This window comes from Platichthys flesus, chromosome 5 (genome assembly GCF_949316205.1).
Source record: "Platichthys flesus chromosome 5, fPlaFle2.1, whole genome shotgun sequence".
Classification (NCBI taxonomy): domain Eukaryota; kingdom Metazoa; phylum Chordata; class Actinopteri; order Pleuronectiformes; family Pleuronectidae; genus Platichthys; species Platichthys flesus.
The window spans coordinates 1,900,106-2,039,893 of NC_084949.1; the positions used below are offsets into that span (position 1 = coordinate 1,900,106).

Here is a 139,788-nt window from a genome sequence, read left to right on the forward strand (position 1 = left end):
GTCAGTGCTTTGGAATTGCAAGGAAGTGACATGATTACTTCTGTGTCTAATGTATACAACTGTGTTTAGTGTTTTGCCATAAGTGTGAGGCTGACATTGTTCTTATAATGGTGCAAATCTGGGCTGATGTTTTGCTCCTTGAGGGTAAAGGTTCTGATAATAGTGTAATACTTTGATTTTAGTGTTAATGCAATCGACAGAAACTGTAATGAGCATTGTACCTGTCACATAAACAAACAAATGAGTGAAGTTTTCACTCATCCTTCCTGGTTTATCTGAAATGAAGCAATTGTCAAGCACTATTTCCAGCCTCTGACGATTCTGTTCAACTGAGGATGAGAAGACATTAATAACCAAACATTCTCTGCATCAGACGCTGGAAAGTGCTTGGGGCATTACACAAGCCAAAAGGCATGCGATTGAACTCGAAAAGGTAAAACGGTGTACAAACTGCAGTTTTTTAATCTGAAATGAAGCAATTGTGCATCCATGATCAACCTGATTCTTTTTTTCTTTTGAACTGAGTCAATCTTCCTCGTAAAATGAAACGGAATTAGCTTTGTTACTGTTCAAGTGTGAGGCTTATAAATAAGTTTGAACAATTTACTGAACTTTTTTCATACATTGCATGTCAACTTTTTCATAGATCTGTTAAGCAATTCACACAATCTTCAGCCTCAAATTGACAACTTCTCAACAATAGCTCTGTATGTTAGCTACATGTAAAGCATTGCAGTCATTCCAATATGGGGAGATTAAAATAATCAAATTACAAAATGATCTGATGGTACATTATTGCTGGTGGGAAATATTATACTCTGCAGGCAGCCTGCATGCTGCTTTACCTGACTGCAATGCATTGTTTGTGTGTTTATTCAATATTTATTAACTTGTGCAGTGCCCATCCCATATTATTATATAAGACAATATATGATATAGTACTGAAAATAAAATCGTGCAACTTCTCTTTCTCCAGTAGAAGGTGTAGTCAGGCGGTCAAATGTGTAAAATAGCAGACCAGCGCATTATAGCACAAACAAGATAATTCCTATATACAAACACGGTCATACAAGGTATTATTAATGCTTATGTAGCGAGGCAGTAACTCTGGGTAACTATGGTTGCCACAATGCCACCTGAGGAGTTTCACCTCAGGAATATTACTATATAATGTGTGCGACAGCACTGGTTCTTTTGAATCACTGGGGCAAGAGATGTGTTTAAATCAATAAGGAACTACTTTAATAAACAAAAATGCATATAATCAAGACACAATGAACACACAAAACAAACCAAACACTTGAGTATTAATGCGTAACTACTGGACAGGGCTGTGACTTACCGCGGCAACGAGAACTAAACAAAAGGGGGAAAGGGATTAAAAAACAAACCACCTGTGACACATGCTGGGAATTATCTGCGCATGTGATGGAGAAATGCACAGTGCAGGGTTGAAATTCATTGGCAGCGTGTGTCGCATTCCATACATCTTTAAAATAGAGTTTTGAATGATGTTTTTATTGCGCAGAGTTTAATTTACGAATATATTTTTTTTTCAAAATTCCCAAAATTCCAGAGCTCAATATTCCCATGGAAAGTTTCCGGAAATTTACCGGAATATACCGGAAATTGTCCAGCCCTAATCCCGTCCTTTATCCTCTTCTCTATCTCCTGGAGGTTGAAACACTCAATCTCCTTCTCAACCTCTCTCAGAAAGTCCAGCTCTTCCACCATAAAAACGTTCCTTGTATCTGTTGGGACATGGTTTTTGTGCAAACCACAGGCCTCCTTTCAGTCAAACTTGTTACAAACATGCCGCATGTGCTGGAGTGGACTCAATCCCCCAAGATGCCACAGGTTCCATTGATCTTACAAAGTCAAGGCAGTCTCCCAGAGGATGTAACAGGATGCTGCATGTCCTGGGGTCTGGGCAATATCACACAAAAGTGTCAAGAGCCACCAGGGTCAACTCCTATTGGTCACTCTGGTCCAAGACCTGTGAGGTCACCGGGGCCAATATAAGGAGAGGTCTCCCCAAGATCTCTCTCTTTCTACAATCCTTCGAAGGCCAGCAGGCTGTCCAGTCTCTCTTCTCCTACATCGCCAAGGGGGGGGGCCTGGCTGATCCAGCTTCCTTCTCTATCCAACCCACAACCGGAGGTCAGAGGTGCAGCTCCCCTGCCCACACTCTTCAAGGAAATCTCCTCGCCCTTAAAGCTTTACCAAACTCCTCGTAGCGACGCGATGTCCTGCAGGAAAACTTCAACCAGCATCTGAGCACACGGCTCGACATAATCGCGAATGCAGAAATCTACGACCACAAAGCCAGGAGACGTCACAGAACTGCAAACTGAACAGCAACTTCTTTTCCTCTTTCCCTCGGACTGGTAACATAATCTGGGCTTAATAATTATACTACGCTAAGCAAGACGGTTTATTTGATCGGTGTGTGTTTATAAGTTTGATATATGCTCTGACGTTGTAGGCATAAGTTAAAGGAAGGTTTATAGTTAGGCTCGCCACAGGCTTTGTCCCTGACTATCATTATCTGATTAACATCCACACAGACACGCATAGCATCTCACCTAGTTAAACCTTCCCCCTGTGCCGTGAGGCAACCTCAGAAGAAGGGGGGGGGCTCTTATCTTAGGGAGCATTCTTTAAAGCATGCTAATTTACATTCACACACACACTCACACACCTCCTAGTTAGTTAGTTTGATTGTTTAGTAACTTGTGTTTTTATACTTTATTATGTTAATAATAAATGTTCTTCTTTCACAAATGTTCTGTCATTAATATTGCATAAGTGAATCTTGCCAACCGTTACACTGTTAAGAACTCCATAACCTTCATTGTTCATTATATAATCTTTAATGGTAAAATATTGAGATTTCTAATTGAACTAGATCTAAATGAGACTGATCTTAATCAATAAATTGGCTATCTTTTCCCTTCTATGAAGGGTGGTTGCCTCGCGAGAACTTACAGTTAAAGTTACGATTTAATATTAATATTTTAAATATTAATGTTTTATATTTTATTTTGATAACCAAATTTATTCAGTGCCTAAAGGCACACCATTCTATGGTAACACTTTTTAAGCACTATTGCACAACATATCCATCATTGTCAATTTCTTTATCTTTTAAAAGAGAAAAACTTGACTTGCTGATGATTGAATTCGCTGTGATAAAACTTTGTATCCACCAACCGTATGTATGGTGACCACTGCGATGACAGCAGCGGCCTTAAGAACATCGACCAGTCCACGTCTCCTGGCAGGCTTTAAGCTCTGGGGTCGGATTTATAAAGGATTGCGTAGGATTCCTACTAAATGTGTGCACCTGAACGCAATGTTCACAGTCCACCTGGAAACGGTCGTACGTGGATCCGTAGGAAGTATAGTCTTTGCCTTGATTTCTTCAGTGTGTGCTGGGTGTTCACAGTCCATGTTAGATCATCAGTAAGGTGTATTTCAAACTTGATCTAAATGACTTATCATAAACATAACATTGTCGTATATTTGCCTTATTGTTCTTCTTGGACACAGCTATGTATACAGCAATGTTTAGAATCGATTTGGCCCACTTTTGAGGATGTTTGGGTGGTTTCCTCTCTGTCACGTTGAATCTAACCATGGAAGCCGCCATCTTGCCATTCTGTTGACAAAAAGCAGCTACCTCATTGGTGTAGAACGATCCCGTGTCTAACCGTGCCACCACTCGCGACCAAAATCCTTTTAAACTCTGAATAAACTAGTTCTGCATAAAACGTAGACGCATCGACAATCGACTGGAATTTCAGCAACAAACTTTTTTTTTGGTAGCTAAGCTCGACTCGCTCTTTTTTATGAGCTAAATACTGTGTAGATGCCAGACTGTGGAGCGGGATGAAACTATAACAGGGTTCACCTTACGGCCTATTTCCAATCCTTTGAGTTAGCTGTTTTACAAGGAGAACGTGATCTTGCGGTGTATCTTCAGGCAGTGAGCATAGATACCATATGACAGTTCCTCTTAAGCATTCGTGCAGCCTGTCCACTCATCTGCAGCACTCTACCCAGATTATCTGTCCTGGCACTCAAAGGGCATCAATAAAGAGTCCAAGTCATTATTTCTGTCAAATGCAGCCAGTTTATATCTATCTTATTTATCTGCTCCATACAACATATATGATGACTGATTTGGCCAAAGTTATTCAGTCGCAGGGTAGGAGACCAGGCGTTAGGTTACATGTCTGGAGTGTCTCTCCTTCTGCTATGAGGCTCAGGATTGTTGCTCCTTCTGATGAATCGAGAGTTCAGGGACGGCTGATTGATGACATCCAGTTCAGCTGCTAAGCCTTAGTTTTATTGGCATCTCTTAAGAGACTGAAGCTGTAACTTCAAGCTTGGAAGCTAGCCTGTCCATCGTGGGACGTGGAAAAGTCTCATCCCAATCTCCCCTTGAAACAAAAGAGGTGATGAGGCTTGCTGTGCCGCAACTCTCTTGTCTATAGAATTTCGTTCTGGTATCAAAATATGTAACCATTATGGGCCTCTATCAGGGTCACAGGCGCCTGCTGCAGCTCATTGGAGATCATTTTTGTTTTCATTCCTCACTTGTCTTTTACTTTTTCCTTTGATTTTCATTTTTGTATCACAGTTTTTTTAGGAACCTCTTTACCTTCAGACTACTACAATTCATTAGTAACTTTTCTACATGTGTACAGCTCTACTGGCCAGTTAGTGCAATCTGCCTGGTAACTAGCACACAATAACAATCAGCTGTGTCGGAAAACCATAGCGACCAACTGAGGAGTGTCTACATTAGAACTCTAGCAAAACAACATTGGTTATGACAATCTCTGTCTATGTAACTGTCTGTCTCTCTGTATGAAAATGGACTATGGTCTGGATTTATTAAGCACTTTTCTAGTCGTGATAACCACTCAAGCACCTTTTTTTTGCCATTCACACACACATTCATATAGTGCATTCTATGAGGCGCCATTCAGGGTTCAGCATCTTGCCCTAGGACACTTTGGCATGTTTATGGGGAAGACCAGGATCGAACCACCGACCTTCTGGTTTGAGGGTTACCGCTCTACCCCTCAGCCACAGATATGTGAAATGCATTTCTCGAGAACCATTCATCTTTATTCATCATCAGTCTCTCACTTGGCAAGTGGATTGTTAAGGGCCCAACAAAATGCAGGGTCGCATTTGGTGTGATTTGGACACGTGACAACTTCAACAGGCAATCAGCGCTCTGTAGAAGCAGTGGCTGTGACTCAACATAGATAGAGGTTGGCAAAGGTCAAAAGAATCAATGTAAAACAAGACACAAGGTTTGTGAATCTGAGTAGATGGACAGATGACTGAATCCAAATCTTTTTTTAATCAGTCCAAAGGTCGGCTGTCTAGTATCCAAATCTGACAGACAGAGCAAAGAGACAGGGATTAACTGAGCGAGGCAGGTGATTATCCTATAGACGCAGGCAGAATGTTACAAGTAACACACAATGGAGGTAACTCGAGCACCCCTAAAAATACTCTCAGCATCCCTAAAATTATAATAATATCATCAGATATTAGAAGATACATATGTATATTTTGGCCTGTATTTCAGACGTTTGTGGTTAATGTTAGTTAATCTTTGGGTTAAGATGCCTTGATTTGAGTGTGTGTGTGTGTGTGTGTGTGTGTGTGTGTGTGTGTGTGTGTGTGTGTGTGTGTGTGTGTGTGTGTGTGTGTGTGTGTGTGTGTGTGTGTGTGTGTGTGTGTGTTGTGTGTTTGTGTGTTTGTTTGTTTGTAAGCCCTGCTTCCTCCATTCTTGGTGAATAGAGAGAGAGAGATACAGAAGCTAATGGTATCTAAATGACAACAAGAAATGACAGGAGTGCAGGTACAATCAGATGGTATAAATTTATAAAGTCTAGTTATGGCTGCATCGTGTGAATCTACATTTATACATTTTAACAGTGTCAAGGAACATAAGTTGATGTTGAGATTAGGGGCTAATGTTAGCTGCTTACAATTTAAGTGATGCACCTAATTATTTTTAGTTGAAGTAATCACGATGTGTCTCGTTATGACAAGATTTCCATAATATATTTGAAGTACATTTAAGGACAGTAAACAGAAGCATTACAACTCTACACATCTGTCTGTTTTGTTTAAAATGCAACATTAACTTGCTAAGGCAGTAAATATGTTACCTTTGGTGAGAAGACTTTAAAATAAAAAAAATATAAAAACTTATTTGTACAACCAGAAACCAATTTAGTTTTTTCTATAGATGGATATCTGAATATTTCTTTCAAGAAAACTGCTAAGGTGTTAAGGTGAGAGATTATGGTCTAAATGATGTTACCTGACACTGACCACAGCAACCATCTATTTAACTAAAACAGAGATTTGCCTCATCTTCCTAGCTCTCATTATTATTACTTCTTTTGCTGTTATGTTTGCCATCTGGTTGATTATAGAGAGACAGAGATGGAGAATGAACAGAATGGACAGAGAGAAAGAAAACAAGAACCAGGTGAGAAAGTGGACATATAGTAAGTCAAAATTGTTATTGTGGCATACATTATGTCAGTGGACTGTTTCAATATTTTTAGTACATAAAAGGAAAAACTTAATGCCGTTTTTGAGTCCAAGTGCCAAATATAACTGGGATCTTTTGCAGAGATTCCAAAATAAGACCTTAATAATATTGACATGTACATAAACCTCGACTAAATACAATTATACTTTTCATTGGGAAATAGTTTTTAGTGAGACCTCAGTAATCGCTGCAGATCTTAAAGGGAAATACATTAAGTCTGATTCACTTGTTTTTTGGGTGAGGTCTGGAGTTATTTCTGATGATAAAGGAATTGTAATTTAATTATTGTTCAAACAAGTCTTATAAATTGTAGTTAACCTTTCACAAAACATGTCAATTGAAGATAACATCCACTTTAGACCATTTTTTGTATCCTGTCAGTTAGTAATTTTTCAAAGATTCCATAAGATGGCAGCATTTAGCTGTTTTTATTAGGACGATGTTTTGCTGTATTTTCTGGATGCAATGCAGCACAAGGCCACTTGAGCTTTGTAAAGGGTTTATAATTTGATTCAACACCATTGTCACTGAAAACATGTTTGGATGGACCTTTACATTCCTGATTGTAGATCATAGTAGAAGTATCCAGGCACATTTGGCAGAAAGAATCAAGGCACCCAAACAAAATATGTTTATTTAACTTTAGATTCAATCTTTGGGTCTAGGTAAGTTTACATTCCTTTGGAAGACCAGTCAAATTCTGTTGGCCACAGTTTTGAGAGTCAGAGTTGTGACACTTGGGTGCCTAGAAGCACTTTAGGATTTGAGCGGTTCGGTCATTGTTTAATTTTCTTGTTGCTTAGCATTTTGAGCTACAGTCTCGGTTGCTGGTTGGTTCAGGAACCATCAAGTGATTAAACAACCCCTTAGGAGATGTCAGAGCCTGGGAGCTATTTACATAACACAGTCAAAGTGAACATTGGTCAATAATGTTTTTTTTACGAAATGACCCCAGTTTTCTTTCTCAAAACAACATTATTTCTAGAAGCAAAACACGTAGTCAGAGAGCCTTCCAAAGAATGAAGAGTCTAGATGACAAAATTCTAACAGGGTGACTCATTAGACTTCCTGATAAAGTTTGGCATTCCAGTGAGTTTTAGCCACTTCAAGTCTCTTCAGTGAGCTGATGCTAAAGAGCAAAATGAGGTGTGTTAGGTCTAGTTTAGGTCATTGTTTTGATCATAATGTATAACAGTTTTAAATTCTCAATCCTCGATTTAAGCAGTGTGAAATAGACATGAAGTTTTCTTGAAGGATGTTCCAGATATTCGACTCATAAACAATCAGTATTTCAAGACTAGAGAGGGATTTTTAAGCCTCTAGGCTGGTGACAGCCAGTGGCAGGAGGCATTATGTTACCGGTTTTAGGTTCGCCTGTATGTTGTGATGCATACAAAAGGTCAATGTCATAGTGATCTCACAGAGTACATTTTTTGCCTTGTGAATGCAATATCTCCAGAACACCTTGAGGGAATTGTTTCACTTTCTGCACAAACATTCGATTGGACTCAAAAAAGGAACTGATGTATTTCTTGAACACGATGTCTTAAATTCAGAAATATCTTCAAATCTGTAAACCATTCACCTGGAGTCAAAGATGAACTGATTAACTTTTAGTGGTCGAAGGCGGTGGTCAAATTACCTCAGGTTTTTTATGAATGCAATATATCCAAAATTCCCAAAGGGAATTTCATTACATCTGAGACTAACAGTCACTTGGACTGAGGAATGACCTGATAAGATTTTGCTGGTCAAAGGTCGAAGGTCAATGTCACTCACTAAGTAAAAAATTTGCTTTGTGAATCCGCAGCTTGGCCTAAGGTGTAGAGCGGTCGTCCTCCAACAAGAACTTTGGCGGATCAATCCTCACTCTTTCCCATCTGCATGCCGAAGTGTCCTTGGGCAAGATACTGAACCCTTAAAATGGCCCCGCATAGATGTTGAATGCACTAATTATAAGTCGAAAAATGTCAGGTTATTTCCTGTCAGCCTAGAACAAAAATCTGAGACTGGCAACAGACACAGACTAACCAACACTGGACAGTTGAAGACTGGAGGACCATAAGCATTTTTTACCACTTCATGATAGACAACATGAGTTTGGCACCAAATGCAAAATTCCTTCTTCAGGTCTATTCAGGTCAGGACCACATTTTTGGATGTATAATTCAACTAGTTGTAAGACATCCATAGTCATTGTTCTGCATGTTTTCATATATATCTTATCCTAACTTTATTTAGGCTGAAATGCCTCACTAAGCACACATCATTTTGTTATATTGAATTAAGATGTCAAATATTTGATATGACAACCTCCCTGAACCTGGACATCCCCCTAGACCCCTGCAGGCAGACCCCATTGAAGACATTGTATAAAAAATGTAAGATGTGAACTGCCATAAATAAAGGCACATGTTCCTTCAATGTATTTCTGTCCTATGTGATTGATTATCTAATTACCATGTTTAGAAGTCTATATAAATTACCTTATATAGAATAATTTGTGTTTGTCAGAGATTTAATATTAGCTAGACCAAGTGTCTGCCAGTACTGGCAGTCGCTGTGTTTTCATAACCAGAGAAGAGGAGTAGTAACTCTGTTTCTGTCTATAATACACACACGCGCACACTCACACACACACACATCACTGCAGCTAGTGAGAGCCGCAGAGATGCTTCATATAATACATATTTTGGTTGAGAGGCATCCCATCATGTTCAGGGTTAGTGGGGGGTTAGAGGTTGGAGACGCTTAGGGTATATTGTGAAAGGGGGAAATACATCACAGACTGACCTTTATTCAAACTCACATTAACCAAACACAATCATTTAGCCCTCTTTAATTTTGTCCACAATCTATGTTGATGCAGCTGGAAAATCAAATGGTTTGCTTAAAGATTGTTTTGGTCCACAATCTACACAAAGGACCTATTCAATCCATTCTTACATTCAAGTTATAGTTGCAGGTTATAGCATCATGAATCCACTGGATTACATACATACATATAAAAACAAACTTGAACATAAATTTCTGTGTGTACCCCTTCATCAAAAGTATGTTTAATCAATCCTTGTTTTAGGGCTAAAATTAGTCAGTGATTGTCTCCTGATTGTGAACAATTTCCGGTTTGAACCAACATGTTTTAGGTCCTTTTTTTTGTTCTCTGTCTCACACGTCACTTAACTGTTCCTGTGTATCTGCAACCTAAAATGTATTTCAAGGCCTCAGTCACGGTCAGACTGAAAAGATATTCAGCCCCTGATTTGTCCACTGGGACAAGCTCAGGGCGTATTTGTGTCAGGTCCGTATGGTTTGAAACTTGGTTGTGATTGGCTAGTGAGTGCAGCTAAGTGCACCCTGAATGACATTCACACAGACAGACAGCTCATTGTGTTTCCATTAAACATCAGCTGTCAGTCTTTGATAAAGTCAAAGCAATGACTTAGATCTTTACAATGCAAGTTGTCTTTTATGAAATGTGACTATATAAATATTCATATGAATACATTGCAAAGCATAAATGAACCTATTATTTTGAGAAAATATAAATCATTCATTATTGCTGTCAGGTTATTATTATAGAATAAATACATTTTCATAATAACATTGAGATTGAATATATTTGAATTTGATTTCATTTTCGTATTTTTAATTTCCAAATGCTTTTAATTTTCTTTCAGCAGATTTATTTGTACAATGTCACATTTAATAATGGTGCATTTTATTTGTGTCACTTTAAATAGAACCCTATTTTTATTGTTAATTTTCATGACCAAAGTTTTACCCAACCACATGAACTCTGCCTCTTCTTTAACCAACCAACTTCCTGTTACATAAAGCAACAACATTGCAAATTCTGTTAACAACCTGGGGCCTGTACTATGAAGCAGGATTTCTGGGAATTGAGATAAATTCTGATTTAACTCAAATTTTTCAGGTCAACAAAACTGGTTTCACTTCTTACTGGGGTACACACACACAGGCCCCAGGGCTCCGCCCCGCTCACTCTCTCAGAGACACACATAGTGAGATCAGAGCTCGTTCACGTGAAGCAGCCGGTCAGGGACACACAAGAGACGGTGTTCAAAAACCAAGTTGAAAAGAAAGTACGATGAAGCGTGTCTTGCTCTTGGGTTCACAGTCAATGTGGTAGGACATGAGGAGAGACCAGTGTGTAATTTATGTCTGAAAACCCAACAAATTAAGAACTTCCCTGACCTGCCATCAAAAACCATGAGCCTCCTTGAGCTCATCACTTTTATGCATGATAAGGATGTATCGGAGATCTACCCCAACTTTTGGACTGCTCTCAGGATTGCACTTACTGTGCCTGACACTGTGGCTCAAGCAGAGAGGAGCTTTTCAAAAATGAAGTTGATCAAGACGTACCTTAGGTCAACCATGTCTCAGGAACGGCTGATTGGCCTTGCCCTCATCAGTATCAATCACTCAATAGGGGAGATTTCATATGATGACATTATTGATGATTTTGCATCAAGGAAGGCCAGAAAGGTTAAGTTTTAACAGTGGCGGTTTTGGGCACAGGTGAACCGGGCAGCCGCCCGGGGCGGCGCCTTCTCATGCGCCTTCTCATGCGCCTTCTCATGTCACGTCGGGGGCGGCACGAGCAAAAAGTCATCTGGCCCGCAAAGCGGTTTTCTATTATCTATCATATTACTGTGTGTGGAATTGGCAAATTGGCGCCCCCTGCAACTGCAGCGCTCCTGCTTGATGCTGTGTGAGAAAGGGGAAGGGGAGGGGGCGCGGGGGACAGTTCACCGCATGGTCTCCCAAATGGAACAGACAAGGGGGGATCCACTGTATAGAGCAGTGATTATCAAACTGTGTGGCGCGCCCTATGTTTTAACGTCTGCATCTCTATAACAAACACCATGTTCGAACATAAGGGTGCTCATAAGTGTACCTGGTACCAGAGTACCCTAGGCCGAAGATCAATGATCGATTTTGTGATCGTGTCATCTGATCTGAGGCCGCATGTTTTGGACACTCGGGTAAAGAGAGGGGCGGAACTGTCAACCGACCACCATCTGGTTGTGAGTTGGATCAGGGAGTGGGGGAAATTTCCGGATAGACCTGGTAAGCCCAAACGAGTAGTGCGGGTGAACTGGGAACGCCTGGAGGAGGCCCCCATCCTAGGTATCGTCAACTCACACCTCCGGCGGAGTTTTTCTGGCATTCCTGTGGAGGTTGGGGGCATTGAGCCGGAGTGGGCGGTGTTCAAAGCCTCCATTGCTGAAGCTGCGGCGGCTAGCTGTGGCCTCAGGGTCTTAGGCTCCTCAAGGGGCGGTAACCCTCGGACACCGTGGTGGACACCGGTGGTCAGGGAAGCCGTCCGATTGAAGAAGGAGGCCTTCCGGGATATGATATCCTGGAGGACTCCTGACTCGGTTGCAGGGTACCGACAGGCCCGAAGGGCTGCAGCTGCTGCCGTGTCGGAGGCTAAGCAGCGGGTGTGGGAGAAGTTCGGAGAGGCCATGGAGAAGGACTTTCGGTCGGCACCAAAGTGTTTCTGGAAGACTATCCGGCACCTCAGGAGGGGGAAACGGGGAACCATCCAAGCTGTGTACAGTAAGGAGGGGACTCTGTTGACCTCAACTGAGGAGGTTGTCGGACGTTGGAAGGAACACTTTGAGGAACTCCTGAATCCGAATAACACGCCCTCTATGTTGGAGGCAGAGCTCGAGGTTGATGGTGTTTCATCGTCAATTTCCCTGGTGGAGGTCACTGAGGTGGTCAAACATCTCCGCAGTGGCAAGGCCCCAGGGATTGATGAGATCCGGCCAGAAATGCTAAAGGCTCTGGGTGTTGAGGGGCTGTCATGGTTGACACGCCTATTCAACATCGCGTGGGAGTCGGGTACAGTGCCAAAGGAGTGGCAAACCGGGGATGTGGTTCCCCTGTTCAAAAAGGGGGACCAGAGAGTGTGTGCCAATTACCGGGGCATCACACTTCTCAGCCTCCCTGGTAAAGTCTACTCCAAGGTGCTGGAAAGGAGGGTTTGGCCGATCGTCGAACCTCAGATTGAAGAGGAACAATGCGGTTTTCGCCCCGGACGTGGAACTACGGACCAGCTCTTCACTCTCGCAAGGATCCTGGAGGGGGCCTGGGAGTATGCCCATCCGGTCTACATGTGTTTTGTGGATCTGGAGAAGGCGTATGACCGGGTCCCCCGGGAGAAACTGTGGGAGGTGCTGCGGGAGTATGGGGTAAGGGGGTCTATCCTCAGGGCCATCCAATCCCTGTACTCCCAAAGCGAGAGCTGTGTTCGCGTCCTCGGCAGCCAGTCAGTTTCGTTCTCAGTGGATGCTGGTCTCCGCCAGGGCTGCGCCTTGTCACCAATCCTGTTTGTGATATACATGGACAGGATATCGAGGCGTAGTCGTGGTGGGGAGGGGTTGCAGTTCGGTGGTCTGAGGATCTCGTCACTGCTTTTTGCAGATGACGTGGTCCTCATTGGATCATCGGCCTGTGACCTTCAGCACTCACTGGATCGGCTGGCGGCCGAGTGTGAAGCGGCTGGGATGAGGATCAGCACCGCTAAATCTGAGGCCATGACTCTTAGCAGGAAACCGATGGATTGCTTACTCCGGGTAGGAAATGAGTCCTTAGCCCAAGTGAAGGAGTTCAAGTACCTTGGGGTCTTGTTCGCGAGTGAGGGTACTATGGAGCGTGAGATTGGCCGGAGAATCTGCGCAGCGGGGGCGGTATTGCGTTCGCTTTACCGCACCGTTGTAACGAAAAGAGAGCTGAGCCGCAAGGCAAAGCTCTCGATCTACCAGTCGATCTTCGTTCCTATCCTCACCTATGGTCATGAGGGCTGGGTGATGACCGAAAGGACGAGATCACGGGTACAAGCCGAGATGAGTTTTCTCAGAAGGGTGGCTGGCGTCTCCCTTAGGGATAGGGTGAGAAGCTCAGCCATCCGTGAGGAACTCGGATTAGAGCCGCTGCTCCTTTACTTAGAAAGGAGTCAGCTGAGGTGGTTCGGGCATCTGGTAAGGATGCCCACTGGGCGCCTTCCTTGGGAGGTGTTTCAGGCACGTCCAGTGGGGAGGAGACCTCGGGAAAGACCCAGGACTAGGTGGAGAGATTATATCTCAACACTGGCCTGGGAACGCCTCGGGATCCCCCCGTCAGAGTTGGTCAATGTGGCCCGGGAAAGGGAAGTCTGGGGCCCCCTGCTTGAGCTGCTCCCCCCGCGACCCGACCCCGGATAAGCGGATGAAAATGAGATGAGAGATGCCTGGAAGGTGAGACATTTCCTCTGCAACAGATTAATTTAAGATTTTTTGAGGATAGGCTGCTGAACAACCTCAACTGTGTTTACAGCTAACTTTAGCAGCAACAGCCTGAAAACATAGCTTCACCAAATAATAGTCTAAAAAAATTAAAAAAGCTGGGGGTAAATGCATATCTGGTGATAATTATATGTAGGTTTATTTAACTGTACAAAATTTCACTTCAATGTGCGGTAACTAAATCAGTCATTGATAAACAATAATACAACACTGTATTATAAGTGGGTAAGGAAAAGCAGAAATGTAATTTACCCGAAAGGAAGATGATGCGTCTGTTCAGCAAATCAAAAAGTGCTTTAGTGACCATTGTAAACCTGCCTTTATGGAATGTGCTGTAAGCTTGACCTTTGCTTGACCTCTGCTCCGGAGATACGTCTTAATTATGCCTTGTCATTAGTGTGTCATACACAAACAGATCTGTAATATATTGTCACTTTTTATTGTTTGTGTACTGGACATTGTGCATAAAGCATTATATAGTGTCTTTAGTGCAGAGTGAAGTTAGAAAATGTTATTTTCAATATTGAAATGAAACTGAGTTTCAGGGGTAAACAGCGTTGTAGCCAAATCCAATACAACTGAAGTAACTGGCATAAAATGCCTCAAAAATGCTCCTGTGGTGTCATCCAAGTGTCTGTGAGCCCCGACATTCAAATTTGTCTCGAATTGAGGTAATTTACACTGTAGCCAAATGTAATACCAGATGTGTACAGGGCTTAAAAGCTCTGTAATTCCGCTCAGTGTAAAGCTTTGCAGCAACATATTGAACATTATGCTTTTACTTTGAAGACAAATGGCCAACCAGGAATTGATTTTGCTGCTATATTAGAGATCAGCAACCATTGCGGGTCAGTCCTTCTGTGTCTCAGTCTGATATGGTGAAATTAAAATAAGAAAACTGACGACAAGTTTTGATCCGTGGGTTGAATGTGTAACTGACCAAGGACTTAGAAGAAGATTCAGTTGGGTCCATGGACTGACCTTTAAGGAATACTGCCTTCCCCCCTCCCCACCCTGTCTCCACTCACTCACACACACATAATACATAATACACACACACTGACCGTTTCAAAGCACTGGTCGCCTGTTTATTCCTATTTATGTTAATGAATGTATTGCGTTTCCAAATTGCTCCAAACTCTGCACTGCACTTCACACAACCACTAAGAATACAAGTGTAAAGTTGATTAAATGACCGGTTGCAAGAAGCAGTTCCACAGACGTCTGTGGAATTCATAGGTCGATTAACTGACCTGACTGCTGATGGGTCCCATGGAAAATGTGGGGCCCAGGTGGGACTCCTCCACAGACACTGACTGTAATGAAATAGTCATCTCTCCACCACAGAACCAGATTATTTTCTTACTTGGCTTTGAACCAAATAACAGAGCAACCCACCAGCTAATGTTGTCATTTCTGCTGCTAGAAGGACAAAATCTGGATAATTGACTCGAAAAAGCTGCCTGTTATGATTTCAGTGCCAACGTCTGTTTCGTCGAAGTTGTTGAATACCCTCTACCTGCCAGAAAAAAACTGCAAGCAACTAGATAAAGTAAAGTTCTATCTGTAAGAGGAATGTTAGTCACCACCGCTGTTATTTCTAGTAGTGTCAAAATGTGATCTTACTATTAAAATGTTACACACTTACATATGTTCCTTAGTTAATTAATAAAAGAATAAAAAAATATAGAGTGTGAGAAGATAATAATTGATTTAGGATGTTAACTTTGGTTAAATGGTCTATGTTTTCAAGGCTCCGACAATGGACTTGTCACTATACTAATCCTGCTGGAGTGCTGAACCATAGATCACAAGACTGGAGACTTGCCACACATTCAGCACAGACATTTACATCATGTGCAACGGTGTTAAGGTTTCACTGGGATGGGGTCCAGATTAGCAGCTTTGAGGTGATCAGCCCTATATAGAAGATTTCCAAAGGTTACCTTGCTGCTGTAGTGATTTTCCAGAAACAAGAAGGATACTTGATCTCTAAGAGTCCCTCTGTGTTCAACATGCCATCATGGCTTGTCCACAGCCATGACTCTTCTGTTTAGACCATGGTGCCTCTGTGACTGACAGAGTAGCTTCATCCTTTAAAGGACTCATCGTATGCCCATTTTACCACAAGTTGATATGGTTCCTTGGGGTCTTAATGAAATGTCTGTAACATACTTTTGTCAAAATACCACAAGGATCATTTAAAGCAGCACCTTTTTACCCTGTTTAAAATAGCCCTCCTCAGATTGACCTGTTTTGAGTGCCCCGCCTCTCCCCCTTTCCCCTCCTCCCTCCTTCACGAGTTTTTCCTCACAATGGGTTCACACCGGACGCGTTAGCACCGCGCAGCACCAATTCTCGTGCGCACAGCCACCTAGCTTTTCACAGCAGACTTGCATTTCTCCACGCTCACGACTCTGCTTCTTCTGCTACTTTGTAATCACACATATTGCTGATATGTTGTTTTATGCTCCCTTCAATGTAGGGGTTTGGGTAAATGATGATGGTCTTCACAAAAGTGACTGACCTACGGAAACCTACAGCCACTCCACCCCATCCCCTCTCTCTCTGTATCTGTCTGTCTGTCTGTTTAGACACAACTGACAAATATGTGGATTAAGGACACAATAAAAAAAAACAACGACAGTGGATGGGGAAATTTCATCATGTAGGGGGAAAAATCTGGGGAATTGAAAGTTAGAACAGTGGCCGTAACCATCGTGGCAAAACCCTAGCCGGCTTGACAGTCAACACAAACAAGCATCTTATTCTTTGTGTATCTAAGCAGTTGATGGACCCAGTAACCCCCTGTCTTTGTCCCTCCATCTTAAGTTTTCGCTCTCAGTCTCTCTCCCTCTCATAGACCCATACTTGGGTGGACACACACACACACACACACACACACACACACAGGTCATAAGTCAAAAATGGTTTGAATCACAGGAAGGGAGTGGGCTTGTTAATACTGGGCTTCACTGTAATACATGGTGTGAACTACACTCTCTGCCACTGCATCGCTCTCTCTCTCTCTCTCTCTCTCAAATAGTCACTCACAAATACAACACTATCAGGGTGTGCAAACATTTTATCTCCTCATCAGCAGACCTGGGTAGCTCTGTTAAGCTTCCTTCCCTATTATGGCAGGACTTTAGGTGTGTGTGTGTGTGTGTGTGTGTGTGTGTGTGTATGTGTTTGTGTGTGTGTGTGTGTGTGTGTGTGTGTGTGTTGTGGTTGTTTTGTCGAGCCTCCAGCTGTCCCGCCTTTACTTCCTGGAGACCAAACAAAACCAAACAAAGATGTTAAAGAATAGTAATCTGTCAAAATGGAGGGGGGACATGGGTTTTTAGTTTTTTTCTGTTTCATTTTTAAAATAGGTTTTGGCTGTTTGAATGCGAATGGCATGACATTTTCTTAGGGTGTAGTTTTTTTTCAATTAAATTTTTTTATATCTATGATATTTCTATATATGTCTGTGCATGTGTGTGTGTGGGGGGGGGGGGGGGGCAACACAACACAACAAAATGAAAGTGTATTCGGTTATGGTCTGTCTCTGCATCTTGCAATCATGAAATGTAAACGCAGCTTTGGAGTAGGTTTTGATAATGTGTGTGTGAATTCGATTAATCTGACTTAGTGTAAAGTGCTATTAATGGTATATAAGACTAGAGCAAATGTAAAACAAATTAAATTTAAATGTCACATACTACAACAGCGGATACAGTGTAGTGTGAATTGAAGCTGAAAATAACTTAAGGTCAGCCATGTGAGAAAACCATTTTAATGTGTGTGTGCTAGTGCGTGAGTGTGCAATCGTCAAAAACGTAAAAGAAAGGATGTTTTTCACTTTCACACAAAAAAGTATACACAGGTATTTGAATTTTTTGTGATACCACACACCGAAATATTGCTTTTCCTATGCTTTTCCTATGCTCTTAACCTAACCTTAATTAGAACTAAATGCCTGATCTTAACCCTACCTCTAACCTAATTCTAAGAAAAGCCTTAAAAAAGTCCTTTGAAATTGTGAGGACAGAACTCCATCCGTAAGGTCTATAATTCAACTGGAACTCCCAAAGATAAAAGTACAAATACCCCCCACAACCCACACATGCACTCACACAAGAGGTGATACAACTGACATTCTACATCTGGAGAGTATTATTAAGTATATCAATCTGAAGCAGCATGTCCTCCACATGCACACGCACGCACACACACACACACACACACACACACACACACAACAACAACAACAACAACCTCTGCACTACTTTTGCCAGAGGATTAGACAGAAGACCATAAACAGATAGTGTAATAAGAGGAGATGGGAAAGCCGAAAATCTCAATTTATTTTTCTGACAGGATGTTCAAAAGTGTGTGAGAGAGAGAGTGCAGGTTACAGCTTGAGGTTTCTTTACAACCTACATTACTTATATTTGCTAACACCATCACTGTTAGGAACATTATATTACACTGAGTAGTTCTTCCTTTTACTCTGGATTCAACAATATGTTGTAAACTCTCCTTTGACATTCTACTCCAAGTACTGCATCCTAAATTGACACACTGCCAGTCTCCTGTTCCACCACATCTCAAAGGTGTTCTACTGGATTCACATCTGACGGAGTGCTTCTCTGAAGTTGAGCTGAATCTACTGACATTGTCAGGAAACCTGTTTGAAACAACATTTGCTTTGTAACATGGGACATTTATTATCCTGGTGGAAGTTTATCCATAAGACGATGGTAAACAGAAGCCATGACACAAGGAACGTTGAGTTCATGGATTCATGCTGTTGAAATGTTCAACTGTTAAATGTTGGTTACACTGTGTACACTGCATCCTCCGATTTATGTTCTTGGTTGACAGGCGTGGAACCCGACGTGGACTTCTGCCATTGGACATCATTCACCATAAGGTTTTACGCATTGCTCACGCACACAAAAGCTGTCGTGATAAAAGGTGAAGACCAAAGCTGAGCCTGAGTCAATGGTCTTTAACATTGTGGATTGTAGTGTCAGCTTATTGTTGATGATTACAAATAGATAGCTTTGATCAACAATATAACCTACTCACATTTACAACCATTATTGGCATAACTTCTATCATTACAATTGTCATTGCTGCGCCTTCATCTGTGACTGAATCCTCAGTTTATATCAGGACGTATTCCACTGTTACTCACATGTATTGAAACTCTTAATCTTAACAAGGTGTAATAATCAATGAAGTTAAAAAAATGTTTTCCTAAAACTACAGAATCGAATGTTCACCATATGAGCATAACTTTCTCGCTTTTTACTTTCAGACACATTGAATTATTCAACTGTCTATTTCGGATTCTGATGGATTCGCGAATTTAGATGAAGATAACCTCAGTAAAACACACAATATAATTGATTGGATAACACACTAAGTTAACAATAGTCAACAGCCAGTATATTTTATTTTACACATTTTCTTTATAATATACAAAATACTGATCACAGTGTACTTTTCTTGAAAAAGATGGAAACTTCAATAAACTGAAAAAGAGGCTGGAAAATAACATTTAATAAATTATATAACTCATATCTGACAAAAGAATACAGAGACATAATAATAATTAAAAAATAATAATATTTAAAGCAAATTATTAAGACAATATTTTAAAACGGGTCGAGTGCTGAGCCTCTTTCAGTCCTTCTTTCCATTTCTGGACTCCAGGAATTCTTCTGTCGCTCTCTTTTTAAAATGTCCTCACAGCCAAGTCAGTGTATTCCCCACCATCAAATCACCAGTTTCCCATATCTCCACTCTTTCACTAAGGTTTTTCCATGTTCATCTGGTCCACACGCTTAGCTGCCATCACAGTTGATGGGGATACTCATGATCCACAAGTTTACAGGCGATGGGGGATGAATTCTACTCAAGTTTTGTATCTGCTAATTAGAATCTCATTAGCATTTAAGTAGCCAGCGGTTAGTCCAGTCGTCTCCAGTGGTTAGGTATGCAGCGACACACTTCCTCGCTGAAGGAGAAACCTGGTTCACACCTTCGCCTCCTAACTTCACAGGGAGGCCTGAGACAACTGCAATGAAAGATAGAAAAAAATCGGTATTAAGCTTAATAACTAATATGCAAGCAATATTTCAGGTTAGATTGGAAAAAAAGGTCAAATGTAAAGATCTGGCCCCTGGATCCCATTCACGAATATGAAATGGTCTTGTTTTTGCGCAGAAAAAATATTATTGAGACATGTTTATTCTTGGCCTATAAGTCTGTTGTCTTCTTTTTGTACTAAATATATTGTACAGGGTTAGAAAAAAAAATCTAGTTGAGTTTTTTTCCCTAGAATAATATATGCCAAATTGTAAAGTGGATCAAAGAATAGTGCTACAGTGAGTGTAACTGGAATTGAGAAAGCTTCATCCACTGGAGACTTTGAATGTATTTACAAGCTTTCCTGGTATTCAGTCCCAAAGTTGTTCAGTCAAACAAGGAGAACTAACCAAATCAACCCAAATTAACCCAACTCTCTAGAACCATGCTGCTAACATATCTAAAACATAACTCAGTGGTGTGCATGGAAACTAATTAGGTTACTTAAAGTCATCCATGATTGTCCGATGTGGTCTGTATGTTTTCATTACAGACAAACACTCCTGCAAATGATTGAGAACCTTTGCTGTCAGACAAACAGTAACTTCTTTCTTGTGTGTTCTAAGGGTCAAAGGTAAGAACTAAGGTTTAGATTTCATAGCAAGTAAAACTCCACCTTAAACCGCTATGTGATTTACAGCCCATGTGTGAACCACCAAGATCATATCTGATTAACGGCAGCTCTGATTCAGGTCATGATTATCCAGTCTTCAGTTGATTAAACAAGGAGTAGAATTCCAAAGAGCACATGAAGCAGTGGCAGGAGTGAGGCTAGTTTTACATAGCACTTACACACTTTATCAACACCACAAAGGTTATGGGGCTGGTACTGGGGATAATTGGCTCTGCTTTTGTGGCTGCACATGGTGTCACATGGGGTTGACAGAGTATTTAGACACGGATACTTGAAGAGACCTATGAACCCCTGTTTGAATACACAGAAGAGGCAAATAGATAGACACAGTCTCATTCACACACATACTACCACAAGGGCTGGATCCCAGACACTAGATTCCTACTGCTCTGTTATACTCATAAATCACCCCCCAACAGGGTCACAAAGGGTCAAGACTGGACAGGATGGATGGATGTGTGTGTATGTGAGTGTGTTTCCTCCTGTGCTGGGAAACGGAAATGGTTAAGTGACAGCTAGGAGAAGTCATTAGCACTCTGAGGTCTTGTATTACACACCAGGTTCCCTATGATAACCACCTACCACTGCCAGACCATCTACATCTCACACAGCCATTAGCATTACGAGAATGTGTGTGTGTATTTGTTCACAGGGGGTGACTACCCCAAGATGATGCAACCAATGAACCACTGAAATCCAAGAACGTTAGCTGCCAAATTCCTACATCATCACAGTTATGTTAAAATCATTTCTGTGCTGGATTGCATTCATTAACCTAAATGTTCCACCTCTTCATCAGAGAAACATTGTCTCACCAGATTTTCACATTGGATGGCATTAGTTTGTGTCTTCATTCAGGAACCTTGGAGTTATGTTTAACCAGGACATTATTTGACTCACACATATAACAAGTCTCTACAGCCTCCCTCCCCCTGCACAATATTATGATGATTGGACACATCCTGTCTCAAAAGGATGCTGGGAAATTATTCCATGCTTTTGTTTCCTCCAGACTAGATTATTGTAATTCTTTATTATTAGGATTTCCCAGTTTATCCAAAATGCATCACGAGTGCTGACTCTTAGCTTCTTTGCATTCCCTCTCTGTGAAATTTATTATAGAATTAAAAATCCTCATGTTCAAAGCCCTTAACAACCAATCCCCTTCATGTTTGAAAGAGCTCATAGCAGCGAATTGTCCCAATAGATCACTTCGCTACAGGCTGTCTTGTGGTTCCTAGTCTGTAAGAGTAGAATGGGAGGTAGATTCTTCAACTACCAGGCTCCTCTCCTGTGGAACCAACTCCGACTCTGTGATCAGGAGGCAGACACCATCTCTGTATAAGGGGTTAAAATGTAAAAATGTTCTTTCCCTGAACTCTTAGTTATGCTGTTTTGTAGAGGTGTTTTCCTGTTGAAATGGACCTTTTTCTCTCCAAAGTTGTCAGTGCTGCTCATTGTGGGACCTATTGGGTTTCTCTATGATTCCGTGAGGTCTTGACCTTACTTGAGAGAATGTAGTGTGTTAAATTTTTATTTAATTGAACTGAATTGAATCAGAAGAAACATTCTTTTACAATGGGTCTCGGTCTCATTCAGTATTTTCTGATTAAATTCAGGCACTGAGAGCTCTCCTGCTAAAAGTGTTGTTTTAATCAGAAAACATCAGATGGCACTGTAACACATACATCCCTTCTTACCTGCATGTAGCTTGATGGAACCGCCTTCCTTTTAAGAAACACTTATTGGGTGACTCGTTGCATTCACAGGAACACTTTGTTTTATTGAGGGGCTGGTGCCTCGGACATGTCTTGGTACATGTGCACTGACAAGTCTCTTTGTTAAAGACCTGGTTAAGCGGGCAGGAGGGAGGAGGCAGGACATTGCAGACACACTGGCAGGTACTGCGGTCAAGATGTCTGTTAGGGCCACAGTCTTGAGTTTGATCCTCACGCCGACATATGCACTGACAGGTATCCACATCCAGCTCCTTATCTGGGCCACACACATCTGCTGAAAATATATCTTCAGAGATGTTAGAAGAGACAGGAGTTAGTTGCTTTATACCGTATAAGGCATAACTTTATATGGTATTATTACAACTTTGTGTTTGTATCTGTGGAATCTGTTACTCCAGGGTCTCAAGGTTCTTTTGTTTCTCATTTGTTTGCACTTATCATAGCTAAACACAAATACACAGAGAGAAACTCACAAACTTGCGTATCCACCCAAACAACACATACTCTCAACAAACACATAATTATTTCTTGTTGAACACATCAAACACTATCCTTTCACAAACAGCAAATTAGAGAAAGATGGGCTCTGCTGACAATGTGTGTTTGTTTGAGTTTTAAGGTTAAGATTGCTTTATTTGTACCCGTAGGTAGATTTGTTTTGTAACAAAAAAAAGAGAAGGCATCCATCCAAAACAGTACAACATTTTAACAGACAGACAGAAGATGAGACCACAAAAACCATGACAAAAAATGCTTAAATGAATTGCTATCAATAGAAAACTGGATGGGACTAAAGTGCAAATTTGGCTATAACCCGTTCAAGTTAACAATTGCAGAACGGAACAAAACTATGTTTTGGTAGGTATGTGCATGCTCACTACATGCCTCATCTGACCACTGTTGCTGGACTCAGATTCTTGGGTCAGGAGTCTTGACATTCTCTTGACATTTCTATGAGTTACTTCTAATAATTGTTCGTTGTTTCTTACTAGGCTGCCGCAGGGTTAGGTAAGAGTTAGTGTTTTCAACACAAGACTCTTTGGGACTGATCTACTAAAGTTTTGCACGTGTAAAAACGTGTGTAAACTTGATTTCCCCTGCAAAAAAACATGAAAGCTGATCTACTAACAGTGCACACTTTATTAAGTTTTTCTTAATAATTATGAATTATAGTGCGCAAAATATTGGGAGGAGTACATGCAAATACTTTAATATAGCACACGCAATGTGATTTACAAAGCCTGAAAATAATTGTAGTGGTTGAGACTGCCTCTATATTTAATGCATTTGAAAGTGCTTATCGGCACAGCGTTATATACACATAGCTGCAGTTATTGTGGTTAGGAGGAGATTATGCACAAATAGCTGCAGTTAATGTGGTGAGGAGGAGACGGCAGGAAGAAGAGGTAGAGAACAGGATTTTTTTGCTCGGGTTAGCATGTTTGAATTGACAGAAGCAAAAATAATCCAGATCTATCAGAGGCATCTTTTCAACTGGCCCCCCACCTGTTTTATTGCCCAGGTTTTATTGGGAGCTAGTTTTTCTTTTGTTCTTCTTTTTATGTCCGGACATTTTCTGCCAAGTTTCTTTGACCGATATATTTCGTTGCTGTAGCTTGACAACATGTTTGTTTGCCTCTTCCACTCACACCTCCAATTCCATGGCATCCAATTTTGATTTGCGCTCTTGGTCACTCTGCTCTGCCTAGCACAAACATTATCACTCTTTATTTGGGATCTTAGTAGATCAGGCCCTTTGTGTGCAGCAGTGTGGACACTCACCTCGGTGCTGTTCGGCAAACCTTGGAGAGGGTAGTGGTGGTGGAGGGGTGTTGTGGTGCATGTTGGCAGCTATACTGACACACCAACATAGCCTGCTGCTCCAAACCTGACCAGGAGGACATGTCCTATTGGCTATTGGACACCTTCAACAGAGACAGACAGAGAGAACAGTTTAAATACATTTCAGATCTTGTTGCTTAGTTAACCCTAACCTCACATACTACAGATATTGTAGATAGTGTAAAGGCTCAAAAACTTCCAGTAACTCCTATGAAGTTACTGGAAGTAACTTTAATTTGATAAATAACTCAAATTTATAAAATAAATAACTTTATAAAATTATTTCCATTCAAAATAGTGGAAAATAAATTTGATGCACTGGATGACATTTCCAAGCATCTAAGGCCCTTTAGTCATTGAAGCTCTCCATCTGCCCACCAGATGTTCTTGGACTTTCCTTCCTGTTTTCAGATCCACCTGCTTCACTGTCTCCCGTTCTCCATCACCACATCTTCTTCCACTGTGGTCCAGACTCAGCAGTAGCTGCATTGCATCGATATTTACTTTCAAGGTTTGGGGTCTGAGTCAACTGACCTCAGCTAAACACTGATTCCTTTTTGATAAGCTGCATTTTAAGCTTACTTTTTTGGAAACTCTTGTCCCTATCATGACCCTGTGGGAACAATGACCGTTCATGGATCTGAACGGTCCATAGTTAGGCTACTGACAGATTTTAATTGTCATGATTCATTAAACTTGAGGTTATTTTGCTAACCACAAAGCCTTTGTGGTACAGGCTGATCTAGTACTGCTCTCATACCAAAGCTTCAAGTTAGTCGCTTGAGATAATGTATATTTTGATTTGGCCCTATACAAATAAAAATGAATTGAATTTAATTAAATTAAAGCTATCACAACTCTGTAATGGGCTGTGCATGGGTTAGGGTTGAGGGTTTAGCTGGCTGAAAATTTGACTTTTACCTTTGTCTGTTGCTCATTTGACTGATTCCAGCCTTTCCTGAGAAAGGAAACTTGACCAGGATGTATAGTATAGGTGGAGGGCTTGGCGGAGCATGATGGAGCATGGAGAGGGAAGGATGGGAGAAGCAAAGTGGTTACCTCAAGGACAAGCCAGATTTTCAGAAGTTGCATTCTGTAGCTTTAATCCTTACTAGTGCTGCGTCTGTTCTTAACATTCCTGTGTGTAATGTTCTGTTCTCTTGGCCTGTGTAAATGCTCAGGAGCTACTTCATAATTATTTCTTGTCATTAGTGAGTCCTCCTGAAACAGTTCTATAATATACTGTCACCTTTTTTGTCTGGGTGAGCAATGTGTCATGCTGGGCTTTTTATATATGTGCAGATTGAAGTTAGAAAACTTTGAGTTCATCCTACCTGGTTTACCCTCTGGTTCATATATAAGTTTGAATTATTTACTGAGCCGGTGTTATTTTTTTAGCAGATATAAATCGATTTAGTTCAGGATATTTCAGTGAACAATAATTTTACCTGGATAGGAAAGAAATTCTCAGAGAATGAAAGCTGTAAACTGGGCAAAGAACCCTCTAACTTGGTGCATTCTTAAAAATATTAAGGTAGGCCTGACACAAAAATTTAAATTAAGGTTTGTTTGTCTGTGTGTGTGTGTGTGTGTGTGTGTGTGTGTGTGTGTGTGTGTGTGTGTGTATATAAAGTCTATGCTCAAAACAGAAAAACCTTCATAGATTCTAAACTTCCAGCTATTTCCATAATGTTTAAAGGTAAATGGATCAAATATGGTTTCAAATCATTTAGATGGTTAAGAGACTTGAAGGGAGCAGATTGTAGGCAAACATCATCAAAGACAGTCCTCTTGGGTCAACCTTAGATAAATGAGGAGGAGGAGAGTCACTGATATCTCTCTGTGGCTCTGCTGTTTGCTATGTTAAGACCACATGACCTTTATTTGTTTTTTTCTGGTTAAACTATTCCTGTTTTCTTTGCCCCATGCCTTTTTAATCATTGTCATGTCTTCTTGTTCTTCTGGTCTTTCTTCCACCTACTGTCTTCCTCACTGACTGCTCTTCACACTATCTGGGCATCCTTTTGTGTAGCTGTAATGTTTGCCATAGTTATTGGAAACCGTGGTGAAGGTCTTTTTAAGTAGTCTCCATGTAAAATCATACTTTTGTGTGCATTATGTTGATGGCTTCATCTAGATGGATGTGCTTTGGATAAGATGACTGCACCTGCTGGCTTTTCAGCTCAGTGGTCAATACAGAGGGGCTCGGACACTAGTTCAGTATTGAACATTCCACCTTGTACTTGTATAAACATTTCATTATACAGCCGACAAACATTGTGGATGTGAGTTGTTATCTAATGAATCCTAATGATTAAAAAATGACATGTAAAAAGGTCCTTCGGATATTAATACCCCTCGGACACAGATTCTCAGGTCTATGTCCCACTTATGATGCATTTGCTACACATTAAAGTGTATCTTCGCCCCACAAGTCTCTGCACAGATCACAAAATGTGTGCCTGTTGATGCATGAAGGAAGCTATTACTGCTAATCTACATTATGCCAATCTGCCATATTTCTATAGATTTGGGGATTTTTACTGAATGTATTATTATTATTTCGGACTTCTGAATCAATTTCTGAAATGATTACCTACTTTCAGTAGAAGTCATTAAAGTGGTTTGGACTAATCCGACAAAAATCAGGTTGAGAACTGTTACAACCTGGAGGTTGTGTGGCTCTCTCTCTCTCTCTCTCTCTCTCTCTCTCTCTCTCTCTCTCTCTCTCTCTCTCTCTCTCTCTCTCTCTCTCTCTCTCTCTCTCTCTCTCTCGATGATTGTGTGTCAGGTGTGTCTGTTCGAGTGGATGAGTTTCAGGTGTGTCTCTTTGAGTGGGTGGATGTGTTTACAGGGAGCGGATTGGTTCCAGCAGGGATGGAGGTGGATCGTATTTCCAGGATAAGAGGACGGTTCCCAAAGCTCCTGCGGTTCTCACTCCTCTTGCCACTGCCAGCAGGACCTCCAGCCGGACTCAACTTATGCAGCCGTCTGTAAATTGTTCTTTTGCTAACAGCCCGTTCTTGGTAGGGGTGGGTAGCATTTTCGTTCGAACCATGTTTTCTCCTGTTTTGTTGGTGAGGAGTTAGGTCAGTATGATGTCTTTTGTTTTCTTTAATTTTGAGTAGGGAAGGTTAGGTTGTTTCGCCTTAGTGTTGTTTTGTGTTTGTTATTTTGCTGTAAGCCCACCCTGAAGCAAATGTGTCAATAAACACGAACGGGCTGTTAATTGTTGTGGCTGGTTCTTGGGAGTGTGGCAAGGAGGGGGGGGGGGGAAACTATTGTACCATGTTGCGATTATATTTTCCCCTAGACAGGGTCGTAACATGAATTGGGGGCTCGTCCATTTCTTCTTTTGGGGAATTTTTCTTTATTTCTTGCTCTTCTCAGTGTCATCCAGTAATTGTTGGCAGATGATATATGTGTTCGTATAGATATATTCTCCACAAACGTGTTGCCGGTTGGTTGTTTATGTTAATAGGATGGATTTTCAATTAGACGATTTTGCCACAGACCCCTCGATTAAAAAAGCTGGATAAATGTAAGAAAGCTGATTTATTAATTGTGGCAGATTTTTTCGGGGTTCAAGTACCTTTACATGCAAAAAAAAGCAGAGTTAAAACAACTTTTGGTTGAAGAACTAGGGGAGAAGGGGGCGTTTCCAGAACTTCATGTGGATACTGGGGAAGATGCGGAGGCCAAAGCAATGCCACAGTCACGCCCCCACGTGGATCCCATGATTAAGGCAGACATGACGGCCGAGGAGCTCCACTTGGTGCTCCGGATTAAGGAGGTGGAGTGTGAGGCAATGCATCTACGAGTGCGAGCTCTAGAGTTGGAGCGGGAACCCCCATTAGCATCTGCCACCCCCATTCGGGCAACATCACCTGCCCTCTTCCATCAGGATAGCTTTGATGTCGGCAGACATGTGGCACTTGTTCCTCCGTTTAGGGAAACAGAAGTTGATTCATACTTTTGTGCATTTGAACGTATTGCGTCTGCTTTAAGATGGCCTAAGGATGTTTGGCCAATATTGTTACAATGTAAGTTAGTAGGAAATGCAGCAGGAAGTTGAGTATCTCCTCCAGAATGGTTTTGCTGTGCCTAGCTCCAGTGCGTGGAGTTCTCCATCCTTGTTGGTGCCAAAATCTGATCAAAGTTTCCGATTTTGTAATGATTTTAGAAAGCTTAATGCTGTCACGAAACCGGATTCTTTTCCACTGCCTCGGATGGAGGACTGTATTGATCGTGTGGGTTCTGCAAAGTTCGTAACAAAACTTGACCTACTAAAGGGGTATTGGCAGGTGCCCCTGACTCCTCGCGCCTCAGAAATGTCTGCGTTTGTGACACCAGATAATTTTTTGCAATATACCGTAATGCCTTTTGGCCTCAGGAATGCCCCTGCAACATTTCAGCGACTTATGTCGCAGGTGCTCTCTAGCGTTCCAGATTGTGAGGTATACCTCGACGATGTTGTTGCCTACTCCTCTACTTGGGCTGAGCATATGGCAACCCTGACAGAGATTTTTTGCCGTTTGAGTAATGCTTCCCTTACACTGAATTTAGCAAAGTGTGACTTTGGTAAAGCCGTGGTGACGTATTTGGGTAAAAAGGTAGGACAAGGTCAGGTGTGTCCACTTAATGTAAAAGTACAGGCAATTGTAGATTTCCCAGTGCCCAAGACCCGGCGTGAACTTCGACGTTTTTTGGGGATGTGTGGGTACTATCGTGGATTCTGCAGAAACTTTGCTGATATTGTTGCTCCCCTCACTACCCTGTCCAGTCCCTCTAAACCCTATGTGTGGACTACTTGTTGTCAGGAAGCTCTTGAATCTGCTAAGGCTCTTCTCTGTAGCGCACCTGTTCTTTCTTCCCCAGACTTTCTGCTGCCCTTCAAACTTGAGGTTGATGCCAGTTGTCACGGGGGCTGGGGCGGTGCTGCTGCAGGAGGATGTTAATGATGTGGATCACCCGGTCTGTTTCTTCTCTAAGAAATTCAACAAACATCAACTAAATTACAGTACTATTGAGAAGGAAGCATTAGCTTTACTCCTAGCCCTTCAACACTTCGAGGTCTATGTCGGTTCCACTCCGCTGCCTGTGGTTGTGTATTCAGACCACAACCCTTAGTATTCCTGTCCCAAATGCGTAACAGCAACAGCGTTTAATGCGTTGGTCGCTGCTATTGCAGGACTTTAATATCGAAATTCAGCATAAGAAAGGTAAAGATAATGTTATAGCTGATGCACTTTCGCGTTCCGGTGACCTGTGAAATCGATCATTTTCTTTTGGGGAGAAATGTTCGATCTTAAGGGGGGAGGTGTTACAACCTGGAGGTTGTGTCTCTCTCTCTCTCTCTCTCTCTCTCTCTCTCTCTCTCTCTCTCTCTCTCTCTCTCTCTCTCTCTCTCTCTCTCTCTCTCTCTCTCTCTCTCCTCTCTCTCTCTCTCTCTCTCTCTCTCTCTCTCTCTCTCTCTCTCTCTCTCTCTCTCTCTCTCTCTCTCGATGATTGTGTGTCAGGTGTGTCTGTTCGAGTGGATGAGTTTCAGGTGTGTCTCTTTGAGTGGGTGGATGTGTTTACAGGGAGCGGATTGGTTCCAGCAGGGATGGAGGTGGATCGTATTTCCAGGATAAGAGGACGGTTCCCAAAGCTCCTGCGGTTCTCACTCCTCTTGCCACTGCCAGCAGGACCTCCAGCCGGACTCAACTTATGCAGCCGTCTGTAAATTGTTCTTTTGCTAACAGCCCGTTCTTGGTAGGGGTGGGTAGCATTTTCGTTCGAACCATGTTTTCTCCTGTTTTGTTGGTGAGGAGTTAGGTCAGTATGATGTCTTTTGTTTTCTTTAATTTTGAGTAGGGAAGGTTAGGTTGTTTCGCCTTAGTGTTGTTTTGTGTTTGTTATTTTGCTGTAAGCCCACCCTGAAGCAAATGTGTCAATAAACACGAACGGGCTGTTAATTGTTGTGGCTGGTTCTTGGGAGTGTGGCAAGGAGGGGGGGGGGGGAACTATTGTACCATGTTGCGATTATATTTTCCCCTAGACAGGGTCGTAACAAGAACAGAGTAATGCAGAGCAGAGGTATTAAATATAAAGTAATAATGATAATTAATTTCATTGTTAAGCAGATTGATGTGATAGTGAGCTGCTCCATGAAAAAGAAAAGCCAGGTTTCACATAAGAGTCTACACTATTGGAAAAGGAACTGGTGAAGTTGATGATGTCAGAACTTTGTTCAAATAAGTTGTGAAATAACAATGTTTTTGCAGGCTCAGGCAGGGGGAGCTCAATTTTATTCATACATTTTTATTTTATAAACAAACAACGTGCTCTCCAGCATTATTAATATTTTCTTTAGAGTTAGCTCTTGACTCAGAACAAGCAGTGCATACCAAATGTTAGCTGCTTTTTGAATAGTTTCAGAACTGTTTATCTTCTATCAAGTTGAATGAGGAGGCAAATAAGACAGACTGGAGGCATCATTTGTTTCTGTGCCAAAACAAAGTTGAATGCAGCCAACTCAAAGCTTGAACTGAGGTGATCAAAGCAGTTCTCCACATGCTGTGTCACTTGTGTTTATTAGGTGTACAGTATAAAGGCAGCAGACTAGCAAGTTCTAGACCTCTGTCTTGACCTTCTATGAAAATGTATGGGGAAATGTATAGAGAAACCCAACAGTTCCAACAATGAGCAGCACTTTGGCGACTGTGGAGAGAAAAAACTGCCTTGTTAACTGGAAGGAACCTCTAGCAGAACCAGACTCAAAGTGGGCGGCGAGAGAAGAGGGGGGTGGAAAAGAGTGGAGAGAAGAGAGAGAGATAGTAGGGAGGAGGAGGATTAAGGGAGAGAAAGGAGAGAGAGACCAGGAACACTTGTGTACCATCAGGTTTCAGCTCTGACTAGTTATAATGAAAACAATAAGACTTTAAAGGTGTAATTAAATATACCGGCAACAAATCATAAAATTCATAATTATAATAATAGTTTCAATCCTGCAGCTCTGGAGTCAATGAGTCTCTGTTCACTAAACAGAGGTTGACGGTTTGATGCCGTGTCCCAAAGTGTCCTTTGGCAAGATACTGAACCCCAAACAGTTGCTGATTGACTAACAGCTATGAAACAATCTGCCAAGGAAAGCAGACACAGTGTGGTTTTAATCAGAGCTGCAGTGGCAGACTTACACGCTGATAAGGGGCTGAGATAGAAAGGAGAAAAGTGAAAGAAAGGATGGAGAGAGAAAAATAGAAGGAGAGACATTTTTGTTAAAAGGGCTGGGGAGTGAGGAGTGTATTCTCTCACTTAATCGAATGTAATTCAGCTTGTGTTTGGATGATTTGTCAGTGTGGAAACTCTTAATGCATTTCCATTTCATAAGATTTGTCTCATCGTAATGCTTCCTAAACAGGTAATACATGTTTTATCGGATGACTTGCGAGTTGCTTCTTTCAACCTGTTCCTGTTTAGTGTCTTTTTCCAATACACATAGTCTGATGGTCATTTTAGAAACTTTAGACCACAAGGCATAAGAAGCTCACAACTGAAGCTTAGGAAGAAAAATTAGTTGGGGTCAAGAGGTTTATTGTTAAAATGTTTAATGTTCCAGTGTGTTTCCAGCACTATGAGACATAAGGACACCTTAACTCAAGTCATCATCCAGCAGCAATGACCTGAAGGATAGTTTTCCACTGTTTTCTGGGAGAATACCACAGCATTAGCTGTTTCCCAATGAATACTACATAACTAAGTGCATACGTAAGGCACCAACAAGTTCAGAAATACATCCCTGCTAGTCACTCAAAGTTTTGGTAATTAGGCTTTATCCACTGTTTGTGTTAAACTCAATACTGAGCAATGCCTACCCAAAATATAATTGATCTGTGGACTTGTTAAGTGTCTTAGTTGCTTTAATCCAGTTTCTCGACAATCAATGAAAAATTGACATTCTTTTGTTATCAGAGGACATGAGCCCAAATACAAATGATGAAGCATTTCCTCTGAGAATCCTGATCATCACAGAGAGGTCAGATATCACAGCGAGTTGGTTTGAGGGTATATACACAAGAACGTGCACAGACATTTACAGAAGTGTGAAGTTAATCAGGAGAGAATCAAGTGTTTCCTGAAGTACCACCCACGTATACACACACAGGAAGTAACCTTTGTAACACTACACTCAAAAGTATGAATGTGTTTGTGTGCGCACGCCCGAAAAAGGAAAAGGCTGTTCCTATCCTGAATACACAACCACAGACACAGCACTGTATTTCAATGATCTGAGCTCATAATGTTTCAAAATGTTTTCCAAAGGTCTCCATGTCAGGCACAATGAGTCTCATTCGCTAACTGTTCTTTAGAAGAAATGTCTTCTTAGATCCGACTTTAAAAAGAAGCTCAAATTCACAAAAAATAAGTACTCATCTTTAGTTTTTACTAGTTTTACTGTGTGAACACATGTTCCATGGTTATATAGCTAAGGCTTTAATTAAAATGTTCCATCCAATCGTATATTGTTTTAAAAGCTAACTTTCTGATTCTGAGATGAGAGGTGACCCAGGCGATGCAACTGCACCACACTTTGCGCACTAAACCCTGGTGTAGGGCTCAGTCCCCGTTTTTCTGTTTAAAGCCTAAAGAAAGAAAAAAGCTACAAATTATAACACCTGTCTTAACTTTTTAGGTTAATGTTTTGACATTATTAACTTCTTACATTTTCTTTTCATGTTTTTTGTGAGTTCTGTGTGCCTGGAGTCTTATGCCCTTTAATGGGCATTGAAATTGACCTCCACTAATTAGGAATAACTGGCACACACGTTCATTTTTCAAAGATATGAGAACACTTTCTTGAGAACAAATTTAATAGAACACTTGAGAAGATATGGCTGAATGAGGCCCATTGCGTGTATAATGGATGTATTTTGGTCTAATTACACCATAAACCAATTGGAGTGATATCTCTCATTTCCTTTATAAGCCGGGTGAGTTTACATCTTGTTGGATTATAGGAAGATAACAATGTGTCTGGCCACATCTCATATTAAAAACAATTTACACTTGGATGCTTGGAAGGGCTCAAGTGCTATTGAAACAATGTGCAATGAGAAACTACTACACAAACGTCCCTTTGTGCCAGGTATAACATAGCTAAGTTAGAGTGATGCAATATGAATACATTACGAGTATGAATACTAACTCAGGCAGGGCTCTCCTGATGATGCTGTGAACTTGCTTGTAGACATCCAGTTTGGACAGGCAGCGGCACTGGGTGTGGTTGGCCACACTGATGGTCACTGGCCTTGTGCCCTGTGTTATTGGCACGGTGATCTCAAACAGCTGCGGAAAGAGCAAAAGAGTGAGGAGTCAGAAAGTTACCAGGGGAATCAAGACAAGGTGCAACAATCGTAGTGTCATACACTGGGAAGATTGGCAGCTCACAGGCAAATAACCACCGTTGACAGTGTTAACGACAAGTTATTAATAAGTGATATTTCAATTTCATTGTGAATAAGGCTAAGGTATGAATATGATTGTTACAATTAAAAGTCACTTTAATCACAAAACCTATATAACTTTCTCTGATTATGGATTCAAAATACTCCAATGGAAGAAGCACAATAGCCTCCATGACCTTCCAGGTCCAGGGCGGCCCAACAACCTGAGGAGAATCTCAAATGGCGATCAGCTCTTTGTTGAGGACTGCAGAGATGTGCTCTCTATAATTAAATACTAAAAATAAATCATTGGTTAAAGAGGAGCTGAGGGGGATTATCCCGGAAAAACTGTCAAAAACTATAGATTATCCCCCAAACTATAAGCTCTTTAAGTTGTATCCACAATTACAAAAGTAGAGTGTTAATGTGATTAAGTCGTGTCACAAATCTTCTAACATTATTGTCAGCCTCAGTTTGTAACAAGGATCAAAAGAGTGTAGAAACCTCACAACCTGAGCATCAGGTAAGTAAGACAGGTCCCTGATCATCAAATCTTGTTTCTGTTTAATTATAAATACCATTTTCTTAATACCAATTTTGTCAGAAATTTGTCTGTAACTTGATTTAGGAATTCTATCATCTTTTCTGTTCCTTTTTAATTAAAATGAGTAACGTGATCATTTGGATACATTTTTAACATTTATAAATTCAATATTTTGTAAATTCTTTTGTTTTCAGATGATCACACTTTACCTCATGCCAGTTTTATAATTCACTCTAAGTAAACTACCCTTGTTTCACTCAGAGCATCATCCTGTGCATCTACACATCTGCCACCATACCTGTGTGGCAGCTGCAGCTTAGTGCAATCATGTGGCAGCCCTTCTGCTTCACTCTATACACAGCTGAACAGAAGCTGAACAACAACAGTACAAAATTAGAGTCGGGATAACTACCATTTTTAGCACAGACAGACTCCGAGAGACAACATTACTTTTTTATCAGTATTGATAGCTGAAAGGGTTAAATAAACAGGTAGTGTACAACCATTCTCAGTGTAAAAAGCTATTTTTTTTTTTTTTTTCAATTTCACACTTCATCTCTATTCTAGCTTTCCAAATTTAGGGTGGATGACATCTTCCATCACTTTCCCACCTTAAGTAACATCTTATCATATCACTTGGCAAGAAGGAGATCCTAAAAAAATGGGAAATCCAGGTTACATATCCAAGCTAGAACCTGGGACTCCGAGCAGTCAGTAAGAACTCAAGCCTCTTTGATGTGAGGTGAAACGTCTCCAATAAACTCAACCAAGTCCAGTTGACCTGATTTTTAGCATTCGGATAGAGTTAATGAAGCTTAAGGACCAACTAGTGCTTGATGATTTTGAATGTGATTATTAACAGCTTTACAGGCTATTCACAATGGATACACAATGAAAGCCAACACAGATCATCTACTATGGTTTTCCAGAAATATTAAGTGTATGTGAAGATACGTTTGTTGATTTTTTGGAAAGCAGTGTAACAGCAAGAGGACATAGACTGCCATATTTCATTTTATTTTGTCAAATTTGATAAAATATCATACCTGCAAATCCAGGAGATACAGAGCAACATCTAAAACCCATTGTGTTTCTGTCCTTATGATGAATATATTAAATGATTCAATCATTATTAGGGCCCGAGCACCGAATGGTGAGAGGCCCTATTTATGTTTACACTTGCAGCAGCTCCTGAGAACCTATCTGAATGTTTGGTTATTGTTGTGTTGACTGTCTTCATCAGGACTTGAAAACAATAACAAGGAATGTGAAGGATTACCGCTCCAAGAATAAAATGAGTGTTTCAGAGCTGGGCTTGAATGTTCACGTCGCACTAATGAAGATGTTTACACAAGACTGTTATACAAAAGAGAATGGAAACCTTGAGAGCCACTTCATTCTCTCAATCACAGGGTTGAACAGTCTGAATTAAGTAATGAGTCTCAATGACTCCTATTAAAGAACCTATTCAAGAAGCTTAAACAGCTTAAACTGTCCATCTCCCTCTCATTCTAATGAGGATTCAAATCATTAAAACTGACCTCAGTGTTTGTGACCTTGTGCAGTGTTCGCCATGGTTACCTTACACACACACACACACACACACACACGCAAAGCTCTTAAAGTTCTCAGCGACTACCACTGAGATTAAACTCCACCTGCAAGCATTTCTCAAATTTGTGATGTTTTGGCCTCGAGATTGGCCAAACTCTTCATACAGCTTCCAGCTGCTGACATCCCCAAGATTTAAACAGACCACTTTCCACCGGAGCATGGAACCCTTTCAGAGTGCTCAAGTTTTAACTAAACCCCAATAAACTACAGAAAAGCAGTGCTGTTTTTCTCTGCACATCATCTTTGCAATGGAAAAGAAAAGGGTCATTCTATGAAAGTCAGAAAACTTTATATTTGGATAAACCCCCATAGGCTCCCAGTTTAGCTTTTATTCTATTGAATAAATAAATCTATTAATAGGGGGCATCTGATGATTAATTGTCTAAGATATCTCATCCTGGATCACCACACTGTAAGAAGGACAGACCAATTGAAACAGTCACTATATATATAGTTGGGCCCCTTTGCAAGAATAGCTCTAATAGGTTTAGCATATGTGAGGCATTAAAGGTGACACAGCCAACAACACAATACAGAGGAGCGGAAGAAGGAGCAGGGCAGTGCCACTCAAACATCTGCAGACTGAAAAGTCCTTATGCAGCGAAACATCAGACAGACTTAGTCGCTTAAAGATACTTAAAGTCTGTCAAATAGTAAATTATACAGTTTAGCAGAACTTCTATTACCTGCTAAGTGTTTAAATCTCTTAACTCCTGCCAGCTGTTTCAAGGCCCTGTCAAAGCAAATCAGCATGAAGCTTTGAGAATGACGAAACCAACCACAGAGTGCTGGTAAAAGAAACAGACACATCTGACTCCTCACCTTTCCATATGTCCATTTTAAGAAAAATTATTTTCTGTCACATCCTGGGAGTCATATGAATTCAGCTGAAGTGCAAATTGTCTATCTAAGTTTGCCTGTAATTTGAATGATGTATTACCACTGCCTATGTAAATCTCCAAACCGTGGCCAGTAGTCTGAGATTGGAGCCAAGAACAGCAGTTAGGAAAAACTAGTGGAGAGAAAGAATGTCTTGTGAAACCTAAAAAGACTGGGCACCCACAGCCGTGTCACCACTTCCAGGCGAAAGCCTATCAGCTTCAACTTTGGCCTCCTTTTATCCTGCCTCAACTAAAGCATGGCCTGCTGCTTGAAGTCTTTTGATTTTGTGGCCTAAGAACCAAACACATTTGTCCAATTATCAAAGTACACACTGCAGCTGCCTTTATAGTCATATTTTTGACTATGAAAGGAGAGGAAACCAGCCCCGCAAAAAACATATTTCACAGCCCAGTGTACCAGTCAAGTCCTGAACATCTATATCTGACTCACATTCATTTAGCAATACAATTTCATTTCAATAAAAAAACTTTCCAAATGCAGTCAACACTTATTTATACCATTACCCTACAGCATGTGTTAATATGAACGTTATATCAAATAGCAAATAAGCAGTGACCAGATATACAATTGTAGCGCTGGACTTTATGCCTACATATTCCTGGTGAATAGACACACACACACAACACACACGTAAGTACTTCTACAAGTACTTACTTCAGTAACGTTACAGAGAGCGTGAGAGAGAGATAGAGAATGGGTGTGTTCTGTGTGGGCGTGCACGTGTGCACGTCATCTTTATAAATCATTCATGGTTATGATTATGTGGGTTTCAACGCATTGCTCAACAACCTGCTAAAACAATCTGCTTGAAGCTGGAAAGTCTTACAAGTCATAATGCAAGAGTTGTGTGAGTAATAACATGTCCCAGTGATCACCTTGAATCTGCAATCTGTCAGACCACAATTCGTCACTGATCTGAGTCCGTTTACCAGAAGTAGTGTGTACACGCACAAAAATGCGCAACAACAAAGTATATTTTTCCCCTGTTGTGATATTCCAATTAATACAAGGAAAGTTGCTGCGATCTGACCAATGCGTTATTTAAACACAGAGAAGTATTAGCTTGAGCCTGTATCTAGTTTTTCATGTTGAGTGCATTAATGTCAAGAGTGTTAATCATAACTTTGCTTTGAATTATGAAGGACACACTGTTGACACATAAAACACACACAGGAATACAAGTATATAATGCATTTGCACATGTACTGCAGGTCTCTAAAGACCAGCCACATTCTGGCTACAGGACATAATGACTTCCTGTTCTGATTAAATCAGCTAGAACAAAAGAGCCATCAAACCAGACTACCGTTGCCAGTACACTAAATTAATGTTAAGAGGAAATGAATAAAGCAGCTGAGCTGAAACAATAAGCTATTGCACAGTGTATGAGCTAGTTCATTAATATCAGCTACCTGGAAATGAGCTAACCAGCTCAGAGCATTTAACAACTCTTCAACACAGCTCAGAAACCTCACAACCCCAGAGTAGGAAAGAAGACGGTTCACATGTTTGTCAGTTCCAGGCCAGTTGTGGGCGTACGTGATGTGGCTACAATTTTCACTTATGTTTCTGGAAAGCAGGTATTCCTGTGTAGATATTTCTCTACATGTTGTTGTGTCTCAGGAGGTAGATCTGTTCTCCTCTAAACAGGTTCGATCCCAGTCCCCCCCCCCCCCCCCCCCTTTCTGCATTTTGATGTATCCTTTGGCGAGATACTGAACCCAAATTGTCCCTGATGCTTATGCCAACAGCGTGCAAGTGAAGTAGAGAAAGTACTGCACACAGATAAACATTGTGCATGTGAATGGGTTATTGGCAAAAATTGTAAAGTGCTAAAAGGGTGGTAATCAAGACTCGAATAATGCTATATAAATACAGTCTTTCTACAATTTAACACTAGTTGAAGTAGGTAAAATATTGGCTGCCTGCTCATAAGTCCCAAAAGAAGATGATATCTTTATAGCATTATATCCTCAGCTGCATATGAGGTTTTTTTTCTTGTAAGCCATGTGTGTAAAAAACATTTAGGATGATTTACAGTATAAAACTGTGCTGAATATTTATAATGTAAGTTTCATATAAATTGTTGTTTTTCAATGTCCCCTGAGCAGGCTTACTTTTAGGGAAAAATGTAATTCACATTATTTTAAACATAATTTCTCATTTCAATGCATGTTTAAAAACCCATACATGTATGCTTTTGTTAGGATTATGTTAACTGAAAATTCCTCGTTGTGTTGATATATGATTAAGATGACCTGACTAAAAAAGTAATTTTACTGGCTGATATACTGGGAATCAAGCCAACAAAATTCAAAACGGTGTAAGGTGTACTGCCAAAGTATCACTTTGCTGCTGTTTGCAATTAACTGTACAGTGTATTTTATTGTGTTGGCAGCATTATGTCATTGCATAAAATAGGTTTCACTTTCTGGTTTGCTGCTGTGCTGTTCAAAACATTACCACACATTCACCATGTGGATGAAGTAATCTTTTCCTCTTTAACTTGTTCTGGGTACCTCTCGATAGGATGAAACAAATCGAGGTGCATTAATTGCTCAATCATTGCAAACAAATAATAGAGAACAGAAAATAGTTTTGACTGAATATAAAATGTAAATTTAAAATATTTAATTTCTGTCACTGCTCTAAAAGTAGCCACAGTCAATCATTTTGCATATCCAGTATACGCCATTGAATTATTTAGCCATACTAGCAAAGGAGCCCTAGACATAACAAGCTTTCAGTCAGCCGCTCCGGTCCAGAATGAAATATTTCAACAGCTGTCAGAGAAAGGTACAATCATGTCTCCACATGATGAATTGTAATTACTTTGGTGATCCTGTGATTTAGCATCAGTATATTTTTACTACAGCTGGTGATAGATACACACAAAAGTTTGAACAAATCAACAACATTATGACCACCCCTCCTGAATCTTGGAATTTGGGCACGGTTGCCACGAAAATAGTATCAACCCAGAAAAGCATGGACTTATCAGGACCACTAAAGGTACCTGTAGCAGACCACCTGCACCATATAGCCTGGTCATGAATGACCACTGGTGAATGTCAACTAGAGACTTGGGGTTAAATATCATATATTCTGTTTTGTAGAAAATAGCATGGGCAATATTAGACATTCTTGATGGTTTTTTAACATATGATTCTCAACACTCGATGCAGTCCCTTAATTGCTGAGAGAGGGACACCTTGGATTGTCTTTCCTGTGGGGCTGATTCCATAAGGACTTGATAAAGAGTAGCATCAGGAATGTCCCATCCATGTCAGACTAAGGCATCTGCTTTGCGGAGCCCCTTGCCATTGCTTCCTTCTGTGAAGTTCCAAGTTGTTTTTTAGAAATCCTTGTGATGAGATTCAGAGACAATCACTGAGAATTGGACTTTCTGCTTATATCGTACTATGGTGAGAGTGTTTCCTCTTTATTATCTCCAAGAGGGTCAAGATGACCCTAGTATGACCCCTCCCACCTTTAGAGTTTAAAGTTCCCTGAGGTAATGTATGAGCTGTATTGAATCACACACTGTCTTTACCAAACACCATGGGGTCAGAGTAACCTCATCATTGAGTGGTAATGTGGTTCAGGAGTATGTTGGGCATCTGCATTCCCTGCTGCCAAAATCTCAGAGCATCAGACTGAGCACTGCATGTGACATGGCATTGCAAACAGTCGTCAGCCATTTGATCAACTTCTTACAAAAAACACGAAAGACCATGTTTGTGTGTCAGCCATAATTTACATTATCAGGACACACTCGATAAATTTCCACTGCTATGCGGATGACACCCAGTTATATTTGTCAATAAAACCTGAACAAAGTAATCAATTAACTAAACTTCGAACATGTCTCAAGGACATAAAAACCTGGATGACCCGCAATTTTCTCTTATTAAACTCAGACAAAACAGAGGTTATAATACTTGGCCCCAAACACCTTAGAGATGCATTATCTAATGATATAGCTGCGCTAGACGACATTGCCCTTGCTTCCAATGAAACAGTCAGGAACTTGGGAGTGATCTTCGATCCTGATTTATCCTTTAATAGTCACTTAAAACAAATTTCTAGGACCGCTTTTTTCCACTTGCGTAATATTTCAAAAATTAGACATGTCCTTTCACAAAAAGATGCAGAAAAACTAGTCCACGCCTTTGTTACATCGAGACTGGACTATTGTAATTCATTATTATCAGGCTCCAGCAGGAAGTCGTTAAAGACTCTACAGCTTGTCCAAAATGCTGCAGCACGTGACCTGACGAGAACAAAGAGAAGAGAGCACATTTCTCCAATATTAGCATCGCTACACTGGCTTCCAGTTAAATCTAGAATAGAATTTAAAATTCTCCTCCTCACCTTCAAGGCCCTTAATAATATAGCGCCTTTATACCTTAAAGAGCTGTTAATACCTTATAAACCCACTAGAGCACTCCGCTCCCAGAATTCAAGCCTACTTGTCGTCCCTAAATTCTCCAAAAGTAGAGTAGGAGCCAGAGCTTTTAGCCATCAAGCCCCTCGGCTGTGGAATAATCTACCACTTTCAGTTCGGGAGGCAGTCACCATCTGTTCGTTTAAAAGTAGGCTCAAAACCTTTCTTTTTGATAAAGCTTATAGTTAGAGCTAATTAGTGCGCTCTAACACATGACACACGGAGCTTCTCTTTCCAGCTTCTCCTTCCTCTTCTCCATCCCTATCCCCCTTCCCCGGAATCCCTTTGCTTTATCACCCGCAGATCCAGGGCCTCTGTGGCCGCACCATGGATTACGGTTTGTGGATCGCGCACCGGGGGTCGCGGTGTTGGATCCAGTGTGGCGGATTCTGAGTCATGTGGGCTGATCGTGGTGCTGGTGGCGGACCCTGTGTCGCGTTGGCATTGGGCACGGGCGGTGGACCAGGACCGCAGTGGTGGCTTGTGATGGGTCCTCCTGGTGGGCGGCGGTGGACGGTGACTGAGGACTGAAGTGGCGTCTGGTCTGGATGGTGGATCGTGGTCTAGATGGTTGCTGAGCATGGACTGTGCTTCATCAATGCTGCTAGAGACTTTGATTATTGATGATGTTCTCCTGCACGTGGCATCTATTGCACTTCTGTCCGTCCTGGGAGAGGGATCCCTCACATGTGGCTCTCTCTGAGGTTTCTACATATTTTTACCCTGTTAAAAGGGTTTTTTGTAGTTTTTCCTTACTCTTGCTGAGGGTTAAGGACAGAGGATGTCACACCCTGTTAAAGCCCTATGAGATGAATTGTAATTTGTGAATATGGGCTATACAAATAAAATTTGATTGATTGATTGATTGATAATTTAACATGTAACTGTGTTGTGAAATTGTGCTGTATAAATAAAGTATAACATGCTAAATATGGCGACGCCTGCGAGCTAGTTCTGGCAGGCAACTCGAGCTGCGCTGCGCCAATCACGTGACATACATCACGTGACATACATCATGTGACATACCTCAATCTCCACAACCAGCTATAATACACACCCACCTTATCAGGTGGTCTATTTAACCAGAGAGACATTTCCCATCAGCCCCTCTTTCTCGCACTGCTGCTGCAGTATTGCTACCTGTTGCTTCAGTCCCTCCACCACCCCAGCATCCACCTGTAGGCCCAGCATCCACCTGTAGGCTCCAACGGGGGGTTACAAGTATTTGCTCATCACTCCCATCATTCCTGTGTAATCATATAGGGGAGTGATTAAGTTGGAGCCTAGACGCCAAACACTAAATCTGTTGTAATAAATATATTACATGATCAAACGTGAGTTGTCTGACAGAAATGAGTAAAATAAGGGTTATTATTTGTTGAAGATTTTAATGAGTCTAACACAAGATGTATATCTATCCTGCTTGTTTAGATGTATAGCCTAAAAGGTTCTGTGTCCGCACAAGATGAAGGACCTGACATCTATACTCACCTACAAACGTAACATAAAGTTTCTACAAAAAGCTGTTTTCCAGCTTTGAATGAGAAGCCAAACATCTTCTGACACATTGACTGGAAACGTTATCTTCCTATTTGTCTCCATTTCTGAATATACCACTTTTCTTTAGTCTCAAGAGATCATCAACCATACCATAGTGGGCTCTCAGGATTTATCATTGTCATTGTTACATTGTTTTAGTTTTTTCCTCTTTCTTTTTTTCTCCTTTGCCTATTGCTCTAATGCAATCTCACACTTTAATCTTAGGATGCAATAACTCCACTAAATAAGCACCGTGGCATATTTGCACTATTGCACAAAATTGCACTACTGTTCTTTCTTTCTTCAGCTGTATATATATATTTAGATATATATATTTTATTTCATATTTTAAGTTTTGATATTCTATTTTACACTATTTTTTATTTTTTTGAATTCTTGAGCATTGTTAGAAGAGAGCCTGGGACTCGAGCATTTCATTGCCAGCGACTGCTTAATTGTTATCTCTGTGCATTTGATAATAAAACTCTTGAAGCTTGAATCTTTTAGAGCAATTAAAGCAAGCATGGCATAATCATTTCTCAGCAGTGATTTATCACAGATTTCTACTCACGATCACTTAAGTCACCAGGCAAATGACAGACACCAAGAAACAGATCATCTCAGAAAGCTTTCACAGGGACTCTTGCAACTTTGTTACTGACAATCTGCGTATACATATGCAAGTCAGCCTTTTCAATTTTTTTTTTAGAGCCCATATTCACAAATCACAATTCGTCTCATAGGGCTTTAACATGGTGTTACATCCTCTGTCCTTAACCCTCGACAAGAGTAAGGAAAAACTACAAAAAAACTTTTAACAGGGTAAAAATACGTTGAAACCTCAGAGAGCCAAATGTGAGGGATCCCTCTCCCAGGATGGACAGAACTACACCTTAATGATTTTACCAGTACCGTGTGTTATCCCTGAGGTCCTGATTGTTTTTGGTGGTTGTTTGTTGGGTATATTGGAGCAGGCTGGGATGGCAATGACAAAACAAACATTTGTGGGAATTCAACACATTTCAACTTAAGCTTTGTTTTTTTCGGGAAAATGCATACTTCTAAAAAGCTGTTATTTATTCATAATTCATGGACAAAAAATGTTGATTCTTTAGAGGAAATGCAACAGGGGAATTCAAAGTCCAACCACCACCTCCTGCTTTCTTGTTTGAATATCAGCTTCAACATGTTGGTTTACTGGAGAAAGCAGCTTATGACCTGGTAACTTAACCGTGTAAACACTAGCACCAATAGGATAAGTCTTTTTACAAATGACCTGATTGGTCTAGTGTGAAATATCAACACAACTAAATTCATTCATTCATTTCATAAATAAACTGCTTCCCAATCTGTTATAGGTCTGTCTCTGTTTGTTCAATCTACTGTTGGAATATTGTTAACAAAACTAATACTGAATCTGTATAATGATAGGTTCCGATTCAAATCTCTTTTGCCTAATAATGTAGCATTGCTACTAAGCAGAAATGTTGTATTGACTATTGAGTTCTTATGAGTTTGAACATCAACATTCCAGCAGTCACAAATATACTAGAGATGATGGTTAGGTTAAATACAATCATGGTCATTTTAATATGCTGAGTAATCACTAAGCTCTGTTCAAATGACCTATTTTACTACCAATATCAGCAACAATAGAAGTAAGTATGTAAAAATAACACTTTCAGTTAGAAATTACCCCACCACTAATGTGGGGAACAGTGGCTCTGTCATTCATTCAAATGTAAATATGTAATTATCTGGGGCACCGCATTCTAAATTAGAGTTTGAAAGAGGAAATCAAATAAATGAAACATACAAAAAACTTACGACGCATGAATTAGACCATTGCAGATCGAAAACATATCGAAGAATCTCCAAATACAGATGAATATTAAAGAGTTTGTGCTCACAGTTTTGCTGAGGTGACCAGTGGAGATATTCCTGCATTGTTTGTCCTCAGAGTGGCAGCATCCTCCACATCTGTAGACGGACACACAGGGTGGTTTATAGAAGATGTTGGTGGGAGCTCCAAACTCCCTGCCCACGTCGATACACACTTCCCTGGGCATGCATTGAGTCTTCCTCCATTCTGATTCTATACCTGCACACACATACAGAGTCACCACCTCTACAGCAATGCAATAGGTCATTTCTTTCTATGCACATGAACAGCAATGCACAATAGCTGAAAAACACAAAATAGGCATAAATAAACACAAAGGTCAATGTTGCAAACCAAGAACTGTGGTCAAGAAATATTTAAAATTGTTTGCTATAAGTGAATTTAAGAGATTGTGCTGCAATGTCATTTCTTACCCTGTGATCTACTCAGGGTAAGAAATAATATTAAAGCCCAGTCAAGGCATCAATGTTAATTAGGTATTTTCATTGACACAAACTAATACAAAAAACTGGGTCCAGACAATGTAAAAGCCATTCATATACAATACAAACCCAATTGTAGTAAAATACAAAAAGTAATAAAGTAATACAGTCATCAATACAGAATCAACATTCATCAAAAAGCCTACTGGCACTTTGATGTCGCAAGAAAAGTATGTAACAAAACTGAGGTTCTTTTATTCATGTCGACACAGAGTGAACTCATGTCTGTAGAGTCGTGTCCATATTTCTAAGAGATATCCTGTATGTGAGGGAATAATAATCAATCAATCAAATTGTATTTGTATAGCCCATATTCTCAAATCATAATTTGTCTCATAGGGCTTTAACAAGGTGTGACATCCTCTGCCCTTAACCCTCAACAAAAGTAAGGAAAAACTACAAAATAAAACTTTGAACAGGGTAAAAAGAACTTAGAAACCTCAGAGAGAGCCACATGTGAGGGATCCCTTTCCCAGGACAGACAGAAGTAAAATTGTTGTCAAGTGTAAAGAAGAACCTCAGAAAGATAAGGGTATTTGCAGCATTGATTAGAATAAACATTTTGTAGCACGGCTCTACCTTCCCATTTCCACTGAGAAGACCACCTGAGCCGTGTAAAAGTCAAATTGTGAACCCATATTTTCTCAACACACTGTTTGCAGAACATATAATCACACTTGTGCAGAGTTAAATTTAGCTATCAGAATTCAGGCCAAGGGTCACCTCTTCTTTTTTGCTGTACTTTACTTTCCCCTGCAGTTTCAGATGAAACTCATACACAAAGCTCTCATGAGGGTGGCTGGGTTTCACAAGGCTTCATCCTCATTGGTCAGCAACAAAGTGTCAGCGAGAGAATATACATGTTTGTTGAATAGACATTATCTGTCACTGGTTTTTAAGTTAACAGCTACTGTTAAGATGTAGAAATATGCATCAACCTATGCGTTCCCAGTCTGACATTCTTATTGTCTCTTTTGGTAGGTTATATTCAAAAGAACTCAGTATCTATCAAAATATATCAATAGACATTTATTCACTTCACCATATTAGGTTGGAAGTGGAACATTATTAACCTCTTCAGTAACACTTTGAGTTTAAATTGTGATCTGACTAGTCAGTCAGCTTCTACGCAGCAGTTTTCTTCAGCTTGTTAATGGAGCCACTGGGGCCCATAGCTTAAAGAGCTCTGTCAATAGTAAAGTTGGTGTTTTCAAGGGTTTGATGACCCAGCACTCATTTTCTGTTTTTTTTTAAGGCCACACAAGAAAAATACATGCATACAAAAGTTGATGCAATGACTACAAATGTGTTATCAACATAGCTTATTTTACATTAAGGGTGTTGGTTACTCCTTGTGACAACTTCAACCCAATGCCTGTCGTTATTATTTGAAGGAATGATTGCAAATGGGCATCTGCCAGCCTGGATATAAGTTTGGATTTGTTGATGGCCATGGCAGAGAAGGTGTTCAAACAAAGTGGCCAAGCATGTTGCCTTAGTCCACGTTAAACTCATGGAGAAAGTTCTTGTAGAAAGTCCTGCAGGTTGATGAGCTCAACTGCACTTCTGTGGCTTGTTATTCAGGTACATAATTGGAAGGATCTTGGAAGAGTTAAAAAGACTCCTTGTGGTATGTCAATCTGTAGTAGAACTCATGTAAATTCTCCAACATTTTGTGATTTTTGTCTTAGGGTAGCTGATGTAAAACTTCATGTTTGTGTAAGAGAGCCTTGTAGCTGGTTAAATGGGGAAATGGTTTCAACTCCGTCACCCTGCAGCAGTGTCAGGTTTCTTTGAAAAGCCTTGAAGCTGTCAAACAATGTGGTAATGAGCTTTGCTTGGCCCTGTAGTTTTAAGTTGAGCTCAAAGAGAGAAGTGTCAGGTCAGGTCAACAATGGGGGTTAGTTCACAGAGCCATTTGATGTCACTTAACTGCTGCAGATCCTTTCCATTTCACTGCACGAACGCTGCAATTTCTTTCGTCACGTTAAGAGAAAATGCTGTGTGGCATGTTGGCTCAGCCTGTCAGTGAATATAAGATGTCACCCAATTCAACCGCGGATTGCTTAGAAATGTTTTCTTCTGGTAGTGATTCAGACCTCTTGCCTTAATAAGATAGTATTTACAACAGTCATTACATGTTCCACTTCAATATACACAGTGTCCTTTGACCAACTCAAGTCTTTAAACTTTTTGTTCAATACACCCTAGGTCAGGGCTCTTCAATTAGTTTGGAGCTAGGGCTGGTTCTTGAAACTGAGGCAAAGTCAGGGGCAGGAGGATATGAGTGATCACAGTGATTACAACAACATACTGAAGGAGTCAATATATTTTATTTTGTAAAAGCTTTACAACATATGCCCAAGAGGACATATAGGCCCAAGGATTCAAAAATCAAACCAGGTGAGCAATAACCAAGCCATATTAACAGACAATTGGAGAAATGTAATTAACTAACAAAAACATGCACTTCATTGTACGTAGCTGTACCAACACAACTTTACTGGTCATTATCCTCAATACTTAAGATTAAGCTGATTTGAGTGACAGGCAGAATCAAATGTATCTCCACCAACAACGTGCATTGTATGGAACTGAATAGAATTGCAACAACTTAAAAGTGCATGGTAGTCTATCAAGGAAATGTGTTTTAAAATGAATCACTCAGTTCAGGTGAACTGTATCAGTTGTTTAGAATTTACTAAGTGTACCAACAAATACAAAATAAAACTGCATAGAAGGCCTCTGAATTGCAACATGACAATGCATGACAATAAATGAGGTGAATAACTTCATAATTAAATCATACTGTTACAAAAATGAACCTTAATTGCTTGCTTGACTAACATGCCTATTAACTTGCATGTAATTTGCCTACATTTGCCATTAAAAAATTCAACCGATGTCACTAGAAGGGCTCCGTATGTGGCAGATAAATATGACAAAATATAATGATATACGACTAGCATAAAAACTGGAGTATTTTCTAAATATAATAATAATAATTGTGAAACTGATGTGTTTTCTTATGCAACTTTATTAGCAGCGTCCTTGTAACATTGCATCAACAACACAACAGTGAATAACAATGATTTAATCACAAATAAAAAACAACTATAAAGTGCATGAAAAATATAACTAACCACAACGCTGAATCAGTGGAAGTCCTGAGCCTGTTTCTCTGCAACAAGGCAGTCCCATCTAGGGCTAATAGTGACAATAACACCCAAAGTGTGTTGCTGATGTCCAGTCTACAGTGGCGGTTTTGCGTGAGAAGGGGGACTCCCAAATGGAATGGACAAGTGGGGGACGGGGGATCCACTGTATAGAGCAGTGGTTCTCAAACTGTGTTGCACGCCCCACGAGGCATAAACTAATATTATAGACGAACCAATGTTTTAACGTCCGCATCTCTTTAATGGCAGAGCAGTAAACAAATCGCTCTTTCGCCGTAGCCGGCAACCAGAGGATCTGAAGCCGCGGGCGGTTCTTCAGCTCCTCTGCAACGGATCCCTGAACAGTGTTGTGCCTGTCGCGCATATTTTATATATACTTCAAATTAAAAACCATGGCCCGGGGCGCAAATCCATGTAGAATCGCAACTGCCAGTCTACTCCGTAATTTCGTTTTGGTTGCGTAACAGCAGAAAACTCCGCTGCGCACATATATGATGTCGGAAATGGCAACTGAGTTGTTAGTGCTCTTGTGGCGATCTCAGGGTATTCTGCCGTGACTTTAATCCAGAGAACACCAGTAGAGTTGTTTTCTCGAACATACTTTTAAGGCCGCCAACATTTGCGATCTCCAGCAGCTGATCTTCTCCTCGCACAGACATGCTGGATTCACCTGGTTTGTTGAGAAATGGGTCCGACAAATACCGTCTGGGTTTGTGTTCAGCAAAAACGTGACCGAGACAAGCGTCTTGACATGCGTAAAGCATGAGTCATAACGGAGAGGATCCGGTCATTTTTTTTAAATAAAACACCGTTCAGAACCAGATTATAAATAAAACGGAAATAATGTAGTTGTTTATTCTTTCTGGGTAGCCTGGTAACAAATGACCCACGGCCCGGTTCAAAATAAAGCATCTTCTACAGTAAAGCATCATCTACAGTAAAGTGCAGAACATCGCTGAGTTGTTGACATTCCTTGGACACCAAAGACAATGAAATGCCAGTTGCCAGGCAGCCAGCGGCTTTACCTGACAGATGCTTGGAGGCACTGTCAGACATCCACTAGGTGTAAAATATTGATGATGGAAATAAAATATATTGATGATGGAAATAAAATACATGTATTTTACAACATTTTCAGGGGCCACATGGACTGTTTGTCATATGTGATTAATGTTCCATTTTGTATAGATTAAGTCATCAAAGGGCATTCCTAGTAGGATAACGGCTAAGCAGGGTGTGGTCTTTGAGCCACTGGATCCATCCAACCTTCAGAACAGAGTGAGTCAATAAAGATTGAGATTACACCAGTAATCACCAGTAGTGTGAGTTAATGTAAATGTTATCAACATTGTGAATGTTATTTACATTCTGTCCAAACTTCTGCTGCTTAACATACCTGCATTTACAAAGAAACATTATAGGAACATCTAGTTCAAGTAGTGGTGATTAGGTTCTGGTCTCCTCACCACATTTGCTAGAGTAGTTGCATCCTGTCAGAAATAGAAATAGGTAAAAAAAAAAAAAAAAAAATAAAATATATATATATATATATATATATATATTCTGTACGCTACTTGATATAGGGTCCTAGTGCAAGAAATATTGCTATGGGGTATCAGGTATAGTTTTGAGTTTCCCTATGTATTTCAAAACCCATTCAAGGCATTCTTGACATATAACATTAAAAATTACATTTACACAAGTTAATGTTGCTGCCAAATTTGAAGGAATTCTCTCCAGACCAAATTGTGTTTGTGAGGTCAAAGTGGCATTCACCTTTGACCACCAAACTCTGTTAAGGTATTCCTTAAGTCCAAGTAAATGTTTAGGCAAGATGTAATGAGTTCCTCTTCTGGCATTCCTGATATATCGTATTAACAAAACTGTAAGGTCATGTGACATTGACCTTTTGACCATCATTAGTTGATTTTTGCATACAAGTGAATGTTTGCTCCAAATATGAAGACATTCCCTCACACTATAACATTCAAGTCAAACATAATTTGTGAGGCAACAGTGAGTTAATCCTTGAGTCCAAGCGAAAGTTTGTGCCAAATTTGAAAGGATTCCTTAAAGGCGTTCCAATCACCTATTTCCTTCACAAGGCAAACATATTCTATGAGGTCACAGTGACCTTGACGATTTGTCTTTGACTACCAACATTTCTCTAAGTCCATGTTAAATGTGATGAAAAATTCCCTCAAGGCATTTTTGAGAAATACGATTCCAAGATGTGGGATAGACGAACGGACGGGGAAACTGGTGGATGAATTTAATTTGTTAATTTGTTAACACTACATCTGGGAATCTGAGAATCTGAGAGCTGACTTGCTCACAGAAGCAGCATGAACTTAAGGAGAAGAGGTAAAACTGGAGCAAATTAATTCTGTACAAACAACAAGATATCGAGGTGCAAGTGGACAGATAGAGCACAGGCAGCAGCTATTTGAATGTGATCGCAGGTTGTAAGTGAAATATGAATGTGAAATCATTAAGTCCTGCTATCAAACTGATTCTCCATGCTCTATAATAAAGAGAGGGAAAGAAAAAAAATACGTTCAGAAATGGAAGTTACTCAGATCCTAATGCTTACTTTCAACACATCGACTTCAAGAACTCTCTTATAGCTAATATGTTAAACCTAAAATAAAATGTGGCATAGAAGTACAGATAAAGCATTTTTTTCATTTTTTTTTTCATTAAAGGGCATTGATGATGCTAATTTACAGTTCCATATCTTTACTTCCGTTTGTGGGTTTGGCTCCCAAAAGAAAATTGTTCATCTTAATTACCTTGTTAACCCTTAGTTTGGACTTACCAAAACATGCATTTTTAGCTCATTGTAACAGATCCACCCTTTTCTAACTGGCGGAACACTCAGAAGTCTGCAGAAGGCCTTTAATTATGCTTACCCCATTTCTGTATATATTATGATTAATATTTAATATGAACATCTAATATTGTAACATTATACTCAAGATAATTAAGGAAAAGCCTTAATTGTGTATCTCGGTCCCTCATTATTATTTGATGAGATGTGGAAAATACAGCTGCTAGGATGTAAGAATATTTGAGACTTGTCTGACAGATGTGACATTTTTACCTGATAAAAAAGTGAACTGATAGCTGACATCTCTGCTCATCAGCCAACAGGTTGCAAAAAATTAAGTTTAATTCTTTATAAAAGAATAAAATCTACTGTTTAATTAATTATTACATAAATGCCCACCAGTCACCAGTACACCAAAAGAAGAGTAGAGCTTATACTGTTTTGTCTCTATTGCTCAAATGAGCTTTCACTTTAGACAAATAGGAGCAGCTTGACACAGATGGTTAGGGTGGTGATCATATGCAGCTTAGCCTGGTCATCCTACACCTGAGCTTGCAGAGATGAAGCAACACAGGGTAAACTGCTTCATCTCTGCAAATATGTTTGTCTTTCTTGATTGCACTCCTGACTTCACCGTATCTGAAGTGTTTGAAGTGCTTCAAATATCATTGCTGATTATAGGATTATCACTTATATCTACCCTTATGACAAAGTATGTGTGTGTGTGTGTGTAAGTGCATCTGTGGTCCTCACAAACGGCTGTTTGGAGGTGAGGACCTGGTTTCGGGATTAAGTGAGTTAAAATTAGGTTTCGGTTAGGATAAAGGTTGTGTGTGTGCGTGCGTGTCTGTGTGTGTGAGAGACAAAGAGAAAGAGAGAGCGGACCCCTATCCAGAGGATAATATCTGGATAGGGGTCTGCAGCCTCTGGTGCGGTTTCCCCCCTCTGGTAGGCCCTCAGGAGCTCCTTTTCATGTATAGAGAGCCTCTGGGTCCAGAGCTCCAGGATCCTCTGGGCCATCCGGGTAGACTGCAGCCCCAGCAGGGAGCCCAGGGCCTGGGTGTTGTTGAGTGCCGGCCCCACTGCATCCACCAGCTGCTGTAAGGTCACTGTTCCAGACCGGGTCAGCGCCGCCATTAGGTCGGGTGTTGTTTTGCCGCTGACGTCCAGTCTGGCTCCGTTCACAAGTGGTTCTCTCAACAACCAGTACAGAGAGTCTGCTTTTTGGCACCTTTTTTTTGTTAAAAAGGGCCCATGATTTAAAAACACCTTGATAAAAAGGATAAAAACCCACTTAGTTTTAATAATTTAGAATCTGTTAAAAACAGAGCATCATCCAACCCCAGGTTATTGGCACACCTAAGCATGCTGCTGGCAACATCTCTCCACACCAGATCTGCTGGACCTGTTAGATATTTTTTAATGAATTGGAGTCTAAAAGTTGCAGTCCGGCTGGCCAGGTGGACAAGGCCTTGTCCCCCCTCCTCCCTAGCTAAAAACAGCACCCCCTGTGGCACCCAGTGTAGACCCCGCCAAAAAAAATCCACCATTTTCTTTTGTAAAGTGGAAAGCAGGCCAGGGAGGGGGTTCCACACACATTAGGTGGTGCCACAGTTGGGATGCCACAAGATTGTTTAAAACCAGTACTCTCCCTCTTAGAGACATTTTTGGGAGCAGCCATTTCCATTTTAACAGTTTGTTTTCTATTTTTTCTGTTACGTTCTCCCAGTTCTTCTTACGTATATCATCGTTTCCTAAAAACACCCCGAGGTACTTTATGCCCTCCCTCTTCCATTTCAGGTTTTGGGGGAGAACTGGGAGACCTCCAGGCCACTCCCCGACCGCGAGGGCTTCGCTTTTTTTCCAGTTGAACCTCGCGGCCGATGCCACGCTAAAATCATTTAAGATTTTGGCTAAAACATCTACATCCGTCTGGTCTTTAATAAAAACAATAAGATCGTCGGCGTAAGCCGATAAAGTCATGTTGCCACTAAAACCAGGATAAAACACACCTTGCATGCTAGATCTTATTCTGCGGAGGAGAGGTTCCAAGGAGAGTGCGTAGAGCCTCCCTGACAGAGCACAGCCCTGCCTGACACCTCTACCTACCCTGAAAGGAGCACTCAGACTGCCGTTCATCTTTAACACGCTCTCAACGTCACTGTACAGCACCTTGATCTTAGCTATGAAGCCAGCGCTGAACCCAAACTTCCCCATTACTTGGGTTACTTGAACTGGAGACATCCAAAAGGTCTCGAATGAGGTGGACATTGTCCACCATGGACCTGCCGGGCACGCAGTAGGTCTGGTCCCTGTGAATGACCTGCTCCATAGCCTTCCCCAGCCTGGAAGCGACTGTTTTGGACAGAAGTTTGTAATCCACACAGAGCAATGACACAGTGCGCCAGTTGTTGATGTCCTGCAGGTTCCCCTTCTTCGGGAGCAGTGTGAGGACCGCCCTCCTGCAGGACACTGGCATGGAGCCAGACGCCAGACACTCATTAAAAACCTGTAAAAGATCGTGCGATAAAATGCCCCAGTAAGCTTTATAAAACTCCGGTGTCAGTCCGTCAATGCCAGGAGCCCGCCGTCCCTTTATGCCCTGCAGGGCGGTCAGCAGCTCCTGCATCCGGAGGGGGGCAGTGAGCTGTGAGTTGGACTCTTCCGAGATCTGAGGTAAATCTTTGCAGAAATCCTCCCTGCCTGTGTTTTCTTCCTCAGAAGAGTACAGTGCTTCATAAAAACTCACAGCCCGCTCTCTTATCTGGCGTGGCTCCATCAGCTCTTCCCCTGTGTCTGAGAGCAGGGTGTGGATTATTCTCCTCTGCCCGTTCTTTTTCTCCAGACTGAAGAAGTAGCTAGTTGGAGCATCCATTTCAGCAATGTTCAGGAACCGAGACCTGACTAACGCGCCCTGAACTTTACGTTCTAACAGGTCGGCTAAAGCCATTTTTTTTCTTTGAGGCTTCCAATATAACCTCGATTTCCGGTGGACTCACTTAAATGTTCTAGTTCCAATATGTCGGTCTCTAGATCTTTCATAGATCGGGTGGCGTCTCTTGTGACATTGAGGGTGTGTTGTTGACATAATAAGCGTATTTGTGTCTTACCATGGTCCCACCACTGCCTAAGATTACTAAAATCGCCCTTCCTCTGTCTAAAAACACCCCAGAAATACGTAAGAACATCTGTAAAACTCTTATCGAATGTTAAAACAGAATTAAAATGCCAATAGGCGCTCTTGGGTAAAACATTCCTGATAAACACATGACATAAAAGCAGGGAATGATCACTAAAACCAGCCGGCATGATGGCGCAGCTTTTAAAAATGTTAAAATGATGTTTAAAACAATAAATCCTGTCTAACCTGGCTGAGGAGATCCTACTCTCTCTGATGTGGGACCAGGTGTACTGTCTGCAGTCTGGGTGCATCCTCCTCCACACGTCCACCAGGCCGTGAGAGCGGACCAGCTGCTTTAAGGCGTGCTGAGAGGCTGGTTGAGGCTCTGCGTGGTTGCGGTCTAAAATCGCATCTTCAGTGCAGTTAAAATCCCCACCCAAGAATAAAAAATCCTCCATGGCACAATCATTAAGAACTTCACTTATTTTCAGTAAAAACGGCTTCCTCTCTGCACCGGTTGCTGGAGCATAAACGTTAATAAAAACAGCAGTAAAATGGTCGAACTGAGCTTTGGCTAAGAGAAGCCTCCCCAGGATCACATGTTTGACCTCCAGCGAGTTCGGTTTAAAAGCCGTGGAGAAGAGGAAGCCTACTCCTGCGCTCAGAGAAGTGTTGTGACTTAAAATGGCCTCCCCTCCCCACTCCCTTCTCCAGTCAGACTCATTATTAAAATCACTATGCGTTTCTTGTAAAAACATGACATAATTTTTTTCATTTTCATAGTTTCATAAATACAGGTTCTTTTCTTCTGATCTCTTGCACCGTTCACGTTTAAAACCCCAACTTTAAAAACATCCATGTTGTTTAAAATGTTAGAAATAAAAACAGAAAACAATAAATTAATGAATACACACATTGCTGTCCTTTCCATCACTGCTCAGTTGTCTCTTTGCTCTGAGCACCAGTTTTTTTAACCTAAAAACTTCCTGGTCTGTGAGGCCAGACTCCTCCCTCTGGCTGACGTGGAGTCTGGCCGAGGAAATAAAAAGACAGAGATCTGGGAAGTGTTCTTCGAGTATGAGTTGTTGATTTTTTGTTTGATGTAAAAATGATTTAAATTTGTCTACTGTGAAAATTTTCTTTTTTTGACTGCTGTTAAAAGGCGGAAAGTCGCTGCTGTCAAACACTCACTCACTTTCACTCACATCACTCTCCATTTGCACTTTACTATTCTTTGCTTCATTTAAAACTGTCCTGGTTGATCTCCTGCGTTTTACTGTTTTATTTTCTTTTATTGCTTCTTCCTCCATCTCCTCCTCATCCACCTGTTCACTCCACACCATCCTGCCCTCAGCTGCTTCTCCTCCTTTCCCTCCACTGTCCCCCCCATCCTGCTCAACGCTTTTTTCTACACCCGTTTTCTCCTCCACCTGTTTACCTACACCACCCTTTTCCTCCCCTTTATCTCCCACCTCCCTTTCCTCTTCCTCACCCACAACATCCTCCACCACAACATCCCCCCCAACACCCAGTGTATTAACAAAACTCACCCTTCGTGATGGCTCGGTCACAACCTCGCTTCTCCGTGGAGATGTTGGTGGAGAAGCGTGTGGGGCTGCTCTCGGCCGCTCAGCTGTGGCGGACCGCCCCGCGGCGACCGGCTCCCCAGAGGAACCGGCCAGCAGCGCGGGGGGCTCGACCGGCACCCCGGGGGGGCCGGCCAGCCCCGCGGCCACCGTCCCCCCAGGGGGTCGGACGGCACTGCCCGCCGGGCAGCGGGTCCCCGCCGCTCCGGTACCGGAGGAGCCTCGGGGGCCCCGCCCCAGCGCTCGTAGCCGCATCAGGACCGGACGGAGCCGGGTCACTCCGCTTCGGACAGGATCTCACCGTGTGCCCCTCCTCTCCGCACCCGAAACACTTCATCACCGATGAAGTGGCGAAAATCACGTAGTCATAATCATCTACTTTAACATGGAAGCAGAGGTTGAGCTCCTCGTTCCGGTTGTTAAGTATCATGTAGAGCTGTCTGCGGTGGGACAGTACGTGTTTCAGTAATGGAGACTTACATCAAGACAACAACTTCCTTATGGGGGACGCTACCTTCCCATGCCTGGACAGCTCTCTACTGAGAAACTCATCGGTGATGAACGGAGGGACATTGGACAGGACCACCTTGGTAGCGGGTTGGGACAAAGGCAGTACCTGTACAAAACAGCCATTCACGGTGATACCTGTCTCGACCACGGAGTTCACCTTCTCCACGCGGTCCAGGAACACGACCACAGCGCTGTTCATCTGAGCGGCCGACACCACACAGCTGTGACCGACCTTTTCCCCCACAGCGAGACCGATGCTCTCCACACTGCAGGGGAAACTCACACAAATCTTAACCCCGTGCTTACGCGTAAGTGATTTAAAATTACAGCTGGCCATGGCCGCTGCCACGACACCAGCAAGATGCTGGTGAGGTGAAAAACACCCAGAGAGAGACCCAAACCACCAGAAAATAAACTACTGTGACTCTAATGTGTTATGTGAATGAAAAAATATAACATTAACAACAAACAAAGAGAAATATAGAACGAAAAATCGCACTCGCTCTGCCACTCGCTCACGCACCAAACTCCCAGCATGCACCGAGAGAGAGAGAGCGAGAGAGAGAGGTGGGATGAGATAACTGTTAGGTATTATTATTAGTCAACCATTATTTCCTGCTGACTCTAACTTATTCTGTAATTTTAGATAATCTTTGATCTCATAACCTTTGGAAAGATCAATTGTACTTGTTGATAATTAAAAAGAGAGAGATGTATTGTTATACACACTTATACCCCTTCAATGACATATTTACATGTTGCTAACACACAGCTGCTTCCTCACTGAATACTGTCCAGTTCCTCTGAATGTTGAATATGTTGGAAGATCCTCCTCTTTCCCTCATTTTATTAACTCTGACATATTGTTTTTGACATAGGGCATTGTAGTGTAGTCCAAAAAAAGCCTGACTTTTATCTCAGATTTATAGCAGTTATGGAGAGCAAAAAATGACTCACTTAGAGTTCATTTTTAGGGCTGAATGGGTGTGAAAACATCTTCTGGTACTGCATTGATACAGAAAGCAGACAGAGGATGAAGAAAGTAACATTGTCTACTGTCCATTGATTGTCCTTGAAAAAGCCACTGACCAATAAGGATGCATCTCTATAGCACACAGCCACAAGAGAGCCTTGTGTTAAAAGTGGAACTGAGAAAATCAGTGGTAAAAGTAACAGTGAAAAAAGTGGATAATATTGTGTAGGTCATTTCCAAACATGAATGTTTCCTTTTCTCCCAAATTTGCATTCATGAGTAATACGTTTTAATTTTAATTTGCTCCTGCTGAGCCACAGTGTTTTGCGTACAGTGTTCTGCATGTCTTGTATGTATACATGTATTGTGTTTTGTGTTGTTTTTTTTGTTCAATGTGTTTATTAGTTTTTTTTCAGGTACTTAAGTACAAACAGACAAATACTAGGAGTAGGTATGAAATTATGCCAAAATGAAAGGATAAGAGAAAGAAAGAAAAAAGATTCAATTGAAATAAAATAAAGGCATAAAAACAGAACAAAAAACAAACAAACAAAACTAACAAACAGTGCGTAAAACTCAAGCCAATGAAATGTATTGATGCATCACTAGTACACAAAATACATTAAAAATAAAAGAGGTGAGTGGCCTAGTCTGAGTCTCATAGCTGCTCTAAATCTCCATCAAATTGAGCAAGATGGTTTAAGAATGGCTGCCAGATCTTGTAGAATTGTTTAAGATTGTTTGTCAAACTGTATTGGATTTTCTCCATATGTAATAGAGAAGTAAGTTCTGATAGCCACGTCTTGAAGAGTGGCACTGTTTGTTGACTTACACAGCCTTAGAATCAGTCTCTTTGCAATTAACATTCCATACATGATGGTGTGCTGTACTGGTATACTTCGAGGCAAAACAGACAGGGAGAAGCCAAACAGTCACACCTCTGGCTCAGGCTTGAACACATAGTTGTACATTTCAGAAAACCACTTAGATATTCCACACCAGAAGTCGTACAGCTTTGAACATGTCTAGGAAAGGTGGGTTAAGGATCTGTCAGCAGATTTACATCGATCACACAAAGAAGAGACAGTAGGATATATTCTATGTAGTTTGATTTTCGAATAATGGAGTCTATGCATAACCTTAAACTGGATTAAGTGATGTCTGGCATTAATAGAACAATATTGGATTCTGCTGAGACCCTCTTGCCAAACAATGTCATCAATCTGGAGACCCAGTTCCTCCTCCAAAGCCTTTTTCAAAGAGAGGGTGGCATAGTTCACTTGTTCAGAGAATACCCTGACAAAGTTTGAAATCAAGCATTTTGAATCTGGCGGGCCAAGCCAGAAACTATAAATCCTACTTTCGTAACGGAGAAATTTTGTCAGGCTTTGGCGGACATAGTTTATAACCTGAAGGTTTCTAAAGAAGTGTGTTGGCGGAAGGGAAAACTTGTCTTTTAGTTGAGTAAATGAGGCAAAATGTAGTTCAATGTACAAATCTTTTAGAACTACGATGCCTTTTTGTCTCCAACTATAAAAAGTTGCATCTAAGAGAGCAGGGGGAAATGCATGATTATGACACACTGGAGCATATATAGAGGTACCAACTTGCAGCACTTCTTAATTTGCTGCCATATTTTCAAACAATTAATAATTATTTGATTTTTCACTTTTGTGATGGGCAGCCCAGTTGTTGAAAAAAGAAGAGCTGGGAGTGAACTGTCTTTGACATCTTTCTTTTCAATGGCTTCCCACGCAGGGGTACATGACAGCCCAAATCCACCTTTCTCTCTGGGTTTTTGTAAATTAGTTTTTGATATTCTATGAGCTTTAAAAACCCAGATAAAACGCATGATTATTGTGTCTAGTAACTTAAAGAATGACTTTGTGAGGAAAATAGGAAGGTTCTGAAAGAGGTACAGGAATCTTGCCAGTGAAACAATCTTGATAGCATTTATACGACCCACGTGGGAGCGTGCGCCACTTGCCAATATCTCCTTTTAGTTTTCCACCTTTTCATGGAAATTCAGTTAAAATATTAATTTAGGATCCTTTGGAAGGGTAACTCCTAGGTACTTCAACTTGTCTGTAACTTTAAATGGGAGTTTATGCAGAAATTCTGCTTCATGGTTATCCCCAAGAGGCATAAATTCACTTTTTTGCCAGTTAATTGTGTATCCAGAAACTTCCCCAAATGACTTTATGAGGTCTAACAGAATGGGAATAGACTGTTGAGGCTATGACATGAAGATTGCAACATCATCTGCATATAAGGATAGATGGTGGTCCACATCTCCCAGGTGAATGGGTTCAAGAGAGCTGTGCTGCCTGACACTAATAGCAAGGGGCTCAATACCAATTGCAAAGGGGAGCGGGCTAAGGGGGTAGCCCTGGCACGTCCCACGATGTAATGGAAATGAAGCTGACCTTTCTTGATTTGTTAGAATGGAAGATGAAGGGTGGGCGTATAAAATTTTAATCCATGAGACAAAACGGTCACCAAATCCAAATTCCTCCAACACCCTCCACATATATGCCCACTCTAGCTGATCAAACGCTTTCTCCGCATCTAAGCAGAGGACTGCCACCTTCTGATCCTTTCTGTAGTTATGGTACCTTATGTTCATTAATCTTCTAACATTAAAAAAGGAGAACCTACCAGGAATGAAACCAGTTCGGTCTGCATGAATAGTGGAGGCGATGTGTGTTTAACCTATTTGCAATCCATTTTGTAAAAATGTTCATATCAGAGTTCAGCAATGCAATTGGACGATAGGATAAGGTTTCAGTCTCATCTCTCCCTTCTTTTGGAATAAGTGAGATGTTGGCTTCATACAAGGAGTTTGGACATTTTTGAGTTTCAAATGAGTGGTTAAACATCCTGAGTAAGAGTGGAGTCAGCTGTTCAGGGAATTTCTTATAAAGTTCGATTCCAAAACCATCTGGGCCAGCACTTTTACCATTGGGAAAGGATTTAATAGCATCCAGAAGCTCTTGAGCAGTAATGTCAGGGTTGAGCGCTTCACATGTCTCGTCATTTAACTTGGGGAGGTTCAGGTTCTCCAGCCACGCAGATATGTCCCCTTTAGCTTTGGATGTATATAAATGTTGATAATATTCCCTGAAGCGCTTGTTTATATGCTGGGGTCAGTGATAATGTCCCTGGATTTTGATTTGATTTTATGTATAGCTTTGCAAGCCTGCAGACCTCTCAGCTGTCGGGCTAGTAGCTTCTGGGGCTTGTCTCCAAGTTCAAATTGTTTTTGTTTCAATTTAAACAGTTGGTCCTGTACCTGGGCAGATAGTATATTGTTATATTCATACCTCAGTTTAAAAATATTCTGTAGGGTGACAGAATAACCAGAAGATTTATAGGCAGTTTCTAGTTGCGTTAGATCCTTTCAATTCCTAAAAGGCGCTTCTTCTTTTTTTTTCTCAATGAGTTTTCAAAAGAAATAATGTGTCCTCTAAGCACAGCCTTAAAAGCTTCCCATAAGGTGGATTCTGTTACCTCTAGATTATCATTTGTTTCCAAAAAATCTGAGATCCTAGCAGAAATGATCTGAGAAAACGAGGAGTTGGAGAGAAGTGAAGGGAGGAAACGCCAACTAAAGTGCTGTTTCTTATGGTTGAGGGGCGGAGGTCGTAGCTGGAATTGGCTTTCTCGATTTCATTCATATGGTTTCCAAGACTCACCAAAGAAGCTTGAGTGGATGCCAGGGTTGCCTCTAATGTGTCAAATCGATCAGTCATCGTTTTGTTCATGCCCTCTGTTGCCAGAAGAATGTTGCTCGACCCTGCATCAGTGTCCTTGCTAGCCTCATGGTCCGTCATGACAGGTGCTAGTTATTTATTTATTATTTATTTATTAAATGTTCTTGTTTTGGTGGGAATCTGGAGCTTTAGTCCTGTTGCCTTATCTTAAGGGAACAGGGAACTTATCTTATTTGATCTGTGTTATGTGATTTTTGTGTGTCTTGTGACTGTTGACATTTTTTGTATGCTGCTGTCTTGGCCAGGCTTCCCTTGGAAAAGAGGTCATTGTATCTCAACGGGACCGACCTGGTTAAATAAAGGCAAATAAAATAAAATAAAATTAAATACCGAATTATTTTATAGCATGGAGAGGATCTCAAGAAAAACACATCTACTCCTTCTGATGTTCACTATCGCCCTCTGTGTTGTTTTTTTGTCTCCTCCTCCTGGTTGACTGGTGATGCCTACAGGGACCAGAAGGGGGAGCTCTGGGGAAAGACGCGTCAGTCAAGTGGCCACAGAGGAAGAAGCATCATGACCGCTCATCTCACCTGGTTCCAATAATAAAATCACCACACCTGGTCCAGATCTCCAATCAACCCTTCACCTTTAAATAGTCCTTTGTTTTTTGTTAGCGAGAGGAGGCTGTTTGGGTTGGCTGTGGCAGAGCTCTGATGGTTTTTGTTTGGTTTAGCTTGGGTGTTTGCTGGTGTACTGATTTAGTTTTACCTGAATTAATTGAGTTGTTAGCTGCCTACTTTTGGTTTTTGTCTTTGTTAATGTTTTTTTTTGTTGTGCGCACAGGGACAACAAGGACCGGTAAGATACTCCGGGGTCTACATATAACACATGTAGGGTTACTTCATGTTAATACCCCAGGTTAGAGTGAGCACCATCCGCTTTAATTTTGGGTGCTAAGCACCTGTAAAGAGGGGGTGGGTTTCTTTGTTCTTTTCTTTGGTGCCACTGAGAGTCCTTGCTGATCTGTGTGTTGCTTTGTTTAAATAAATACTTTCGTTGCCTTTTATCGTGTCATGGTTTCTGGCTGATTGCACCCTCACTTCCCAAAACCTGTTGCATTTATGTTATGTCCCACTCCGAGCCACCAGGGGGCGTAGCACACAGATTCTGAGTAAATTAACCAGATGTTTTGATTAAATTCCATGGATATAAATCGAGTTGTGAATAATTAAAGGGATAGCTCACCGAAAAATATTTATTCACTCATCTACTCAATATGGTGATAGATGGGTGGGTGAGGTGTTTGAGTCCACAAAACACTTACAGAGATAAACAACGTATAGCAGCAGAATCCAAGACAATTAAAGTTAATGGTGTCCTCTTCAGAGGTGGATGTACAGAAAAACTTAACATGCCTCCATACTGCTTGTGTGGTGTCATCAAAGTGTCATATTCTACTTGAAAAGAGGTAATTTACACTGTTTTTAGCCTAAATGTCCTCTGATATCTTCCTACCGGGTGCATTCACAGACCCTCTGTGTTTTCTGTTTTATTACATCTGAAGAAGCGGTTGTGATTCACAAACTGTATTGGGTTTTGCTGCAACAAAGTTTACTTATGAGAGTCCAGAAGTGTTTTGTTGACTCAAACCCTTCCCCCACCCCTCCATTGGTCTAGTGGTGAGTAGATGAGTGAATTAAACATTTTTTGGTGAACTAACCCTTTAAGAGACAATACAACAACAGGAGTTATCTTTGATAGCAACATCCATTTTCTCTGTGAATTTACAAGATAATATGATGCTTTTGTTTCTATAGGGCTGTAACTGGTGTCATATTATTTCAAAAACAATATGAAACAAAGTTTAAACCTACTTTTCAAGACATCCAAGTTGAGGTAGACAGCAGCAAATGTTGGCTCTTCTGTATCAGCCGGTGGCCTCAGTTGGCGAGGCTGCTGCCGCTGAGAAAGTTTGGAGGTGGAAGAGGCAGCAGCAGAGAGCTTGGATCTGCACTTCAGAGCCGCCCAGAATGAAGGGTAGATGAGACTCATCAGCTCATCGACATTGGAGGCTGAACGCAGCATTTCCTCCATGTCTGGCTTCGGTGGAAAGTCCTAGAAGAGACAAGCAACAATCATTAAAAATAGTGCTGTTAATACAAATTACGGTACAATCTGAATATTAGATTCTGACTGGGCAACGAAATGTTTCCATTCACCTATTCACACAGACATTGCCTACCTCTTAACAAGTGGATAACATATCTGTATTATATTGATTCAAGAATCAGATAGCCTTGTAGTGAATAGGGGACTGACATAATTCACCCTCACGCTCAGTACAGGCACAGTCGGCGTCAGTCTCCTACGAGGGCGATGACGTCGACCCCGGGGCATGCCGGGTGACGTGATGACGTCAGGATCCAGAGGCATGATGGGAACGTGGTGACGTCTGAGACCCGAGGGCATGCTGGGATGTTAAAAGCCATCTTGTTTGTTATTGTTTTGGATGCTAATAAACGGAGCACAATTTGTGTGTCCAACTTGATGGAAGTTGCCCCTCGTGTTGCATCGCAATTTCCACACTGGTGACCTCGACGTTCGTTTGTTGACGTGTTTAACGAACGGGACCCGACCATGGCCGTGCACGCTGTGGCCCTCAAACTCCCCGAATTCTGGGAATCTTCAGCGGCGGCGTGGTTTGCCCAGACGGAGGCACAGTTCGCATTGCGGGACATAACAGCTGATACAACGCGGTACTACTACGTTGTGTCAGCTCTGGGAAGCTCAACAGCATCGCGGGTGGTGAGTCTCCTGAAATACCCTCCAGCTACGGACAAGTATGCAGCACTCAAAGCCCACCTGTTGAAGACTTTTGAACTGTCAGACGTTGAGAGAGCCAGCAGGCTGTTCTCCCTCCAAGGACTGGGTGACAGCAAACCGTCAGAGCTCATGGACCGTATGCTGGATCTCTTGGGGGAGCACAGTCCCCATTTTCTTTTCACCCAGCTTTTCCTGCGTCAGCTGCCTTCCCAGGTCAGATCTGCGTTGGCCAACACCACAATCACCGACTGTCGAGAGCTGGCTGAAGAGGCTGATACATTTTTTTTGGCAAGTCAAGAGCGCTACGGCATGGCCGCGTTGCTGGTCACGCACGGCACTCCGGTGACAATGGCGGATTCCACCCTCATCGCAGCAACCTCTTCTCGTCGGCAGCAGTCTTCAGGTCGGCAGCAACCTTCAGGCCCCCAGCAGTCTTCTTCGGGCTTGTGCTTTTACCACGAGAAGTTTGGACTGAAGGCTTATAAATGTCGGCCGCCCTGCAGTTTCGGCGGTTTGGGAAACGCCAGGGCCGGCGCTCAGTAGTGGCCATGAGTGTCGGCCACGTCGGCAGGCTGCTGTTTATCCGGGACAACATCTCCGGACGACGTTTCCTGTGCGACACGGGAGCACAGAGGACACCTGACCGATACCCAGTCCCGAACATACAGGATTTTTCAGCACACCTGGCCGGGATGGTGATTTTTTCTAAAGTAGACCTCGTCCGGGGTTATCATCAGGTGCCTATGCACTCACTAGACGTTCCAAAAACAGCGGTGATTACGCCGTTCGGTCTTTTTGAATTCTGAAGGATGCCGTTCGAGCTTAAAAATGCAGCCCAAGCGTTTCAACGCCTCATGGACTCTGTTTTACGTGACCTGCCTTTTCTTTTCGTATATTTGGACGACATTTTAGTAGCAAGCACGTCCGAATCTCAGCACCTGTCGCACCTCCAAACACTTTTCAAGCGGCTCAACCAACATGGTCTGATCGTAAACCCTGCCAAGTGCCAGTTTGGTCGCTCCACCATAGATTTCCTGGGACACAGAGTCACTAAGGACGGCGCAGTCCCTCTCCCGTCGAAGGTGGAGGCGGTCACACGTTTTCCACGCCCACTCACCGTGAAAGCCCTGCAGGAATTTCTTGGCATGGTAAACTTTTATCATCGTTTCATCCCTCGAGCCGCTCAGCTCATGCAGCCCCTGCACGAGGCTTTGAAAGGTAAGCCCACGCACGCTGTGGACTGGACTGAGGGCAGGGACAAAGCTTTTGCAGAGACTAAGGCAGCCCTTGCGCACGCCGCTATGCTGGCGCATCCTTCTGCCATAGCCCCCATCGCCATCACCTCAGACGCCTCGGATTACGCTGTTGGTGCAGTCTACGAGCAGTGGGTGGGCGGGGCCTGGCAGCCGCTTGCTTTCTTCAGCCGCCAACTGCGAGCCAACGAGCGGAAGTACAGTACTTTTGACCGGGAGCTGCTGGGTCTCTACCTTGCCATCAGACACTTCCGTTTCCTGCTGGAAGGTCGACACTTCACCGCTTTTGTCGACCACAAGCCGCTGGTTTTCGCCATGGCCAAGGTGGCCGAGCCGTGGTCCGCCCGCCAGCAACGTCATCTGTCCAACATCTCCGAGTTCACCACGGATTTACGGCACGTGGCCGGTAAGGACAACCAGGTGGCGGACTGCCTGTCACGGGCTGTGGCAGGAGCAGTCCATCTTGGCCTGGATTACGGCAGCATGGCAGCGGACCAGACCACAGACCCAGACATACACATCCTGAGGACCTCGACTACAGGTTTGAGGATAGAGGACGTCGTGTTTGGGGAGGCTGACACCACGCTCCTGTGTGACGTCTCCACAGGCAGTCCTCGGCCGCTCGTGCCCTCGGGATGGAAACGCCGCGTTTTCGATGCCATCCATGGTCTCTCCCATCCTGGTTCAAAAGCGTCGCAGAGGCTGGTGGCGGCTAGGTTTGTTTGGCGCGGCCTCAAAAAGGATGTTAGAGACTGGGCTACCACTTGTCTGGAGTGCCAACGGGCCAAGGTACATCGACACACTAAAGCCCCTTTAGAGTTGTTCCAGGTGCCAGAGAGGCGGTTTGACCATGTCAACGTGGATCTGGTTGGCCCTCTGCCCTCCTCTCAGGGGTTCACCTACCTGTTCACCATGGTTGACAGGACCACCCGTTGGCCTGAGGCTGTGCCACTGACGTCGTTGACAACCGTAGAGATGACACGGGCATTTATCGGCACCTGGGTTGCCCGGTTTGGCACCCCATCGGACATTTCCTCTGACCGGGGCGCACAGTTCACGTCCGAGCTGTGGAACACGGTTGCCGAGAGCCTCGGAGTAAAACTCCACCGCACAACTGCATATCATCCACAGGCTAATGGACTCTGTGAGCGGTTCCACAGGTCAATGAAGGCTTCTCTTCGTGCTGGCCTCAAGGATTGCAACTGGGTCGACAAGCTCCCGTGGGTGATGCTGGGCATCAGGACTGCGCCAAAAGAAGACCTGCAGTCCTCATCCGCAGAGCTTGTTTATGGCCAGCCGCTCCGGGTTCCAGGGGATTTCATTCCTACATCCACCGTTCCTTGGTCTGCGGTTCCCCAGCGGGCCACGCTACTGGACAATGCGCGGCTTTTCGCACCTGTCCCTACTTCCCGGCATGGCCTCTCTCAGTCGCACATCCCCGCTGGGCTTCGGAAGGCGGGATACGTTTTTCTTCGCCACGATGCTCACAGAGGACCGCTGCGGCCGCCCTACGAGGGCCCATTTCGCGTGTTGGAGGTGGGGGACAAACATTTCACAGTGGACATGGGAGGCAAACAGGAGAGACTCTCCATTGACCGACTCAAACCCGCCCATTTGGACGTGGCTAGGCCCGTTGAGGTGGCCCAGCCCCCACGACGCGGGCGTCCTCCAGTCCTGCACCCACCCCCTGTTCCTTTGCCAATCAAACGTGCCACGGTAGTCATTTCTCCACCCCCTGTAAAACACAGCCGTTTTCGCCGTTTACTGCGACCACCTCTCCGGTGATATGTTTTTTGTTGTTATGGTGAATTCTGGGGGGAGCTGTGTAGTGAATAGGGGACTGACATAATTCACCCTCACGCTCAGTACAGGCACAGTCGGCGTCAGTCTCCTACGAGGGCGATGACGTCGACCCCGGGGCATGCCGGGTGACGTGATGACGTCAGGATCCAGAGGCATGATGGGAACGTGGTGACGTCTGAGACCCGAGGGCATGCTGGGATGTTAAAAGCCATCTTGTTTGTTATTGTTTTGGATGCTAATAAACGGAGCACAATTTGTGTGTCCAACTTGATGGAAGTTGCCCCTCGTGTTGCATCGCAATTTCCACAGCCTGCCAATTATTTTTCAGCTGACCTATCTCTCTTTTTCACACAAACTCTGTAGTCTGAAGTGTCAAAAGGAGCTGTGTACCAAGTGAACTGTCTGGGAAAGCCCTGTGCTACGTGAAATGGTAATTTCCTGTTTTGTTTAGAAACCATCCTATATTATTTTATGCTCGAAAAGCAGCATAACAGAGCATAACATAACATGTCATTTGGCTGACGCTTTTGTCCAAAGCGACTTACAATTAGTAAGACTGTAAGAGTAGAATGGTAGGTATAGTCTTCAGCTACCAGGCTCCTCTCCTGTGAAACCAGCTCCCACTCTGGGTACAGGAGGCAGACATCATCTCTACATTTAAGGATGAACTTAAAGGGCCCATATTTTACACCTTTCTGGGATGTAATTTGAGGTATTGTTCCCCCTAAGATGATATATCAGTGGTTACAAGTCAAACAAACTGCAGCAATGTGTATTTCCATTGTTGTCTTTCCTGCCTCTCTCTGGAGCTGCAAACAGAACATGCTGTTTTCACCTGCCTCTTGAGCCCCTCCTCTGATTGGCTGAACGGTAAGTTACACCATCCTCATGTTTGTTCAAGTTTTAGCAGAACAGTCGACCAATGTAGGATCCTGAGTTACAGTAAAGACTTTCACATCAATACGGAGTATCAATACGGAGTAACGTAGACTTTACTCCTTTGGGAGGTCGGACTGGTACCGGCTGGGTGGGGCTGTCAGATAATTGCGATCCCGAATATTTTTGTTTTTTTATAAAGCCTACAGTTAGGGCTGGATCAGATGAGTCCTGAACCATCCTGTAGTTATGCTGCTATAAGTGTAGACCCCCCTCCATTTGTCTATCCATCATGCAACAAGGATGACCAAAATGTACATTTACACTCAGTAAATGAGTGTTGTCATAACTACCTCTGCAGAAGGAAGACAGCTGCTTTATTGTTCAGGTTTTTAATCAGCATACAGTTCACCTCATTCTTCTGCTTTTACAAATGTATAGTCAGTGTATGTGAATGTTATCTCATTTCCTGTCCTTCAATACAATTAGATATACATTGTACTATTCATAATAATGTCCACACAATCAGTCTGACTGGAACAATGACTGTTAGGTGCAAGCAAGGCCGTTTCTCTCACTTTCTCACACACACACACACACACACACACACAAAAAACATACACACACACACTGACAGAGCTTTGTATTAGAGCCAAACAGACAGATTGAAGCAGTTCATTGTGTTTTATGGGAATCCGTCACTGTTTAGAGTCACTATAGAGAACAAACACGACACAAAACACAGCACTCTAAAATTACCCCTGAAGTGCTTGGAACGATCTGAATGACTCGAAAAGTGCTATGGGTTAGGGCCTTTTCTCAGCCATCATATCAGTTCAAAGAACCTGTATCAAACAACAGGTCTAAATAAGACTCTACCAACACCTGACAGAGGGAGTACAGCTTCCTGCTTTAATGACCAAACCAGGCATTACAAACCTGACTGTGGACTCAATGGACTCACATGAGATCATCACTTCTCCACTGGAGTGACCATATTCACCATTTTTCCCTTCTTTCAAATTTGTCATGTCAATACTGCTGAAACTGGCAGAGAAACCAAAATATCTTAATATGGTTGCCAAACTTAAGTCTTCATGTAGTTTTATGTGCTCATGCCGTGCAGGGGCTATATGCTACTTTTCTAAAGCATGTGTGTATGTCCAAACTGAAACTTAGTCAGTATTGGAGCCGACTACTTATCACTTCACTCCTTTATAAGAGCTGGAATATGAAATATAGCATTACACTGCATATCTAAGGGAAAATTGAGTGTGTATGCAAAAACGTCTGGACACATCTAAGCTCCTACACTGATGTTGATCAAATACAGTTGCTAAGGTCTGACATCAACAAATCAGTTTGTGAAAGTTAGATTAGCCAAAATAAGTGAGGCTGTAGATTATATTTCAATGAGTCAGCATTTTGGTAAATACTGTGAAAGAGGCGAATCACATTCAGTATCAGCAGATACCCATTATTAAGTATCACAAATGGGGGATCAGGACCAGAATGAAAACACAAGATCAGTGGATCTTAATAGATCACCGCAAAGAAAAATCTATAAAATACAAATGTGATGTCTGATGTCTGTTTGATGTAACAAAACAACTGGCAAACATGCATATATATTAGATACACCTGTAATTAATTTAAGTACACATACAGTTCAAGGTCAAGTCAAGACTATGTATTAAAATGAAAAACAACATTTTGAGTCTGAGTCCCTCATGATATTCCTGAGATAACACAACAAGAATGAGACTGACATATTGACTTTAACCTCGGCTGTTGAAGGTGCAGAGGCATAAAAATATCCTAAAATATCTACAATAACAGAGTCCTGTGTGTAGTCTACATTCCTTTGACACCCCTAATGAATTACATAAGAGACAATAAACATTTTAAACTGCATAGTTTATCTGCATGAGAACGATCTCACCATAAGGCTGTGGGAAAAGCTCCAAAATCGTACGTCCCTGTTCTAAAGGGGAGAGGCGGTGGTCTAGTGGCAGAAGTGGCAGAAACTTGGACTATTAGCAGAGGAGGTCTCTGGTTCGTCTCTGGTTCGAATCCACGGAGAGACAAAAAAAAGACGAACCTGGATTGATCTGTCCAAAAATCCAAGAGTCTCCCTACCCTGTCTAGTGCCCCTGAGCAAGGCACCTTACTCCCCCAACATCTGCTCCCCGAGCGCCGTACATGGTCGCTCACTGCTCTGTGTGTCCTGCACCAGATGGGTCAAAAGCAGAGATTCAATTTCCCTACCTGCATGAGTGTGCCTTTGCATGTCTGTTTTATGTGCTTGGGACTAATAAATGCATCTTAATAAATTTTTTCTTAAAATATCTGTTAACTGTTCAAACATTTTCATTCATCTATTAAAACCTCCTTTTAGAAGGAGGAATTAAGAGCAAGCTCTGTTTTTCAAGGATGTCCCTAATTATAATAGAAATGAATAATATGAGAAAAAAAATTCCAGAAGTGGAAAAACAATTATAAACAGATTGAGGGTACAAGAAAATATAAGACAGATCATATAAGACATCAAGTCAATAAATGCATATAGAGATTGCTTAAATATTGCTTTAAAAAGATTGAGAGATTCACTTTTCTAATTTTACCACATGCCAACATCTCGATTCTCAAGTGTGTTGGGGCCTTGTGTTGTAGGACATAGAACAAGAGTTAATAAGACAAGCCAGCTGTATCAAGTGCTTTGTAGCTAAAAAGCATACAGTGTTGTTCCCTCAGCTTCTCATTTATCCAGAGTCTAAAATGAGTTTACATGTGTTTATTTTCATCTGCAAAAATAATAATTTTGAGAGTGAGTATTGTAGAAACAGATCATGTTGTTGTGTGAATGATCGAATGCCCAGTGGACACAGGCTTAATACACATGAATACTGAACATGCGTTGTGTGTATTTAGTCAGTAACCACAGTTTTTCTTTGTCATACAAACCACAAGCTTGGTGGTCTCACCAAGAGTAAGTGGTTATTGTTCTGCCTCTCCCTCCCTCTCTCTCCCTGTGTGTGAGTGAAAAATGTATCAAATCTGTGTGTTTGTGTAACAGTCAAGTGTTTGATTGTGTGTCTGCCCTGACACACAAATACACACAGTTTTTTAATATCTCACAACAGTAAACAGTTAGGGACTCACAGGAACTAAGCCATCAGTCAAAGAGTATTATGGAAACTCTTCCGTCTCATTTCCCTCCTTCTTGGAAGGCGATTTTACTAATGCTATATAGCCAAACTTAGCATTAATAGCTGTTTCTTCACCAATCTAGTGGTGGGTAGATAGTGACTGAATTTAAGTTTTTAGGTGAACTATGACTTTAAGGGGGGGGCACTACTAACTAATTGTATCAATATTAATCCCATTCAGGGCTTACATTGGTCCAGAAACTGCCTGAGCTGAGTTATGTCTCCTTAAATAGCATATCATCATATCAGCACATTTTCCCAGCAAATGTAATTCCTGTCTGGCATCTCGGTCAGTTCCTGTAGCTGATGCAGAATCTGAGCACAGCACATTGTGAAAGATGATTGTGTTCTGTTTTTAACACTGTTGTCTAACATATTCACACTCAGTTAAAAATGTAATGTTAATCAGTATAGTGGGTCAACCAGTAGAATTGTGAACAAATGTGTCAAGAACACTGTTATGAAATGAAATAACAAGAGCTCGCACATCCCACATCCCCATGCCGTATTTAAAATGTTCGTCTTTCTGTAAAAGAGCAGAGTACAGAGGCCATCTAGGGTCAGGTGGGAGGAAAAAAAGTAAACTGTGCCCTCGGATTACTAATCTGTGCCCACGGATTTGTAAACTGTTAAAAAATGAATTAGGGAAAGTCTATGAATCTATATATATGACATCATGAATATATTATATTATATTAATTTCATTTTATAAGTCATTGTGCAGTAAAGAGTCCAGGAATTTGAGAAATAGACGTGCAACGAAAATCCCAGGGGATGGCTAGCTTCACCATGCTATCACACATGATGGCTGACTTTACTGAAGTACAAAACCGTGGGTAGTTTTTTCAATCTGTCCGTCCTGACAGTCACACCAGTTGTTTTTTTAACTTGTGCCACCGTCCGAACCTCAGGGGACACAGCATTCACTGCCTCAGTAATTGAAGCCCAGGCATAATCGTTTTAGACATGGTCATTTTGGAGGACACGGTACGGAAAAGTTTGTCATTGTGGCTTCCACCTCAGAAACTATTATTTCGATTTCTGCTGTTCTTCTCTGAACAGCATACCACTCACTTTATGATGCAGTGTGATACGGATGTCCCTATATGGAGAAGTAGTGGCATGACTTGCTAATTGCAGATAGCAGACACATGCCTTTCAATTCAGAATGATTATGATTTGCAAACATACACAAGGTGGTGAGAGCAGAATTGGCTGGTGCGCATGTGTCATGATCTGGCGCGCACTTATTTTGTGTGGAGAACATTTCTGCGCACATATTAGTGAATGAGGCCCAATCTTAATCATTTAACTATATTTAATTCCTTATTCTTGAATGTCCGTTAGCCTAAGTTTAGCATTATGGATAGTGGTATGGTCTGATATTTGGATGGGGTGCTACACTATTTTCTCAGCTACTGATATCAGTTTTGAATCTAGTATAAAGTAGTCTATACAGGAATAACATTTGTGGACTGGAGAGAAAAAGGAATAATCCTCCATATATCGACAGTTTTCAGGCGAAGCTAGAATTTGATTGTTGAATCTAGCACTTTTTTTATCCAGGAGAGAGTCAATTATACAAATGAAATCTCCGCCAATAACAATATTGCTAGAAAGATTTGGGATTGAATGAAAGACTTTTAGAAAGAAAAGTGGGTCGTCAAAGTTAGAGCCATAGACATTCATAATTGTAATTGTTTTATTGTTTAAAGGGGCAGAAACAATCACAAAACAATCTTCAGGGTCTAAAATTGTAGATGAATGAATAAAGGGGATATTTTTGGCACTGAAGTCTGACTGGTGTATCTGTTCTCTACAGCTTACCTTTAATTTATCTTTGAATTTATGTTTTACATGTGTTTCTTGCAGGAACAGTACCTGCTTTCAAGTGGGAAAAAACATTATATGGCCCAGACCTCTCACATTCCAGCTCACCAACTTATAACCCTCCCAGGTGGGAATCAAGGCATGATATATATTGGTCACTGGCGGGTGACATTATATTGGTCACCCGCCAGTGGGCGGAACAAAGACGAAGAAGTACATCAGAAGATGGCGCTAATGCACCTTGAAGTTGTTTGCTTCCGCCAATTAACCAACAAAAGAGGTAGAAGAAAAATAGGATGATGTGCTTTGCAGTAATACAGGTATTCTTTTTAATATGATAAACAATGGGGATAATTGACTGGTCAAGTAATGTTAGGGACACAAAAATGAGTACAGCTTCCGAAATGACAGATCTATCCTTTAATAAGTCTGTATGTGGCTTGCATATCTCAAGAGCTATTCATCGTCACACTAGACATGTGAATTGTTAAGGACAATTTGCAGTGTCAAAGTTGGTGCGCTTTGGAGATGAGACAAAATTAGGACAAGCATGTTAACAGGGCATTTACATCTGTGCCATTGTGGAGGCGGGGCAGCAAGTTGAACGTGTCTTTTCTACTACCTCAGATAACTTGCAATTCTCAAATAGAAAATCTAATTGTTTAAGTTTGCCAAAATAACTTAATACCACCAGCCTCCACTGAAGTGCTGTAACCATGGATGTTGTTTCAAAAAATCTACTTAGACATCTGGTTTGCCTGGACAACGCCAAAGAAAACACCCAGACACTATTGTTTGGATTTGATACAAAAGCTTTTTCAATAATTCAATAAATAATTCAGTCTGGGTTTACACATGTGTGTGATGTGCATGATGTGTGTGTCAGTGTGTGAATGCGCGCAGCTATGAAGCCAGATTTTACTCATTGAACAAAAGTATTGATTATTATGTGGTGATCAGTGTAGCTATTCAGGTGGTCATTTCGTTTCGATTAATCATTTAATCATTGACTAATGAAAAAACAGGTTGACTGATTATGATAACATCTTAGTAGAAAACATGTAGTCATTAATTCATGGAATTCTGTAATTTCTTTATCTGTTTAATGTACAATATTAAGCTTCTCAGCTTAACAATATATTCTATAGAGGAGCTCCTACTGCAGCACAATGTATTTACTTATAGGCTTTGCCTAGAATATGGCCATAAATATGACTTCGGTCAACAGAAATGCTGGAGTGCTTTTATTTTGAAACGCATTCAAAAAGTGTTGCAACCATTTATGTTTGTGACATACATTCAACAGATGAACATTAAAACTCCACAAAACAAAACAATGATTTGAAAGGTTTTTTGGGTGAACTTCATGCTGTTTCTACTTATGGTAATTAGTAATTGCAATCATCCTGATATGGTGTGTGCCTCACAGCATACAAAGCTGCAGTCAAATGTATCCTTCACCATTATCAGTTGAAATGCTAAAATATTCCGCAAATGGAGAAAACATTTTCTACTGCTACTTCGTCTAAACGAATTTGCATAAAACATGTGCAACACTGGCAGAAATGTGTTTTATTAGTGTCTGAAATCTTTATATGCTGCTGACACTGTGTCTCCTTTAGGCTGTAGTGAATGAATGAACAAGGGAGTGATATTGGCTTTGCACAGCTGTGGTTCAAGCCCTTATCACCCCTTGTAACAAATTACCTGCTTCATCAGTAACAACTTGTTTCTTTGCAGTGAGTATGGGGTCAGCCTCATCATGCTGCCTTCAAATCGGATTGTGTTTACCATGAACACACTAAGAGTTCATACAACCCCCCCAGCATCCCTTGTGGTATTTACAGCTTCATACCTCAGACATTTTCAAAAACCGCTATGTGTGTCATAGACTTTCCACATTGTAGATCTCACCCTCACAGTGTCCATAAACCTTTCAATCCTAACATGAGTATACGATAAACTCCAAACATCAAGGACACCAATGCTGGCTCATTCGGATTGCTCATGTGAACTGACATATGCAGTTGTATATAATAAGTTTTAGTAGGGTGGGTGCATTTTAGTATTGCTAATTACATTTCTATTAAGCCCCTTTACTTTATTCTCCTATCTTGCCTTTAGGCCCAACAACCAAAAATTAAACAAAGTTTTTGGAAAAACAAAAAGATGTCCTGAACTTGAAAGCAGAAGAGTAGTACAACGGCTGAAATTGAGAGAAGTGCTCTGCTCACTAACTACATTTTCATGGAAGATAAAATGTAATTTGGTTGGTGAAGCACAAATCAAGAGGCTCTGGTTACATCCGATTGCAGATTGCCATTCAAAATAAATGTTGACCAAGCAGGACACAACTCTGGGAGGAATAAATTGGACATTTCCAGGCTATATTTGTTCTGATGTGTAATTACTGTGCAATGGTCCTCAAGAACTATAGCACAAAACATTTAATAAAGTATCTCAAAGTGCTGCAAAGAGCCACAACAGTGTAGCTGTTAAATGTAGCAGTTAATAGTATTGACACAGACTACTGGTTGGCTCTAGTTCTTGTCCCTACACATTCAAGGTTCAGTTGATAGCATATCACTACTAGGTCTAATGGTTTTAAGATAGGGAGGTGCCTTTTACTTGCTAATGCTCCTAATGCTCATCCAATACAATGTCGGTTAATTGGACACCGCTTGTATAAATGCAGACAAGATACATTAAGGACGGATTTTGATATAATTGAAAAACAACCTCAAGAAATGGTCAGAAACACATAGCGGCCACATTAGACATACCTTTAATTGCAGTTGCATTGTCAATCCACAAACAACAGTCCTCACATTATACAAGACACTAATGGATGGCAATAAGACTAAAAGCAAGGAAACTCGATATTGCAGTTTCTCAGATGGCTACCTAGTTCTGTTTTTTGTTGTAATTTTTTGCTTTTTGGAGCCAACATTAGCTGGATCAGATCACAATATATCGTGACATATTAATACCAGGTGTAAATTGAATCAAAGGGTTGTGTTAGTTTTAAACAAGGGGATTAATATTGAAGACCAATGGCGACTAGAATGACAGTGTGAAGCGTATGCCTCCACCCAGGCACAACGGTCGTATGACGTAATCTGTGATCTGTATTCTGTAAATTCCAATACTCTTAAGACAAATAAGATATGAATTTATAATAACTGATACTAAACCAGTGGTAGATAAACTGAGGTACCAGTTTATGTACACCCATTTTAAACTAATGCATTTAATCCAACGGTCCTGTATTAAATCCTTGATGAGTTTATAATGCTTTTTATTGAAGTTGAGAGAGGTTATGATTGACTATATAACCTTGACTATATATCTGGTCAGGTTGTGGTTTGTGCTGCATTTTACTTTTTTTTTGTGTTCAATGAAAAGAGGTTTTTATCATTATTGTCCTTACCTTTTATATAATGGAGGTTGAGCTAAATACAGGAACCTCTCATTGCAAATAAAGCATCAGGCCAAAACCTCAACAGCACTGAAATGACAAGATGTTGTATCAAACTTTATTAGTATTAGCTTGGTGTACCTGGCAACTGGATGTAAGATGAAAAACAAGAAAACGATATAATGTAAAATATTTCACAGAAAATATTTTAGTAGAGTACATGGACCTACAGAGTTCAACCCAATCTTACTGTGAAATAGACCAATTTTATTTATTAATAGATAAAAAATACTAAATACAAAAATTCTAAAAACAAACAAAGAGATGGGATCCAATCTCATTCATGATAGTTCCAGGCTCGCTGCAGCTTAACTCTCGAAATTAACACACTTATTCAAGTCGCTAAAATCCTGAACTTCATTGTAAAATACACATAACATCACTTCTATAAGATGCTAAATACTGAAGACTGTTGGTCTTATTATCATAAGGAGGTGGTGGGGGAGAATTTTGTCTCCATATTCTGTCAATGACAAAGCATAATGAACAAAACTGATGTCAATATCTGTGCTTGTATCGAGTTTTATATAAAAACCAGCTTGTATATATGGAGTGAAAAAAGGATTCCAATTTGATCAACATACAATTATTAATGCATCTAAGGGATGGACCCCATTGCCAGCAGTGGATATGGCAAGGAAATACGCCTATTGATGTGAAATTATATTGCATCCTGTGACTGAAAATGTCCTTTCTTTTGAATAATCTAAGGATAGATTTTACACGGAAAGTAATCTAGGCAACTTTGGATGCAAAAACTTCAATTATTTGTTTTACATAAAAAAAATTGATATGATTATGGTGATGTTTAACATATCTGAACTCGTAAAGTCTGAAAAGGGGCTACATTTTGCACTGTATTAAATATGTTTTACGGATACAGATTTAACATTCTTGTGGGGATGAAGTCATTTCAGAATCTAAAATGACTATTAAAGTATATCTTTTCTTGAGACTTTGGGTTGGGGGTTGCTCGGGGGCATGCATCTATCACGGCACAGGTTAAGTCTCGATTCAGAACGTCGATGCTCTGACCACAAAAGCACTTTTCCCAGCCATACTTTGGCTGCACTGCAATAAATGCGATGCATAATGTTGGCTGTTCAAGCATATCTGAGCTACGGTAATTGGACAAGCAATTCCTTCTGAAACACATCATTTGGAAGTGACTGTGACTCACGCCGGGTTCACACCGTAAGCGTAAGCGACACGGAAGCGACGCGTAAGCGTGGCGTAAGCGCTAATCCCAAGCGCGCCGGCGCTTGGCTGATCACACCGGACGCCGAAGCTACTGGATCACCCCGTTGATCCAGTAGTATAAAAGCATATACTTACTTGTTACTCCAACATTAAGCAACAGCGTCCCAACATGTGTCTTTTTAGTTGTTGTCTTTATACAACATGTTCCAAGGATCATACAACTCACGGTACTTCTCCACTTCAATTATTAATTCAATGTCGTCCATGTTGAAGAACTTCTCAGCTGTTTGCTCCGTTAAATGTCGGGTGTCGAGGGTAAATTACGTATTCTCCACTCAAGCCTATGTGGAGAATACGTAGCCCCCCTCTTTCTTTTTATCTTTATGACTGCTTGTGTGGCTGTAGTTGGATGGGCAGAGGGCGACATTTAATAATGTGGTTGGTAAAAGTGGTAAAATTAAAGCTCCAAGACAACAGAAGGTGAATACAAAGTATGGGATGCATATTTGATCATTTATATCATATAAAATATGTCATCAATATCGTTTGAAATAATTTTTCAATGTGTTTCCTGGCGCGATACGCTCGAGTCAAGCATAAAAAATAGACTCGACGCCGAAACGATCGCTTCACGGCGCTAGGCAGCCGCAGCGCGGTGCTTCAGCGCCCGGTGTGACCAGCACAAAGGTTTAACATGGGAGTGGATGGGAGTCAGCTGTTATTTAAGGCTTGGCGCTGTGCTTATGCCACGCTTCAGCTTCGCTTCCGCGTCTGGTGTGAACCCGGCATCAGAGTAACAGGGGCCATCTACACCGTGGATACTCAGACAGGATTCTCTATCTTACCGGTGAGAGGGGAGACAGGTGTTCAAGCAATAACTCTGTAGATGATGAGGTTTCAGGGACAGGCTTTTTACGGGCACAGCCTCTTTATTTACAAAAACAATCTATCTCTTTCCCAACAACAAAAAAGGAATAGCAGGGTCAGAGAAAATCAGAGACAAGGCCAATCAGAGGCCTACTCTGCCTCAGATTGGCTCAGATCCTGGCATTCCTCTGCGCTGTCACCTGGTGGGGAAAAAACACACAAGGTTACACAAACAGACCAGCTAATTGTTAGGTGCAGCGGTTGCGACAAAGGAAATTTTGTTGTGGCACTTAAAAGCTCTGGAGCCGTGCTATGACCTTCGAATATCTAATCAGTTCATCTTTGATTCCAAGCAAATGTTTTCACCAAATTTAAAGACATTCCCTCAAGCTAATCATAATCAATCACATGAAAAAAAAAAGACATTGTGAGGCCACCGTGTTTTTGACCTTTGGCTACAAAAATAAAAACAAATCTTAAGACCAAGTGAATGTTTGTGACAAATTTGAAGAATGTGCGGACGGACGGAAAACAACTCTGACTCATGCAACTGGCTTTCGCCGGCGTGGAGGCATAATAAACTGATTGCATCAGATCTGACTTCCAGATGAGTCCAATGTTTACGAGCGTCAAATCCTAAAATGCCAAGATGGAGGCAAAGCTAATGCATCTCATCTCTTCTGGGAGCGAGGCAGACTCACACAGTCCACGGACCAGCCCTGCCATCACTCCCTCACACAAGAAGAAACAGAAGGTAAAGTGGAGATGATGGAGGAAAACTTGTTAACGTGAAAGAGCGGTTGGTTTGTCCTGTGTCTCTGAGTCTCCTCCCTCCGCACTCATACTGACCTGTGCTTACATCATACTTCAACTATCAACAACAATACTTTTCACAAGTAACAGTAATAAATCGTTAGCAGTACTGAAGTTTACTTTGTGTTTGTTTGAGAGTTCATGAGACACATAAACATACACATACACACTAGGGGTGGGAATCGGCAGGGACCTCCTGATAACGCAGAGGCGGTGGACTAGTGAGGAGAGGCGGTGGACTAGTGTCAGAAAAACTTTGACTATGGGCAGAAAATTGGGAAGACATCAGACTGGAAGGTCTCTGGTTCGACTCCGGGGAGTAACAACAAAAAACGAACCTGGATGGACAACACTTGGATCTGTCCAAAATCCAAGAGGATTCTCCCTACCCCACTGTCTAGTGCCCCTGAGCAAGGCACCTTACTCCCCAAACATCTGCTCCCCGGGCGCCGTACATGGCTGCCCACTGCTCTGTGTGTTCTGCACCAGATGGGTTAAAAGCAGAGTTTAAATTTCCCTCAATTGCATGAGTGTGTCTGTGCATGTGTTTGGGATACAATACGATACAATCACGATACTGGACCATGGAAAACAGTTGAATCATACCTTTTTAATACAACATAGTCAAATTCACTTAGAGCTTTACAAGTTTTATTTCAAATATTAACATTAACTTAATGACTGCCGAGCAGCGAATAGAGAGAATAAATAAAAATGTGCCCTATTATTGTATAGTCCCTGTCAACTGCACACAAACTGACAGATTAAGAAATGTATGCCACTTAGACTACTTTTAAACAATAAATAAAATGAATAAAAGTTTACTTAAAATATAAACTTTGAAATAAACAAAAAGTAGGCTATGCTTCACTTCTGTTTGCATGTAGGCTATGTGCTTGGAAATGTGTAGATTATTGTGCAAAAGCAAGAGCTGGTCAACATGCTCTGGGCTGAGGTTTGTCCCACACACACACACAAATATCCACATGCAGGCTGTGCAATCAGACTGAGCTGGAATCGGCACTGAGAAATAATGGAAAATTCCTATGAAGTGATTGCTTGTACTCAATGCATTCTTCTGCAGACTCCAGGGGGTTATGAAATAGGGGCAAGAGATGCAGACAGACAAAGGAGAAAGAGACGGGGGCTGGATTAGGTACCTCTGGCTCAAAGGTTGAAGGATCCAGATCTGACATTTCTCAACTATTGGTATTATTATTATCACTAGTGCCTGACCATGCTGGTTGCAGCTTTCTCTGTGAAACTGTAAAAGTTACCTGTAGTAATAAATCAGCATTAATTTAAGACCTGCTGCCTGAAGCCTGAAACATGCTTCTGCGTTTTCACGGGCCCGTAAGCGCAAGAGCCCTTCCGGGTCCCTTACGTGCTTATGTATCCCTCCTTACGTGCTGACGGGTGTCGACCCCCTTTTCTAAAATTTACGGCAAAGCTCCGCAAGCTCACTCAGCCCGCAAGGCTGTGATTGGTCTGCTCTACATCCCTTCTGGAGCTGCATTTCCGGTTTCATGCCCCATAATACCGGCAGAAATCACGGAACATTTAGAAGAACGAATATAGACCAAATAGAAGAGCACTTGGCAGAAGATATCCGATAGTATGATCACTTGTATAACCTGTCACTGACTGGCGGATTTGTCCGTCAGAAAAAGGCTACGAGGAGCCGCAGTGGCTATGTAAATAAACAATCGACGAAGAAGAAAGAAGGCGTCTCTAAGGTCGTCTCGTCAAAAAGCATTACTCCGCCTAGTGTTCTGGCGCAGAATTGCTTTGTAAGACGCGCAACGGTTGGGGAAGCATGAATGAAAACGAGTCTTGCGCCACAGCGGCGTGAAAAGACGCAGACGCAGTCGCAGAAGCATGTTTCAGGCTTGACTCAGAATGCAGAGCCCTAAACTTAGTTCCCTTGTCATGAACACACCCGTTTTTGTGAACATCCTGCTGTTGATATATATAATCATACCCGTTTTTGTGAACATCCTGCTGTTGATATATATAAATATACTGTCACATTTTTATCGTTTTCGTGCTGGAGCTTTTATACAGTCTGATATAATCAGTTTGATATAATCCATGCAGAGCTAAGAGGTCACATAGCAGTGTAGCGGTACACAAAATCATGTTTCCGTACATTTTCGGTACAGTAGAAACAAGGAATATAGAATATTAAACTGATTCATTTGTATTCAACCCTTGTTAACTATGGCTGGATATGCAACCAGTCTCAGTAAAAGAAAACAGTTTCATATCCGCTGCTATAAAAACACCTATGTTATTGCTTTGGCCAGAATTATCTTCAAGGGGCAGCTTTTATGCCGCTGTGAGCTGGGTTTGCACGGAACTCGTGTTTCTAATGTTAGTGTTATTTTCAATGTTAGTGGACATCACTCTGGTGGACGTTTCAAACGAGTCAACATTTTCGATGTGCTTCCAGCTACATATTTGATAGCAGCTGCGCAATGTCAGTTTTGTACGATTCACTTGTCTTTGTCTGTCGTCATTATAGTGACTGTGACAGTGAAGTGTTCCCACACAGCGGACTTTAATGATGAGGGAGGGTCTTCACACTCCTGTTTGTCCACGGTCACTATGGAAGCTACAGCACATACGGTCCTTCAAAAAAGTTGTCCCTCAGAATTTGAGACCTGTACATACACAAATAAGTTTTGCACATGGAGTCACTGCATTCATTGCAGTGAGTCGAATGGCGTACGTGCCGGAATTTTCGGTTTTGTACCGTTACAACCCTATGTTCACCTACAGATCAAATGTAACTCTGTGGCAAGCTGCAGTGCCTAGGTAGAGACCACCATAACTTTAAACCATCATTGAGCCAGCAGCATTTGTTTTGGATAAAGCTTTTTGACCCCAGTTTGGTCACTGTTTTCATCGAGTATCCCTGGAGGGAAAACCTGAAGTGATAAGTCATCCCTGAACATTATGTATATATGTATCTTTCTTTTTTCATTTGACCAATAGAATAAATGACTGACTGTAATGTGTAAGGTGTTGCTTGCTACATCTAGCTCAAAGTTATCATAGGACTGTATTTTTTTAATCATGAGCTCAATCAGTATCAACTCCAAGTAACTATTTCAGTAAAGCTGTTTTCCCACATGACCTGTGGAGGAAAACCAGAGAAGTGGGTCCAGACTTTTTCCGCCGTTTGCCTTTCACACATGCACAACGCAGCAAGAGATTCTCTGCTCAGACGCGTTCTCAACAGCAACAAATCCAAGTGAGGGTTGGTGCAGCAGACAGAGACTGGACATAACATAATTCAGCTGTGGAGATCAAGTGTGTATGTTTACTGCACATTTCAGCGACTGTCGTTGTCTCTGTAGTTAGGACATACATGATAGGTTTCATTTTTGACCCAAAAGCTACTATGGCAATACAAGAAAAAATTGTCCTCTTTAAAGCAGAACACATTTGTTCCATCAATTAATTAATACAAGGAATGGATATACACAAACAAGAGTGGCTTGAACAGTCAGTTAAAAAGAGAACACAATGGATAATAATACTTTGTACAAGTGGTTGGACAAAACAAGCATTATGATGATGTCCAGTGGACTGTTAATCAGAAGATGAAACTGATGAAAAATTCATAATGACAATAATCATATGTTGCTGTCCTATACAAAATCGTAAAAGAAATTAGCTTAACCACAACAAGGTTTTTAATCAATGACTACTAATAACCTAATGATAAAATAGTTTATTACAGTGTAAAGTAACTGTTAGGGGGCAATTAACTGCATAATGCAGTACTTTTACAAACAACTATATATGCAGTGTTGCATTTTAACATTTTAAACTCCCTCCCACTCTAGTTTCATGTTGCAGGAAGTACCATCACGTTGCTTCAGTCACAGAAATGTTCATAGTATAAGGTATAAGTTACTCTACTTTGCTCAGCCTTAAATTGTGACTACATTCGGATGATAACTGCAAGGCTGTGTAACGTCTTTTGTGTTTGCCGTCACAGAAGAGAATATGAAATGTACAGGTTTGTGTAATGTTACTAGTGAATCCTGCAATTTTTACAACAACAAAGGCCTCTGACCACCGATAAGTGTGATCAACGGAAACCCTGAGATTAGATTGAGCCAACGTTTGTCGTGCTCTAGGGTAAAAAGGTCACGTTTATGATAGTTAATGAAAAGTGTATCTGCTAATGTTTCAGTTGTTTGCTCAGGGGATACTTTCTAAACTCATCGGCTACACATCACAGCATCATAAGACACTTGACTCTCTTTAATGACACTAACATTATATTAATCCAAAAACCTGTCAAATCATTGAAAAGGCCAGGGTGCCCGTTCTTAAAATGTTAAGCCAAATTTGTTGCATTTCCTCCTCTGTTCAACACATAGACTTTCCTTATCTGTCTGATAGAAAAAACCTAGCCAAACAGCTCTGACCCTTTTCCATTCTACAATGTTTGGTACTTTTTTGGGCCTTGGCCTGGTGGTCATTTCTGTTTTACTTCACTACAGCAACAGGTTGACATGCTGCTACCTCCTTGTACTTAAGCCTCCAGTCATATGATGAGTTCACTTCTGGGGTAATGTCATTATAGCAACAGGCTGGGTCTTTAATGGAGCCTTGGGTTGAAGGCAAGGAAATCTGATTGCAGATCGGATTCTCTACTATCAACAGGGGAAATAAATAATAGTACCATTTTAAGCATGTGGTATCAAAAGTGTATCAAATATATATTTTTGACATATGGTTGTCCAAGTTTCTTTTTTTCAGTAAGTTTGGTTTTAATTATAACTAAGTTATTTGATGCTGTAAAAATAGGGTTGACATGTTAAGATTTAAAAATGAGTCAGAATTGTGATTGTTCAAGTGTATGTATTGGCAGGACCTTAATACCAACCACAGATCTCTAATGCTCAAACTCTGGCTCCAAATAAAACAATAAGTGTTAGATGGCAGGGACTATTGCCCTATGAGACAAATTGTGCATATGTGCTTCAAAAATCTAATTTGATTGATTGATCTGAGATATTTTGGCTTGTGTTAAGTAATCATAAGCAATATGTTCTTTTAAGGTGAAGGATAGGATTTTCCGCCATCACTGAAGTAAACAACAACATGTTTTCAAAATTGTATTCACAGCACGTTGTAGAAATATCCGTATGACTTCTGATCTGGCCACATTTGAGTGCTTACAAGAATTTCCAGTGTTTTATGTCACCCATCTAGATACAAATTGTATCCACGACAAAGCTTGTACATGGTTCAGCTTATATCCTCCCAGACACATTTGGCTTGTTGAGGAGGAAAAAATCTCCAGTCAGTCTTTCCAGTGAACCCGATTGTCTGCCATTTGTCTTAACAACCTTTCCAGCAGTTCTTCTTTGTTTTATTATCTCTCCTACATGTTTTCATTGGCTTTCTATGTCTAGTATTCCATTTGACCTGTGAGTTCTGAAAATGTTTAGCTTCATTGCTTAGGGGCTTTTTTGAGCCTGAGCCCAATTAACCTATCATTCCCAGTATTTCAAAATAATAGTGTTGGATAGCAAAAATCGTTTTTTACAAAAAAACCCTGAGAACCAGATGAAAGACCACCCAGGGCAATACCATGAGGGCCAATAGATTTAGACAAACATGAAAAAAATGCTTTAATGTTAATTTGGTCATATTTGTTGTCATCTGCAAATTGTTGGAGATTATATGTGACCCATTTGCTAGATAAATGGCATGGGTCTGAAAATTTGTTTGACGAGTAATGCTCGCATTATTCTAGAGACTGATAAGTTTGAGTTTTGTTCCATTAGGGACAATTAATGCCAGACAATTGGGCCCCAACTTTCTCTGCGGTTCACACATTCACAACATAGCAGGGGTTCTCTGCTCAGACGCATTCACAACAGCAACAAATCAAGGATTCAGGTGAGGGGTGGTTCAGGCAGAGTTCACCAGATTTTGTTTACAGCACATCAACAACAACGTCAGCTCTTATCACTGTCTTCTTTGCTTTTTTCAGTCTGAGACGTTTGTTTCATTTTTGCATCTGTTACAAACGTCATCAACCCCCCCACTTGCTCGCAGTGAATCCAGTGGGAACAAGAGTAAGAAAAACTCACCCAGAAAAACTTTTAACAGGGGAGAAAAACGTAGAAACCACATGCCAGTGATCCCTCTCCCAGGACGGACAGAGGGCAATAGACGCCGTGTGTAACTGAACTGGAGTTCAGTGCAAGTCTAAAAGCTGCTTAAGATTACAGACTGTGTTTATACCATAAAGCAGGAAAAAAACTAAATCCATGAACAAGCTGAAACATGACACATGAGTAAATTATGGACATTTATCGCGGGATAACATAAAACAATCCAAAATACTTGTATTAGAAACATAAATGTTTATGTTGTATTTATCTACACATAACTTTTTGCCAACATTTCTTATTTGCTTTCATTATCCACAGCCAGAAATGACAGCAAAGATGAAGTATATTATAAAGGTTCATTGTGACTCAAAGGCTAAGACAGAATACAAACCATGTTCACCTTGTTCTCAAATTCATGTGTTTTGCTCATCCAAAATCTGTAAAACATTTTTCCCTGGTAGTAAAGGGTCACACTACAAACTACAGTTTTGGCTTAGCCTTGGCACAACCAGTAAGTAAAATATTGATATATCTATTATGGTTGTTATGGTGATGGCAACACATAAAGTAGTCCAGTAGTTCCCTGAAATGAAAAGCATGTTTATCAATGGCATATAAAAGATTCTGGAAGCAGGAGTGAAAACACCACTTGGCTAATGGGACAAAAATGTAACCCTTTGGCAGAACTCTATGCACCATGCGGTGAACATAAGGGACTGCTCTTCATCTGGCTAATACAATCCCTGTGGTAGCATTGTGTCCCAGGGGTGCTTTTTAATGGCAGGGACAGTGAGATTGGACCAGGATGAATATGGCCAAATGCAGATAGGTCATTGAAGTAAACCTCTTCCAGAGTGAGCACAATCTAATACTGTTGTTACAGTTCACCTTTCAGCATGATAATGACTGGGAGCAGTCAGCCAAGACACCTCTATAGCTCCAGAACAACACTGCCCCTGAGTGACCCAACTGAACCCTAGACATAAATCCCCTTAGTTCAAATGTGCAAAGACAGGTCTTGCACATGCCTCCAATCCAATCTGATGGAGCATGAGAGGATCTACAAGGAGGAATGGGATAAACTTCCATGATCCATGAGTTCAACTGACTAAAACAAGAACAAAGTGAAGCTGTAATTGCTGCCATACAGCTTCTACAGAGGGCTGGAATAAGGGTTTTACAACTTTTCAGATTTCAGGTTTTGATTTTTAATAAAACAAAACGTGTCTTTACTATGAGAATATGGGAATAATGACTCATGGTACAAATTGCAATTGTATTTATTCCAAGGTGTATTTTTTAAATCCGACAGCAGAGATTAGCAGTAGTTATTTAAATTAAACTGAGGGTGTAATAGGCTGTAAACAGCAGCTGAAAGCAGCTCATCCTCCAAGCTACAATGATCAAATGGCTGCTTGATACTACTTAACACTTATCCCCCCCTTACTCTAGCCCTACATCTGTGCAACACACACCACCCACAAACATTTGACCTGTGTGACACTTGCCTTCATTGGCTGATTTCTCTGGGGTAATCCTCCCCCTTGGAAAATGCTCATTGTGCTCTCTCACAGTTTCCTTTACTCACTCATTCAGATTCTCTGATAATTTAGTTCGATACAAATCTACTGTGCTGGCATTACACTAAAGAGAAGTATGTTTCAATTGTGTATCAAGACAAATCCTGCTATTATTGCAGCACTTGAGAGGTGGACAAGGACCATTTAATAATCATCACAAAATAGTGTGTGAAACAATGAATACCTAGGTCAAAATGTGACCAGGGACCAAGTTTGACCTATTTGATCGAGAGACCCTGCAGAAAAAGCTCTTACTAAACCTTTAATGATGCCTTGAGCACCATAAAAGATTATCACAATCACCTCGGAAAATATACTGTGAAAATATCTGGCCTCTCATTCTGAGCAGTGACTGTTAAGAACGCACCTCTTGCTTTCACTTGTCCAAAGTCACACATAGGCAGACACGAACACACACACACACACACACACACAGACACCAGGAGAATGCATTTTACATAAATACAAGTTTGATAGAAATAATAACACGAAGTAGAACTTGTAGTGAGGAGGAGAAGGTGAGTGCATCTGGGGTAGGTTTGTTGGTGTATTTAATTTGGCCATGTGGGAACACATTAGTGGCGGATGTTGCGTTATTCCAAATTTCTAAAAGATATTGGTATGCATTTTTCTTGGATATATATATATATAGTACACATAAGGGGATACACAGTGACACACTTATGAACCTTTAACTACATTTAAAGGAGCATTTCAGCAGTTTATTTATATTTATTTATAATGCATTTCCATAACGAGAGGAGACTCCCAAGAGACAAGTTAACAAATGGTCAAAATCAAGGCAACAATCACTTATTTTCCTCCAAATATAAGTTAAGCAAAAAAAAAACATCAGGGGTATTATTACACCCACCAGCCTCCTGAAATTTCTCCTAACTCCAGTTCAATGTAAACACACAAGAGATTCACTATCAAAAATCTCACCTACTACTTCCACTATGCCTCATGATGAGTAAACTCGAGTTTGTGTATCTCAAATATGAAGAGTGTCCTTTCATGGATTACTGCAAAATTTTAAAATGATTCCCGGTGAAAGTCGTCTAATTGGTGTAGATAAAGAGCAGCTCTTTAAATGGTCTCCATTTATATCCCTGTATCAAAGCACATAATGGTCCCTGGAATCACTCACTGACAGGATCAGGTGAAACAATATAGCACATGTGGGCTCGTGCTGTGAGCACAGATACACACACACACACACACACACACACACATACACACACACACACACAAAGACATCCAGTTTGACTTCACAAAACTTCTGATCAGACTCACCGGCTCGTCCTCCTGCTCCTGCATGTAGTCATCCTGATCGCTGTGAGAGAAGTCGCTGGCGAGGTTGGTGTGAAGTAGATAAGCCAGTAAAAGAGATATTCCCATTAGGTGCATGTTTATAAAGTAATCAAGTGTTTATGAGCCAAGAAGCATAGAAATGGATTTTAAAAAAGCCTCCCCAGGGTCTGCGCTCCCCTTTGCTTCTGCTGCTGATAACACTGTTTCATTGAACCTCTCTGTGTGTGTGTGTGTGTGTGTGTGAGAGAGAGAGAGTGTTTGTGTGTGTGAGTGCGTGTATGTATGTGTGAATGTGTATGTGGAGGGGTTCTACGTCTGTGTGTGTGTGTGTATGTGTGTGTGTGTGTGTGTGTGTCTTTGTCTCTCTGTCAAGGTCCAGTATTCCGGTGTGAACCCCGCTGTGAAAGTAACCTCGGTCATATGGAAGCAGACAAATCCGGTCAGAGTATGGAGCGTCAATTCAGCCCAAACCTACAGGATAACTGACGATCGGATTTCAAAATAAAAGCATAACTGGCCAGTGGGGGGGACGTCTATTAAAGGTGCAATGAATGACTGATATGTTTTACTGATCTCTATCGACAGCTCATGGGAATTGAATCAAGGGCTATGTGAACTCACTCACATACATAGACCTATGTTGCAATTGGGTATCCTCGGGCTGTTTATATTTGTTTGTCCATTATTGAAATATCACATGTGTATTTTGTAGATCTCATCATTTCACATCTTTTTTATTATCTTTTAGAGAAAACCATGGTAATATCTCCTGCAGAATAGAAAGCAAAGCACCCATACTTAATGAGGTTTATAACTCACTGATTTACTATAGCCTGGATGTTATGTTTTGAAATATTTAACATAGTTTTATTGTGAAAAGTCTGAAGGAAGTCAAATGGTATTTGTCTATTGTAGCTTTAGACTCTTTCCATGCTACTTGACATGTGAGTCTGGGAATAAAGTTGAGAAAAGGACAAGCAGTGAACCCAGTCTCTACTGAACATGTCTAATTTTCCATCAAGTTCCAGTGGCCTAATGCCATTGGTCCTTCAGTCATTGTTTCAGGACAACAAGTTTGAGATTTACCATCAGAGACGTATTTTTTATTTGGTTTTTCAGGCAGGTCGGGGCCTGCAGGGACAGTTACGTGTAGCTGCCCAGCAGGTCATTGACACTGGTGGACTGTCACGTCTGGAAATCAAACAAAGGTCTCCAAGACTTAAACTAACTCAGTGCTCATAACAAACACCATATTGTTAAGTAGAGTAGCCATACTTCCATTTCTTCCACATTGACACAGTCACAAATATGTTTTAATTAATTAACCGCTTAATTACTTCTGAACAAAATAGGTTCTGGGTTTTCTAGTTTATTTGGGTATTTTACATCAAAATATATACACCTTAAGGATCTGACATGTGCTTTTAGGGATGTAATTATGAGTCAGTGTATTGTGAGTTATGCCTCAGTGCTGTTACAGCTGGGAGCAAAACCTCAACTGCCTACATCTCTGTAAGCTTTTATATGAGAGGTTCTACAGGTTTACACTCCTGGCGCAGCTGTTACAAACAAAACTTATAATTTGTATATGTGTGTGTAGTTATCAGTTATAACTTTTATTCTGTGCCATTTTTATTGTTTTGCATATAACTTTCAAGCACATTTTAAACCATTAATACCTCTCTGTTTTTTTTCACCGTATGAGAAAGTCACTTCAAATATAACAGCAGCTTTCGCATAAACTGGACCTAATCAGAATTTTACCAGACTCCCTACCTACTACATCCTGACCCTAACCTAAAGCATTACCAGGACTTTATTTGTGACCCATGGAAGACAACTCACACCAGTAAAAGCACACACATACACACAGGGAAAGTTTGTAGTAGGCAGTTTGGCCAAGATTCTGTTAAACTGAGCAATGAGTGCGTATGTGTGAGGGGCCACTCTGCAGCTATTTAGGGGATATGAAATCCAACAGCAAGGCCGGCATTCCAAAGTATTACAAGACACACACACTGAAAGCAAAAGCCTAAATGATCTTTTCCTTGAGGCATATTCAGTTCAGATTGTCCTGAGGGAATGAACAGAAACAATAGTGAGCAAAGGTCATTAAGATAAACTGAATTTATATTGTTAGATAATAAGAACGATATAGAACAATTGGTTATTTGTTTATTTGTACTGTATAGCTGCCTAACATACTAGGTGTGTGTGTGTGTGTGTGTGTGCGCAAGCGCACAAACATTTTATTACTTCTTTAGGATGTTTTCCAGTACAAACACTGACCTTGTCAAGACTAGTAGACCTCATGGGGACCAAAGCTCAGTCCTATCGAAGCACCATTTCATATCTATGGCATGAATTGGTGCACTTATGTGTAAGGTGACACTGGAATTACACAGTTGCTGTGAAACCATTTCATTCATCCAATCTGTTCGCTGAAATTGTTACTTTGAAGATACCTTGTGCCTCAGGTTTAATTCTTCATATAATATCTAATTTAATTCCTGCTATGTTTCATTCATATTCTGTTGATATCAGTATATAACATGTATTACAAGTGGCTGTTAAGTTAAACCAAACCTAAGTCAGAATGCAGGAAATGTATTTGAGAGGACCCTCTGACCCCCACTTATAATGCATCCCTCCAAATTCCCTCCCTCAATTTAAGACATTGCCACCAAATGGATACATTAGATAGTCTCCATCATATAACAGGTCAGAACAGACAAACGAAAGATGGCCCTTAAAGCTATTTTTACCTTTTTCACCTTCATAAACAGAAAACTACAATAGTGATATCCCAGTTACACCACAACTGACTGAGACCACTGTTCCAATCTAATGACACTGGTACAGTGATTAATATTGTTCATTGTGTGTGTGTGTGTGTGTGTGTGTGTGTGTGTGTGTGTGTGTGTGTGTGTGTGTGTGTGTGTGTGTGTGTGTGTGTGTGTGTGTGTGTGTGTGTGAGAGAGTGTGTGTGAGAGCGAGAGAGATTGAGGGAGCTCAGCCACCCATTCCGACTGTGGGAATTTTTAGTCTACCGGAACTTGACAACAATGGGGAGGACGGCAATAGGGTCTTTTGTGTGTGTGTCTATGTGTGTGTGAGAGAGAGAGAGAGGGATGTACTCTTTGCCTGCAAGAAATACACATCTGCATCTTGTAAACCTAAATGTCCTAGACCTCCTTTTTTTTATTTTAAGGGAAATAAAATTCCATCTTACCTGGACCCAATTCCAAACAAGCCACTATTAATACCTGCCCCTGGTTACACAGCCTCATCTCTCTCTCACTTTGCACCAGTGAGTGACCAACAGACCCAGCACATTTGTAAACAGCCCCCTGCCACTGTTTCGTCTCCCTCATTTCCTCTCATTTCCTGTAGCATGGACATGTTTCATCAGTGAGCATAAGGATAAAAGAATAAAGTTGGGGTGAGGAGAGCAGGTTCAAAGCTCAGTTGTTTGAATATGGAAAGACTCAGTGTTACTTATATTAAGTACTAAAGATATAGCATGATTCAGCAGATACAGTAAAGTTGCATGTAAACCCAGGTGCTTTACTTCATACTAGATGGAAAAAAGTTAATTGAAAAAGTAAAAAAACTTATTTTTTCTGGCTCACTGTCACATACACACACACACACATACAGAGACCGGAGGGAAAGCATGTTTGTGGGGAGATAAGGCTCCTTTGTTAGCTAGTTGACTCCTAGACACTATTACAGTTTTTTTCGATGGCTTAAGCACAATTTTCAAAATAGGGCCCGGTGTTTCAATTCGGGTTCTCAGTGATTAGAGTACTCTAAGTGAAATACACAGAGAAAGTGCAAATATACAATAAACCAAAATTCACCAAACACTACACAAGTCCAATACTGCAGACTCATGAAAATACTATTTATTTCTCTCCGTATCCCCAAATCAGTCAGCATGTCAACAAGGACAATCAAAACAAAACATTTCCCAGTTTTCATGCTACTACAGGAGGGTGCATAACACTGTAAGCTCAGCAAATATCAGACAAGCAGAAAATTCTGTATCCAGTACAGTTTCAATGAGGGGTACCTGAGCCTGGGGCCGGAGATCATAAACCCTCCACCGCCATGCCAAGAAAAACTCTTTGATTGGGTTTAGAAACGGAGAGTATGGTGGAAGGTATGGTACTTTAAACTGTGGATGGTATTGAAACCAGTTCTGGACCAGAGCAGAGCAGTGGAATGACACCATATTTCACATATGCACCATATTGTATCTGGTGCATGTTGTTTACTGCTGGGACGATGTTGTGTAATCGGCACAAAAATGTGAGGATGTGAGTTGTGTTGTAAGGACCCATATTGGCATGACGAAGGAGGACCCCATTCTGTGTAACGGGAGCCCAAAGGGTGATGTTACCCCCGCGTGGCCCTGGGACATTGATTATAGCCCTGTGGCTAATGATATTTCTGCCTCTTCTTCTTGCTTTTGTCAGGTTGAACCCTGCATCATGAATTCATGCAGGATTTCCTCAGCATCCATCTGTAAAACTCTCAGAAATACAGTGAAAGACAAGATTGTGTAGTTCAGCATTGGTCTGGTATACATTTACATATAAAGGTTACGTTTGCAGGATGCAACATCACAGTGATAAAGTGAACAAAACATTCTTCCACATACTCATACTGCAGCCGCAGCCTTCTCCTCCTCCGTGGATTCCCCCTCTCACCCTCACTCTTCTTCTTTTTTGAGCACAAGCTCGATTTTGGTTGAAGTCAGGTTAACTCACCTGCTGCATTTGTATAGTGCTTAAACCTCGTTTCTGTGTCTAAAACTAAGCAATCATGTGTTTGAACACCTAATGGCTGTGTTTAACCAATTGGCCCATAGGGGTGGTCATTTGACGGGCTGTGCTTAGGAATAGCAAGGAAGTGACATCTTGATATACTTCTGTGTCTAATGTATACAAGTGTGTTTAGTGTTTTGCAGATCACTGTGTGTATTGTTTTGCAAAAAATGTGAAGCTGACATTGTGCTTATAGTGGTGCAGATCTGGGCCATGTTTTGCTCCTTGAGTGTAAGGTTTTGATGATTGTGTAATACTTTTGATTTTAGTGTTTATGCAATCGAAAAAAAACTTGTGTGTGTGTGTGTGTGTGTGTGTGTGTGTGTGTGTGTGTGTGTGTGTGTGTGTGCTCTTTCTGATGACTGGCAATGAAATAGTTTTCTTTATGGGATTCAGTATGATACATTTCTTACTAATACTATGTTTTTTTCCCATCCGACTGAGGTCTGGATCATTGGTGACAGCTCTGTCCATCTTGGGGGCCCAGAGAGCTTTGGAGTCCATGGGAAACAACCTTGGTGTGGCTGTTATCTCCACCCACTCGGCTGGGGCGGTCTCAGTTGGTATGGGCTATTCCCCTCCTTCAATCATTCCCTACAAGGTAGAGCAGTGCTGGATGACCTCCTCATACACTGCGGTGGGAATGGAGGAAATCTCAAGTGTCAATCTTGTGACAGCACTAGAGTTGTTTAAGTAAGATCAACTTTAGGTAAGATCAACTTCTACCTCACTTATGTGAGGTAGAAATTGAGAATAGCTCAATCTTTGAAGGAGCAGTGCATCAAAATGAGACAGATTGATTGCTCTTGTGGGAAATTGCCTTGTTCTTAATGATCAGACATTATTCTCTTTTAGGGACACAAACCAGAGAACACAAGCCTGGAGAGAGGAAACAGACGCAGCTGGGAAACCTGGTGTGTTCAGGTTTGCATGGCTCATCATGGATGTCAGTTTAATTGCCATCATAAGCCACAGAGGACACCGTCACACTAGCATTTCACACTGCTATCACTCCCCCATAAAACCCCAATACCCATGTCAAGATGCTTTCAATCCAACTGGTCCACAGAGTGAAGACACATGCCTGTGGATCAGGTACATTCTCACAACCAGATCCCAACATGCCAATGTTGGCAATTGCCCCACCTTTACAATCATCCTCAACCGATGACACAACCATAATTAGTCTGATGTTGTTCAAACCAAGATTTTCACTAGTTAATTGTATATTTTAACTCTTTGATTCAATTCAAAATGAAAATATAATTTACACTTCTTCACGTTAACATTATTAAGTTTAAGTCTGTTTAATTATGATATAATTCTAAATGTTTTAATGTATCATTTGTTTTACTTGAATGAATGTACTGAGATTGTGCTTCTATAATAACTGTTAATGGATTGCTATTGGCAATAGGGGTTTAAACTCTATCAAATTTATTTATTTGATAATTATGTAAAATGTATTGAGTTAAGGTATATTTTGATTTGGCAGGATATAAATAAAACTATATATATATAATGATGGAGTGAATTGTAGTGCTAGTCGGACATTATGAGGTTCCTGTTACAAGGTAATGAACAGGTGAAGATGATCGCAATAGCGTGAAAAACAGGACGAAGTCAGGAAATCAAGCTGGAGACACACAATGAGCACAATATCAAAATAAAAGAGGAAACAGAACTTCTACTGTCATAGAATGTGAACAAGTTAGTTTGCCTCACCAACTGGCTAAAGAACGACTAGCTAAGAGGACCTTTAGAGGCATTAGATTGTCATGGTGTGGTTAATGGTTGTTTGACAAAAAATATAATAAATGTCAACCATCCTGTAAAAAGAATGGCTAAGAAGCTCAAATAATTTCTGTTTAGGATGAAGATTATATTAATGTTCCATATGGAATAGCAAAGAGAACTGCTAAAGAACTGCTGAGTTGCAGCACCATTGTACTGTTTATTTATGAATATAAAAATAAAACAGATTAAATGTATATATCCGTCTTTTGTCATAACATTTTTGTTTTCACAAAAATATTCAGAGAAAATCTGTAATGTGATTAATCATGATTAATCCATAGAAACCTGTGATTAATTTGATTAAAAATTGTAATCATTTCACAGCCCTAGTTTTTACTGTCTTTCAGAACTCAGGTCTCAGAGTCATGACAGTTCTGGACCTTTCTTTGAGGAAAGTTTTTTTTTTATTGACATCCTGCTTAAGCAATTAATTGCCCACACACACACACACACACACACACAGTACATCAAATACTAATAGCTCAGAACCCCCACAAATAGCAGGTCAAGGTTGAATGCACCAATTTTTCTCTTCCTCCAACGTAAGTGTGTTCACCCCTGTGTAAGTCAGTGTTTGTGTGTGTTCCCTAATTGGAATGCAATGCTTTGACTCATGCAATCACAAGCGTCTGTGGAATTTGAACTGATATGAAAATAATTGCCTCTCTTTGGCCTGGTCAGACGTTGTAACGAGTGGTGTGTTTCCAAAGTCAGAAATGCAACACATTATCCCCCAGTGTTTACACTCAAACTGCTATAACCTGCTCACTAGATGTTTTGAAGACCGCCTGCCTCAATCTGCTTCATTTTGCAGCTCCAAGTTATCATTTTTCTGTCTTTAATATTCTATCATGGGAAGAAATGTACAAAAAGTTTGAGTGTGTGTTAGGTGTGTGTATGTGTGTGTGTGTCCTGTGCTCAGCCAAAAGTGGGAAATTGTTATTCACTACTACTATTTAACCATGCGTATGTGACAGGCTGTGTCGTTATTGTAAATACTTGTGTAGGTGGATTCTAAGGACATGGCACAGCTGATGCACCAAACCGGCACAGTGCCTGCAAGACAGCAATCTTGCGTATGTGTAGTTAACAGCAAATACTGTCTATCTCTGGCGTGAGACAAAACATTTTAAAGCCATTTTTTTTGTAGCACACTTAACAGTCAGCTGGGTCCTTTCGGTCAAAACTACAGAGAATTGTATGTCTTTGCTCATATTTAATTGAATTGAATGAATGGCTGAAATATGTGACAGAACTCTGAAAAGCTTAAAGTATCAAAATGTACTTCTGGTACGAGAGTGAGTTGGATTGGTGTAAAATGGAGTCCCTCTCCTGCCACACCTCTTCCCTTGTGGCTCTGACATGCTCCCCTTTGCCTTTCTCAGTTTCAAATTATACCTCAAATCCTGTAATCTTGTCAACTTTGAAAATATGGACACAGTTTCGTAAACATCTCAAACTAAACAATCTTGTCCTCCTAGGTCCGTTATGCAATAATACATTTTTTTTACCTTCTAAACTTGACTCCGCATTTACACTTTGGAAGGAGAAAGGTATCATATTATTTCGAGACCTGTTTTTAAATGGTACATTTGTTGACTTTGAGAGTCTGTCCCATAAGCATGACTTGCACCGGACCAACTTCTTTCGTTACCTCCAGGTTCGCAGTTTTATTAAAGATTATTGCAGTACATTTCCACATTTTGCGGCAGATTTACCTAAAATTCTTTAGAAACCTAAAACTTGGATAAAAATGATATCAAAGCTGTACACAGGTATTCTCCAGGCTAAAGGTTGAATTATATATATAATAATTATATATAATTCGGCCTTAACCCCTCTCCACAGATCACAGCAAAACAGGGGTGGGAAAAAGAGCTAGGAATTCAGCTTCAGGATCCTTGGTGGGAGAGCGCAAAATTACGAGTGAATAGCTCCTCATCCTGTGCCCGTCTTAACTTAATTCAATTCAAAGTACTGCATAGAATGCACTCCAGCAAAGCAAAACTAGCTAAGATTTTTCCTGGCAGTAGTGAAGCTTGCAATAGATGTGCCTTTGTTCCAGCTGACTTAGCCCATACTTTCTGGTCATGCTTGAAGCTAACAGGGTTCTGGAAGAGCTTTTTCAAGATCATGTGTTCTAGGTGTAGCTATCACCCCCTGCCCGCTCATTGCTATTTTTGGAGTTCCCTCAAATTATTCAGAATTCAGTAAGCAGAAATTAAATGTTTTAGCATTTGCCTCTCTGATTGTCCGCAGGCGTATCCTTCTACACTGGAAAATGCCCAAACCGCCGGCAGAACAATCTTGGCAGACTGACCTAATGTCATTCCTTAAATTAGAAAAAAATCTAATTTTCACTCCGAGGGTCAACGGAGAAATTCTTTACTATATGGTAACCTCTTATCTCATATTTCGATAATGTAGCTACAAAAAAAAATACATGCATCCATTTGTAAAGGTCATGTAACATGATGTGATGTGTTTCAATTAACAGATTTATAAAGAAAATCTAAATGTAAAGGATATCAAATTGCAATATCTTAGTATTGCTGTTCCTGTCCTTTTGCAGTATTTCAAAGTAAAAGGTACTTTTCCTTTAAAGCTCGTAAACAGATTAAACTTGTCACGCTTTGGGGGAAATGTGGATGTGACACAACAACAACAGGAAAAAAATCAGGAATTCAAGGAATTCTCTTACATATTGAGGTGTCACAGTGGACCTGCAGAACATTTATTGTTTGTGTGAGTAACTGTGTGTTTGTACGTATATGGAATGGAGTTTACAGTGTTTTGTTGTTTGTGACACAATGAGTGACATTGGAACCAGTCAAATGTATAGTCACTGACAAACAACACCTCTGTGCAAGAGAGTGTGTGAGACAATGCCAGAAAACACACCTGCTGCATTTACTATCAGCAAACACATCCTGTTGGCTCTCAGAGTCACAACTTCAATTCCCTGTGTATGGTCAGAACACATATAGGCTCAGTTTAACTGCACATTTACACGAGAGCACATGTTGTTCTGCTCATTCTACAAAGGTACATGTCCACTTGACCAAAAAGATGTAAATGTAAATAAACAGCTATGTTCTTCAGTGGTGATGATTAATGTGTAGGTTGTTCCTCAAATTATTACCTTTAAAGTAAAGAGCTTGCAATTTCCAAATCAATTTGATTTAATTTGTACTGCCCCAAATCGAAACATGCATTATTTTAAAGCACTTGTTATGAGCACTTTAATATATGTGTTATTTAGAAAAAATGTCACATTAACAACTTTTAATCTATCTGCGTCCTATCTAAGTACGATTCAAATCAGGCTAGGGCTGTTTCCTATTCATTGTGCCAGTATCAAAATCTTATGATCTATGGTGTCAAATGGGCATATATTTATTTGTAAAGACGCTCATGAAAACATTACTGCTCAGAGTTAAAGGAGTATATGGTTTAGTAGAGCTGACTCTCTGTCAGTGCTGAAGAGGAATATATGTGTTGTTCTTTTTTTCTTCTATCACCAAAGAATAATATAAGGTTATGGCATTTGGAAGGGGAACGTCTTTGTTTAGTTATTAGGCTGTCTTTCCAGGCTTATTGAAAATCATCTTGAACCTTCTTTCTAACTTCTGTGAGGTCTGTTTATGTGTTTGATGATTATACTATGGAGCTGATCTCCACTGATTTACTACCTCTATTTTAGAGAGGCAAGCAGTCTCAATGGTTGATTGCATTGAGGCTGCTGTACTATTATCAAAGTCAGCAACTAGTGTGGTACTGACTGTAAGTTGTGATAACCTCCCTGTATTATATTGACAGACAGCAAAATCAGTGTTCTAATTAATTGTAATTTTGAATGTTATAAAAAAATCTCAGACAAGGGAGAGTTTTGGGGAAATATTGTTTCAAACTTGATTAAGTTGTGAGAACCTTAAGGTGTCACAAACTTTTCATTTTTAGGCCACATTTCAGAACAAGATCAAGAATGTGATTGAAATAGTGAGTAGGGTTATTTACATACAAATAATAAACCAATTGATTATATTAATACAAAACCTAAGTCAGGGGAAATAAATGCTGAACTAAGGCTGCATTAGCAACAACTATATTTATGTTGAAATCACCTTCAATCTTCTTCTTGAATGCAACATTTCATTCTATCAGTAATGTTCATACTTATGGAATATAATCAACTGGTAAACACAGCTCCTTCTTTCTCACAATTTTTCACTAATAAAGTTGTGTTTTCATGCAATGAAGCAGTTTGACCTTATTAGGCGCGAAAATCATGTTTTGCATAGGATTAAGAAGGTAAGAGACAATTGAGTGTTAATGTTATTCTAGCTTTTAGCAGCAGCTGCATTAACTCTGGGAAAAGAGAAGTTTTTGGAGGTAATCTATGACCTCCAACATTTGCATTCCTTCAGATGCACTGTACAAACACATCAGTTTGACCTTAATTAGTTACATTTACTTATTTTACCACGTTCATTTATTTGCACGTCCTGTGTGAAGAGTTAACAAACCTTGGGTTAAACAGGAGGGATGAACTGGGAAATGTAGCCATGACCACATAGTGTTTCTTGGACCCTTTCATCACCAGGATAAATTAGTTTTATTGTCTTTTATGCATCATTTTGAATTGATCTGCTTTGATGCCTGTTACTGTGGACAGGTGTTGTAAACTAGCATTTATGCTAATACACTGTAAACAATGCATCTGGTTCGTCCAATGACATTGTCATGTCCATGTCCAAATAAAATAAAATCAAATCTGTCCTGTGAGAAGCCAAACTCATGCAGCCTTATCATAGTAAATATCATTAACCAAAGTTTCATTTTGTGTTCCACTTCCCATCCACTTGCATTCAGAAGCCTGTGCAGTTGTAGCACTCTGATGAGCTAACAATGGCACATCCCAGCTCCTTTCATGCATGCAAATATTAAGTTGCTGGGATTCTTGTAATTATTTTCAGTGCAGACGTAGAACTGGTGACTAAGGCAATTTATGTCATTAGGTTTCAAAAGCATCACTGACTGGCACAAAGCAGGGGTGCTTTGAGGTTTCTGAGAGGTGCTATTTGAACTGTGAGTGTGGCTCGGAGCATTGGTAAAACAGTGGCAAGGAGCCAGTGCCAGTTGATTTGCTCAGTAACAATACGGCCATTCAGGGTCAACGTCAGCTGATTTCGTGTACTATTTATTGGACCCTGGTGCCGGTTTAAAAGCTGGAGAAACCTGTATTTCAAAACTTCTCCCACATGAGCCTTGTTTTTTTTTTTTTCACTCAAGACGGTAAAATGGATTTGGAGGTGCTAAAATGGAAAAAATAAATTATTGTAATTGGAAATTTCATTTTATTTTTAATGGACACTTTACAACAAAGGCTTGCAATGATATTCAGCTAGCGGAAGGTCATGAAAATACTTTCTGATTTTGGAAATTGAGACATTTTAATGGAGGTTTACCACAACAGGACTGTTCTAAAGTAGAAACCATAAGAAAACAAAACATTTGAACGCATTTTGGGGATAATGACATTTGCTAAACCGCATAAAAGCACACTCATTCTGAAATCCATCGGTCTATGGTGATGATTTACCCCCTATGACAGTCTCCAGCCCGTCACAGTTCCCACCTACCTAGGGGAATGATTTATGATTGTCTGTGCTGAAAATAGTTTTACCACTAGTAGCTTACATTAAATGGAACCCAAATCAAGTATTCTGGTGAATTATGTTTTGTAATGATGATCATTTCAATAGCCAATAATATCATTAAACACCTGAATAATTTAAGATATCACATAATATTGTTTCAGATTATACATTCAGAACTTTTTACTATTCAACTAGCAGCCTGTGGGCCAGTTAAGGCCCATTGTAGGCCTGCAAGAATGTGTATGGGTATGATATAATAAATTATATAATAAATAATAAAGTTATAATAACTGCTACCTTTCGACCTGATTCACTTTTCCTGGGTCACATAAATGTGCGCACACAAACACACACACTTTTGCAGCAAAAATCTAAAGGCAGATTGAGAAGATTATCAAACACTATTTTTACATTTTAGTCAAAGTGAGTTAGTTTGTCATGAATCTGGTTGAACTCTTATATATGTATTGATTGTCTGAGAAAATGTTTGATAGGGTAAATATATGTATTAGAATGTACCAAAAGCATCAGATTCGGGGCAAAGGTCATGCCTCATGACCCCCTAGCAGCCTTTTCTCACTTTTTTTGTTAGTCCATATCCTTTGGGATAAAAAACCTTGTATCAATGACTCATGGAATGTAACCTTTTGCATATTTGTATAAAGCCTTGTTCTTACAGCTTTCCTAATTATTTATACGGAGTGTTTGCTCTCAGGAATTGACTATAATCATATCAGTTTGGTCCATGTAGTAAGAGTATTTAGTAGCTATCAGTTGAAAGATATTCAGTGTGGCCCATAAACTCCCAGTGGTTTTCCGGACTGATTTAACAGGGGTTTGCTGCCACCTACTGTTCATATTTGACAAAGAGAAAGTTGCTCTTCATCCTGTGATCCTTATTTGGTTTCATCATATGTAAATGTTTTTGTATTTATATAACGCTTTTCTAGTCTTGATGACCACTCAAAGCTCTTTACAGTACAGTTTTCCATTCACCCATTCACACACATAGTCATACAGTGCATCTATTAGCAGCACTTTGTTGTTCTATTGGGGGCAGTTCGGAGTTCAGCATCTTGCCCAAGGACAGTTCGGCATGCAGATGGGGAAAAATGGGGATCGAGCTGCCAACCTTCAGGTTGGAGGACAACCGCTCCTCAGCCACAGCCACCCCTTTAAGACATAAAATATATTTAATATTTGGAACATTTTGCTGTGGTATTCATAAGTGTGTGCAAAGGTGCAGCATAAGCAACAAATCCTACTTCACAAAACAATGCATGATGCTAAAACCTAAATTAAAAATAAGTATTAAAAATTAGGGTACAAATATTGAATCAAGTTCTGAAAACTCCATAATGGTCAATTAGGTTAGAGATCCTGCCCCTCTCTATCTCTCGCTCTCTCTTTCTGACGAATGTGATTTATCTTAGTGGTTTATGTGTGATTATTTAATGTACATTTACTGTTGGTTGCCTATGACAGTAGCCTGGATGCCAGACGAACTTAACCCCGCCCACAACATTTTTGGTCGGGCAGTTCGGTCTGGAGTCGCTCCGTTGAGGAAAATTATGCCCGACCAGGCCAATCAGATTGTCAGGGCGGGCTTTATACGATGATTGACAGAACTGACGTAATCAACCACGTCATCACAGTGCCCTTGGGTTGAATTCGTTTTCAACAAACATGCCTGCCACTGGCGAGCTGAGATGTGTAGATGCTGCCATTGAGTCTGTTTTAGAAGACATCGACAGCGCATTCATTTTGAAAGAGGAACACAGAACGCGGTGGCGACGCCAAAGCACTGCGCTAATCCCTATCGCCCCGGCGCTTGGCTGTTCACACCGGACACTGAAGCGACGTGGAACCACCGGGCAGGGCTAATAATATCACCCGTTGATCCAGTAGATCGATGCACGGCTTTGTGCCAGTCACACCGGAGGCTGAAGCACCACGCTGCGCCAAGGCTGCCTCGCGGTGCTTCAGCCTCCGGTGTGACCGGCACAAAGTTTTAACATGGGAGTGGATGGGAGCCAGCTGTTATTTAAGGCTTGGCGCTGCGCTGAAGAGTCCGGTGTGAACCCGGGTTAAGGCCTAATTATAGTCCTGCGACTGCAACCGCGGAAGGCCACGCAGCTGCATCGACGGATCCGTTTTGGTTTATGCTTCCTAAACGTGTTGCGTGTGTTGCAACGCAATTCACCGCCAGATCACTAGGCGGAGTAACTTTTCTTTTCGAAAAAAAAAACACACAAAGAAGAGACGTCTTCTTCTTCTTCGTCGAATGTTTATTTACATCGCCACTCCGGCTCCTCATAGCCTATTTCTGGCGGACAAATCGGCCAGTCAGTGACGGGTTATACAAGTGGTCATACTTTCGGATCTCTTCTGCCAAGTGCTCTTCTATTTGGTCCATATTCGTTCTTCTAAATCTTCCGTGATTTCTGCGTATTGTTGGGCATGAAACCGGAAACTAGACTCCGGACGGGATGTAGTAAGCCGACCAATCACAAGCCTTGCGGGCTGCGTGAGGCTCGCGTCGTTTTGTCGTATAGTTAGAAAAATTGGCGGACGCACGCAAGCCGCCAGAGGGCTCGAAAGGGGCGTGTTGCGTGTCTTGCGTGCATGCGTGCGTCCGTGCAACACGAGTATAATTTGGCCTTTAGTAAATAACTCACAATGCGTTGCTTAGCATACGTCACATACTACGTTGCTCTGATTGGTTGTAGGTCTATCCAATTGAGCGAAGAGGAATTTTACTTCCTGGTCAGTTGAAACACGCCCCATAATCACAGCCCAATGGAGCGGTCTCAGACTCACATTCTTACTAGAATTGTGAGTCTGACAACGTCAGGCTACTATGGCAGGGTTTTTCAACTGGTTTTGTCCCAGGGACCACCATTCATACTATAAGTAATCCGCGGCCCACTGATGTGCCTACACTGGCGCGTGCCTACGTGTGTGTGTGCGTGCGTGCAAGTGCATAGAAGGAAGATTTAACAATAGGTTTTCCATGTTGGTTTAATTTAAAAACCTCAAACAAATCTTCAAAAATGTGTATAAAACTAAAAACGGTTGATTTTCAGTGCTTAAGTATTGAAAACAAAATTGAAATGCAGTTTGTAGCTGTACTGCATCTCAGAACCATTTGTACGTCAATATATAACATTCATGACTTGAATGTACAGACATGTAGCTGACATGTTGAGAGAACGTTAAAGTAACGTGATCAATAACAATCAACATAAACTGGGGCTACAACTGAATAGGGAAGATGACAAAGTAATGCAGAATATGTCACAAATGATGATCATACAATATCACACAAACAATTGAAGTTTAACCTCATGATCACCAGCAGCAAATCCCACCTACTGCGTGAGTAGTACTTCTGTGTGTGTGAGTCTCAGAGCTCTCCTAAGAAATAGTTTCTCATCCAGCGAACGTGGTAAAGTTGACTGTTATTGCAATTTATTGTTTCGGCTACTATGCCACTTTTTTTTTCTTATTACAAAGTATTTGTTTTTTGCTCTTTTGTTTTATTTAATATTTTCATTATTAATTCTGCACTTTTGGGCCTTCTTTTTGGGAAAATTAAAATTCCCATCATACAAACTACATGACCTCCTGAGAGTTTTTCTACCGAGCTCAACCGCTCTTCTACATCTACCTTTAACACACATGCACAGGGGAAAACTACAGGCAGTTTCTGGCCCCAAGCCTGTTTCAAGGTTCCCATCACCGCCTCTATATTATTTTTGACATATTTTTCTTATTTTAAATATTTTTCACGATATTCAAGAGTAATCTGGAAATGTGTTGAAATATCAAAGCAAATTTCTCGGAAGCATCATTGTGCGTCAGACATCATTGTGCGGCGCACATCATCCTGAGGCGCACATCATCCTGCAGCGCACATCATCCTGCCGCACACATCATCCTGCCGAGCACATCATCCTGCAGCACATATCATCACTGCACATCATCCTGCGGTGCACATCATCCTGCTGGGCATATCATTGTGCAGTGCACATCTTCCTGCAGCGCATGTCGGCGCACATCGTTCATCCTGCTGCGCACATCATCCTGGGGCCCACATCGGTACACATCGTCTTGAATGCACTTCCTCCTGCAGCGCACATCATGTACACCAAGTCTCTCGGTTCTGTCATTCACTCACACGGCTTTTCCTACCATAGCTATGCCGATGACACTCAACTAATCCTGTCTTTTCCCCGATCAGAAACACAGGTAGCAGCACGAATCACTGCCTGTCTGACCGACATCTCTCAGTGGATGTCTCAACACCACCTGAAGATTAAACTTGACAAGACTGAACTACTTTTCCTTCCAGGGAAAGACTCTCCCATCCACAATCTGACTTAACTTTGACAACTCTGTGTTAATCCCCACTCAGACGGCTAGGAACCTGGGCGTAACACTCGATAGCCAACTCTCCCTACTGCCAACATTACTGCAACAACACGGTCCTGTAGATTCATGCTCTACAATATCAGGTGATTACGCCCCCTTCTCACTCAGAAGACGGTGCAGGTTCTGGTCCAGGCTCTGGTCATCTCACACCTAGATTACTGTAACTCCCTCCTGGCAGGTCTACCTGCTACTGCCATCCGACCTTTGCAGCTCATCCAAAATGCAGCAGCTCGACTGGTTTTTAACCAACCTAAATTCACTCACACTACTCCTCTCCTCCGCTCCCTTCACTGGTTACCAGTGGCTGCTCGCATCCGGTTCAAAACACTAGTACTTGCGTACCATGCTATGAACGGATCCGGTCCAGTCTACATCCAGGACATGGTCAAACGTTACCACCCACCCCGTTCACTCCTCTCTGCTTCGGCTAATCGGCTCGTTGCTCCCTTGTGCGAGCTAAACACTCTTCAAAAACACAACTGTTTGCCGTCCTGGATCCTAAATGGTGGAATGAGCTCCCCATTGACATCCGGACATCAGAAAGTTTACACATCTTCCGCCGAAAACTAAAAACATACCTCTTCCGACTTAACCTTGAATAATAATAAAAAAAATAAAAAACTACTAACAACTTTTGAAACTAAAGGCCAATGTATGCTTCTCCATTTTGACGGACACGGACAGATAGGACCGCCTTCTCCAACGTGGAACGCCCTCTCCGGGCCTCTCCGTGGCTCCTCGGAGAGCTTTTCGTGCAGCTCGCATACTGAGAGCACTTTGTAGTTTTGTTTTATTTTGAAGAAATTGTACTTTCTTGATTCTTGTCGTCCTTGGTATGTACCCTCGGGTTTGAATGCACTTATTGTAAGTCGCTTTGGATAAAAGCGTCAGCTAAATGAAATGTAATGTAATGCAAATCATCGTGCAGTGCACATCATCCTGTGGCGAACATTAAAGGAGTAGGGTTGGACATGGAGCTAGAAGTTCCACCCCACATAACAGCCTTTTGATTGAATTTTATATTCTAACATTTAACAATAAAGGACAAAATTGATTTATGTATGTGGGTCTAGATACAGCATTAAAGTCATGAAGTTATTTTTTAAAAGTGATGGCCTATTTCAAATAAAAATAAAAAAGAATCAACAGAAGAATATGGAAGCGTATTGTATTCTCCAGATGTGTTTTGTGGACTTAAACACTTCACCAACCCCTACATAAGCATAGTGGTAAGTAGATATTGAGTGAATCTCAATTGCGGGTGAACTATCCCTTGAATGTCCAACTGCGATGTTAAAAAAACATAAACTTATTAAGTCAGAGCACCTGCCACCTTGTGTATTTCCGTGCACATTGTTTTATGTTGAGCTTCTCTGCATCACCTATCTATGTCACCAACAGTAACAGCTCCCATAAGCAGAGAAACATATGGCAATGCACACAGCCTGTTGTACTGTGAGCGCATTGCTCTTCGCCTCATTTTACTGAGTTGGTGATGCCATGTTATAAAGGAATTGATTGTTCAGTCGGTGGTGCTTTAATACAGGCGTATCGCTTATCTCCAACTTAACCTACTCCTGACAAGGTTAGCCATTCAGTAAAACTTGCCATGGTGAATAAAGGTCCCGAGAAGAAATGAACGAGCCTCGTAAGATTGGAAACCCCGAATTTGACCTGAAGTTAAACCGATACGCGCCGGTCTGTCTTCGTCAAGTAACAGGGATGTGTGAAAACAGAGTTGAGGGTTTCTGACTTTACATCTCTCGCAAAAAATTGCTATCGATTGCGCCATAGCCTTGCGCAAACCCGGAAAAACACTACCCACGTGTTGTGATCATGTTGACATGTGGCTGTCCAAGGAAGAGAAGGTCGAGAAACAGTTTCGACTTCAAAATAAAACACAGGACCGTGCTAGTGTAAATCTAAGGTTATATCAAGATATTTACATTGTATATCTTGCTTCTCGTTTCACAATTATTTTATGCATACTCATTTACAATGTGATATGAATTGAAATCCGTTCACATTACGTTTCGACTGTAGTCATGATAATCGACCAGGCCTTTATTTTGAAGTTTGACAACGGAAATAGGTCTGTTGAACAAGTTCCTGAGTTCCACTGGTTGTCTGCAGTTCTTCGTAAATAACTTACACAGGTAATATGATCAACCTATTGCTCATTGTACTTGCATACTTTCTGTGGAGTTTGTTGGATTTAAATACTCTTGGTTCAGACCGACTAGAGGCTGTCGAGGACATGCCTCACATTAGATTTAACGCTGTTACCCTCGGTTAGCTCCTCAGCTAAACAGCCCAGTGATGCTATCATACATATCAATGAATAGTTTTCCAGAGGTTACCGTGCGATCAGACTCTGGAAATAAGAAGATGGAGATATTTTCACACTTATGCTTGACGTAACTTGTTTCAGTCTAATAACGATACTAGTGAAACTACACCAGGACAGATGCTACACATACAGCAGATATATTCATGTGAAGTCCTGTTGTGTCTTTGGTTGTATCTCTGGGCCTTCACAAGTACAGAACAGGATTAGGTTCATTTTAAAAATAATCCAGAAACCTCTATATTTTTTCGAAAAACTGTTTGCGTGACGCTAACATTCTGCAAAGATACACTATACACTACACTTTATTTATGTTTCAACTCTGGCTTTCTCACCTATTATTCTAAGATATCTCCAATAATGTGTTCAGGTTAACAGCTACTTAACTCATATGCTGTGACAATACTAATTATCTACTGTTTTAAAGGATTTATTTCAGATGGAAGCAAAAACAGTTAACGTCTGTCCTGGTGGACAGATGTTACCTGATCCAGGTGGACAGATGGTACCTGGTCCTGCTGAACAGATGGTACCTGGTCCTGGTGAACAGATGGTACCTGGTCCTGGTGGCCAGATGGTAATTGGTCCTGGTGAACAGATGGTACCATCACACCAAGAGCAGGAGGAGATGGAAGTTACTGTGACAACACAACTAGAGAATCTGATTGTGACTGCTGACAGTGCAGACCTGTCATCAAATACATCAACCCTTCCAGAGCAGAAAACTGTCTCCACAGCAGCAGCTGCACTTTCTGTAAACAGTGTGCATAAGACAGAGGAGAGTGATGAAGATGATGAGTCAGACGGTTCAGACAGGTATTGACACACACAAACAACGCATACACAAATACGCGATAATGGCATCGGCAATTTTTATTATAAAGCACATTTCATTTGAAGAAACTCAATGTGCTACATATATAGCATACGTCAAATGCACCACATATCAATGAACCAATTAGACATACAACATAGCACTCAAAACTCACTAAGTCAAATGACACAATTATATAGCAGCTGATCTGGAAACATGAATCACAACTGGGCAGACAGAAAATCAGGCAAAGGCCTGATAGAGCAGACCTGTTTTAAATTTGCTTCTGAAGGTGGACCTCAGTTCATCAGGTAGCTTGGTCCAAAAGCACTGCCTGCTGATCTGAGAGGCCTGACCGGGTTTTATCCAGCGACACAAATACACAACATTATGATAAATGGCTTCTGATTGCAACTTTCAACCTTAATGTGCTAGGTACCATCATTTTGCACAGCGGGCCTTATGTCTTCTTTATGTTTGAATCCTGTCAAGTTGGCAACAAGCAGAAAGAAAACAAACAACTTGTTGAGGAATCTTTGACCATCCTCACACATTACGGTTTATGCCACATTATGTATACTATATTATATCTGTACAGGAGAATAGTGCCTGTCTAAATTCCACCGATACTCTCTTCTCTCTCAGCAGCACCAAAGGTCAGGTTATAGATAAAGGCCAACCAACACTACATTGTGGTGTCTAGGTTGAGGGACTTTCATATCTAACTCAGATGCTCAAGACCGAGAGGTACCCTCTTTAACTCTCACTAATTCTAACTATTTTACGTATTTTATCAGTGGCAAGACGTAAGGACACAATGTGATCTAGCATGCATGCTTTAGGCTTAACTATCCAATCGGATGTGAGCTCTTACATGTAACATAGAGAGTGACAGCAATTCTAGCCTTTCATGGATGTGCTGTTAGAATGGGTGACACAAGTAGAGGAAGATATATGCAGATGCTGCGAGAGGCATCTTCAGACTTGAGGGTGACAACTTTTCATGTTACTCCGTTCTTTGTTTATTGTTCCAGCTTCTGGTCTCCTTGATTCATCAAGTCTACATTAAAATCTTCTGCATAAGACATCAGTTGCTGCCTGAGTTTTCCTTTCACCAGCTTCCAGAACAAACCTCCATAACACAACTTACTCTGATGCTCTCCTTCTCCTTTACACAGCGACAGCTCTACCTCCTCATCGTCCTCTTCCTCATCTTCTTCCTCTTCTGCTCCTTCTGCCCCTGTACTTGGGGATGACGATGAGGGTTTCAGCCGACCAACTCCCATTAAAACCAGAGACGAGGTCTTGATCGAGGTTAGTCTAGGATCACAACTGTCAGTTTGCTTCTTTATTGCTAACTTTTTTTAGTCTCATGAAATGGTATTACTTAATAGGTTTGTAACGGTACACAAAAACCACGGCTCGGTACATACCTCAGTTTTGAGGTCATGGTTCGGTACGTTTTCGGTACAGCAGAAACAGGTATCCGAAAACATTCAACTGATTTTTTAATTTCTTTTTATTAACCCCGGTTAGCTGAGAAGACTATGGTTGTCTTTCTTACCTAAAAACATTTTACAAAGGAATATAACGAAACAAAATTTCTCTCAAATAACTAAATAAATAGTAAAATAGATAAATGTTCTTTAGGGTGCAGCATGTAGAAAATTAACTGTTCTTAAACTGCGGCTTTATTGTTATTTATAATGATCATTCTTATATACATGTTTTTTCTTTTTTTTTCTTTCTTGAAAATAATTACCTACCACCACATAATTTGTAGAGGATTATAATGAATGAAATGTCTGTAACATATTTTGGTCAAAATACCACAAGGATCATTTAAAACAGCACCCTTTTTACCCTGTCTAAAACAGCCCTCCTCAGATTGACCTGTTTTGAGTGCCCCGCCCCCCTCACCCCCGGTGAGCCTGGCTGCTTATGCGGGCACATAAATGTCTGACGGGTAGAAGCGGCGAGCTAACGCTAACATGTCTCCACCGGCCCAGTTAGCATCGAGCTAACCGGGCCGTTGGAGCCCAGCTAACGTTAGCTCGCTCGTCCAAGGCCATGTAGCGAGACTCCCTACATGGGCATAGTGTGACTATGACGTTTATTTCGGTCGTAATCCCATTCGACGCACTCTAGCGTATCGTTTCTGAAATAGAGGAACCACAACAAAGTTGTTTTTTTGGGACGGTAGACATGCCAGATACCCAAATGAACGTGTAGAAGCACTACAAAAGTGGAATTTTCATAATATGTCCCCTTTAAATTACATTACATGTCATTTAGCTGACGCTTTTGTCCAAAGCGACTTACATTTTTAGAGCACTCAGCATTTATGAGGGGCCATTTTTAGGGGTTCAGTATCTTGCCAAGGACACTTAGGCATGCAGATGGGATAGAGTGGGATTCGAATCGGCAACCTTCTTGTTGCTGAACACCCGCTCTATCCCCTAGGCCACGCTCTCCCCTAAATGATGAGGGAGGGTCTTCACACTCCTGTTTGTCTGCAGCCACTATGACCATATGCCTACAGCATATTCGGTCCTGTACTCAAGTTGCCCCTCGGAATTTGAGACCAGTACGCACACAAATAAGTTTCGCACGTGGACTCACTTCATTGTATACACGTATTACAGTACTGGAAACAACCTCAGCTTTGGCAGCCCTGATTGTCTTCTTCCCACACCCATGTCAACTGTGTACATTTGTTATGCCAGGTGATAGTTTGTTGCATCCATTGGTTTATTGTTTTGCCCTGTTTAACCCAGAGTTAACATCATTGGAGCACAGTATAAGATTTTGTGTTGTGTGTGTAGGAGCTGCCGGCAGTAGAGGAAGTGTGTGTATCATTACCAGAGGATGCAGAACTGCAGCCTGTAGGAACAGTCTGCAGCATTTTACAGCAGCTTGGTAAACACACACACACACAAACACACACACAGCAGTTTTTAAACTGAGGCTTTTAGTCGGTCAGCCCTCATGTAATCTGCCCTTTCTGTCTTTGCAGTGATCGTCCAGTCTCTGAGAGACACACCTGCTCTAACTGATGACAGCATCATCTTTACATCTGATAGGGTGGCTGTTGGCAAGGTGGGGGGTCCAGGAGTTCCCTGGCTTTGTGCTAGACCACCTCTGCTTTTGTCCACTCTCTCTTTCTTTGTGTGTGTGTGTATGTTTGTGTGTAGAAAAGAAGTGTTATACCTTTTCTGTGTTTGTTTGGTTTTAACATGTCAGTAATGTAATGTTGTTTGCGTGTGTGCTCTCAGGTGTTTGAGGTGTTTGGTCCAGTCTCCAGTCCACTTTATGTTCTACGGTTGAACTCAGTGGAACAGGTAATCAGCAAGGGGCTGAAGGAGGGACTGACTGTTTATTATGCACCCGCCATCAAAGAATACACAGGATACGTCCTTACAAGGCAGCTTACTCTGTAAGTCAACACACATGCATACATACATAGACAGCTTAGACCACTGTAAAGTTAGAAAGTGTGGCCGGCCTGTTGTAGTGAAATGCCTTTCCTTCAGTTTTAAGGGTTCTGATGCATCTTGGAAGAATGATCAAGAACCACCACAAGAGGTAAGCATAGAGAACTCTAAACATGTCGGGTGGAGCATGTTGAGACACTGTAGCATCAAACAAAGCCATCTGCTTTTAAATGGAGGAAAGTGGCCTCTACTGCATCACTTTGAAGATTTGAGAAGTAGAAATCTCTAAGATGTATCAACTCAATGTGGGAATCATGAGGCGTTTTTTGAAGTAGTGGTTTTGGTCCTGCTTTTATTTAGGTTTTGCATTGCGGTAATTAGAGTATGCTGAAGATGTACCGCGACTTGAGCAATCCCTTATATATCCAGATGAGAGTTGTACCAGGTTCGGTCCTGTCTGGAGTTAGCATAACACAAAGTTTGATCTGACAACCATTTTAAAACTATGGGCCTGAGCCAATGAACATGATGATCACTCTAGTGGAAAGTCAGCAGGACGTTGTTCAGTGCAGCTCAATTTTTTCTTCAAAGTTGCTTAGAAACTATACCGCAAAAGTGGATTCAATCAAATATTTCCTACCGAAGATGAGACCAACTAATCATTTGGTATAGTCCACCTCATGGTTGACCCTCCACCGGTCATTGGTTCAGGTTTTGGGTCCAATCAGGATAAACTCTGTTCCTCAGAACAGGCTGTAATTACCAAGAGATGAAGGTGGACCGTCAGCAAGGACAGCTCAGAATTTAAGAAGCAGTGGGTATTTGAGTGGGACATGGCACCAAAGGATGTCATCACTTTAGAGAGCATAGAAAAAAATGGAAAGAAATGACTAATTCCTAACATGAATTAAATATCAATTGACCAGATTAAGGGTTGCCACAGTTGTTGATATTACCAGTAAAACATGCTGCTCAGGTGCACACTAATTACATAACACCATCTCTATTTCTTTTTTAAATAAATAAAAAGCATTGGGCTTTTATAAGTCATCGATCAAAAAAAATTGTAGAAGTGCATCATAAAAAGTTATGTTGCAGTTCCTTGACAAAGAGGACGATTTGGTGTAAAAATCAACAAGAATTTAGCTGTGTGCGTGGCAAAGGACACAATGCAATAGGGAAAATGAAATTTAGCGCTAAAAATAAATCTCCATCTCTGTGTCTGTCTCTCTCCCTCTCCAGGCTTTAGATTTCAGTGATGATGAGAAAGAGAAGGAGGCAAAGAAGAAAGGGAAAAACCGAAAGAGGCGGGATATAAACAATCCAGGTACTGACAGATGTACACTGTCTGTTTATGTTCAGTTTATGTTCTGTTTGTAACCCCTGACAAACGCTTTGTCTTACTTTTTCTTTCACCTCTTTTTCACTTACCAAATAATCCTGTCCAAGGTACCCAGAACACATTGCAGCAGCAGCAGCACCCCCAGCACCAGCACCCACAGCAGCAGCACCCACAGCAGCAGCACCAGCAGCAGCAGCACCAGCACCAGCAGCAGCAGCAGCCGCGTGACATCAGGGGTTTCCCACCAAGACATGCAGGGCTTTCATTCAGGCACCAGAACCCAAGGAACAAACAGCCACAATTCAGACATACACACCCATCACACAGACACACAGATGTGCCTCCAATGTACCTTCCACCCCCCTGCCCTTACCCTCTTCCACCTTCTCACCACTTCCCCCCTCCCAGCTTCCCTCTCTACCCTCCTCCTCCGTCCTTCTTCAATCCATCTTTTTCTTCTCCCCACTGGTCACCAAACTCTCTCCCCTTCTCTGACCTCCCTCCTCCTCCACCACCTCCTCCTCCACCTCAGTAATGCTCTCTGTATACACTTTTTGCACACATCAGAAAAATATGTCATGTTTGCAGACTGAAGTGGGACAAATCACCCTGTATCAATCACTGGTGGGCAGTTTATATTCAGCTCGTTTTTTTTTATTCTGCTTTCAAATATTTTTTTACATTTCAGTCATTTCATGATTTCCACAGCTTAAGATGTGTTCATTATCTAACCCCTGGGAGAGCAGCAGAGTTTTTGTGACATATTCTAAGTAAATGTGACATTACACTTTAGAGACAGTTGGCAAATGACAGCTCAGAAACACATATATATACTGTAGTACTGAAGAGGCTCTTTGACGTCAAGCTTCAGTCACATGTTCTCACCACCAACTACTACTCAAGGCTCAAAAAGCCTCTTAGTTCAACTTTGTGCAGATATTTTGAGAAAGTCACGATAGTTTTTTCTTTAACTCTGTTTTACTGTGTAAAACAAGTTAAAATATAATGTGGAAAATGCTGAACTTCTCAGTCTGTGGCTTCTCAATATAGCTTTAATGAATTATAGGAAAACTGTGCAAAAAGAGCACGTTTCTAGAGAAAATAATGAGTTCATCTTACCCCTGTATTATGGAAACATGAGAAAATAACTGTTAGAGGCAGTCTGCAACTTTAGGTCCATATGTGTGAATACAGCTATTCTTAATGTTCATGCCAGTCTCAAGTCAAATCAACTTTAAAAATGTTTGAATGAACTGAAAGCGACATCTCACTCAGTATTTGTATTACGCTTATATTTACACACCTCATTTGTTTTTCATTTGTTTTTAATTATGTTTTTGTTTTTCATTCATAACATAGACTTTTTGTTTTGGTTTCTTTGTGATTTAAAAAAAACAGTTACCCTTGAGTCAAGTGGAACGTTTTTTCTTTAGTCAAGATGTAAACAAAGGATACACCTAAAGTTCCACGAAGGGAGGAATGATGGTCTGTGTAGTGCAGTCCAGTTCTTTATATATATTCTGTATTAACTCTTGAGTCATTTCAGCTTTCTTTTGTGTTGACAGACTTTACACCTTTTCACAAGGCTGGGCATGAGCTCTGAAGTCACTTGTTTGATGGATTTGTAATCATTCTTTGTAAATTCAACATTTGGACCATTTGTAGAACCTCATCAAATAAATGTCTCTCGTGTAAAATCTTGTGTAATCTTTTTTATGTAAAACCTAAATCTGGAAGAAGAGAAAACTTTATTTGTTCTGCTGAAACACCCCGTCCCACCTAAGATTAAATGTTGGCCATGATGTGGTTTGAAATGCAAGTTTAATTCAAGTCTTCAGGTGTTTCACAGTCTGAACAATCCAAGATATAAAAAAGAGGTGCAGGGAAAAGACAGAGAGCCAGACAGAGATACATAGATAGCTTGTTCTCCTGGTTGCGTAATTATGGGGGGTGCCCAGACCCATTGACCCATGAGACCCCCCGAAAGCCTCAGCAGCTAAATTCGTGCAGGTCTCTCAAAAAAACTTGTCATTAAAATGTCTTTTAGGTAGCCAGGGTTTCTTCTACATTCGTTCTGCAGTTGCAGAACGAATGTCTGCAAAGATTGGGACATAACATATGCTGTAGGTAAATTGTCTTTGCTATGGAGCACTAGGTGGCGACGTCTCGATTGCCACTGGGTATTCAGAACACTGTTGTACACACATTCTGCTCACACGAACATGCACACAGATGGAATATCATGCTGCTCAGGGTTTTGGATCCTTGGCCTGGGCAGAAATGGAAGCCTCATCACCAGAGGTGGGACCAAGTCATTTTTTTGCAAGTCCCAAGTAAGTCTCAAGTCTTTGCCCTCAAGTCCCGAGTCAAGTCCCAAGTCAAGACAGGCAAGTCCCGAGTCAAGTCCAAAGTCAAGACTGACAAGTCTCAAGTCAAGTCCAAGTCCTGCAGTTTGAGTTTCGAGTCTTTTCGAGTCCTTTTGATCACTGAGTAATAATATATTTACACAGATCATGTATGCTTTTAAAATCTGTATTTATTTATTTATTAAAACAAGTGCAATTGAAATTACAGAAAAAAATTGTGCCAACATTGCACTTCCCTATTGCACTATTAACCAGTCATTTTTAACATTTAACTCATATTTTGCAAGAATATTCTTCATTTTAAACCACTCCTACAGAATGAACACATTTGAACAAACAAGTGCAACTGTAATTATTTGTACAAAAATGCTAACATTGTATTTTGCATTTTAACTAGTTCCACAGCAGTTTCTGTCCTGTCCTGTGTTTATCTCATCTCATTTATCTCACCTCATATTGTCTGTGTGTGTGTGTACATGTGAGAAACATAACAAATACATGAACATGAACATTTCTGTCTTGTCCTGTGTTTATCTCATCTCATTTATCTTACCTCATATTGTCTGTGTGTGTGTGTACATGTGAGAAACATAACAAATACTTGAACATAACAATGAACAGGGTTGTGCTTTTTATATGTCAGGGCCCTATGCTGAATTGCATTTGCAAAAGACCAAATTGGCCAAAAGTCTGTCAGTCATTTGTGCACGATGTGGACGTAGTATGATTCCACCAAGTGCCGCTGCGAGCCATTTTGGTGCCCTAAGCATAACTCCTCTATGATTACATTAAATTATCATCAATAAGTACAAACAAGAATAGTCAATCTTCTTTAACTTTTTTTGAGCAATTTAATATATCTCTTGTTCTGCCTTTTTTGTGATATACATGGCTAAAAGGTACCTAATATTTCTATACTGAAATAATATCGGCATTATAATTGTAAGCTAATTTATTTAATGACGTTATTGTTGAGGGTTGATTTGTATTTCCGGTTTTAAGTGGGTTGTTGGTAGTGACTCTTATTTTGAAACAGGGTTTTAAAGGAAGTGGGTGCTGTGATGAGTGAAGTTGTAAAATGAACGGAGAATAAACGGGTGTGCTGTCCCGAACGCATGACCTGCTCTCGTGTCCTTTGTCGGCTGAAGCCGGACTTATGATACAACCAAACGCTCGGCTACATAATTATAATAACTATGATGATTTTTCGCACAGCGCGTAGTGCACGTTTTGGGAGCGGCGGCGCTGCACACACAGACGCACACAAACACGATGACAGATACAGAGCGCTCCTTAATAACATACTTTTTAATCTTTGTGTTTTGGGGAAAGGAGCAAGTCTTATCAAGTCAAACGGCTCAAGTCCAAGTGAAGTCACGAGTCATTGATGTTGAAGTCCAAGTCGAGTTGCAAGTCTCTTTACATTTTGTCAAGTCGAGTCTAAAGTCATCAAATTCATGACTCTAGTCTGACTCGAGTCCAAGTCATGTGACTCGAGTCCACACCTCTGCTCATCACTCACATCAATCAACAGCTGACACTGTGCGGCTTGCTCAGGACACAGACCAGCTGACAGGCACACACAGCTACACCACTCTCCATTTACCAACCTGCCCTCAGCTTTTCAAGTCAGGAAGCATCCAATTCAGGTGACAGTTTTCTCATCGAGGATCAGTAATGTACAGATTAACTCAACTTCTGAAGGAAACAGATGACATTATCCACTCAAATCCCCTAATCCCCCCGCAAGACCGCAATTTATTGTTTCGATGTCAATGTGCATGGATTTTGCAGAAAGCTATTGATCATATCTAAAACACCAATGTGTCTCTATTTATAATGCTATTTTCTAGAGTTAATAACCACTTAAAGCACTTCACAGTACAGTTAACCATCTACCCAATGTATCACTTTTTATATCGCAGGCAAATTTGGTTTCAGTGTCTTGTCACTTCTCCCTTGGCACAAGGGACGCGGGAGACGTGGATCGAATCACAGACCAACATGTTAATGGATGACCCATTCTACCTCGAGAGCTATAGCCACCCCAAACAGCCCAGTTATCAAGATGAATGGACACATAACCATCCTTCAGGCTGGTTGCCAATTTGCCCCAATGGCCTCTTAGTTCTTTAAGTGCCCGACTTGGAGAGAAAAACGAACCTGTGTATCCCTATAATGAGCAAGGTGATGTCATTAAATCTTCTAACTTCAGGCTCTACTTAAATTCACAACAAAATACAACAATTTTAACTTTGTACTTCCCTCTATAAGAACCCATTGGCCGCTCTTAACAGAGCTTCAGAATTCTGTGGATGATATAAAAGAACCAGCTGGAATCTCACAGCACTATATAAATCTGATCTTTATAGCAGCAGCATACTTTGGCTTTTGTAGGCAAGCCGAGCTGCAGAACGATGCAGCATACAACAAAGACAGCATAGGAGAGTCTTCAGGACAAGTCTCTAACTGTCAGTGGGTTAGGGTTAGGGTGACTGAGGTTAGGCCCGCCTTTCTCATTAGCATAAGGACACTGAAATGTGGAAATAAATAAAAGTTGGAATAAAAGTGGAAATAAATAAATAAATGTGGAAATAAGTGTAAGACATTGATTTATTTAATTCTGCATTTATTCCCACATTTATTTATTTATTTCCACATTTATTCCAACTTTTATTTTTCGATTTCAGTGTCCTTATGCTAATGAGAAAGGCGGGCCTAACCTCAGTCTCGAGCAGGATTGGTCAACTGAGCTACACACACACAGCCCCTGCGCTCCGCCACACAATCGCTCAGAGACACGGGCAGTGACTGAGACTTGAGCTCTTCACCGTGGAACAGCCAGTTAGTGACTCTGTGGAACAGTGGAAACAGTGAAAACACAGAGCTTCTCTGGTCACATCTGCTCAGAGATCAGCGGCTTCATGATCAGAGCAGAGGCTGCAGGTGGTTTGTAACGAGCTGCTTGTTTCTGTTTCCTCCTTCTCCTCTCGGCTCGCTCCTTGTGCTCAGTAGAAAACGAGACATGACGCTTACAGTCAGGACTACTGACACCTAAATCATCCAAATAAAAAATAACCTTAACCAACCCTCTAAACTTGAACTAGTTCATTTTAAGTGTGAACTGGCTCAACGCTGCAAACAGCTACTGGACACCAGCATTGAGAGGCAGAAGTAGTAGGGTCGGATCATTACACTCCTGTGACCAATCCTGCATGAGACTGCGGTTAGGCCCGCCTTTCTCATTAGCATAAGGACACTGCAAATGAAAAGGAAATGTATCAGGGAAAAAATAAATGTTAAAATATATTTAAGATATTTCTTTTGACATTTCTTTTGGTATTAACATATTTATTCATTTATTTCTGTATTAATTTATTTATTTCCTTTTTTATTTATTTATTTATTTCTGTATTTATTTATACATTTATTTATTTTTACTTAAGTCATGTATGGTCCTCCATAGTGTGACGAGGCAAATATGGAAAAATCCCACCACGGGAATCGATCTGCTGTGGTCCACATAAAAATTAGCGTTGGGACAACGGCACTACGCACTGCACCACTGATCAAAGTTGTAAACAGGTTCACCTCTATGTTCATTTGACTGTGAAGCCTGTGCACATCTTAACATGAGTTAATGTTTCAGGGAACACGCCCAGGTTAACTTGTGACAGTCAAAATGTAACCGTAAACTCAAGAGTTATCGGTCACACGTCACACATTTGGACACCGCTGCGCCCGTGTGCTTACCACATGCATCATCTGTTGATTTCACACAGATAAACAACACTTGCATTACAGAAACTACGAAAAACCAACACACCCGTTCTGTGATGAGCGGTTGGGTTGTTTTCATTCTCCGATGACAGAACCTTATCATCGACAACAACGAGAACATCTTTTAAAATCCCGTCCGCTGACTTTAACCAGCAGCGACAGGAGGACACGTGAAGCTTCACTCGTCCATTCACCAACTTAACTCATTGAAACACCGCTCGAGCTTCCGCCTTGTTGACGTGAGGGATGTTTACATGGCATGTTTGGTGTGTGCGCGTTGTAATGATCACCAGCGGCAAACAAAAGCACTTCGAGTGGAGCTGGTGACGCGTGTGTGTTCTTCAATGCTCCCTGTGTCTCCTATGAAGAGGAGCGTCAGATTTGTAAAGCCTGGTATTACGTTTAAAGCGTTTATTCTGTGTTCGGACTATCACCAGATGACATAGGCGTTACCTTAAAGCACATCTGGTGATATACAGCTGACAAAGCACAGAACGAGACATGTATCTAAAGCGCGATGCAAATATCAGCGGCTCGGTGGCGTAGTGAGATCGTCATCAGGCTAGAACCTTATAGTGCTTCAGCTTGTTGTTTCGAATCCCGTTCAAGGTTTATGTACTATTTTTATTTTTTTTTACCATTTAAATGTATATTGCGGTCTCAACGTGAGGCTGACACAGACACATGAACTAGTGAAGGGTTTTTGTAGGATTTTTATTTCAGCAAGACCTTCAGTAGATCACCGCACTTCACACACAGGCGCTTTGAGAAAATGACGAATCTGCCACCGGCTCTGAAAAACAGCCTCAACATCTGGAATGTCGCCAGAAGCCATGCCCGCCAGTTAAACTGGAACACCGGCGACATCGAATCAAAACTTAAGTTAATGGCTAAAACTAAAAAAGGTAAATACAATAAAATCGTAATTCACGTCGGCAGCAACGACTCCCGGCTTCGTATGTCGGAGGTCACTAAATTGAATGTTGAGTCGGTGTGTGCTTTTGCTAAAACGATGTCGGACACAGTAGTTTTCTCTGGCCCGCTCCCTAATACAACAGGTGATGACATGTTTAGCCGCATGTTGTCTTTTAACAGCTGGCTGTCGGGGTGGTGTCCTATAAACGGCGTGGGCTTTATAGATAATTGGCAAACTTTTTTGAGAAAACCTGGTCTTGTTAGGAGAGACGGCGTTCATCCCACTTGGGATGGAGCAGCTCTCTTATCTAGGAATATTACTAAGACTATAACATGACAACCCATAGTTGGGACCAGGAAGCAGAGCTGCAGTGCTAAACACTTCTCTGCGCTCCCTCTGGATCAGTCACAAAACCCCATAGAGATTATGTCTGTTCACCGTCCGATTAAATTATTGAAATTAAACAATAACAGAGCGAGAACTCCACACAAAAATTTAATACAAATTAAAACAACCTCTGAAACAATACAGGAAACCCAGACTTTTAAATGTGGTCTTTTAAACATTAGATCACTGGAAAAAAAGGCTCTTTTAGTTAATGAAATAGTCTCTGATTACAACATAGATTTATTGTCCCTCACTGAGACGTGGCTGCATCCTGATGAATATGTCAGTCTAAATGAATCTACTCCCCCCAGTCATATCAATTCACAGGTTCCTAGAGAAATTGGGCGAGGAGGTGGAGTTGCTGCTATTTTTAACTCCAGTCTATCAATTAATCCTAAACCTAAACTCAGCTACAAGTCATTTGAATGTCTGGTTCTTAGTCTTCCACGCCAATCCAGGAACCACCAACAGCCAATCATATTTGCCGTAGTTTACCGTGCTCCAAGGGCTTATACAGAATTTTTAAAGGAATTCCCTGAGTTTTTATCAAACTTAGTCCTAAAGACCGATAAAATTATTATTGTTGGTGACTTTAATATTCATGTTGATAATAATAAAGATTGCCTTAGCATAGCATTTATTTCAATACTAGACTCTATTGGTTTCAGTCAGTGTGTGCACAAACCTACTCATTGTGGTAACCACACACTTGACCTTGTATTATCGTACGGTGTCGGAACTGAAAATGTAACAGTACTTCCACGCAATCCAGTTCTATCAGGCCATAATTTAATAACCTTTGATTTTTCAATAACTGAATATATGCCACTAATAAAAAAATTCATTTTCTAGATGTCTACCTGATAGTGCTATAGCTAAATTTAAGGAAATAATCCCAATTACATTTAAACCCGTATTAGCAGTAGATATAAACAACAAATTCTTTAAAACCCTGAGCTCCATTGAGATCGACCACCTCGTCGATAGCTCTGCAGACTCATTACGATTAACATTAGACTCAATAGCGCCTCTAAAAAAGAAAAATGTCAAACATACTAAATTAGCTCCGTGGTATAATTCCCAGACAAATGAGTTAAAACAATTATCAAGAAAACTAGAAAGGAAGTGGCGCTCCAGCAACAATGTTGAAAATCTAATAGACTGGAAGAATAGTGTTAAAGAATATAAAAAGGCTCTCCACAAAGCAAGAGCCGCCTACTATTCAAAACTAATAGAAGAGAATAAAAACAACCCCAGGTTTCTCTTCAGCACTGTAGCCAGGCTGACAGAGAGTCACACCTCCACCGAACCCAGTATTCCTCGATCCCTAAATAGCAATATCTTTATGACCTTTTTTAATGATAAAATTCAAACTATTAGAAATAAAATCAACCATCTCCTGCCCTCAATTGGCACTAATACCCTCCCAACAACAGAGATCTCAGAAACGGCTGAGAATCCTACCCATTACTTAGACAGCTTCTCTCTGATCACCCGTGATCAGTTTACCAAATTAATCTCAGGTTCTAAACCAACAACCTGTATCTTAGATCCCATTCCTACCAAATTACTTAAAGAAATTCTGCCCCTAATTGATAGTTTGTTACTAAACATTATCAATCTGTCATTATCATCAGGTTATGTACCACAGTCTTTTAAAATAGCTGTCATCAAACCCCTACTCAAAAAACCCACCCTAGACCCAGAGGTTTTAGCCAATTACAGGCCAATATCTAATCTCCCCTTCATTTCTAAAATCTTAGAAAAAGTTGTTGCCAATCAGCTGTTTGAGTTTCTCCAGGAAAAAAATATATATGAAGACTTTCAATCGGGGTTTAGAGCCAATCACAGTACAGAGACAGCCTTGGCAAAAGTCACTAATGACCTTTTAATAGCCTCAGATCAGGGACTTGTGTCTGTCCTCGTTCTGTTAGATCTCAGTGCAGCATTCGACACAATTGACCATCAAATTTTATTACAAAGACTCAAACAGTTAATTAACATTAATGGAACCGCCCTTAACTGGTTTAAATCATATTTTTCTGATCGCTCCCAATTTGTGCAAATTAATGATGAGTCATCTGTGCGCAGCAAAGTTAACCATGGTGTTCCACAGGGCTCTGTGCTCGGCCCAATTTTATTCTCATTATATATGCTTCCACTAGGAAACATTATCAGGACACACTCGGTAAATTTCCACTGCTATGCGGATGACACCCAGTTATATTTGTCAATAAAACCTGAACAAAGTAATCAATTAACTAAACTTCGAACATGTCTCAAGGACATAAAAACCTGGATGACCCGCAATTTTCTCTTATTAAACTTAGACAAAACAGAGGTTATAATACTTGGCCCCAAACACCTTAGAGATGCATTATCTAATGATATAGCTGCGCAAGACGACATTGCCCTTGCTTCCAATGAAACAGTCAGGAACCTGGGAGTAATCTTCGATCCTGATTTATCCTTTAATAGTCACTTAAAACTAATTTGTAGGACCGCTTTTTTCCACTTGCGTAATATTTCAAAAATTAGACATGTCCTTTCACAAAAAGATGCAGAAAAACTAGTCCACGCCTTTGTTACATCGAGACTGGACTATTGTAATTCATTATTATCAGGCTCCAGCAGTAAGTCGTTAAAGATTCTACAGCTTGTCCAAAATGCCGCAGCACGTGTCCTGAGGAGAACAAAGAGAAGAGAGCACATTTCTCCAATATTAGCATCGCTACACTGGCTTCCAGTTAAATCTAGAATAGAATTTAAATTTCTCCTCCTCACCTTCAAGGCCCTTAATAATATAGCGCCTTTTTACCTTAAAGAGCTGTTAGTACCTTATAAACCCACTAGAGCATTCCGCTCCCAGAATTCAAGCCTACTTGTCGTCCCTAAATTCTCTAAAAGTAGAGTAGGAGCCAGAGCTTTTAGCCATCAAGCCCCTCGGCTGTGGAATAATCTACCACTTTCAGTTCGGGAGGCAGTCACCATCTGTTCGTTTAAAATTAGGCTCAAAACCTTCCTTTTTGATAAAGCTTATAGTTAGAGCTAATTACTGCGCCAGGACGTTACTTGTTCTATTTTATGACACATGACACACAGAGCTTCTCTTTCCAGCTTCTCCTTCCTCTTCTCCATCCCTATCCCCCTTCCCCGGAATCCCTTTGCTTTATCACCCGCAGATCCAGGGCCTCTGTGGCCGCACCATGGATTGCGGTTTGTGGATCGCGCACCGGGGGTCGAGGTGTTGGATCCAATGTGGCGGATTCTGAGTCATGTGGGCTGATCGTGGTGCTGGTGGCGGACCCTGTGTCGCGTTGGCATTGGGCACGGGCGGTGGACCAGGACCGCGGTGCTGGCTTGTGATGGGTCCTGGTGGGCGGCGGTGGACGGTGACTGAGGACTGGAGTGGCGTCTGGTCTGGATGGTGGATCGTGGTCTAGATGGTTGCTGACAATGGACTGTGCTTGCAGCGGGACTGCTTGGCATGTCATGTTGGGGTTGTCCTTCGGGATGTCTACCCTCATCAAATGCTGCTAGAGACTTTGATTATTGATGATGTTTTCCTGCACGTGGCATCTATTGCACTTCTGTCCGTCCTGGGAGAGGGATCCCTCACATGTGGCTCTCTCTGAGGTTTCTACATATTTTTACCCTGTTAAAAGGGTTTTTTGTAGTTTTTCCTTACTCTTGCTGAGGGTTAAGGACAGAGGATGTCACACCATGTTAAAGCCCTATGAGATGAATTGTAATTTGTGAATATGGGCTATACAAATAAAATTTGATTGATTGATTGATTGATAAAAAAAGAAAACCCAAACACACGTAACTTCCTATCACCCCCTCTCTAAATGAGCTGTTTAGATGACCCCATGGCCTTTGCTCTCTTGAGATTGGTCAGCAGTGAAAATGTCTATATATCTTGAAGATACAATTCTACAACTAATACAGTTTGACCCTAAGAAGCGACAGAATCTCAAGTATTTAGATGTTCTTCTTGATGTTTCATAAATTTGTTTCGTTTTTGAGATGAATTCGGAGGGTTTAATCTGAGGGTAATGGATTGGAATACAGTGTAGTGTCAGGTCTCCATAGACTGTGCCCTACGCCAGGATGCCGTATGTCTTAATTTCTCATCTGCCTTGTACAGGAGTTATAAGTGGCAACAGTAGCTTGATCTTTTTTCCAGATGGCGTTTGGTGTACCATATGTTGTTGCACTTTTCAAAGATTTAATCTCTGACTGTCTTATGTATGAAATAATTGAGTGATGTAAGTGGTTGAGGTTTGTCTGACCAATTTTTTCTTTTGGCAGAAAGCTGTTACCAGCATAACTGCACCTCTGCCTCAGTATTTCAAACAGTGTAATTGAACCTCCCTCAAATAAAAATAATCATTGTACTACATGAACTTTCGATTTATATTAAAAATGCACTCCACATATTTCAAATTGTAAATACCTACCGTTTATGTTGCACATGGCTTTTTTCTAGTTTCTTGTGATGGTAATATTTCCGTACAGTTTTTAAATGTATTATATTAATTTAGACGTTTTAAATACAGACACATTACAGCAAATTCCTTGTATGTGTATAACTACTTTTTAACAAACTTTTTATTATGATATGTGCTGTAAATGAGTCATGACCCAAGTTTTATTTAAAAGAAGATTTTAGGCATTTTTTGGTCCCAACGCTTGATGTTGATTCCTGTTACGTTGATGTTCCAACAAAAAGCAGCAGTTAGAGGTTCAACACATTTTTTTAAATTTCAATGGGGAGAATGGAATTCCTTGTCTTGAGCCCTTAAGTTAAAACTTGTTTGAATGCGATAAACCTGAGATCAGTTTGTCAAGGATGGTGAGGATGTCCGGCCAATTGATTATACCATAACTTTTATATGACATGTATAAAGCATTCCTTACATGTGATGTCATTATGATATTCAACACATTAGATTATAAAGTCACCTCACAACCCCTACAGTCTGTACTCACTCCTTTTTCACTTCATGTCTATAGTTAGAGTGGTCACAAGGCAAATGGGGGGTTAGTCAAGTTCACTGCTGTAAAGTTACGAGTATCCTTGAACTTAACACTCGCCTCTGACTGATTAGTTACTCACAGTTATATTTAAGTGAGTTCTCATTACTGAGGCAAGGCATAAGTCAGACATTATGGGATATAAATTATTGCCATGTATATGACACTGGAGAGGTTTTGGGCCAGTATTTGAATACTTTTCAAGGAACTGAATGCATCGGTTTATCAGAATATGCCCAGAAGTAGAAACTCTTACAATTACAGAAAGCTGTTTCTTTCAAAAATGGCTTCTAAGTAATCAGATTACTTGTGAAAGACTATGTGAGAGGTATCTCACATAAATTGTTGAAAGTTTTGACTTGAGGATATTTTGAGACCAGTATGATGTAATGCACCTCACTGTAGCTCATGGACTATGTGTCCTGCTTCTCCTGCTTCAGAGAGATGGATGACTGATAATCAGCCTTTCCTGACTTTATGTTGATCCACTATTCATTTCTCGATCTAGATTATCTAATCCAGCAATTCATATGACTCGACACATGAATGTGGTCTGGAAGTAGAAACAAGTATCAAGTTGAGTGGGAACATGAGAGCTTATCAACAGCATGAGGCTGCTCCTGATCATGTCAGTGATATTAGTCAGGAGTCCACTAAGAAATATTTTACTGTAAATACAAAAGATAAAAGAGCGACAAGCTTCACTACATTTGATACATAAAGAAATTAAATAAAACTGTATTTCTTTTTTTTAAATCTAGCCATTGTCAGTACACTCAAGATGTTTTTATTGGTCAGTTCACAAAAATAGAATTCCACATGGTCTGGTGGTGTTACAAATTTGTCAGAAAGCTGATCAGAGAGAGAGAGAGAGAGAGAGAGAGAGACTCTTAGATTTGACAGAATTGAGGGAGCAACTTTAAAGGTAGTGAATATAATCAGAAGTGTCAGGCGTGTTGGTTTATCCTAAATAAGAGAAGAGCCGGACTGGTCCAATTTAAATATTTATTGAGATGCAATGAAAGTTGAACAACATAGCTATGGACAATTATCACAGCCTAGGCTAATGAAGTTAGCAATAGGTAGTTAATAATGGCCCCGAACAAAAGGGGTTTGATATAGTTATAACAGTAGATTTAATATGATTGGTTATGAAAGATTGAAGGGGAGTCACCGCAAATCAATTTGGTTCTCCCTTGTTGGTGCACAGGCATGTCCACGCCTCTTGGCACAGAAATCCAGGAAGTGACAAGTAGCCGCTCTCCGTGCCGCTTCTACTACCCTGATAGTTGCTAAGCAAAATGTTCTCTTCATGAAAGGCCTTGACACAGCTGATGCCATGTGGGCCATTGGAGAAAGGAATATGATGTTCCTGCTATATTCAAACAATGTCCTGTTGATGTAAACATTAGGATCCTCGAAACCAAAACAACGAGACTAAACCATGTCAACAAAGTCACCATGTCTGACCTCCAGAACTTATCAGACAGCTGCTTGAAACAAATTTGTGAATGACTCTAAGGGAATAATGGTTTAGTACCAAAAGTTAGAATTCAGAACAATTATAAGATTCATTATTAACAATATGCAGCAAGGGTTATTTATAAATCATTTGAATAAAGGCCTTATATCTGGTTCAAACTGATCATGCTTCCCCCCCCCCCCTTTAGTTGCAAATAGTTTCAGTCAGACCCAAATACCATCTAGAATTTAAATTCCTAACAATCCCTCTTTTCACACCATTTTCATGGTGTGAACAACTACTGGGGACATCCATGTACCCCTAACCACCATCCCATCCAGTGCTCTTCGGACATCAGTTTAAGAGTCAATGATCTCAGATTTTAGCCTTGTTGAGATCCTTTTGTCGAATTAATACTTTCCGTTTGTCAGGTTGCCAGAGGTGCAGCTGTCACCGGATGGGAGTGGGTTGTGGAGACATGGAGCCCAGATCTCATAGATTGAAAGGAAACAAACAGTAAAGTGATTAATATGCTGCAGTGCGTAACTGAGTGTAAAGTTGATTATATAAACTTATATCTGCAAAGGAAAATTAACAAGTAATCAAAAGACATACAGGTAGACCCTTCTTTTGAGGTCAACAATTTCTTTAAGATTTTGAGGAGTAGTAGCCAAATAAGTGGACATTAAAAAATAAAGATTCAAGAAGTTGCAGAAAAGTGACAGAAATCTTTGGCATTTCATGAAATATTAAATGATTAACAAGCTAAATTTCAATAAGCAGCAGACTTGACAGCGTTTGAGTATTTGTGTTCAAACCATTCTCCAAAAGTCATCGACTGCTTCATTACATGATATCACATACAAAGGACAAATGTGTGAGACAGCTGAAACAAACAAAACAAAGTTAATAAAAGTAATTCTGCCACACTTTCCTTCATGATAAAATAAAAAAAAAAACATAAGTAGAGCTTAACATCTTTAAAATTAAGAGTATTGGATGATAAGATAATTGGTGAAACAAAACATCAAAAGATAAACATATAGTTATAGATATGGCATTCAATAAAGTGTAATCAAAGGGCTTGTATTTGTGCTTTTCATTTAAGATGAAACACGCTATGAGTTAGAGTGTTTTAGACCTCTGGTCCTTGAATTGGATTCAGATTTATTCCTCTTTAAGTGGTGAAACATATTTATTTTTAGGTCTCAAGAGTCTTACAATAGTTACATTGAGGGTGAATCAAACTCCTATTCTAAATTGCCCTGTACTTGGAGGTCAGCGCTTTGAATGGCGCATCAGAAACAGGGAAACGGCCCATGGGCATTTGTATGGTCTGACTTTTTAGGGGGTGACATATAAAAATGTGGCTATAATGTCACCTATAATCCAGGTGACTGTTTTTTCCTAATTCAATGGCGGGGAGGGTTTTGTCTAAAAGTGGGTATTGGGCTGTATTTATACATGATAAGGGGATGGACTCTCCATTAGTTTTAAACGGTCACTATGGGGTCTAATTGGGGGGTATAACGTGACCTTCTGTGGACAATGGGCAACTTCATTGGTCATAGCCGTTGCCGTGTTCCCCGGCAGCAGATGGCATCAGGTATGGGTGCGGGGGGGCATGCCTCTTCCTCGGCCTCGTCCTGGGGGTCCTCCGCGATGGGGGCCTTGCCCTCTGTAGGGGTTAGGGTTAGGGTTAGGGTTAGGTGGTGGTCCCTTATAATGGCAGTCTCGGACACAATGTTCAGATTGGCCACATATGTAGCATCCAGTATTGGAGTTTCCTCTTGTTTGACCTCTATACTGACCAAGGCCGTACCCCCCTCTTGGTCTGAATGGAGGGGGTTGAACGAATGGAGGCATGGTTTGATTGTCTCTTTCGATGTTCCTAGCCTGCACTACTGCGCCTGCTATTTCCAAATGAAATCCTAATATGGCAGCTATCTGATTAAGGGGCTCCTCCCATGACCGACAAGTCTTAAGCTCTTGGAGTTCTGTCCGAACATCCAGTTGTGATTTTTCCACTTCTCTGAGGTTGTTGCTTAGCTCAGCCACCTCCTTCTCACACTGTCGCTTCATACTGATTCCTTCGGTGTCTGCACTTCGCAGACTTTCTCTCAGTTGGGTGTTTGATTGGCTGAGAGTGTCCCGCTCTTTGCTGACCTCCCTGAGGTTGCGTTGCAGCTCCATGCTCTCTCTCCTATGGTTTTCTGCTGCGTCCTGAGTTTGGTTGGGCTGGCGTTTGCCGTTCATCACATCCCGTCTCAGTTAGTCTCTACTCTCCTCGTTCTCTGCGAAAGAAGCTCTGCACTGGTGCAACTGTTCAAGGGCAATATCAGCACGTGACTGAAGGTCGATACTTATCTCTCTTAGACTCTGGATTTGACGTTCGTCCTCGCAGGCTGCGTCTTCCAGCTGAGAGAGAAGCTGCAGCAGGGTGGTGGGTGTCTGGACAGGGGCGGCGGCCATCTTTTGGGATAAAACACATTGCTTTTGACAGGTTATTATTCATTTTTCTTCAGCCTGATAATAATAATACCTCCAGAACAGCACACTCATCAGTATTCCAAGCAGAAGGGACAGACTCAGAATAAACCAGATCCTCTACCTCAGCCACTCAATGTTTTTGTAGCGCTGTGACATGTCGATGAATGTGTGTGTATTTTGGTTGGTCGGTGTTGGTCGTGGTGGTATGTCAGGGGAGTGTATCTCTGTCTGTAAAAAGCTAAAATCAGAATCAGAACCTACAAATTTAGTTCAAAATCTAAATCCAAATTATAACTAAAATTAAATCAAATTAAAATTAAAATTAAAAACAATAACAAAGACAAAAATAAAGCAAAACAAAATTAATAAAACATTAAATAAAAGCTAATTTTTTATACAATTAAACAAGCAAATCCAATGATGTCAAACCAGTAACCTGAGCTTTAATATTTTTCGGTTTCCCCAGGTGTAATACCCTTTACCAGCAACCAGTTGGTGTATAGAGGCCAAAATGGCACATTAATTCAAAAGGTCTAAATTTTAGTATTTTGATAATATCAGGCAGCACAGAATTAAGTTTAAAGTTTAGGTTGAATTTCTCATCCTCATATGACTGATTTGGTTCATCGCAAGCACATGAATGACTTCAGCTCTAAAAAATATAAGTCAGTATTAGAGCATTTCAGTAAGACTCAAACATTAATCCCTCTTTTGAAACAATTATCCTTTGCTTTCAGTTGATATGAAACAGTTGTTAGATTATGCCCACAGACATAATTGATGATTGTTTCAACATAAATTGTTGCGAAATAAAGATACAAAATAAAAAAGGGTGTAGTATCGATTTATATTAATAAGGAACAGATAGATTTTCCCTTCTCATCAAACTCTGGTGTCACAAAGCAGACCAGCTCTGTCTAGCTTCACAGGGCTCATTGCATCAGAGAATCAAGTTCTCCATACTAAAAAACAAAAACAATTATCGTTTCATTGTCACAAAACCACAATTGAGGATGACACTTTTCAAGGGTGTAAATGGCTAATAAATATCAAAAAACAAAGAAAGAAAAATCAAAAAACATTAAATTTTAACTGTACTCAGAGATGGACTTTTAAAGGACACATTAATGTGATTTTGTAAGGTTGGTTAATCACTCATTCTTGAAGTTATATTACGAATCAAATTAATAAATTGTGAAGTATTAAACTGGTGTCTACTATTATCCCTGCTGTCGGGTAAAAAATAAAATAATAAATGATCTGATTTTATGTAGAAATTTGGAGGCCTAAACCTTTTCTCCTTTCCTCTAATGGATTGGATATATTTGAAAAATCTGAAACCACAAATTTGTGCCTAAAAAGTATAATTTTAAAAATTAAGTTTAGAATTTATTACTTCTGAATGAAGCAATAGTAAAAAACAAACAACCCAACATAGAAACAAACAACCAAGCCTCCTTATGTGGTCAATGCCAGTTGCAAGCTGTAAAGCTTTTGGCCTTCCCCAGATGGCTTTCAGACTCCCAAACACTCTTATCTCCCTCCCATTCCTCCTGTTGTGCACGTACAAAATCTTTCTATCCCACATCACTTCCCCTACTTTCTTTACCCCTCAAGTTTTACATTATATTATCCATCTCAGAGCAAGATATTACTGAATTGAAACATCTCACTCCTATTGATCTTTCTTATTCCTAAACATAGCTTTATCTTTCTCATCATCAGTGAATCTCTCAAACCTTCAGTCAACATTCTTTTACTTTCTTTGGCAAGTTCTTTACAAGTTGACCCCTCCCGTCCATACATACAACATACATCAGATGGCAGGCGTATAGCCTCTAGTCTATTTTCCTATTTTTTCTAGGAAAAAGTCGTTTTCCTGTCAGTCAGTTTTTCGCTCAGTCAGTTTTTCTGTGTCTCAGTCAGCAGTGTGACCTTGACTCTTTTTCCTCTCCTCCACTCTCGTTTTCATAGACACACTTTTTCATTCAACCTAGATTTAGTAGTTTTTGTGATTCCAGGCAGCCTAAAAATAAATTGAAAGATTGTTCCCCTTATTTTGTCCCAATTTAGTTTGAATTTCTAGTCGCTATTTTGTTTATAACAATAGCACAAAGTTAAATCTGATATCAGGTATATTAACTTCCCCTCAGAATAAGCTCTTTAAGCCAGTGATTGATACTAAATAAATGCCCTGAAAATAAACTCTTTAATTCAAACTAGTTCAATTACACGAAGCAAAAAATAGGAATCTTAGTAATATCCCCACAACTACCTCCTAAAACTATATATTTAACCACGACACCTCTCCTGAGAGAAGGGAACACACTAAAAAACTAACTTTTCTGTTCACCTTTGGTGCAAAACAGAATATTAATGTCTGTGCTTTATAATTTGGGCCTGATTCAAGCAACAAATGCGTGTCTAGGTCACAAAAATATCCTTGAACACTAAATCTATGATCAATGCGTTTCACACAGAGATAATAGTTATTGCAACGATTTTAACAGGTTTTTATTTGCAGTGTTCCCCTGCTTTTACGTTTTCAGTCATTGTCTGAAAATCTCAAATAAGCTCTGATTTCTAAAAGTAAAAGACAAAACACAATAATTTTTCAAAACTAAGCCAGAATCAATCCTCTCAGGTCTTTGTGTCATGAATAAAAACCACATAAGCCAAAACGGACATTGCATATATGTATGTACTATAAATTTGGAAGCGTTACCGTGGCGACTGCAGCAACAGCAGCCCCACGGAGACAAAAACAAAACAGCAGACAGAGGGAGCCTTCCTACAGTGATCAGCCTCAGCTCTGGATCACTATAGGTTTTCCCCGAGAAGCTTAAATTAAGACAATACAGATGAGCTCACAATAATAATAAAAAATAGGAGCTTGGCGTCTTACAACTTTTTAGGCTAGACTCAGAATAACGGTAAAGTCTGTCAGTCAAGCTCCTGCCTCGTCTGCACAGGTGCTAGGTGCAGAGTTATCATATTATTACCTGAGTCCCGTTAACTAATCTTAGGCACTTGATTCAATGTTGCACTCTGGGTTGTTAAGCTTCAGATCCGTCGAAACTGATGCCGCGGTCAGAATACAATATTTTCACAGCCGTTATATTCCGAATTCAAGGGCCGCTCCAAAGCTTTGTGACTGGTTGCAGTTAAGCGTCTGGTCTCGTCATAACAGCGCCCACTTCCCAGTACACAATATTTTCGCAGACCCTTATTATCATTGCTTCAGGATCGATTCAACAGGGTATCTGGCCCGTTAAGCACCTGTCCCCGTCGGAACACCACTCTGTCTCCAGATCCCACTGCAATCGTGGTTCCTGAATCTTCTATCTATTAGGACTCGATTCAACAACAGGGTATTTGGCAGTTTGGTCCCTCACTCGCCGGTGCAGGCAAAAACCGCTTCCTCCAAAACCCCCTGACTAATTCACAATTGTTTGAATCGTCAATTTTTTAATCTTTTGCGCCAAGCTGAAAAACCTCAAATCCTTCTCTTGGTCTTCTCATTTCCCCTTCATTTAATTTTTTATCTCATTTCATTTCATGTCTTTATCTCATTTAATTTCTTTATCCCATTTCATTTCATGTCTTTATCTCATTTCATTTCATTGCATCTCAAAAAACACAGAACTTATTTATATCTTACCTCCGATCTCTCCACCGCACTCTCACACCTATAACAATGACTATCTAACTAATACAGAATTGGCTTTAACAGGTGTCTGCCTACCTTGTGATTTAGAGCTCTTGTGAGAATGCGGAGGATCGATCGGAGCAGCCTAGACCTCGAGGTCTGCGGTCTTTCTGGTCAAAAGATTCCTTCTCAGGAAAACGTCCGTCAAAACTTCTTTTAGGATCACGTCGGGGTCACCAAATTGTCAGGCGTGTTGGTTTATCCTAAATATGAGAAGATGAGCCGAACTCGGTTTGTTCAATCAAGTATTTATTTAGAAAGCAATGAAAGGTATCAATCAGCAAAGCAATGGGCATCCAACAAGTCGCATCAGAACACGAGACCCATCAGAACGCATCAAACAGCCGGTGCCTGTCTATTTTATAACAGTAGGTCTTGGTTCTTCCTCCTCGAAAGTGCGCAGGCGTAGGCCATCCTCTTGGTATTGGACTAAGGAAGTGACAAGGAGCCACTCCCAAGACCTTGACACAGCTGATGGCATGTGGGCCAATGGTGTTGACAATTGGAGAAAAGATTATTGTGTTCTTGCTATATCAAAACAATATTCTGTTTGTACAGACATTCAAAACAGTTTAACCAAACAACGAAACAGAACTGTAACGCAGACACATTCTAATTTTCAAGATTACACACTAGGAAGGAAAAGGTTATTTAATAATCATTTGCGTGAAGGCATTATCTCTGGCTCAAACTGCTTCTATCTTTATTCATTTAGAGTTGAGTCAGACAGAGAATATAGGTAAAATATTGAAATCCTAACACTAGGTAACCGTATAAAAAAGTAATCGGTGCTGGGATGAGGATCAGCACCGCTAAATCTGAGGCCATGACTCTTAGCAGGAAACCGATGGATTGCTTACTCCGGGTAGGAAATGAGTCCTTAGCCCAAGTGAAGGAGTTCAAGTACCTCGGGGTCTTGTTCGCGAGTGAGGGTACTATGGAGCGTGAGATTGGCCGGAGAATCGGAGCAGCGGGGGCGGTATTGCGTTGGCTTTACCGCACCGTTGTAACGAAAAGAGAGCTGAGCCGCAAGGCAAAGCTCTCGATCTACCGGTCGATCTTCGTTCCTATCCTCACCTATGGTCATGAGGGCTGGGTGATGACCGAAAGGACGAGATCGCGGGTACAAGCGGCCGAGATGAGTTTTCTCAGAAGGGTGGCTGGCGTCTCCCTTAGGGATAGGGTGAGAAGCTCAGTCATCCGTGAGGAACTCGGATTAGAGCCGCTGCTCCTTTACTTAGAAAGGAGTCAGCTGAGGTGGTTCGGGCATCTGGTAAGGATGCCCACTGGGCGCCTCCCTTGGGAGGTTTTCCAGGCACGTCCAGTGGGGAGGAGACCTCGGGGAAGACCCAGGACTAGGTGGAGAGATTATATCTCAACACTGGCCTGGGAACGCCTCGGGAACCCCCCCGTCAGAGCTGGTCAATGTGGCCCGGGAAAGGGAAGTCTGGGGCCCCCTGCTTGAGCTGCTCCCCCGCGACCCGACCCCGGATAAGCGGATGACGATGAGTGAGTGATGAGTGATCATGTGAACACAAATTAGAGAAGTGTAGTCGACATTCCTCATTCCATCTTTGACTGAAGCTCATGGAGAGTGTTAAGCAAACCAGAGCAAAAAACGGATTGTTTCAAAGTGAATTCATCATGTTACTGAAGTTATCAGTCTCAATGTAAGCTACAAAAGAAGGTAATGAACTTAACATAACTATTGATCTGAGCTTCTGTGGGAAAATGTTTGTCAAAAGGGTGGTGGTGGGGTAAAACGAGCCAGTGATGTGGGGGTAAATTGATCCAGATGATCAGTCATTGTTCACTGCAATCATACACACATGCACTTGTGCACACACACATACACATACATAGAAATACATACAAAAACTCTTTCTGTGTCACTGTTACAAATTCATCGTTATGTTTGATCGCTGTTACAAGTGTTACAATGTTAATGTCACACAAACATGCTGTTCTTACACAAAATTACATATAATGGCTATGGGACACATTCATTCTTTTTGTAGCTTACACACAACGATCACACAAAGATCACAGTTTATCCTTATTTTAGTAACATGTTAAACAACAGCAAACAAATATATGGTTCTACGTTACGTAGAAGTACTTTTGCCATGGCATTAACAAAGTAGAAAAATATCTAAATTTTTGAGGGATTTTAGGTCATTTTTTATATTTATATTTTTAATGATGGGACTATTTCCACCCTAGAGGGCTCAGTTTACTGCATTGCAATGATCCTTTTACCCCCACCTTGAGGTATTGTTCTGAAACCATAATGATTAGACAACTTGTTGGAATTTCCATGGGTACACAACAATATGTGGTATATAGTAACTATTGTTTAAAACAAATACACTTTGGCAGTAAAATCATTCAATGCAAAGAGTGGCTCATCTAACCCTTTCTCCCCTTACAACATTAATTATGCTGCTATGCTAATGCTTGTTGTTAACTTGGATGCTCAACAGACCTCTGAAATAGCTGACATGCAATATGTGAAAATATAACAGCAGTTCAGTAAATCATTCAAACCTATATACAACCACATTATATGAAAAACATTGACAGTATATATCGTCAATCGTTGCAAACAACCTACTCCAGCTTTATAAAAAGCTCTGCACACCATGTCCAAACAATAAAAAAGTGACAGTTTATTGCACTATATAAGTGTTTGACGAGGGCATTTGTATGTTTTATTGCTTAATTTTATCCATTGTCTTGCATTAACTTATTTAAATTCGTTTTTGCGTCTTTTAAAATGTATTATTGATTATTATTATTATTATGACATGGAATAATTCAGAAATAAGCTCCAGATCATTACCAGTCTTTTCCAAAATGTCTACATTTTGTGCTAACATGAAACCTCTAATTCTCTGTTAATAGCTTAATTATATTGCCTTCATTATGTATACAGAATACTTTCAAAATAAATACATAAAGATTTATAAATTGACCTGAAAGAGCTCTGATAATGAGCAATAACTTTGGATTCTTTTTGGCAATTTGATTAAATCTGCCATTTTAACAGGCAGGATCTTGCCAAAATTGTCTGGAATTATTCAAATGGCAGATTTACAGTGCTCTGGTCACTTATAACACCTCCATGGCACAAACCTTGCAGCTTCCTTTTTAGTATGACCTGAACCAACTATGCATGGACTGCAGATATTGCTTACTAGAGTGCATGTCACATAGACATGCTTGTGCTTCTTCATTACATTCTCTCTCCTGTTCTGTATGTTCCCACTGTCCGTTCTCCATTCCAGTCACTCAGCAAGTTTTCTCAGCTCATCTCGAGCCAGTCCAGTGACAAATGTCCCTTCCCTTGGCTCAACAAATGACCATGTTAACAGCATAAGATCTGGGTGAGGGGGGTACTGATGTAGTTATTAAGAAGACGAAGAAGAGCTGATGGAGCTCAGTGTATGACGATGTTGGGACATGGGTTTTTGTGCAAACCACAGGCCTCCTTTCAGTCAAACTTGTTACAAACATGCCGCATGTGCTGGAGTGGACTCAATCCCCCAAGATGCCACAGGTTCCATTGATCTCAGAAAATCAAGGAACTCAGTCTCCCAGAGGATGTAACAGGATGCTGCATGTCCTGGGGTCTGGGCAATATCACACAATATCACACAGGTGTCAAGAGCCACCAGGGTCAACTCCTATTGGTCACTCTGGTCCAAGACCTGTGAGGTCACCGGGGCCAATATAAGGAGAGGTCTCCCCAAGATCTTCCTCTTTCTACAATCCTTCGAAGGCCAGCAGGCTGTCCAGCCTCTCTTCTCCTACATCGCCAAGGGGGGGGCCTGGATGATCCAGCTTCCTTTTCTATCCAACCCACAACCGGAGGTCAGAGGTGCAGCTCCCCTGCTCACCCTTCAAGGAAATCTCCTCGCCCTTCAAGCTCTGCCAAACTCCTCGTAGCGACAGCCGATGTCCTGCAGGAAAACTTCAATCAGCATCTGAGCACACCGCTCGACAGAACCGCGAATGCAGAACTCTACGACCACAAAGCCAGGAGATGTTAGGATTTCAAATTCTAGCCGGTATTTGGGTCTGACTGAAACTATTTGCAACTAAAGAGGGGGGGGGGAAGCATGATCAGTTTGAACCAGATATAAGGCCTTTATTCAAATGATTTATAAATAACCCTTGCTGCATATTGTTAATAATGAATCTTATAATTGTTCTGAATTCTAACTTTTGGTATTAAACTATTATTCCCATAGAGTCATTCACAAATATGTTTCAAGCAGCTGTCTGATAAAGTTCTGGAGGTCGGACACAGTGACTTTGTTGACATTGTTTTGTCTCGTTGTTTTGGTTTCGAGGATCCTAATGTTTACATCAACAGGACATTGTTTGAATATAGCAGGAACATCATATTCCTTTCTCCAATGGCCCACATGGCATCAGCTGTGTCAAGGCCTTTCATGAAGAGAACATTTTGCTTAGCAACTATCAGAGTAGTAGAAGCGTCACAGAGAGCGGCTTCTTGTCACTTCCTGGATTTCTGTGCCAAGAGGCGTGGACATGCCTGTGCACCAACAAGGGAGAACCAAATTGATTTGCGGTGACTCCCCTTCAATCTTTCATAACCAATCATATTATATCTACTGTTATAACTATATCAAACCCCTTTTGTCCGGGGCCATTATTAACTACCTATTGCTAACTTAATTAGCCTAGGCTGTGATAATTGTCCATAGCTATGTTGTTCAACTTTCATTGCATCTCAATAAATATTTAAATTGGACCAGTCCGGCTCTTCTCATATTTAGGATAAACCAACACGCCTGACAGAGACGTCACAGAACTTCAAACTGAACAGCAACTTCTTTTCCTCTTTCCCTCGGACTGGTAACATAACCTGGGCTTAATAATTATACTACGCTAAGCAAGACTGTTTATTTGATCGGTGTGTGTTTATAAGTTTGATATATGCTGTGATGTTGTAGGTATAAGTTAAATGAAGGTTAATGGCAGTAAGGCTCGCCACAGGCTTTGTCCCTGACTATCATTATCTGATTAACATACACACAGACACGCATAGTCTCCACCTAGTTGAACCTTCCCCCGTGAAGCAACCTCAGAAGAAGGGGGGGGGGGGGGGTCTTACCTTAGGGACCATTCTTTAAAGCATGCTAATTTACATTCACACACACACTCACACACCTCCTAGTTAGTTAGTTTGATTGTTTAGTAATTTGTGTTTTTATACTTTATTATGTTCATAATAAATGTTCTTCTTTGACAAATGTTCTGTCATTAATATTGCATAAGTGAATTTTGCCAACCGTTACACTGCTAAGAACTCCATAACCTTCATTGTTCATTATATAATCTTTAATGGTAAAATATTGAGATTTCTAATTGAACTAGATCTAAATGAGACTGATCTTAATCAATAAATTGGCTATCTTTTCCCTTCTATGAAGGGTGGTGCCCCACGAGAACTTTAACCAATTAAAGTTATGATTTAATATTAATATTTTAAATATTAATGTTTTATATTTTATTTTGATAACCAAATTTATTGAGTGCCTAAAGGCACACCATTCTATGGTAACACTTTTTACGTACTATTGCACAACAATGATGATAAATGTGTCTCTCGCCTTCTCCATCTCACCAGTTGAAAGAGGAGATGAATACTGTAGGATTGCTTGAACAGGTGTGTGTGTGTGTGTGTGTGTGTGTGTGCGTGTGTGCGTGCATGCTTGCATGCTTGCGTGCATGCGTGGTGAGACTACAGCATTGAATCAATGATAGTCTAAATGCTTCCTTACAACTTTTTTTTTCATTTTTAAGTCATTCTAGGAAATACAAAACAATTTTAATCAACCTTCTTCTTAAGGACCAAACATTAGTTCCTCCCCTAACAAGTACAGTCATACAGTTACAAAGCACAAAACACAAAAAAAACTTAGCGCATGAGAGACACCAACTGATAATAAATAAGGCCTTTTCCCTTGCTTTTGGTGACATCCATACCTATTAATTCCACTAATGTTTGTCTGTATGTGTAATGTTATCTCACGAACCGTTTAACTTATGGACATCATACTTGGCATGTTTATTGTAAATTGCCTGAGGAAGTGCATTGATGAGATGGAGCCATTTGGGAATTTTTTTATAAGCAGGCATCCAGTGCTCTGTAGCAGTCAGTTGTAGCGGAATAGTGTGTCCCCTGTCTGTGGTGTTTGTGTGTGTTCAACATGTCTTCTGTTGAACATGTATTCTGTCCTCGGATAAACAGTAGTCTGTAACTGGGTCATATTGTTGCCAGAATATCTAAATATTTAGATTTTCTTTATTTCACCACATCACACACAGATGGACAGACTCAGATATTTTGGCAACAACTTTCTCACCATCCCTTCATCCTAGCTACCTGTCTTCAAAGTCAAAACACAGCTTTGGATTTGTTGTTGCAAATGGTTATTATGGAACTAAATTACAGAGCTTTTATTTAAAAGGTTGTGGGTCTGAAGATTGTTTTGTTTATTGAACAGACCTCTAAAATAGTAGATATGTAATGTCATTAATATACTGTAATGTATGAAAAAATGTCAGCAGTTCATTCAAACTAATATATTAACAACACACATGAATAGTTATAAAGCAAATGCAGGTTAATTTTATGAAATGTTTAATTTTTATAAATATTGATAGCAGATAAACCAGGTAGGATTAGCACAAAGTTTTCTAACTTCACTCTGAACC

At 40.9% G+C, this 139,788-nt stretch overlaps 2 protein-coding genes and 1 long non-coding RNA gene across 5 annotated transcripts; 2 read left to right on the forward strand and 1 right to left on the reverse strand.

The window, feature by feature from the left end:
* Positions 1-18,242: 18,242 nt before the first annotated feature.
* vegfc (vascular endothelial growth factor c) lies at positions 18,243-88,554 on the reverse strand. 2 transcript variants are annotated; one of them, XM_062388952.1, is made up of 8 exons: positions 88,211-88,554; positions 62,911-63,151; positions 44,650-44,840; positions 33,455-33,594; positions 25,189-25,269; positions 24,208-24,350; positions 22,387-22,711; positions 18,243-19,981 (listed from the first exon to the last, which is right to left on the reverse strand). In XM_062388952.1, exons 1-8 carry the CDS (start codon positions 88,322-88,324, stop codon positions 19,873-19,875), a joined length of 1,344 nt encoding a protein of 447 aa, XP_062244936.1. In that variant the 5' UTR covers positions 88,325-88,554; the 3' UTR covers positions 18,243-19,872. The 2 variants fall into 2 exon arrangements, with proteins under 2 accessions (XP_062244936.1, XP_062244937.1); XM_062388953.1 differs by lacking the exon at positions 25,189-25,269 and having other exon boundaries at positions 88,211-88,548.
* Positions 88,555-88,674: 120 nt separating this feature from the next.
* On the forward strand, positions 88,675-95,051 carry LOC133954501 (uncharacterized). 2 transcript variants are annotated; one of them, XR_009920790.1, is made up of 2 exons: positions 88,675-93,661; positions 93,916-95,051. It is a non-coding gene; the product is annotated as an uncharacterized LOC133954501 (long non-coding RNA). The 2 variants fall into 2 exon arrangements; XR_009920789.1 differs by having other exon boundaries at positions 88,675-93,623.
* An 11,983-nt stretch (positions 95,052-107,034) lies between these two features.
* On the forward strand, positions 107,035-114,585 carry LOC133954293 (H/ACA ribonucleoprotein complex non-core subunit NAF1-like). Its single transcript, XM_062388653.1, has 9 exons — positions 107,035-107,107; positions 107,726-108,114; positions 109,291-109,426; positions 110,938-111,031; positions 111,129-111,211; positions 111,388-111,548; positions 111,646-111,697; positions 112,789-112,873; positions 112,996-114,585. Exons 2-9 carry the CDS (start codon positions 107,738-107,740, stop codon positions 113,421-113,423), a joined length of 1,416 nt encoding a protein of 471 aa, XP_062244637.1. The 5' UTR covers positions 107,035-107,107; positions 107,726-107,737; the 3' UTR covers positions 113,424-114,585.
* Positions 114,586-139,788: the final 25,203 nt, after the last annotated feature.

What these genes read in the sequence shown, in the direction of transcription:
- vegfc (XM_062388952.1), bottom strand. Translation starts at nt 88,324, where the DNA reads ATGCACCTAATGGGAATATCTCTTTTACTGGCTTATCTACTTCACACC. An exon ending in CAAATGAGCAACAGACAAAG is followed by an intron (nt 24,351 to 25,188) that starts GTAAAAGTCAAA and finishes TCTCTGTTGAAG; the next exon opens with GTGTCCAATAGCCAATAGGA. An exon ending in GTTTGCCGAACAGCACCGAG is followed by an intron (nt 22,712 to 24,207) that starts GTGAGTGTCCAC and finishes ACATCTCTGAAG; the next exon opens with ATATATTTTCAGCAGATGTG.
- LOC133954293 (XM_062388653.1), top strand. Translation starts at nt 107,738, where the DNA reads ATGGAAGCAAAAACAGTTAACGTCTGTCCTGGTGGACAGATGTTACCT. An exon ending in GAGTCAGACGGTTCAGACAG is followed by an intron (nt 108,115 to 109,290) that starts GTATTGACACAC and finishes TCCTTTACACAG; the next exon opens with CGACAGCTCTACCTCCTCAT. An exon ending in ATAGGGTGGCTGTTGGCAAG is followed by an intron (nt 111,212 to 111,387) that starts GTGGGGGGTCCA and finishes GTGTGCTCTCAG; the next exon opens with GTGTTTGAGGTGTTTGGTCC.